Source organism: Acomys minous, assembly GCF_964271855.1.
Source record: "Acomys minous genome assembly, chromosome: 19".
NCBI classification, from domain to species: domain Eukaryota; kingdom Metazoa; phylum Chordata; class Mammalia; order Rodentia; family Muridae; genus Acomys; species Acomys minous.
In genome coordinates this window covers 15,209,269-15,353,447 of record NC_140499.1, presented here as the reverse complement: position 1 = coordinate 15,353,447, position 144,179 = coordinate 15,209,269, and the positions used below count along the sequence as shown (strand labels likewise).

The 144,179-nt window shown below is 39.8% G+C and overlaps 3 protein-coding genes and 1 pseudogene across 11 annotated transcripts in view; 3 read left to right on the top strand and 1 right to left on the bottom strand.

Moving 5' to 3' along the window:
- The window catches only part of DCUN1D1 (defective in cullin neddylation 1 domain containing 1), a 38,034-nt gene extending 34,979 nt beyond the window's left edge, over positions 1-3,055 (top strand). For all 5 annotated transcript variants that reach the window (XM_084769336.1, XM_084769334.1, XM_084769333.1 and 2 more), the window contains one exon: positions 331-3,055. In XM_084769336.1, coding sequence (XP_084625462.1) covers positions 331-410 — 80 coding nt within the window. In that variant the 3' untranslated portion in view covers positions 411-3,055. The remainder of the gene's footprint in view (positions 1-330) is intronic.
- Positions 3,056-25,974: 22,919 nt separating this feature from the next.
- Positions 25,975-124,249, bottom strand: ATP11B (ATPase phospholipid transporting 11B (putative)). Of its 4 annotated transcripts, XM_084769738.1 has the most exons (31): positions 123,912-124,249; positions 106,798-106,914; positions 99,508-99,597; positions 97,419-97,499; positions 92,701-92,808; positions 92,298-92,426; positions 91,179-91,282; positions 90,725-90,772; positions 88,251-88,315; positions 86,414-86,495; positions 77,497-77,647; positions 76,054-76,251; positions 72,936-73,178; positions 72,256-72,431; positions 71,882-71,950; positions 70,089-70,162; positions 69,910-70,013; positions 68,147-68,328; positions 66,701-66,904; positions 57,638-57,791; positions 55,244-55,346; positions 51,564-51,709; positions 49,522-49,581; positions 47,581-47,708; positions 46,585-46,723; positions 45,123-45,188; positions 44,540-44,643; positions 42,382-42,547; positions 40,391-40,476; positions 37,974-38,099; positions 32,176-32,308 (listed from the first exon to the last, which is right to left on the bottom strand). In XM_084769738.1, the coding sequence occupies exons 1-30, from the start codon at positions 123,936-123,938 to the stop codon at positions 38,015-38,017; spliced, it is 3,489 nt and encodes a 1,162-aa protein (XP_084625864.1). In that variant the 5' UTR covers positions 123,939-124,249; the 3' UTR covers positions 32,176-32,308; positions 37,974-38,014. The 4 variants fall into 4 exon arrangements, with proteins under 4 accessions (XP_084625863.1, XP_084625865.1, XP_084625866.1 ...); XM_084769737.1 differs by lacking the exons at positions 37,974-38,099; positions 40,391-40,476 and adding an exon at positions 25,975-27,005 and having other exon boundaries at positions 32,175-32,308; positions 123,912-124,247; XM_084769739.1 differs by lacking the exons at positions 32,176-32,308; positions 37,974-38,099; positions 40,391-40,476 and adding an exon at positions 25,975-27,005 and having other exon boundaries at positions 123,912-124,248.
- Positions 101,604-103,965, top strand: LOC311589976 (histone acetyltransferase type B catalytic subunit-like; annotated as a pseudogene). The gene has a single exon. The product of its transcript is annotated as a histone acetyltransferase type B catalytic subunit-like (transcript).
- A 6,831-nt stretch (positions 124,250-131,080) lies between the features above and the next one.
- Positions 131,081-134,268, top strand: LOC311590351 (uncharacterized protein). Its single transcript, XM_084769246.1, has 4 exons — positions 131,081-131,196; positions 131,697-131,818; positions 132,259-132,335; positions 133,242-134,268. The coding sequence occupies exons 1-4, from the start codon at positions 131,133-131,135 to the stop codon at positions 133,291-133,293; spliced, it is 315 nt and encodes a 104-aa protein (XP_084625372.1). The 5' UTR covers positions 131,081-131,132; the 3' UTR covers positions 133,294-134,268.
- The last annotated feature ends 9,911 nt before the right edge of the window (positions 134,269-144,179 follow it).

Genomic DNA, 144,179 nt, shown 5'->3' with positions numbered 1-144,179 from the left:
AATGCCATTAAGTAGCTACCTGATTTATAAAACCTTCTGAAAACCACACTACTGTATTATTGACTTATTGCTCAGAATAGGTGTTTTCATTGATTAAGCAATAACTCCATTATAGAATAATAAATTGGAAGACAGGAATATATTAATAGAAGATATAAAGATTGAGTTTTTAAAACATTGATTAGTGGGAGTAGACAAGAATAATATATGTAATTCTTATGAGGAAACTATAAAAAAAAAGATTCTATTGAAATGTTAGCTTTAATTCTGCTTTTTTCTATTTTCTTTCCTCCCATTTCTTTTCTTTTCTTTTTTCTTTTTTTTATTCAGGAGCATGGCCTGTTCTTATTGATGACTTTGTGGAATTTGCACGCCCTCAAATTGCTGGGACAAAAAGTACAACAGTGTAGCACTAAAGGAACTTTCTAGAATGTACATAGTCTGTACAATAAATACAACGGAAAAATGCACAGTCAATTTCTGCTGGCTGGACTGAAGATCAATCCTCACCATTCAGGCTGAGGGTTGAGACAAAACTTTAAGGATACATCTTGGACCATATCGTGCTCCATTCTTCTACTGGTGGTTTGGGCTTGTCTTCTAGTCTGGGCCACTCTAAACATTGATAATTCCAACATTGTGGATTTCATCTTATGCCTGTGGACCACCCTAGCCTGTCTTCCCATAAGTCGTAGCAGCTTGATGGTGATTATTTTGAGGTTTCCATTCTTGCATAAAGCACAATGCTGTCTTCATCAGAAAACAGTTTGGCATAAGAATTAAACATAATAATGAACACCACAAACAATTTATAAAAACTTCTTAAGTATATGCTTTGGGCTAGTTGCAAAGACTATGCTGGTAGCACTTCTAATGAGAGTGATTTATCTGAGTGTACCGGATCTGGAATGGCATTTGATTGATTTGGGGGAGTTTAATTTTCCTGGAAAACCACATGTACTGTTTATGTGAGTAGAATATCTGATGAAAGAAATGTCAAAATAACCAACACATGAAAAAAAAATAGGATCACTTGGTGACTCCCTGACGCTCACAAAGGTTCTACAGAACACGCCTGTGGCTGTCTCACCCGTGTTTATACACAGCGGCCCTGCAGCGGAGCTCTATTTAAGAAGTATTGTCAGAGACGTGCTGGTAGGCTCCACTCAGCTGCAGCACACACCACGTAATTGGATTCATTATGCTTTTGAAATGCTTCTGTGCTTTTCGAATAAGTTAAACTATTTCACTTGTTTTGAATGTTTTGGATTGCTATACAATACAAATATACTAAATTTAGGCATGAGGGTTTTAGTTTTTGTTTTTTACAATTTTTGTCATCGCACTATGGAACACAGTGCAGTTCACTTAATTTATAAGAAGATAGTGAGATTTAAATTTAGAAATGTTGTGATGAGCCGTGAAGTTCCATCTCTCTCGTAGGGGCACTGCTCTTTCAGGTGATCAATAGTCCAGCCCTGATGACTGCTTACTGTGCTGAGATGGCTTCACTGCTAATCACTGTGGTTGCCAAATCTTTACTCCAAGAGCAGAAATTTTCAAACAAGTGAGCACTGGTGCAGAATACCTATGGCTTCTGTTATATAAATTATTTGAACTTTTGACTGTTTTTGTCTCACTTGCATTTGCTATTTTCACTACAAAGCAGAATGCTGTCTTGATTGTTTTTTTTTTTTCTTTTTTTAATGACAGGACTCATGAATTGCTCTCCTGCTGCAAATGCTTGTTTCTCTGCTAACATGCTGACATGTAAAAAGGGTGTATCCATAAATATTTCCATGAGGAAGTTAAAATGATGAATTAAATGTTAGGTGACTGGTCTTTGATAGGACCAGATTTTGCTCCTTGTATCCAGGCCCTCTGCAGGGTACCAAGGGATGCTCTTCAGGATAGCAGAACATTTATGCAGATGTGGAAAGGATTAAAATGGCTCTTTAGTCACATAAATTGCAAATTACATAGAAAGCTTACAGTACAGATATATCATTAATCCAATCATAACTTTAATTTAAGAATACATTTCTACCAAAACAAAGCTTAAGAGTAAAATTCTATTTGCGTTACAGAAATTGGTTGTTAAAAGAAAAAAGAATCTTGCTGTTTTTACTATTTCTTGATTTTATTTTTGTAAATATGGAGAATATCAATTATGAAAAAAATTAAAGATATATGTACATATATCTTTAAAAGTTTTGCATACCTATATTGTTTATTCCCTACATGAACATTCTGAGTTCTGGTATTGTTTTCAGATTGATTGATTCAGGTGTAATTCATTTTCAAATGAGAGCCTATTAGTTTGTCTCCCCACCTCATAAATTTTTTTTTCATAAAATCTTAATATTCGTGTGTGGCCTAATGCTTTGGACTTTACAGATTTTATTTTTAAATGCAAGACTTTTTAACAAAATAGTGTTTGTCATCAGTTTGGTACTAAACATTTACAATTACTGTGTAATTATAAACAAAACTATTTAAAGCTTTTCATATAATTATGTAGCAAAAAAAAAAAAAAAGCTAAGTTTGTTCACCATGATGGCATCTTAGAATTACACAAAACTATTACTAGGGCTCAAAACATAAAATTGCTTTAATGTGTTTATTCTGAGGACAGATGTCTGGTTCTAGAGCATGTTTTGTACTAAAAATGCTTACACTGTTGGGGGAGGGGCATTGATGAGTGTGCAAGAGAAAGGGCCCAGGCACACGCAGTCAGCCTAGCCACTTCAGGTCACGGGTCTCAGTCTTTGTTTGGGTCAGGTCTCCAAGCTGATTTTTTTTTTCCTGACAAAAACCATAGGGAGAGTTTACTTTTTGCCAAATGTCAGAACAGGTACACATTTTTTAATGTAATGCTTTTTAAATAGCAAAATGTATAACATGAGAAGTACCCACACATAAAAATACTTGAGATCAAGGTTATCTTCAGTGACTATCATCTGCATATCTCTGTAAGTTCACGTGTGTCTTTCACCATCCCTGTCATATTACCAACAGAGGCAATAAAAGCTTCAGTAAATTTGCCATGGCTAAATCCTTTCACATATTATTTCATTCAGTGTTTTAGTTTTTTTTCACAAAACTAAAATATACTTGAAGATTTTTTTTTTCCAGCAAGAGTAATTGTTCATGGAAAGAGTGTTGTAATGGCACATTTCGGGCAAGGGAAGATGCGCAAGTGTTTACTACACTAATGTTTACAACTGTACTCAGCTGCTTTATTTATTTAATTAACTGTGTTAGTTGTATGCTGTGGCATTGTGAGTGTGCGGCCTTCATCATACTTTTTAAAAGTTTTAGTGAGTGAAATTAAATTCACTCAACAAAAACATTGGAAGCCTTTTATGTAATCTCTTCTGAACAGTTCTTAAACAAGGTATACTACTTTTTTTTTTTCTCAAAGATCTAAGTGAGTTATTTATTTTTTCTTTGATGATAAGAAGTTTTAGTCACCTTGTTTCTGCCCTGCTTTGGTGTTCAGGTATGTTGATGTTAAGGAGGACTATTGGTTGGAAACCTGTAATTTTGACATACAAATAGGAGCAAGTTGACCTAGTAGAATAAATTTTGGAATTAAAAAAGGAAAATGGCGTTGGGAAAATTTATAATTGTTTACAAAGTATGCCTTTGTAAAACGAAATCAACTTTTAGAATTTATGTGGCTCTGAATGTTAAATTGTATATTTAATAGGAAATATTTGCCTGCCATCTCCGGGCTTTTTATTGTTGTTGTTACCTTAAACTTTTAATAATATGGTTTATATTGAATGCTGAGATGTTTTGATAAGAGTTTATCGAATTTGATAATGTAATGATACATGTTTTAAAATGTGAACCATTTATCATATATCTTAATAACTGAATTGTGTTTTTTTATATAACAGATGATGAATAGGGTTAAATGATGGCTTACCATTTAATTGATATAAACTTGAGTGTATTTCTGAACCCTTTTATGGCTTCCATTTTTATAATCATAGCAATAATTTTTATTTCATAGGAATTTAGTGAAGTTAAGTTTTCATTTCCATTTACTTCATTTGCTTAACTGATTTCACTTTCTTTGTACCATGCTCTGAGGCAGAATAGATAAGTTGGAACTGTCACATGTGGGTTTCTCGGAGCACTCTTGGCATCTTCGTCTCTGTGCTGCCTGTTTGGAAAGTGTCATTTCCTGTGGACCATTTCTTTGACAGCTTTGCCCCGGCTCAGTAATTGGTGCTTATGCAGCTTTTGGCTGATTTTTAAGATTCTTTTCCATTTTAAATTACGTGGCTAGGGGTGCGGAATGTGCACACGAGTACAGGTGCTGGTTAGGGCCAAAAGAAGGCAGGAGAGCCCCAGGAACTGGAGGTCCTGGCCTCACCTCATGTGGCCACTGAGAAGTCACAGAGCAGCAAGCACTCTGACCTCTCCAGCCTCAGGTCAGCCTGAAGACCGAGCAAGAACAGCAAAAGGACTCTGTTAGTAAAGTGTGGTGACAAGAGCAGGCTTCCCACCGCCTAAACGGTGACAGCTTTCTATAGTGCACTTAAAGGAGAGCTACTTTGTGTTTGCTCACTTTTGCTTTTGTCATTGTTTTGAGATAGGGGTCTCATGTACTCCAGGCTGTTCTCAAAAATCACTGTGAAAGCCAAGGATGCCCTTGAACTTCTGGTCCTCTAGTCCCCTACTCCTGAGTGCTGGGATTACACTGTGTGCTGCCACACCTGCTTTATTTAGAGCTGGGATCAAAGCTGGGCACTGTATGTTAGGCAAGCCAAGCACCAATGACTGAGCGACATCTACCCTTTAAACTGAGATTTCAAAGCTATGTTTAAAAGTGTCCCTTCACAAGCAAGCTGTATAAGTTACTTTCAGTTTGATTTTTCACAGTTATCTTGTCCCAAGGTCACCAAGTAGTCCACAGTTAAACCTCGGTGTGTAAACTATGATGTAAGGTGTTTGAGTCATCAAGGGCTGATGTCCCTACTTAATTCAGGGCTTTACATTTTTATCTTTGTGGCTGGTGGGATTTTGGTGGTGGTAGTGTTATTTTGTTCATTTGCTTGTTTGGTTGGTGTTTGGTTGCTTTGTTAGTGCTGGTTTTGTTTTTGAGATTAGGATCTCCCTGTGTAGATCAGACAGGCCATGAACTCACAGAGATCCACCTGCCTCAGCCATCTGAGGTTGGGATTAAAGGTGCATGCTACCACATCATACTGCTTTTTTCTCTTCTAAGTGTTGCATAGGAGATTCGTTAGGATTGGATTTTTCTTAACCTTGATTTTGCATTTTTGGAAATGGGGCTTTTAGTTCTGCCTCTCAGCTTTCCAAATGCTGGGTCAAGGATTGTGATAGCACACCCATCTTTATGTGTATCTGCTTCTGTGCAAGGAGCACAGAAGAGGGGATTGGATCCCGTGAGACTGAAGCCAGAGGCTCGTGAGCTACTATGTGGCTTCAAGGAATTGACCTCAGTCCCCAGGGAAGAGCAGCCAGTCTCTTCCCTGCCTGGCTCTCCCAACAGTTCCTTCGATTGGTTCTAAATATTTGAGTTTTAAAATGTTTTGTTGTTGTTTTGAGGTGATCTCATGCAGCCCAGGCTGGCCTTGAACTCACCATGTAACTGAAGATGATCTTGAACTCCTGACCTTCCTGCCTCTGAGTGCTGGGGTCACAGGCGTGAACCCCATGTCTGGTTAATGCAGTGCTAGAGACGGACACCAGGGCCTGGGGAAGCACCGACCAGCTGAGCCACACCACTGTCCCTAAGATGTGTGATTGCTTGGCTGCGAAGGGAACTTTGCCTCCTTAGCGAGTCTGCCAGCCAATGGGAAGACATGGAGATGAAAAGTGAAACCGGCATCAGCTCAGATGACAGCCCTTCTCTGGAAGAAAGCACCCACCAAGTTCAAAGAAAATAAAGAGTTTGGAACAAAGTAGAGAAAGCAAAGTTTGACTGAAACAAGTGTTTGAAGTGTACAAGGAACAGCTTAATTAACAAACATGGAAGAAGAAAAAGTACAGCTGTTGTACATATAGGAAGTATATTTGTATCTAAAGGCATATTCAATGTAACTATTAAAATTTTATTTCAGGTTATGAAATAGAAATTATTGTCTGGTGAAAAATGTCTGGTGATACCAAGCCAGAAATTTTCCCCAAAGAAAATAGTGTCAGTAGTTGGGAATAAGTTTAGAGTGAAACAAATGCATGGCCAAAGTTCTGTGCTGGTGAGAGCAGAGGCCTCACAGGCTGCCTTGCGGCTCCGCGGCCAGTAGCCAGTGTACACAGGGTGTAGAGATGGGCTCTTTGCAGCCAACATGCTTTCAGGCAAATGTGGATCATGTCCTAACAGTCATTAGGGTTTCTATTGAATCCCTGGGCTGCCAGGCAGAGCCTTAACAGCCTTCCTAAGCTTTTGTTTTGGTAGTTCTTCATAAACCCACAGGAGGCTGATGGCACAGCCAGCGGTAGCCCTGGCACCAACAGCGGCACTGGCTCCTCTATAACCCTTGCACCGGGCACGAGTAAGCTGCTCAGCAGAGTCGACAGTTGTCTCATCACAGTCAAGCTGTAGAGCATTGCCAAGCTGACTGGGAATGTCCCCTGCGCTGCTCCTGCCCCTTCCTGGGCAACCGTGCTCATCTGGCACACATCATGCAGCGTGTAGGTAGGCCTTTGTCCGCCTAGGTGCTGTGTGTAGTGTGTGTGTGTGTGTGTGTGTGTGTGTGTGTGTGTGTGTGTTTAGCCTCTTGGGCTACTCAGTGCTTCCGTTGTGGAGTAAGCCAGACTCCATCTTTGTACTCATGTATGGTAGACATTGAATGCGTCTATTTTTTTTTAAAGTGATGATGCTATGAATGTTCCTGTTGTGTAGAGTCATTTTCATCTCATGTTTTTAGCACTGGAATTGTGGCTGTGCCATTTAGAAACGCTCTGCCACCACACAGCATTGCTGTTTCTCCACACCCTTGCACTCCCTCACACACATTCTGGTGGGTGCATCTTTCAGACTAGATTTCTTATCTCCAGGATGTGCCCTCTGAGTGACTTTCAGACCTTCCCTGCTCTAGAACTGGGAAAGAGGAGTAAAGTTAGTCTAGGCCACGTTCCTCCACAAAGTTAGACTGTTCTGAGACCAGTGCACGCGAGCGGTTCAGTGAGGGTCCTGCTCGCTGATGAGGCTGCCTGCAAAATGTGCTGTATGACGTCAGTCTCTCACAAGTGAGGGTCATTACAACAGTGGGATGCTGTGCAGTTGGCATTTTATTACTGTTTCCACATCTTTTACTTTTGAGGTAACTTTGAAATTGTGGGTTAAAGTCTTTTTTTTTTTTTTTTAATTAATTTATTCATATTACATCTCAGTTGTTAGCCCATCCCATGTATCCTCCCATTCCTCCCTTCCTCCCTCTTCCCCCCTACTCCCCTCCCCTCCCCTATGTCTGTGTTTGAGGGGGACCTCCTCCCCCTGTATATGCTCATAGGGTATCAAGTCTCTCCTTGGTGACCTATTATGTTTCCTCTGAGTGCCACCAGGCATCTCCATCCAAGGGACATGTTCAAATACGGGGCACCAGAGTTTGTGTGAAAGTTAGATCTCCTTAAATATTTGGTTGTAGTTCTGTTGTTTCCACTGCCTATGCAGCTATACAAGGTTGCCTCGCCCCCAAGTGGTCCCTGTTTACAGGTTAAAGGGCAGTGTAGCCCTGAGGACAGAGCTTAGTCGTGCAGACAGCCCTTTTCAAGTATGTGTGAGGCCCTAAGGCAGGTCCCCACTGCACGGCCAGCAACTAAAATACAGGCTGCTTGTTCTTTCCTATGCAGTTGTGCTTTTAAATTTTTTAATGAAAAATTTCAGACAGAAATCATGAAACAAAACCACAGTTGGTTCATGGACACTCTATATGCTTGCCACCGATGTTTAGAACCTTGAGTTGTTTTGAAGCAATTCTGAGAAAGCGAAGTTTTTAACTGGTCATTATTTCAGTGTAAGGATTTCTAAACATCACCACGTTCTATTTTTCCATTTAATATCAGTAGTTTTTTTTACTGTTAGTAACTAGTCAGTATATAAAGCCCAGTATCTTTTCTTGTTATTTCTGTTTTTTGAGACATGTTTTCTCCGTGTAGCCTAGGCTACCCTAGAACTTACTCTGCTGGTCTCTACTCGGGGACCCGTTGGCCTCCTGAGTGCTTGGATTAAGGGTGTGGGTCACCACTGCTCGGCAAGCCTTGTTCTTTTACAGAACATTCATGTCCATGTGGAAATAGGATCCATGCATTCCATACGTCTTTGCAAGTCTCTTCACCTAATACTTGCAGAGTTAATTTATTTGAGTAATCTGCCATGACTTTAATTTTTTCATCAAAATTTGCAATTTCAAATTTTTACGGTGAAATTTTGATGTAAATTTTAGTAAAAAAATATATATCCTAACATGAACATACTTTGAAAGTTAATGAAATATGACATGAGAAGCTAGCATAATTAGGTTAGCAGACTTGAAGCACCCAATGTAATATAGCCAGAAAATATAATTGACTCTTGATCTTTAAAAAAGTTATTACTGTATGTGTGCGTGATGTATATGTGTGTGTGGGGGTGTGTGCATGCCATGGTGTGTCCATGCCGGTCAGAGGACAGCTTTTTAGAGCTTGTTCTTTCCTTGCAGCTTTCCATGGGTCCCAGAGATCGCTCTCGGGTCCTGAGGCTTCTGCAGAGCTCACCTTCACTAAGCACCATCTCACTGGCCCAGAGACTCCCAGATCTCAATAATCAGTTTTCAAATAGATGAAGGAGGCATTTTGGTAAAGGTTCTAAGTGTCCAATTAGCATAAGGAAAGACATTTAACATCATTAATAGAATATAAATAAGCTGCAGAGAAGCTACTGCCTACAAGCACTGATTGCTCTTGCCAGAATTGGGCAGTGGCTGAGTTTGTAGTTCACAGCTTTGCACATATGACACCCTGGGTTTGATTCTGCACTGGGGTGAGGGTGGGGAGCCAAATGGTGCTGAGTCTGCAGAGAAGTGAGCTGTTGGATATTGTGGATGGGATTGCAAACTGTCACACTGGCTTCAGCAAAAAAGATGGGTTTTCCCTGACTGCATTAAACACAGAATTAGCATGTGATCTAAGAATTCTAGGTATACTCAAAAGAATGGAAAACACCTGCTCATATTAAAACATAGAAAATATTAGAAGCATAGTAGCTAAAAAGAAGCAATGCAAGTACTGACTGGCTGATGACAGGATGTACACCTATGTAGTTCAATGGTACTTGTCAACAAGAAGGAATAAAATATAGAAGATCCTAATTTTAAAAAGTGTTCTTTGAAAAACATCCTTAGCCTTTAGAAAAATGCAAAATAAAAGTACTCTTGAGGTTTTTTACTCCAGATCAAATGTCTATCATAAAGAAAATCTGCAATAAGTGTTGGTGAAGATCGGGGCACATAAGAGCTCTTATTCACTGTGGGTGGGAGGGTAAACCCTGGCAGCCATTTTGGACATCCGTACAGAGGTTCCTTTAAAAAGTAAAAATAGAACTACTGTATGAGCTGTGTATGCATCCCAGGCATATACACAGGACTCTGTTCTACACAGTGTTATTCCCTCTCTGTTTACAGTAACAAGTTAATGGAAGCAGCCTAGACACATTGGACACATCACAGATGAATGATGGACACATCACACATGAATGATGCACACTCAAATTTTATTCAGCTAAATAAAAGTGCATCTGCAGGGAAACGGACGGATCTAGAAAATATTAAATGAGGTAGCCTAGGCTCAGAAAGAACATTTAAGAATCATTTGGTTCTAAATGAGACCTCTGTTTTGGTGATCATTTTATTCATTCTGTAGAAGTCATAAAATAACAATCCACCCAGAAGTTGGGACCTTGATGCAGTTTCTGCTGCCACAACCGGTTGGCTCTGCGTTTCTCACAGGCTGTTAGCAGCTCTTCCACCGCTCCAGCCTTCTGACTCCTAAAGAGCAGCGCATGGCTAGGCTTGGGCGATGGCTGCAGGGTTTGAGACAGACTCTTGCTTTGTGGCCCCAGCTGACAATGAATTTTCCATCTTCTTGCCTTGCTTTTTAAAATTATTGAGTTATAAGAGACTTTTAAAAATACATTCTGGGATGAAGTCCTTTATTCCAGATATATTTTGTGCATAACTTTTGCATCTAATGGTGTGTGTGTGTGTGTGTGTGTGTGTGTGTGTGTGTGTGTGTGTGTGCGCGCGCGCGCGCGTGCACGTGCTGGGATGTCTACATTTTCTTAATCTCCTTCCTGCCCTCCTCTTGACTCCTTCACTCCTCTTCCTTCCTCCCCCCATACCACACGCCCTTCTCCCGGCCAGAGACTGGTAAGGATCAATTGATAAGTTTTGTGTTGTATCTTTAGAGATTTTTGCCTAATTGAAAGTCACTGAGATTTCCTCCTGCTTTTCTATGTATTCATAGTTCAGAGTTTTATGGTTCAATTTGAGTTTGATGTGGTGTAGGGGACTAGATTCCAGTTCCGTTTGATCAGGCTGCCCCGCCCCCATCTAGTTATATTGATACCTTTGTCTGTAGGCCAGTGGCCCTTTATGTTTTGTGGTTTTGTTAAGTGAGTACAGAACTGTCTTCATGCCCTCCTACAGCTGGAGTGTGGTAGTGCGCACTGCACAGTGTCTTACAGTAAGGGGCACGTGACACCAGATACCAGTGATGCTGGTCTGGAAGCCCTGCTTTAAAGATATACATTAATTTGAGTGACACTTATAATTTTAGGAATAAAGAAAATATTTCCCAGAACCATAATATATATTACTTGCTTAGATCTTTAAATTTTCCCAGTGGACTTTATGATTTATTGTGTAAGTATTGCACTATCTAATTTTTTTTTTACATTGTGAATTTATTTTAATTTCATGTGAAATATTTTGTGACTAGTATATAGAAATAAAATAGATTTTTTTTGGTCCAATTATCTTGAATCCTGTGATTTTGCTAAACACCTTTATAAATTCTAATCTTAAATGAATCCTTTACAATATACTACATACATCATTATGACATTTGTGAATGAAGATAGTTTCTTTCTTTTTAATCCATATGAACTTGTGTTTTATTGTCTTATTTTACTAGGTAGTATAATGTTGAAAACAAGTGGCAAAGGTGTCTGGTCATTTACCCAAATTTAAAGAGAAAATGTCTATTTTCACTGCTAAGTGTGATAAGTGCTGTGGACTCCATTTTTTCTAGTTAATGAAGGATTTTTTTTTAATCTGGGTGAGTTTTTAATGTCTACTTAGATTATTATTTATCTGGTCTTCCCCCCTCGCCCCCCCTGCCTGAGACAGGGTTTCTCTGTGTAGCCTTGGTTGTCCTGAACTCGCTTTGTAGACCAGCTAGCCTGGAACTCACAGCGATCTACCTGCCTCTGCCTCCCAAGTGCTGGGATTAAAGGCGTGAGCCACCATGCCCAGCTTGGTCTTTTTAAATATATACCACTGATTTACTTTTTTGGATATTTTTTTTTTTGTATCTTGTATCAGTTTGCAAACATTTTATTATGATAACTCACCCACTTAAAAGTGTACAATTTTGACAGTTTTTAATATTTTCTTGAGGCTGTACAGTGATCACTACTATTAAATCTCTGAATATTTTCTCTAAAAAAAAATGCTCTCTATAAACTGTCACTCCATTGCCTTTTCTTCTGTACCTAACAATGGCTAAAGCATTGTCTCCGCAGATCCCATCCATGATGTACATTTCATATGAGTGAAATCATAAATACATGGTATTTTGTGATTAGCATTTTGCTTAGTATAATGATTCCAAGGCTTACTATATACTGTTGCAACTGTAAGTACCTCACTCCTTCTTATGACTAAATTATATTCATGATAAAGATATACAGTGCTCATGTGGGCATCAGTTGATTGATGGTCTGGGTTTTATTTTGGTATTTAGTACATCAGTGTTCTGCCTGCACGTATGTCTGTGCGAGGGTGTTGCATCCCCTAGAACTGGAGTGACAGACACGTGTGAGCTGCCCTGTGGATACTGGGACTCGAACCCCGGTCCTCTGAAAGAGCAGCCCATGCTCTTTACTGCTGAGTCATCTCTTGAGCTCCCGTGTTCAAATTTTAAAGGACAAATTGTGACACATGACGAAACAGTTTTAGTGAGCTGCAGACATGAGCCTTTTCACATGGAAGAGCCAGAGGCCGGGAACGAACCACGCATCCTTCATCCCTGGACTTGCTGCGGCACTGTAGGGTCTTCCTGAAGAACTTAGTACTGGCCTATCAGTTTCAGAGGTCATAGGTTGTGAAATATCCTGCACAAACCCATGAAAGTCCTTCCCGACAATCTCCATGTTATAAAATCAACCTGTAAAGTTGTGGGCTCTGGTATCGATTGCTCTGGAGTATTTCCTGGCACGTGTTTTAAGAAGGAAACTGAAGGTGAACTAATCTGTCAGTGACGCAGAAATAGCCGTGCGTGCTTGCCCTCCTCATGGGGTAGCACGGACCACGGCAGCAGTGCGTGCAAAGACTGCTGAAGAGCTGACGGAGTTCTGTGAGGGAGACGAGAATCTGGATTTACAAAGCAGTTGGTGGCAGTCAGAGGGACAAGTGGCAAAGTGCTCCTTTGGGCCCAAAATACCATGTTGAAGAGGCTGAACTCAAAACAAGATCTCGGAAGATTCAAGCAGTTAGCACTATGGCTCTCCCTGGCCTTGGAATTGTGACAAGCGCAAGGCTTGGGAGTTGGGAACACAGATGATGGTTTTTAAACATGAAAAAGATGCAATTTTTACTCTAGTTCTTTGAGGCTCTACAGAGAATCTGGTGGGTGATATACAAAGCACAGTAGGTAGTGGTGTCAGTACTTACGTTTTCAAAGGGACGTTTTTCCTGGTGGAGGGCAGCAGAAACAAGTTGGGCAAACATCACATTATTTGAAGATGCATCTCTAGACTCCATCATACGCTTTTAAGAACGTTGCTGAAGTGTCTGAAGCTACTCCATGGGCACTGACAGAAAATGAGTTAAGACCAGTGAAGTAATGTCTAAACTTTATGAGGTGCACCAAGAACACAGAACATACTGGATTAGATATTAAGGATAGAGTTCTTGCTGCAAAAAACCATGCTGGAAGCTGGGGCTGTGGATCTTCACCTAGGGACATGCTGGGCTACCAGACTGTTGCTGCTGCAGCCTCCCAGTCAGGCCAACATGCAGGACCTGCCAGAGGGTCCGAGCCTCCAGGTGGGAATAATGACAGCAACGATGGCCAAAAGACCGGAAAGGCTTCCTTACTATAGATTAGGGTTGTGTTTGTAGAGCAGCAGTGGCCTGTGTTATTATCTGTAAGCTGTGTTTTCATCTGGATTTTCTGCTGACTGATAGGCGTACTGTTTTAAACAACAAAACCTCAGCCCTTGTTTAACACCTTCCCCCTTCTCCCCACCCCTGGTTCCTGGTCCATGCTAACTTTTGGTTTTCTAAGAGTTTACTACTTTAGATCTAAACAGGGCAACCTCCAAACATTTGTCTTTCTGTGATTGGCTTACTTCACAGCATGATGCCCACAAGGTGCCTTCATGGCATGGCATGCATGGCGTGCATGGCAAGATTTCTTTCCTGTTCAAGGCTGAATAGTGCTCCACAGTATGTAGGTACACGTACTACCTTTTGCTTAGTTCTGCATCTGTGGATGAAAGGGGATTTTCAACTTGGCTATTTCTATGATTCTAGGTGTATATGTGCCTCTTTGAGACCCCTGCTTTGAGATAGACCCCGAAGTGAGATTGCTAGAGTTTTAAAGTTTTTGAGCAATTGATGTATGTTTCTATAGTGGCTTCACCACCACGTTATATGTCTTTACCACCAGTACACAAGGGTACCCACTTTTCCAGTGTCTTGGACTCTTATGGACACTTCCCCCTACCCTCTTTTCAATGTAGATATGCAAAGGGTGTGAGATAGTATCTTAAATAATGATGTGCATATGTGTGTAACTGTGTAGGGTTTTTATAGGTACCATGGGTGTCAAGGCCAAGGGACTTGGTTTCCCTGGAGCTTTATTTCCAGGTAGTTCTGAGCCAGGTGACATGAGTACTGGGAATCAAACTTGGGCCCTCTAGAAGGGCAGCAAGTGCTCTTAGCCACTGAGCCATTGCTTCCGTCCCACATTGTGGTTTTGATTTGCGTTTCTTCAATGAACACATTTTCATATCTATTAGCTGTTTGCACATAATCTTTGGAGATGTCCAAGCCCTTTGCCTTTTTAAAATTCTGTTGTTTTTCCTTGTAAATTTGTAGTGTGTGTGTGTGTGTGTGTGTGTGTGTGTGTGTGTGTGTGTATAAATTTGTAGTGTATATGTATATTCTAGTATTAACTCCTTAACAGATACATGATTTATAGTTTTTTTTCATTCTGATGGTGTGTGTGTGTGTGTGTGTGCGCGCGCGCACACACACACACGTGAAGGCCGGAGGTTAATGTTGGATGCCTTACTCAGTCATTTTCCTACTTTGTTTTTTTGAGACAGGGTCTCTTACTGAACCTGGACCTCCGCAATTGGCTAGGCTGGCTGTCCACCAAGCTCCAAGGACACTCCTGCCTTTGCTCTCCCTCATGCTGGGATTCTAGGTCTGTGTTGTTATGCCCAATGGCCATGCATATTTTCTTTCATCTGCTTCATTCTGCAATGTTGGAGGTTTATGGTTTATATCCTTAGTCAATTTAACTTTGACATATGGTGTAAAGCAAGGTCCTAAATTCATCGTCTTGCATGTGAGTATCAGCTCTCCCCACACCACTAGTTAAACGAGCTGCCATTTCCCTTGAGTGCACTTGGCATCCCACTTGAGGACCACTGACCATCTACAGGAGGGTTTACTATCGGTCCTGATGCATTGTGCTATGATTGTCTTCATGCTAGTACCATTTCCATTGCTGTAACGCTATAATAAGACTTTTAAATCAAGAATTGGAGTCCTCTTGTTGTTTCTTCTAAAAAAAAAAATGTTTCCACGACCAAAAACCAATTCCTTCTCCACTGTGCTTGTAGCATCTGCTGTTGATCCTGGCCTGCGTCTACATCTGAAAGGTCCCACCAGGACCAATGCACTTGTCAAAGCTGACTCCCAGCAGCAGCTCCAAAGCTGGTGGGACATGGTGTATCATTCACAAATGTGTGGCTATTTCCTGGTCTGGCCAGCCTGGGACACAGTTTATTATTCACAAGCCTGTGGCCATTTCCTGGTCTCGCCAGCCTGGGACACAGTTTATCATTCACAAGCCTGTGGCCATTTCCTGGTCTGGCCAGCCTGGGACACAGTTTATTATTCACAAGCCTGTGGCCATTTCCTGGTCTGGCCAGCCTGGGACACAGTTTATCATTCACAAGCCTGTGGCCATTTCCTGGTCTGTCAGGGTTAATGGGCAATGCCTGGGAAGGGATCCTATGTAAGGAGTGGATCCTGGGCAGGCAGTGGAAAATGTATCACAAATTCAAGATGGCCACGTGCATCACAGCCTGCATTCCAGAAGTGTGGTGTGTTCAAACGCTACAGGGTTCTCATGAAACAGGGTTCTCATGAAACATGCATTTTATTCTTGTGATGGTTTTGTAAATGTGCTTTTCTTCATTTTCATACGGTTTCTTGGGGGATGGGGTGGCTTTGGCTATCTGTGTAACGCAGGTCCTCCTGTCCCTGTCAAGCAGTGCTCTGATGGAGTCTGACAGGTATATCATACCAAACTCAGCCTTTCTGTTTGGATTGGTCATTGTTAATGTATAGAAATAGGACCAATGTTTAAATTTTTGTATCTTGCACCTTCTAAAAGTCTGTGTTATAGTGCATGTATATGGGTGCATGGGTGCTACGTGACACAGAGGACAACCTCAGTTCTCTCCACTGTCTCAATCCTGGGATTGAGCCTCATTTTCCAGGCTTGGTAGCGTGCTCCTTTACCTGCTGGTCATAGCTTGTATTTCTTTTTTCCCTGAGTTCATTGTACTAATGGGGTGTATGTATATGTGTGACTATAGTTTTGTTTTGTTTTGTTTTGTTTTTTTTAAAGAACATGCTCTGCCACCATGTGGTTGCTGGGAATTGAACTCAGGACCTCTGGAAGAGCAGTCAGTGCACTTAACCCCTGAACCATGTCTCCAGTCCCAGATTATAAGATATTTAGAGTTCCTCAGTAATATGTTAACTATTATCTGTGCACAGAGATAATATTCCTCCTCATCTGGATGCCATGGTTAGGCGTTAAGACCTTGAAAAGCATGGGTAGAAGTCAACACCTTTCTCTTCTTGATCTTGGAGGAAGATCTGGCCTTCATCCTTGAATCTGATGCCAGCTAGGTTTTTATACACAGCCTTCTTATTGGGGTGTGATAGTTTTCTTCCATTCATCTCTCTCTCTTTTTTAAACACAGTCAAGTGGTGAGATGTTTATACTTCCTTCTGCCATCAATTGAAAGAATTGTTTTCTGTCTTGTGCTAATGTGCTCGTTCATGATTTTATCATGGTGAACCATTTTTTCCTTCCTAGACTAATTTCCACTTAGGAGTTGTATGCCACCCTTCACTGTGCTGTTGGATGCAGCTTCTAGTTTCTCCTTCAGAGTTTTGTATCAGTAACGATCAGAAAACAGTCAGTCTCCCTGTGCTCTTTGCTGGGCTGGGAAACACTCCTTTATTTTTGAATGAGTGTAAAGGTGACTGGCATTAATTCTTTCATTGATGTTTGGGAGATTTCAATCGTCTATCTGGTCTCACTTTTTCTTTATGGAGATATTTTGGTTTCTGATTTAATGTCCTCAATTGATCTTATTCAAATTTCACATATCTTTGTGGTCTTGTGTTGGTAGTATGTCCATTTTTTTAGTTGAGTATTCTTTTTTAAGATTTAAAAATTTTTATTATTTATACAGCATTCTACTCTCATGTGTAGCCTGCATGCCAGAAGAAGGCGCCAGATCTCATTATAAATGGCTGTGAGCCACTATGTGGTTGCTGGGGATTGAACTCAGGACCTTCGGAAGAACAGGCAGTGTTCTTAACCTCTGAGCCATCTCTCCAGCTGTTTAGTTGAGTTCTTTATATTTTCTGGTCACTACAACTCTGTCAGGTATAATTTCTACTGTCTTGGGATTTGTTGTTGCTGCTGTTTTTACTTCTGTGGTCTTAGATACAGAACCTGGGACCTTGTACATGCTAGGTAAGCACTCGATCACATTCCCAGCTCACCGTTGGAAATTTTTTTCCTTTTCTTTAAAATAGACTTGGGAGGGGGGCAGGCATAGTGGTGCACACCTTTAATCCCAGCACTCAGGAGGCAGAGGCAGGCGGACCTCTGTGAGTTCGAAGGTAACCTAGTCTACAGAGAGAGAATTCCAGGACTACACAGAGAGATGCAGTCTCATAATTTGTTTTCTTCTCTCACATCACATATCCTCAGTACAGTTTCCCTCGATTCCTCCCAGTTACTTTTGACCTCCCCTTCCATCCAGAACCATCTCTTTTCTGTCTGAAACTAGAAAACCAACAGGCTTCTAAGGGATAACAATGACACAAATATATATTATATAATAAAATAAAAACTAACACATTGAAATTTGGTAAAACAGAAGAAAATAGCCCAAGAAAAATCACCAGAAACAAAGACCCACTTATTCACACACCCAGAAATTCCATAAAATTGCTAAACGTGAAACCGCCATATACATATATATATACACATATATATACATATACATACATATACATATATGTGTGTGTGTGTGTGTGTGTGTGTGTGTATGTTCACCCACCCTTTGTTGGCCATCTACTGCCGCTGGGCCCTCAGCCTATCCTAAAGGGGAGGTGTGTCAGCCCGGCTTGGCGGTGCACTCAGGAGGCAGAGGCAGGCAGGTCTTTATGAGTTTGAGGCTAGCCTTGTCTACAAAGTGAGTCTAAGACAGCTAGGGGCTACTTCACAGAGAAACCCTGTCTCAAAAAAAAAAAAAAAAAACAACCAAAAAAGGATCGTAGTTTCTTCAGTGAGACTCCTTTGGAGACAAATGAATTTTCATCTGCTAGGGTTATCAATTGGAGATGGCTTCTGGGTTAGGGATGGGTCATGTGTCCATTTCTTTCAGCTCTAGGACCCCATCCGGTGTGGACCCATGTAGGTCCTGTGCTGCTGCCTCAGTCTCTGTGAGTTCAGATGTGTATCAATCCTGTTGATTTGGGAGGCCTTAGTTTTTTGGTGTCCTCCATGCCCTCTGGTTCTTACACTCTGTCAGCTAGCTCTTCCACAGGGTTGCCTGATCCTCGAGGGGAGGGACATGGTGGAAACATGCGATTAAGGGCTGAGTGTACCAAGGTCTATCACTGTTTGCACATTGCCTGGTTGTCATCCTTACTCCACATCCTCCACAACATGAGTTGTCACTTGCTTTTATTGACTTTAGACATTCTGACAGGAGTAAGATTGTAAAAGTAATTTTAGTCTTCCGGCTCAATTGTCATCTGGGAGGCTCACTACCTCCCTCTGCTAACTAGGCCTAGTCCAGAAGCACCTAGTCTCTGTACACTCTAACCTAGGCTTGGAATGGTTCAGCCTCTGAGACTTACTGCTTAATGAGCTCATCCTTGTTTTTTTCTGAGCTCTGGGCGGGCTGGTTCAACTCAGCTGTTCTGGCTCAAACTCTTCTCCCAGCTGACTTATTTAATCTGGCTTCTCTCTCTTGGCCCTGAATTGCTTTGCTTGGCTTCAAACTTAACTCTCAGCAATCTGCTCTAGTCTTCTGGCTTCTTCCCATTTTCTGGCCTTTTCCATCATCAGCTGAATTCTCTCTATGCAACCCATCTCTCTATTACTGTCCTGGTGAAACTACTTGCTCACTCTGAAAAGGTGCCCCTTATGTACCTTCTTTTTCCACTCACTGCTCATGAGAGTTGTGAGTATCCTCTTCTGTCAAATCTTCTCTGATTAGTAATCTTTTCTGCCACTTAATTAGACATCACTTTGAAACATGAGTCCTTCCTTTTACAAACTAACTTTATCTTTGTTTGGGATTAAAGGCAGGTATCACCATGCCTAGATCTAGGCTTTTCTTTACTGGATACTTGCTCTATACCAGGCTGGCCTTGAACTCAGATCTGTTTGCCTTTGTCTCCTGGATATAGGCATGTTTGTATTCCAGCCAGATCACACTGACCTAGAAAGTTTTGGATGTGATCTCTTGCCACAACAGCCATGTTTGGAAGTAACATTCCTCTATATAAGGTGAAATCTCAAAGTACTGTTGATCTGCATTTCACTGATGACTAAGGACACTGAACATATTTTAAAATGTTTCTCAGTTATCTGACTTTCTTCTTTGGAGAATTCAGTTTTATTTCTGTACGTTTTAAAATTGGGTTTTCTTGATGTCTAGTTTTTTGAATTCTTTATAGATTTCCGATGTGTAGCTGATGAAAATCTTTTCCCATTCTGTAGTTGGTGCTTTGTCCAAATGGTGTCCTTTGCCATATAGAAGCTTTTCAGTTTATTGAGTTCCAATTTATTAAATGTTGATCTTTAGTGCCTTAGCTAATGGTGTTCTGTTCATAAAGTCTTCTCTGTGCCAAGGTATTCAAGGCTATTTCCCTACTTCTCTTCTATCAAGTTTAGTGTATCTGCTTTGTGTTGAAGTCTTTGGTAATCTGGACTTGAGTTTTGTGCGGGGTGATAAGTATGGATCTATTTGGAGTCTTCTATATGCAGCTATCCAGTTGGCAAGCACTATTTGTTGAAGGTGCCTCCTCCTCCTCCTCCTCCTCTTTTTCCTTCTTCCTCCTTTTCCTCCTCGTCTTCCTGTTGGGCATGGGCCTCCTTTGATGGCATGGGCCTTAAATTAGGCCAGTGATTGGCCACTCCCACAAATACTATGCCTTTATTGCACCCACACATCTTGCAGGCAGGATAGATTATAGGTGGAAAGTTTGGTGCCTGAGTTCCTATTCTACCATTGGAAGTTGCCTGGTTACAGATGATGGGGAGTCCAGGCTTTGTATTCTCCATTACTAGGGGTGCTTGCTAGGGCCACCCTCACAGAATCTGATGGCTTCTTCTGCACCAGGTCTCCACATTTGCCCCATACTCTTGCCCTCTATTTCTCCCTCCCCACCTGATCTCTCCTGTTCCCATTCCCACTGGTCTCCAGTCCACCTGCAAAATCCATTCTAGTTCCCCTTCCCAGGGGATCCACGCACCCCCCCTTGAGCCCTCATTACTTGGCCTCTCTGGATTTGTGGGTTGTAGTATGATTATCCTTTACTTAACAGCTAGTGTTCACTTACAAGTGAGTACATACCATGTTTCTCTTTCTGGGTCTAGCATTTTTTTTCTAGTTTCATCCACTTGCCTGCAACTTTCATGATGTCATTTTTTTTTTTAAACAGCTAATACTCCACTGTGTAAATGTACCATGCTTCCTTTATACATTCACCTGTTGAGGGACATCTACATTGTTTCCAGTTTCTGGTTATTATAAATAAAGCCGCTATGAAAATTGTTGAGCAGGTATCTTTGTGGTAGAATTGGAGCATCCTTTGGATATATGCCTAGGAGTGGTATAGCTGGGTCTTGAGGTAGATTGATTCCCAATTTTCTGAGAAACTGCCACAATGATTTCCATAGTGGTTCTACAAGTTTGCACTCCCCCCAGCAATGGCGAAGTGTTCCCCTTGCTCCACATCCTCGCCAACATAAGCTGTCACTTGTGTTTTTGATCTTAGCCATTCTGACAGGTGTAAGATGAAATCTCAAAGTAGTTTTTGATTTGCATTTCCCTGATGGCTAAGGATGTTGAACGCTTCTTTAATCATTTCTCGGGCACTTGAGATTCCTCTATTGAGAATTCTGTTTAGATATGTACCTACTTTTTTTCTTTTTTTTTAAACCTGGGTTATTTGGTACTATATTGAAGAGCTATGGAGAGAGTAGGCAGCCTTATCCTGTTGCTGATTTTAGTAAAATTACTTTGTTCCTCTCCATTTAATTTGATGTTGGCTATTGGCTTGGTATAAAGTGCCTTTACCATGTTGAGGTGTGCTCCTTGTATCCCTACTTTCTCTGCAACTTTTATTATGAAGGGGTGTTGGGTTTTGTCAAAGGCTTTTTTTCAGCATACAATGAAATGGCCATGTGGTTTCTTCAGTTTGTCTATGTAGTAGGTTACATTGATTTTAATATGTTGAACCATCCCTGTATCTGAGATGAAGCCTACTTAATTGTGGTAGATGCTTGTTTTGATGCGTTTTTAGATTTGGTTTGTATTTCATTTAATATTTTTGCATGTGTGTTCATGAGGGAAATTGCTCTGTAATTCTTTCTTCATTGAAGATTTGTTTGATTTGGTTATCGGGGTAACTGTGGCCTGATAAAACAAATTTGGCAATTCTCCTTCTGTTTTGTGAAATAATGAGTGTTGGCATTAGTTCATCTTTGAAAGTCTGGTAGAATTCTGTGCTGAAGCTATCTGGCCCTGAGCTTGGGCCTTGGCTGTCCTGGACTCCTTTGTAGACCAGGCTGGCCTCAAACTCACAGAGATCTGCTTGTCTCTGCCTCCTGTGAGTGCTGGGATTACAGATGTGCACCACCACGCCTGGCTTGTTGGGTGACTTTTAATGACTGCTTCCATTTCACTAGAGATTACAGACTTAAATTGCTTATCTGATCTTGATTTAACCTTGGTAAGTTGCATATATCAAGAAAATTATCCCGTGTGTGTGTGTGTGTGTGTGTGTGTGTGTGTGTGTGTGTGTTTCCATATGAAGTTGAGAATTGTCCTTTCAAGATCTGTGAAGAATTGCATTGGATTTTTGCACGGGACTGCATTGAATTGCTTTGACAGCAATTTTTACTATATTAATCCTACCAATCCATAAGCATGGGAGATCTTTCCATCTTCTGGTATCTTCTTCAATTTCTTTCTGCAATATCTTGAAATTTTTATCATACACTTTTCTTGGTTAGAGTTACCCCAATGTATTCTATATTACTTGAGGCTATTGTGAAAGTTACTGCTTCCCAGATTTCTCAGTTTGTTTGTCATTTTTATGTAGGGCTACTTATTTTTTGCTAGTTAATTTTGTGCCCAGGTATTTTGCTGAAACTGTTTTGTTAGCTCTAGGAGTTTCCCAGTGGAATATTTACGGTCCTTTACGTATGCTGTTATATCAGCTGCAAATAAAGATACCTTGACTTCTTCCTTTCCAATTTGTATATCCATGACCTCCTTCAGTTGTCTTACTACTCTAGCTAAGACTTCAAGTACTATATTTAGTAGGTATGGAGAGAGTGGACAACCTTGTCTTGTGCCTGATTTTTGTGGAATTGCTTTGTATTTCTCTTCATTTAATTCAATGGCCATGTGTTTTCTGGAAACTGCCTTGTCTTCTACTTTGCTTGAGACAAAGTCTCTGTCATTTGCTCTTATACGTACCAGTCTACCTAGCTTCCATGCTTTTAGAGATTCTGCTGTCTCTGCTTCCACCTGACCCATAGGAACACTTGGATTATAGACAGCTAGCTACCACTTTAATATGGATTCTGGTGATCTCAACTGAGACAGTCACATTTAAACAGTACTCAAAGAACCGCCTCCCCAATCACATAGTTACTCTTGTAAAAGCACTATTTTATGGTAGGCATGGTAGTGCATACCCTTAATCTCAGCACTCAGGAGGCAGAGCAGATGAGTTCTAAGGTCAGCCTGGTCTACATAAGTTCCAGACCAGCCAGGCTACAGAGTAAGACTCCATCTCAAAAAGCATTCCCTCCTCCATACAGCCAGTGAAAGCCAAGGTATTCCTGCATGATAATGGAGAGTAATTTTGGAAACCAATCTGAAGTGGGCTTGGCACTGCTGGCTGTGAGGAGAAGACAAAGGATGAATTCAAATAACGGAGAAGAAACTCAAATATAGAGGTTTATTTGATAAATTTCATAAACTTTAGAAATTCAAGCTGTGCAGTAAGTAATGAAGAAAACTGTGGACAGATGACTTTAGACAGCTACACTAAACACTGCTGCAATGTCTCTAGCTACTCCTCACTCCTTGTAAGGGCCTTGCAGTCCCCACCACAAATATATCACCAGCAATGGTTCATTTTTGTACACTATCATTCAAGTTGTTTTGCACCAAATAGCACTTTAATAACACATTAATCTTAAGAAAAAGATTCCTTGTAAGATAAATAACAATGTCTATAAAAGGAAGCCAAAATTAATACAAGATATATCTCATTGGTTGGTTAATTTATACCTGCTTATATTATACTCCAAACTGATTTCTACAGGGTAACAAACATAGAAGACTCCTTTTCCCTCAGGCTCCAAACTTATTTGGAAGGTTTTTTGTTCTTAGTTGTAAAATTTGTAGTAGCTTTAACCCCTGCCCAACATGTCTCAAGCTTCTCAGAGCAGTTCAGTTCCAGACTGTTCTGCGATGGAAGTAACCTCGGTGCTAACGCCAATGATAGGCTAAACCACAGGGCTTTCCATAGCATGATTTGTCTCAGTTACAGTCTCAGGGGATTGCTGGGGTGTGGGTCAACCCTGGGAGCTTTTCTACATTCCAGAGTTTTAGACCCAAAGAAAAGGTAGAAGCCACAGGCTCTCTCTCTCCACCCCACAGCAAACACTGGCTCACAGCTGACTGTCCTGGGTGAGCCTGCTCTGCTAAGCTGAGTGGGGGTGGCTGGCAACTGTCCCCACTAACTTGGTGCTTGTCAGTATCTTTGGGGTCTACAACCCTGACATGAGACAAACACGTGCATTGTACTCTCCTTCAACAAAGGAAGCTGGTTCTCAACATGGGACTGCCCGAACAATGTGAAGGAACTATGCAAGAGGCGCTCTTCTGGCATTTGTAGTAAAGTTTTATCATATGAATAACAGTACCAGAAAACTACAAAAACAAAACCTCCACTGCATTATTACTTAACTAAATGCAAGAAAATTATGTTTCTAAAAGTATAAAATACTTGCTGGAGAGATAGCTCAGGGTTATAGATCAATGGCTGCTTTTTCAGAGGACCTGGGTTCAATTCCGAGCTCCTAAATGGCAAATAAGAACTGTCTGTAACTCCAGTTCCAGGGGATCTGACACCCTCACACAGACACATGCAGTCAAAACACCAGTGCATATAAAATAAAAACAATTTATTAAAGGGGTATAAAATACTCTTCCTTTGAAAATAGCATTCTGAGCTACAAAGCAGAATGAGCATCCCAGTGGCTGTCTGACTTGCTTACTGTGAGGCAGGGGAGTGGGATCTAGGTCTTCAAACATGCTAGCCAAACAATCTAGTCCTGGGCTATGCCCCATCCCTATTATGTGGAATATAGGCTGGGGGTGTAGGCTCGTGCTGGCATCTGAGCACCTCTTTAGCATGCATGTGGTGGTGAGTTTGACCCTCAGCACCACTTCAAAATAGTAAAACGAAGTCTTAACTAAATAAAAATGGTGAATGCTCAACATTACCACCAACCAGTGCTAGGCTACATGTAGGCCAGCCAAGCGCTAGTCTTCTCTTGGTGACTTTGTAGTCCTTTGTCAATAATCAGTTTAGTGCATGGTGCATCAACACCGTAAGGCAGAGGGAAAGTATGCCTACTCAGGGTTATTTCATTGCATGTATGCTAAGACCTTTTCCTATCAACTACCCTACTGAATGTGTATGTAATATTTCATCTCTAGAACATGAATAGTCTACTATCCCTCTAAGGTATTTCTAGAATAACAGGTCATCATAAATATAATCCTGAAATGTCTAAGCTAAAAGGGCTGTTTGAGAAAATTAATATTCAGCTAACATGGATAATATCCTTGCATTGGTGAAACAGATAAGCACACAGTTAATCTGCAACACGTAGACAGTCTTCCCCTCACTCTGGTTCTTGCCTTACCAGCAAAGGAACAGAAGTCCACTCACGTGAGGAGGAAGCAGTGGGGAACTGCACAGCACATCTTTGAGCAATTACTATCTTCTCAAGGAACCTGACAAAACCTCACTATGCTGTTTTCAATGACCTTAGGTGTGTATACAATCACATGCTTAGAACTAGGTGGTAGTAGTTCTTTAATAATCATTCACAGCTCTTAAAACATTACTTCTAGGGCTGGAGAGATGGCTCAGTGGTTAAGAGCACCGTCTGCTCTTCCAGAGGTCCTGAGTTCAATTCCCAGCAACCACACGGTGGCTCACAGCCATCTATAATGAGATGTGGTTCCTTCGTCTGGTGTGCAGGCACACATGTAGGCAGAGCACTGTATATGTAATAAATAAATAAATCTTGAATTACTTCTAAGCTGGATGCAATGTCGCATGCCTGTAATCCTAGTACTCTGAAGGCAGAGGCAGGCAAATCTCTGTGAGTTCAAACCCAGCCTGGTCTACAAAGCTACCGTCCAGGACGGCTAAGGCTACACAGAAAAACTCCATCTCAGAAAAAAAATACAAACAAAAAGCAGCAACAATATTACTTCTACATAAAACATATGATATTGAGTCTCAGGGACAGACCACTCAGAAACTAAAATTTGAGGTTCAAGGAATTACTAATGTGTGTCTGATTAATCAACCATAGCATATTAACTTACTGCTGATAAAGTTCATTTTTGCTGACAAAATCTTAGCATTTTAGACTTTGTTTCATTTTCATTCACCAACCATAACTGACAAGATACCTTACAATGGGACTATAAGCAAAATTCACTTTATTGTGGCAGTCTGCTTTAAATTAGATAACATATGATAACCTAAAAAAACAGGATTTTTAACAAAATTCCTTTATTCTAAAGGCTGGTTTACAGAAAGGCAAGAGTATTTCTAAGTGGGCTATAGAAAGACTTTATGGCTTATGTTTTAATTTGTCTAATTAAATATATTTGCAATATTTAAATACTGTCCAAAATTGTTTTTTATTGACACAATTGAACTTTACAACATTGCCATAAAACTATGAACAGAGTCTCTGGAGAGGGAGAAGGATGGTAACAGAGGTTGGGGAATTAGGGAGTGTGGTGGGATTTAAATGTATTAGCCAGGCTGAAGCATGCAAAAGGTAAGGCAGATACAGTAAATTAATATGATAATGTGGGTATCTAATTTTCCCACTACAGATTTCACATACTTGGCCACAAAAATATTAGCAAATACCAATTTGACATCTAGTGAATGGCCCCGACTCTGACGTGGACATGAGATGTAGAGTCAGCTTCACTGGTTGAGTTACAGTATTGTAAAAGAAGGTCGGTGTCAGACAAGCTCCCTACCCCCCTGTAGAGGACGGTGGTTACAAATGTGCTCTCCTATTTGCTCTGTGACTTAAAAAGCACTACTGGATTAACAACACAGGTCACTAAAGGACCAAAATTCCTTAATATTCACATTAACTTTCCCCATGAAAAGCTTCAAATATAATCTAATAAAAAAAATAGAGTTTTCAAGGCAAATCTTTAGCAATAATTTACAGAAGCAGATTTAAACAGAAGAGTCCCGAACCACACTCATTCTAAAACTACACACAACCAGGAGGAACCCCTTCCTCTACTTGATATTAAAGTATAGTGGCCTCAGCAAAGGCTGCAGTGCCACCAGGAGTCCCATGAGCAGAAGGGACAAACCAGACAAAGAGACTGGTAGTATCTCTTTATTTCCATAATTCAATATATTCACATTCAAATTAAAGAGAAAGGAGAAGGGTTTATGTAACTGCCTGTTTCCCGTGGACTCTGAGAAGGTCTCAACTCCTCCAGAGATTTCAGAAAGTAACTGGCCTTTTACAGGATGATGACTCCAAAGCTGAGGACAGATGAAGGTACATGTTTCCACAAAGTCCCACTATCTCTTTAACAAGTGGATGAATCCATTGGGGAGAGAGTCAGGATGCTCCTGTCGTTGGTATAGAAAGGATCCGATGCATTCCACAACCTGAAAGTAACAAGAAAGAACAGCCTGGCTCACTGTAAGCAATATGCAGCTGAAAAAAACAAAACAGCTGGGGTAGGGTGGGGTAGGGGTGGGGGGATTGGCAGAAGCTGCAGTGCACGCCTTTAATCCCAGCACTTGGGAGGCAGAGGCAGGTAGGTCTTTGTGAGTTTGAGGCCAGCCTGGTCTACAAAGTGAGTTCCAGGACAGCCAGGGCTACACAGAGAAACCCTATCTTGAAAACAGAACTCCAAAACAGAAACAAAATAAAAAACCAAAACTGAGACCTAAAATGTAGGACCAAAATACAATGTACACACCGCCCACCCCCCCACATACATACAACACCCAAACAGCAAAAGTTTAAAAAATGTTCAGTTTTAGTGAAAAATAAGTAAATTCATATTTTGATATTATAGGAAAAGTTATCTACCAAAAGCCTTGGAACAAAATAGTAAACATTCACACTGGTCACAGAGCAGCTGACTTATTAGCCTTACTGTCATAAATGGTTAGCATCTGAGGGTATTAAAGACACTTGTAGATTCTTCACTAGTTTAAAAACGTAACTACGGCCTTGACAGACAAGGCCTTAAGCTAAGCAATTCAACATACACGTCACTTCTAGCTGCCACTTTGAATTAGCTTGAATTAACTTATGATGAAGTAACAACTTTACACAGCCTGCCATGCTTAAAACACATGCCCTTAGCCCAAGGACAGCATCAAATTACTCAGCAACTTTACAAAAACTGAAAGCGGGTAATTTAAACACATAGCACACAGCTCCTGTCGGAGTCTCTTTCTTCCCAGGAGATAACAGCTAGAAGCCCTGACTCATTTGTGTCTAGCATCTTTTTTCCCAGTGACTCTGTGTATGTAACTTAAGCTTAAGCCAGGGGCCAAAACCCTGCAATTACAGAAAGTTAAGAACTGGCTGGAGGAGTTGTCTAGTCTTCATGGTTTTCAGAGAAGCCTGGGACCCTCCACCTGGATTTCAGGAAGGGCTTGTTTACACCCCTCAAGCACAGAGAACCCGATCTGGCAGGTATTACGCAGCCAACATTTATAAAGTAAATGAATAAAAGTGAGAGTATGACTTATTCTTGCTGAGTATGGGGAAATGATATTCTTTTAATTTCAACTACCTACATCCTAATAGAGTTAACTGTCCAGTTCTAATAGCAAGAATCCACATTTGTTTTCCTCTTTCCAAACACTGCTTACGGAGAAAATATTTAGCAGACAATCTATCCTTTTTCATCTTTTCAAAACAGACATGTCTTCATGTTAAATACCACTTTGAAAGAATATTAAACACCTGAAATGTCTATTAGCTAGTAATTTCTTCCTTCCTCCCATCTTCCCTTCCCAGGGCCGCCAACATGTTAGGGAAGTGCTTTACCACTGAACTACATACCCCTATCACCTTTTCACTTGTGAATTTTGAGACGGGGTCACTCTAAGTTATCTAGGCAGGCCTTGAACTTGCAACTCTTCCGCCTCAGCTTCCCAAGTGCTGAGGCTACCAGTGTATATTATGGAGATGGCTAGGACTAACTGTCAGCTTGACAGTCTAGAACCACCAAGGAGATGGCCTGTGGACATGTCTGTAGGTTATCCTGATTACATTAATTGATGGAAGTCCCAAACTGTATATGGGATCATAGCCTTCAGCAGGGGATCCTGGGTTGTATAAAATGGAAATGTGAGAGAGGAGAGAGAGACAGAGAGACAGAGAGAGAGAGAGAGAGAGGGAGAGGGAGAGAGAGAATATCAAGAGCAGGCATTTATCTGTTTGCTGACTATGATTTCCCTGCCATGATGGACTGTGTCCTTGACTACAAGGCAGGATAAGCAGTTTCTTACTTAAATTGCTTTTGTCAGAGGTTCTGTCACATTAACAGGAAATGAAACTAAGACACTCACAATGCCAAGCCTTTTTAATTTTATTTTTGGATAGTCTCATTAATGCTCTAAATAAGATCCTCTTGTCTTAACCCACCTCCCAAGTCCCTGCAATTACCTACCAGCAGGCAACTCATTTATAACTGCAAAATACAGGCAGAACGTCAGGCACTGCTGAAATGTAGCTCCTTAGGATAGAATGTGGCATGTCCTTTTACAGAGCACCACGATGCTCCCCTGGGAACTGAGTTTGCTAGTTTGCTGTAGGATAACTGCCTTAACATCAGCTTAAAAAGGCACCAAGCTCCTGTGTCTAGATAGTAAGAACTTAGCAGGCAGGCCCATGCGCCACATGGAGGTTTTCTGTCTCCAGAAGTGCTCAGTGTTGTTAATGGTAAAGCAGCCATGCACTAGAGGGCTCAGCCTTGCCCTATTCCTTCAAACTGGACATGAAACACAAATGTAGAATAGAGGCTGTCCCACATCAAACCATAAATGCTAAAACTATTTCATATGTATATGTAGAAACTATGACGTTAGAGGTTTACAGAATGCGGATGGGCTACAGCGATTTTTACATAGCCCTTTGAAAAACACCAACCAGCTCTGTACTGTATGAACATCTGCATTTTTGCATTGCTTAGCCAAGAGGAGGAGAGAATGACCACAGTAACCAGTGGCATAACCCGAGATGCTGATGGCACTGGAAGCCATTTGCTGCCTGCCAAACAAAGAATTAATCACTAATTAATTGCTAAAGCAAACATTTTATTAGGAAAACCACCTGAGAAAAAGAATATAGCATAATTCTGAGTAAACAGAAATATTGACAGTTATAGCCACCTTTAAAAACACATGCTGAAATAAATCCAATAACTCCAGGCAGATCCCAAGGGGACAGTTAAAAAAAATAGTGGTACAAAGAACAGGGACATAGAACCTATACAACTGATTGCAAGAAAGCAAGAGTATACAGAAAACAGGAAAAAAGGCAGCTCGCTTAAAATTAATTCTAGTCTTTTTAATCACTGGCAAGTATGTGTATGGCTACTGAAGACAATTTCCTATTAAATTAAAAACTATTGTACTATACTAATCTAAATTCCATTTTGGTCCCAAGCAATAACAAATGTCAACAGGAATGCCCTTCTGAAATATCTTTTAGGGGGCTGGAGAGATGGCTCAGAGGTTAAGAGCACTAGCTGCTCTTCCAGAGGTCCTGAGTTCAATTCCCAGCAACCACATGGTGGCTCACAATCATCTACAATGAAATCTGGTGTCCTTGTCTGGTGTACAGATGTACATGCAGGCAGAACACTGTATGCATAATAATAAATAAATAAATCTTAGGAAATATCTTTTGGTAAAACTATTATCTAGGAACATGGCAGAACTATCTTATGATTATTTAGAATGCAGGTTACATCATTTGCCTATTATAGCAATCCGTCTATGTAGGCTGAAATTACTGCTATATTATGGAACAATTTTGGATCATATGCTATATTCAAGTCAGGATAAATGAGGGCTAAAGCCATAGGCAGTGTAGTCACAAAGTCACAGCAAAGCCAAAGGTAATATGAGTTGAGACCATGTTCACAAGAAACTACATTTTATGTTATGTCAATGATATCATGCCTGATATTTTTCAAAATATAAAGCTAACCAAATATTAAAAGTAATTTTACCTACAAGGGATGGGATAACCATTGAGATGTAACAAGAATAAATTAATAAAAAATGATCTAAAAATAATAAATAAATAAATTTTTCAAAAAAAGTAATTTTACCAAAAGGCAAGTGGACTGCTTCACCACTTCATTTCTTTTCTTAAATTTATTTTTATTTTTTATTTTTTGGCTTTTCGAGACAGAGTTTCTCTATGTGGCCCTGCTGGCCTCAAACTCCCAGAGCTGCGTCTGCCTCTGCCTCCTGAGTGCTGGGATTAAAGGCCTGCGGTCACCATGCTCGGCTTTCATCATTTCTTATCCCTCTGGTATCTCCAGGCTCTAAGCCTTTGACTTAGAAAGTCTAAGTGTTCCCTTGGCACACTAGGGAGAATGGGCATTAGCACCTCTCTGTGACAACTGCTGCTCTGACTCAGGGAAGAAGTTGAGACCAAGTGCAGAGGCTATTTCACACTCTAGTACCTAATAATCACCTCCATCTTGGGCAAACATACAAAGAAATAAAAAAAGAATTTTAAATGCTGTTTATACCAAAATAGGATTTGGGGCTATGATCCATAAACACAAGCTCCAATAAGTGTAATTAAGAAATAGACTTGAGAATGGGCAAAACCAGAGATTCTTCTGATTCATAATTAACCAAAGTTAATATTAGTAGCATTGTTAAAAGCTGTTCTAACATATACTTTTAAATGGACGATAAATGCCAAATAAAGAAAACTTAAAATCAAAGCTCATTACAGACGTCTCAGAAAGGAGCACGGAATGGAGGAAGCGCTCCTGTGCAGCCCTGAATGCTGGCTAGCTTTAGAGAACACAGGTAAAGAGCAAGGAAAGCAAAGATGTCTGGCATTGAGTGTGAAGATTATTTTTGTAGTGACAAAAAGGAGTAGGAGAAACAACAGGAGTAAATACCAAACACCTAGCAGAAAATAATATAGGAGCCAGGCAGTGGTGGCACATGCCTTTAATCCCAGCACTTGGGCAGGTCTCTGAGTTCGAGACCATTCTGATCTACAGTGTGAGTTCTAGAACAACCAGGGCTTAACAGAGAAACCCTGTCTTTGAAAAACAAAACAAGCCGGGCATGGTGGCGCACGCCTTTAATCCCAGCACTCGGGAGGTTGAGGCAGGTGGATCGCCGTGAGTTCGAGTCCAGGACAGCCAAGGCTACACAGAGAAACCCTGCCTCAAAAAAACAAAAAACAAACAAACAAACAAACAAAAAAACCAAAACAAGAAAAAAAGAAAAACAAAACAAAAAAGACAGACATAAAGAAAGAAAGTAACACAGGAATATAGGTAAAATAAAAACGAAAAACACTCATACGTAAGGAAGAGTGTCACATACACACTCCTAGTCACTGCGTCTTACAACGACTGAACGGGAGGGGTGTTATCTCCTCAATGCCTTCTCTTCCTTTGAGTGCAAGACTACCAAGTGACAACTGCAGCCCAAGGGTGGTGCTGATGGAAGCAGGCGTCCTGCTTCACTCGGCACACTACAGCGGCAGCTTCCTTCTGCCCCTTTATAGGACACGCATCTGCAGCCCATCTGCATGGTGAAATGTCACACCTGCTGATATGGCTGGGACTACACCTTCCTAAGACTCGTTCCAGCATTCTTCCAACAGATGCGCATGGGGTCTCTCCTTCTGGGAAACAGCACATGGAGTCCAAGCACTTGACACTTGAATGTGCCTCAGCAAGCTGCAGAAGAAGAGCAAGTTAGCTACTCACAGATCTGGACTTCACAAAACATTAAGAAATCAAAACAAGTGTTGTAAAACTGAAAGTGATTGATACAAACATACACAGTTTACTACAATGTAGAACGTACAATCATATATAAATATGTAAAAGCCTTGAATTCTAGTGAGAAGCTGAGGTAAACGATGGTATAAAAATGAGTAGACAGGTGTTTATGTCTGCAAAGGTTTATTATTTTGCTACTTAGTAATTTGCTGTGGTCAAGTTGGCATATGTCAGCTTTGCTTAGGTGAAATGTTCCTGCAATTATGATTAAAAACACATGCCCAGCAACTGAGAACAGTGGAGTAGAAAACCTGAAAACTGGGAAACAATAACCTGGCAGGACCTGTATTGCTCGGTAAGCATAAGAATAACAATATATTAAGAACTTTAGTAGCGTTTCTTATGTGCCAAAACCAAACAGCCAGCAAACAGCTACTCGGTCCTCGTTTACTTGAAGTGCTGAACAACTGTAAGGTGCCACCTGTGCTCATTATCAACTTATCTCTTCTTAATAGTGAAAGGCGGCACATGCATAAAAATTTGTGAAGCAAGTTTGTAATGCTATTAAGGCTTAAAGTTGAATTTATCAAATTTCTAAGATTTATACTGATTCAGGCATAAATAGGCTCAGTAAGATAATTCATTCCCATACTATTAACAACTTTATTAAAATGAGGGTAAATGGTCTCATCACATGGCTGAATGACTCCCAACCCTAGGTTTTGCTAGTCATGAGTTTTCTTGTTTTGTTTGTTTTTCCTTTTTTGAGACAGGCTCTCACTATGCAGTTGGAGGACTTGAACTCAGTGAATAAGCCGGACAAAGATTCATCTCCCTCCGCCTTCTGACTGCAAGTTTAAAAAACTTTACATCCTGTACATCCTGTACAGTAAATGTTTAGAAGGCACAGAGGAAGAATGAAATAAATTTGGTAACATTCACAGCTTTTCAAGGTTGGGAATCACCATGTGCCATGTGAGGCATGGTAACAGAGGACACTGTGCAAACTCACAATGAACAGGGACAGATGTGAAATGTGCGTGACCTGATATTCTGAAATCGAGCAGACAGTGAGGTCCTACAGCAGCCGCCTATGGAGTCCTTGCCCTTCCAAGCAGCGGGAGGTGGAATGGGGTTTCTTGTTTGGCTGGTACCTGGCTGCACCTAAACCCTGGGCTCTGCTAAGCACTGAGAAGGCAAACCTCACACTCCTTAATGAAACATCCTTGGTTTAGGACGTAGTTTAATGCACCCCTGCTTTAATGTGTTCTATGAGGCTTATACAAACATTTCATTTTTAAAAGGAGAGGGGCTTCTATGGCTAAATATGTATCTTGGGAAACACTAAGACTTTTAGACTGTTTGGAATGTGCGTAAGTCTCACCTGGTGGACTTCACACCATCATTCTACAACCCACTGAAGTGTTTCACACAATGTATTTTGATCATGTTCTTTTTCTCCCCCGCCTCCTCAAAGATTCTTCCCACCTCCCTACCCGCCCAACCTCATGTTCTCTCTCCATTCCTCCCTCCCTCTCTCTCTCAAAGACACACCCAGCAAAACCCTGGTAAAACAAAACAAAACAGGGCAAAAAATGCACACACACACACACACACACACACACACACACACACACACACACACAGAATCCATTTTGTTTTGGACAATTACTTTAAAAACTGTTTTCCTTACCCAACCCAAGGTACCAAGAACCAGGAACCACTCACTAAACAGAAGGAACAGAAATATAAAACAAAGGAATCTGGGTGATGCTGGGGTAGGCAACTGCTTCTCATCAATTCCTAGTTTGGGCTTTGCTGACGGGTGGATGCTCCCATATACGCTCCACACCAGCCAACGGGACACTGTGGCTCATGCCTGTGGGCCTGGCTCAGGTTAAATACTGCTCTCTCACTCCAACTGGGAGGAGCCTGTCTGGGATCTGCTTACTGCTCTGGAGCACCTCTTGAATGGTAAAAGCCCTGAAAGTGAACCGAGGAAGGCACAGGGCAGTTCTCAGGCGCAACCCAGACTCCTCCAGTGCAGTGAGGGTTAGGTCAGAGCAGCAGCAGGAGTCAGTCAGTGAGACAGAGGCTCAATGCTAACCTGGAAGACTCTGTCACTGGGCATGACTGCTGCGGGGCTGGGAAAGACAGAGTTAAGAAAAGCTTTAGAGCAATTTGACAAAGTAACTCTGTAACAGTTAAATCTAGTAAGTTTTTTTTTTTAAAATCGGGGAATATTTTCTATATTTCTTTATATTTTAAATAATTAATTTTTACCACAAATATAACAGTATTGGTCCTTGAAGGACAGAATATTTAAAAACAACATCAACACCACCACAAAACCTTATCTTTTAGCATTCATTCAGGAAGTATTGAGCTATCTGAATAACTAGAGGGGAAGGCTCTTGTCTGGAACTTCTACGTTTACTGTCTTGTACTTTGCTTGTAGCTGCTGTTCAGCCAACTGACAAGCACTCCCTGAAAGTCACATCCACAAGCCACCTGCATGTTCATGTCCATCCTGAGTCCGTGTCTGCTTCCAGGCAGCAGTCTTATATCACACAAACCTATGGACAAAGGCTAAATCCTAGACACTCCAAAGGGTAAGCATGTCAAAACTGCTACATATAATGTCCTTTTTCCCATCATCTAATGAAGTTTTTTTTAAAGTACCTCCCATTCCCCCCCCCCCAAAGAACAAAAAGTAACAAGAAAAGATCAGGGCATTGTAAATGGTGAATCTGCAAAGCAATGCACAGAAACCCCCTCTCCTGACCTCTGGCAAACCACCGTGCTCCACCACTTTCCTAAGGCACATCATCTATCTCAGTATTCAAGAGTAAGAACCCAGAGACAGACCTCACAGCCACAGCAGCCCGTGTAATGGGGGTGGGAACAGAGTTTCATTTCATTCAAAGTAACAAGAGGGAGGCATAAAGTTTTCAGAACATATGAAAGCCACACAAATGAATGGTGTGAGATGCCATCTGGCTGTACAACTAGCTTTGAATGTAGCAGACAGTTTCATCAGTAATTAGCAGGCCTCACTCTCCACTGCACCTATCCCCCAAGTTCCTAGGCACATCCCCTCCCACCCCATGGAGACTCAGCATGGCTAAGGCTGGCTAGTGAAAAACAGCCATCTTTACAGACCTAGATTTTTTAAATAAATTCTGATGTACTGCTCTTATTTCCATATCAGTGAATGGATGCTGAGTTTTTGTTAGTTACTAATAGATACCTTAAATCTCATGTTAGAAAACTGTTTCTTAAAACTTTAAATGAGACTTGTCATATCACCTTAACTGTATTAGGCTTCACCTTGCCTAGACGTAAAGTCAGCTTTTAGAGAAATGCTTTCCTTTTGATGTGAAATCAAGGATCATAATCATTGCTGACTTTCAATTTTTGTTACAAATCACAAATTCTCTAGAGAAAGCAAGAGCTTTGTCTCCTCACGCAGCAGTTAGGGATGGTTCAGGTAGCTGGCCATCTTAGTCCAGAACTCCTGGATCCAGGACCTGTTTCCCGTTCATGGTTTCTCCATCACTGTTCTATTCTCCTTCCCCCTATGTGAAGCACACAACTCCATAGTGATAAAACACTGAAACACATTTACAAACATAAATGAAATACCTCCATGTTGGTTTGGGAGCTTTCTGGAGAGGTATTCTATTCATGTTGTCGCATTTCAACACAAAAACAAACGTAATAAACACTATACTGAGTGGAGCTGAGAGAGGGCTCAGTCAAAGAGCTTGCTGTGCAAGCCTGAGGAGTCCGGAAGCCACACAGGAGCCCAGGGTGTGGCAGCCTGTCTGTAACTCCAGCATTTGGAGTGGAGACGAGGGTCCTTTTCCTAGAGTAAGCTGGCTGTAAGGCAACTGAAACAAGGCACACCAGATTAAACTGAGAGACCCCGCTTCAAGTGATAAAGTGGGGAGAGGCTGAGGATGACTCCCAGGATTGGCCTGGGGCCTCCACACACAAACATGCCTAAGCACTCCCATACATGTGCATACATACTCCACATATGCACACACACCACACGTATGCAAAAATAAAACTAAATGAAAAATTACATTGGCTATATAAACACTTTATAACTGACTTATTCCTAGTTTCAAAGGCAGCTGGAGCCCTTTTATATAAATGATATATTTATTCAACTGGCTCCTAACCATATATGACTGGGAATTTACAGTCTAGTTAAGGAAGAGCATCAGTATTTGTGAAACATTAAGACTCCCCAATATAATGGAAGGAAAAGTTAATGCCATAGGCGAAAAGGAGAAACCTCACTTATAAATTCCAGGGTTGCCTGTACCCCAGCTGACCCTAAACTCCTTCCTAGTCCTTCTGACTCCTACATCATGAGTGCTAAGATGGAACTGACATGCCACCATGCGCAGTTCACGCACGGCGGGGTGAGCCTATGCTTTATGCAGGCTAGGCAAGCACTCTACCAACTAAGCTACACCCCTGCATACCTACGCTGAATCTTTTGAAACTTACCATGTCAAAAGGAAAATCCAGAATTCATTTAAATTTCTTATGAATTACTACTATTGCTATTAATAATAATAACTGAGAACAAATTAACTGCCCTCATTAAAGGCAATTCACTAAAGGAATCTAACCTTAAAATAGGTCTCACAGAATAATTCATATTTTCAAATTATTATACATGTTCTACAATCTGATTTCTAGTAAAGGTGAAAAACTTATAGTTTTCAAGTGGCCTTGTCTTCAAATATCTCTATTTGCTTATTCCAGATGAGACAACAGCAGCTTTTTAAATAGAAACCACCATAAAACAACAATTACAGCCCAGGGAAACAGTTATCAGTGGTGGGACTTAATAATGACTACAAATCAAAATGCTGTGCATATCCAAATCATATCTAGAAGCAGCTTGGTTTTATTCCCCAAATAATAGTTTTAGATTTACTTATTCTACGTGAGTGAGCATTTGCCTGCGGAAGGTTGTGAGTCACCATGTGGGTGCTGGGAACCAGGCCTGGGTCCTCTGCAAAAACAGGAAGTGTTCTTAACCACTGGGCCATCTCTCCAGCCTCAGCAATTAACATTTTTATATAAATACAAGTATAAAAATGTATGAAAAAATAAATCTGTTAAGTACCAGTTAGTGAAAAACTATTCACTAATCTGAGCACTCTTACTCATTTGATTATTCAACTCAAAGAGAGGAGGACTTCAGTAACTCAATGTCTACATTAAAATGTATGAAATATACACAACTACAAAGGGGATAACAATTTCAAAATGGTAATGCATGAATACTTTCCAAAGAAGTAGAAAAGAAAGGGATAACTTTTTAAATGTAAGACAGCGGGCTGTGAAAATACCTTAGTATGAGAGAACACCAGGTGAAATATGGTTTAAACTGTGAATCCAAAGACACAAGATGAGAAATTCAAGGGTAAACAAAAATAAGGGATACAAACAAGGAAAAGAACTAAACCAAAACAATACAGGAGGAAGAGTGAAGACCAAGCACAGTGGAATGGGATGTGCTGTGATTCCCCATGGCAGCCCCGAGATGAGAACGCAGTGGAGGTGTCCCCAGCAAGGCCCAGCCAAGTACTACCTAGTGCACGCAACCACTGTCCTGCTGGCTGCAAGCCTCAGCTAGCAGGTGCCTACTGTCCTCCCCTCTGTGCTGGCTTTCAGCAAATTCATATGCTGAGCCGACTGAACCCTTATCTTCTTCCATCTAGAAGGACAGAAAAGCAGTAAGTCTCATATTCAGAACAATACTCCCACAGTATATAGTTTAAAATCAAAGCAGTAAGCAAGTTGGGTCTACAATCTGTGAGGCACAGACAAAAGTTAGCACAACAGCACAGTTACTGTCACAGGACAGAAAGAGCCAAGGAGCTTCTTGGAGCATACAGCAAAGCGTGCCATATGAAGCCACAAGTGCAAGGCTCTCGGAAGCACACGGTGTGGTAAGAAGCAGTTTCCTTCAGTTACGTTCTATTCCCTCTCTAAGATTCAGGGCCGTCAAGGCTCAGCGCTTGTTCTCTCACCCTTACGCTCTCATCTCGGCGCACTGCTGCACTTTACCTGCGCTGCAGAGCAGAGGCTCGTGTGGCCTATCAACAGCGCACGTGAAAGGGGGTCATGATTTAATTTACTTGTTGCTAAAATTAACTTGAAATATTTCTTTAGGGAAGGTCAACTTAAAAAATCTTATTATTATGTGTATGAGTGTTTTGCCTGCATGCATGTGTGAGCCTGGTGCCTGTGGAGGCCAGAGGAGAGTGTTGGATGCCCTGAAACTGGAGTTGTAAATGGTTGTGAGACACCATGTGGGTGCTGGGCTAGAAACTGAACCCAAGTGCTCTGGAAGAACAGCCAGCCTTAGAACAGCTGACGGCTCTTAGCCACTCCACTATCTCTACAGACCAGGGAAGGTCACTGTGGCTCTGTCTGGCTTTGGTTGAGGTCTGTTTTTCTTTGTTGCTGATTTTAAGTTAACAGCATAAAAACATCCACGTGCTACATGACAAACTTAGGTCTGAGGAAGGTGAGCGTGCAAACACATTAGAGGGAGCAGTCAGTGTGGCACTGCACTCAGGCCAGCTGCTAGGAAAACAGCAGACCTCCTCTGGGACACCTGACCCAAAGCTCAGAAGATGTTAATCTTGTTTATTACAATATTACAATACCTATGACCACGATAATTTTCTTTCCTCATTCTTTTATGTACAATATTACCTTTAAAAGGGGGCTTGATTTAAGCCAACATATGTCAAACTACAAAAGCTGCCCATTCTTTTATAGTATGTATATTTATATTACATAACAAACTCTCCTGCTGGCAGAGTTAAATGGCTACATCCTCAAATATATGATAGACAGCCACTGATTAGAGAAAATCAGATGATAAAGTGGGATATACATATTTACCTCAACCAAAAGTAAAAACCTATCTTTCCATTTCAGTTTAGTTCTTGGAAATATGAAAAATGGTTACCACTCATTTACCATACACAATTACTGTAGTTATCACTCAAAGTAAAACATCTGAGAAAAAAAATAAAGCCAAAACCACAAAGAGGCTAGTAAAACTTTAAAATACTTTTAAAATTATGAACTCATACTATATCACCTAAAAGGTTAAATGATGTTATGTCACAGCTATTCATTTTATCATGTAAATACACACAAATCTGAAATTCAGAGAATAAAAAAGTATTAAAAATATACACAATTGCCAGGCTGGTTGCATATGCCTGTAATGCCAGCATTCATGAAGTAAAGGTAGGCAGAACTTGTGAGTTTGAGGCCAGCTTGGTCTACATAGTAAGTTCCAGTCCAGCCAGAGACCCTGTCTCAAAACAAGAACAACCAACAATTTTGACATGTTGTTATATTATCAAAAGTTCTGGGACTTCAGCTTTCATTTCCTTCTATCAAAAGACATCTTGAGATTAGTGGTTGTTTTTTGTAAACTTCCAAACTGGCATGGCTGTGGGGATCGAGTTAAATATAAGATATACAAAATATATATTTCAACTTATAGATGCAGTAAAGGACAACTACTGTATGAGATACGTATGCAGCCACTATAGTACACAAAGACATACACGCACATACATCTGTATCACAGAGTAAGCAAGACAGAAACGTGGGCAGCTCTCACTTCCAGGTAACTACAACTTACGTTTAAACTCTGTGACACCTTTAAAAGTACTCAGCATGCAGGGGCATTCTTACATATGACTATGACAAGCAAAAGCATTAGAATTATGCTAGAGAGCATAGGTGTAAAAGTATGTAACAAGGTACAGCTCTCTCTCCTCTTATGTTCAATTTCCATCTCAATTTTCTTCTCAAAGAGCGGATATCATTTTTAAGTGTTAATATACATGTTAATTAAGGTTAGATTAGAGACAGAGCTGTGCATGCGTGACTCTTTACTGATGCTGCCCATCTTTTGGAGAGTGTTTAATTGACCTTTGGCATGCATAAGCGTTAACAAGGCTACTCCTACTCTACCTAAGTCTGCTCAGCTGATTCCTTGCCCTCGATAAAGGCTGCAGTGCGATGAACTCGTCACTTAAAGCCACTGTGTTGGAGTACATCTATAAGTGGACAGAAAAGGGATGGGACACACACAAGTCAGTGAGCTGTATTCATCATCCAGGAGACAGACACAGGACAAGCTTTGTAAATACCAAGCACCTCGTCCCACAGGAAATATGCATGGTACACACACAACTGATACTTGTAGGTTGGCCTTGCCATAAGAAAAGGTCACTCTCAATTTCAGAAACACACTCTTACTCTGGAGACAAGAAGCCACTGAGAATAAATGCTGCCAGCTCTCCTTCTGACGTGACTCTTCTTGCTATCTGATAAGCAACGAGGCATCTGATAACTTAGCAGCCATCTCCCTGTCACTTGAAAGGAGAAGTGACAGTAGAAGCTGAAATGACTACTGCTTACAGCAAAGCAGTAACATCGCAGGTGGCATATAAGTGACATATACTGTCTTGTGTTGAAAGAAAAGAGAAGAAAAAACACAAAGTGACCGCAACAGGCTAGAAGACCCATGAATGGAAGCAAAACTTCCTCTTCCCAAATGAAAGCAACTAGAACATCCCAATTGTCATTTGGATGCTAATTTCATAGCAAAAAGGGAAAATTATTCTGACTTCACATATGATCAAATGAGTTAGTGTAAATTCCATTTTAAAATAAACTTTAACTTATGTTAAAACAAGTATATGGAGTATTCTTTTTTTTGTTTGTTTAAGACCATAAAGTATCAAATATTTCCTCTGTGATATTTTACAATAAGGATACAGAAAAGGTAACAGTAAGTAATATCATACCTTCTGGATCAGTAAGCAATCTCTATGAAAATACACTTGAAGCTTTCAAACCACAGAACAATTAAGGACAAATGTGAGTAAATGTTAATATGATGTTACTCTTAAATTTTGGTGGGAAATGCAACACTGACCACAGGATAAGACAAACTATCTTCCATTAAAGTCTAGAAAAGTGCTGAGCTGGAGCGACGGTTAAACACACGTACTTCTCATGCTGAGGAACTGAGTTCAGCTCCCAGCACCCACTTAGGGGGTTCACAACCACCTGTGGCTCCATCTCCAGGAATCCAATACCCTCTTCTGGCCTCCAAGGGGACCTGCACTCATGTGCATATACCTCCCCATACATATACACATAACTGAAAATTAAAAACATATTTTATTTGAAAAGCCGAAACACGTATAATAAATATATTGAAAGTAATGCTTTGACTATAAATATTTTGAAGATTAAAAACATGACACGACTTTCTGATGTAGATTTTAGTAGTGTGTTGCAGACTAGAAGTCTGCCCCTGCTAGTGCACACATATACCCAGCAGACACAGAAATCATGCAACTATTTTCAGCACCATTTTGTATCAGTATGACACAGTAATATACTCATCATTTCATACTGCACCAAAATATACATTCACTAGAATTATATTAGCAAACTAAGTAAATGAAACATAAATACTGATGTGCCCAATGCAACCATTTCTTTAGCATTTACTGTGGTTAACCATTCTTTCATTTAATCCTTCCTGCAAAGGGAATAAAATATATTTCTATCATAATTTCACCAGTGGGGAAATCATGGCACAGCTGGTAGCTAAAGTGGTATCATCCCCAAATATCATATTCTTAAGCATCAGCAATGGCTAATGTCTGCTGTAGTTTAAAGACAGGGCTATATACCTTGGTCACAGCTAGATGATGCAATACTATTATTGTCTGGAAATAACTTGATAGCTTGATATCTAAATTTTTTAGTTACAGTTACTAGAAGCTATGAAAATAAGAAAAAAAATTAAAAGTACCACACTTAAAAACATTGGAAAATTCTTTGAAATAGGAATAGGCATTTTCTGATACAAAAAAAATTGTAACTGTATTTACTCATAACTAACTGTTCTAATTAAAGAGTTACTGAGTATGAAAAGTAGCTACCTGTGCCTTCTCTGTACTTGTAGGATGGAGCTGTCGATCAAACACTTTCTTCACCACATCAAGAAATAGACAAGTAACCACCATAAGGAGTATGGAAAACCAAGCCGACCCACTTGACAGGAGCTGAATAAATACAAAATACATATTCTGGGAGTCCAAAAATGGCCTGCAAAGAAAGACAATAGACTCATTAAAAGCGACTATGGCTGTGCACAGTAGTATCACATGTCAGTAATCTAGACACTTGCAACACTAGGCAGAAGAACCTTGAGTTTGAAACCCACATAGGGAGACATTGTTTTAGAAACAAGCGAAATAAAAACTCAGTTAAATCAAGACATCACCAAAAGTCACATAACTTAAAATAAAAACCTTAAGAGTACCAGGAACATTTTCTAAATTGAAACTGGAAGAACTTAAATAAACTGAGATAGACTGTGTTGAAATGTGAAATCCAGTTTATTTATTTTAAAGAATTATACTTTTTTAGGAATAGGGCAAGCTAGTGACTAGGTAATCCTAGTTTCTTGGCAAGTTATAAGAAGAATAACGAAGAATTGACTAATGTAAACTACAAAAATAAGAAACTAAGAAATAGTCTGTATGAAAATATTTTCTATTGGTTACAAAAGGAAAAAAAAACTGGGCCAAGAGATGGCTTAGCTGGGTAAAGCACATGCCACCTAAGTCTCTTGAGTTCTCTTCCTGGAACCCTGTGAAGGTTCAGATGTGAGAGCACATGCTAGAAAGCTGCCCTCTGACACCAACATGGGCGCTGCACACAAGCCCCACCCCTACTCCCAACCAACAAAACAACTTTTTGATTATACAAATCTCAGACTGAAAGTTAGGCTTTTCTTTATAAACACACTCAGAAACTCAGATTATAGCAGTATGAAGGTATTCTTTTGGGGCTTTTGTATATATCAATTACAGGAGATTAAAGGGAAATATAGAAACAGTAAGACTCACAGATGAACAGTATGCTTAACTGTGTTCGTTTATGCTTCTTTTATGGAAGTTAATGATCAGTGGATTCAAGTTCTATTGGAGGTTGGTCTGATGTATTTTGATGCTAATTACTGCTGGCTGTCTCTGTGCCCCACCTTGTACCTTACCTAAGAGCCTAACCTGTTTGACCAATAAAAGGCCATCACCTGGGCAGGGCAAATGGATTAGGCGTGGCTAAGGTTCCCAGGCTTTGGGAGGCAGAAGGGATCTTGGGAGGAGAGGGACAGGAGGAAAGTGGGAGAAGAAGAAGGCTGCGCCATGGGTTAGGTAGAGGAAAAGCATATGGTCGGTGTGGATGCAGATTTGGCCCAGAATGTGATAATTAGCAATTATCTGGGATTATGGATGGGAGGTAGCTTGATAGAAATTACTAGAACCAGATGACATGGGATTGGGATGGTATCCCATACCTTCCCTACTATGGGAAGTAGTTTAGGGGATTAATGTCTGCCCTGCCCCAGGTTAACTAAGGCTATTTTAAAAAATAACAAGTGTCTATGTCTTGATTGATTGCTAGCGGGTTAGAAAATACTGCCATAGTAATAATTATAGGCCTAATTTATTATTAGGCCATACTGATAAATTAACCACAACACACTTCTCTGTGCTTACCTTTACAAAGTTTTGCCTGTTAAGTGGACCTAAGCTACAATAGAAAGATCTAATACATATGCTCTTCTTCAAAAGAAAGGTACCAGTTTACCATCACTTACTAAAAAGTCTTAGGAAGCACAAATTATTTATCTTTCAAAAAGCCTACTAATGATCTACATTTAATGAAGATGAGGCAAACTACTAACTTTTGAGAGTGAAGTTGCCAATAAAAAGTTAATGGGTTCTGTTACTTACTGCATATGTGAATAAACTACTTAAAAGTAATATGGTTAGTATAAAGAACACTACTATGAAGTCAGACAAACTGTTACAGTCTAGCTTTCTTCTGTTTCCACCTTTGTGACCAAGAGACTCAGTTTTCACGTAGAAAACTGAGGACAATAGGATTATTGTGAAGATTAACTCAAAGGAATGAACTTATCAGCTTAATGTCTAAAAACTATTCGAAGAATTTGGTCATCAAGGAACCCACTACAATAAATGTTCACTATTGTTTAAATCAGCATAATTAAGACATAGTGCAGTCACTCACCAGAGAATCCCACCATAAAACAAAGAAAATATAAAATAAAATATAATAGATCCCCAGGTAACAAGATGGTTGATCCAAGTCCAGAAATGTGTTTCCAAGGCCATCTGAAAAAAATAAAATGTATCTTAGCAATATAAAATAATAGCTTACTTAACTTATAAATAAATAAATAAATAAATAAATAAATAAATAAATATCAACTATAGATGTCTAGAAGCTCTATGGCTTAGTTCCTTAGAAGACACAGTATCAGTGAAAGAATCTTAGTAGGAAACAGTGTAATAGTCCCCTTCGGAAGAGAAGCAGTCCTGAAATATGTGATGACAGACATTACCTCAACTCAATGCACAAAATAAACTTATTTTAGGTGATTGACAATGAAGCAAAATTTCAGTAATTTATAACCAAAATCATATGAGCTTTGCAAAACAATGAAGAGGAAGAAAAAGTTACAGCAAAATTTAAATGAATAATTAAAATTTAGTGAGACCATGTACTGTTGAAAAACAGATATATGCATGTCTAAAAGATGAGGTGCCTGAGACATGCCGAGTGTGCACAGGCTTCTATTACAGCAGCATACCTTTACTGTCACTGTAATGACCATGACTGTGAAGACCAAAGTACCAAACGTCCAGTTTCCAAGCATCTAAGCACAAAGAACAGAATAATACATTACACAGCAACATAACGGCAATTCCACTGTGAGGTAAAAGTAATTTCACTCTTTACATTAAATAATTATCTGAATTATTTAAGATAAATTAAAATGAACTCTGATTATGTTAATAAAGTTACAAGTATGAGGACAAAAACAATGAAGACTTAGTATGTTAACTGTTCTGGACAATAACCCCTTTGGACAATTTCAGGTAATACCAGAAATCCAAAGATGGTTCAAAATTCAGAATTATGGATCACAGACTGTTTTTATTTAGGATGATATGATATGGCAGCTTTATTTCTGTCTTCTTATAAAAATGATAATAAAACCTTGCTTGACCACAGTTACTTCTGAAACATTTCCAACCAGATGTTATAGTAGTACATCTGCTACAGTGCATCTGCATAGAAAACCTTAGTTAAGTAAAAAAGAAAAAAACCCTTAAAACCAGTATCTGAATAATAATAATTAAACAAAGATAACAGTCAATGGCACTATTCTTCAAAGGATTTCATGGAAAAACTGGAAGTAATGTCAGTCAGAAGTACTCTTTTGGTGTTTATAGTCCAAATTCAAAAAGCCCATCACACATGCAGAATCCCAAAATCATATCAAGATTTTATTTTCATATTAAGACTATAAATATGCAGATTACATAATTTACAAAGTAGTCATGCTCTTGACACTCATTTAGACATGTTTTGTAAGTGGAGGGCTTGCTTTTAATGTACACACATCTACCAGCAATTACTTGACAAATTACGTAAGCTTCCTGACTCTCACATCATTTGTAAAACGAGGGTAAGTCTGACAGATGTTAGTAAAAGTTATACACAAAAAGGACATTTCTGGTACATAAAAAGTGAATGGTAAATACACACGAACATCAATTAACACTGCGTTACAAGAGGGTGCCTTGTAGTCTACCAAGAAGACACAGAATGCGACACCATGCTGAACCCATTCTTATTTCTCAGTCTTTTATATGCAGTCTCAGAAATCCCAATGATCAGTGGGTATCCAGTCAAGTCCCCAGTGCCCATCTCTTCAGGGCTATGCGGCAAATACTTTGGTATAAACAGGTATCTTTGACATGGAACTGGTAAAAAACCAAACCAAAACCAAAACTGTATGCCTCATCCTGAGGACCTGGTTTTACATAAGACATGCTGTTATATTTCCTTAGAAAGGTGGGAGGCAGCATTTCACTTCCATGAGTCACATTCGGTGCCTTCTTTCCACTCTGACATCCTCTTGAGCTCAGGAGATGCAGAGGGCATTTGGGGGATTGGGCTAAGGAGAAGTGATTCAAGCTTATATTCTTTGCAGCACTATTAACATTTTTCAAGTATTCTTTAAAATTTTTCTTTTCTTTTTTTACCTGGCCATTTGCAAGCAGAGATGTATCTTTCCCCACTAGAAAATAGGATCCAAAAAAGAAAATGAAGGCATGGCCGAAACCCAGGATGGTCCAGTAAAGAAATGCTTTAATGCTCAAGAGACGGTTTTTACTAATGTCCCTACGATTATGTTAAAAGAGAAAAAGGAAAACATTAGGATTAATTTTTTATCTTCTAGACAATTTAACTGATAATTTAAAATGATAGACTTTTAAGATAGCTAAAGATATCAATATAAAGAATAAGACCAAATTTGCAACCAACCATTTCTAATGCTAGCATGTATCTTTCTAACAGCTCAGGATTCATACAATAAGTTCCAGCCTCTTTTCATTTGATGATAAAACACGATACAGGCATAGTCCCTCAGTGTAACTGTAAAAACCCTGATTATCTGTATCATGCTCTGTTCTCACTCAGCCACTGGGCCATGACGATGTCTGTAGTGAGATATGACTGGGTCCAGCAGCATGGCGCCATTGTCTTCACGTTACAAGCTAGCCGTCAGGAGGGTAACACTGTCTAGGGACTCTGGTAAACAGGGCAAGCTATCCCGCACCGTAACTGGCTCTGTCTGTCACTGGCTCCTCTACAACCTCCATGACACTCTGAGGACCACAGGCTGCTGGTCCTGACAGGCTCGGCATCTCTAGGATTACCTGGCTTGGGGAAAGCTGAAAAATCAGGAACTCTGGTCCTTTACTCGCACTTAACTTTGACTAACACTCATAAAATGTGTAACAGTAGAACATAAACGAAGTTTTTAAAGGAACTCTAGATACTTTTCACAACTGAGTAACTTCTCTTGTGTACATGAAATAGAATACTGTGTACAACAATCCAAGGATAGAAGTGTTTGCGCCTAAAAACACTGGAAGTGTACTTTAAAATTCTCTTTAATTTGAAAACCTTTAAACCATGTAACCATCATGCTTTATACTACTACCTATGCACATCCAATACTGAAAGCTACATACCGATAGAGGGTAGGCTTGCTCTGTAGTACATGCGGGTCTATATGTTGTTCCAAAAGACTATATATGAGAACAGGTAGGGAAGTAAAACAAATATTGTATAAAGTCAGGTACACGCTGTCATACAGTGTCTAAAAAGAGAAATAAATGGGAGAAAATTTGAGATTCTGAACTATGTGTTTCTAAAAAAAGTAAGTTAAAATTTCAATTCATATCAAATTTACATTAATTTTACAGAATTTCAACTAAGAAATGTGATTGTTTTAGTATAGAACCTATCCTGTTCCTAGAGCGACATCATCTGGGGGGCTGAAATACTGTCTTTTTCCCATGTTGTAGTAACCTGGATCTCCATGTCAGAGTCCTCGGCTTGGTCAGTGTGGTGCAGCTTTACAGCGCAGCCTAGGCTCTGGGAAGCTCTCTGCTGGGCCACACACTGTTTTCTGTCCCTTCATTTCTCCCACCTACCATCTTCTATGCTGTTTACAGTGCTGAAACCTCTCCTTTCCCATGGAAGCTTTTTTTGTTTTGTTTTGTTTAAGTGGCTTAAGTCCTTGATGATAGCATCTTCCTCTCAAGTGTTCTATTTGTTACTGTTGGCAATAATGCTCTTTGCCTGTGGTCCTGTTGTCACTGTGCTGACGTATCTGAGAAAAGGGAACCTTAGTTAAGAAAGTGCCTCCATAGCATTGGTCTGCAGGCAGTCTGTAGGTACTGCTGGGTTAGTGAGTACTGTGGGAAGGTCTGGCCATGTGCACAGTGCCATTCCTGGGCAGGTGGCTCTGGATGTGTAAGAAAGAAGGCACAACAACCATGAGTGAACAAGCCAATATACAGTGTTTCTCCATGGCCTCTGTTTTACTTTTTTGCTACAGGCTCTTACCCTGAGTTCCTGCCCTGACTTCCATGAGGGATGGTGTGTGACCTGAGATTGTAAAATTAAATTAGCCCTTTCCTTCCAAGTTGCTTTCGGTCCTGACATTTTATCACAGCAATAAAAACCCCAATGAAGACACGTATAAATACTGTTTCTTTGAAAACCTAGTCAAAATGTATTGGATTCCTTATGTCATATGGTCTTAAAGAATTTAATTCAGGTAAGCTATTGCTAGTAATCAATGCCTATGGAATGATTTAAAAGTTAAAGCTCTGTATTGTAAATAGGGGGAAATTACCAAGAGGAACTAATGAACTTAACTTAGAGCTGAAGCTCAGAACCACTGTAGCAATCATTTTAGGACACTTAATGAGCCATGTGAAAATGTTTATGTAAAGCTAGTTTTGAGGTGAGATTTATCTAGACTAAATCACTAAGGTTCCTGGACTAAATCACTAAGGTTCTCAGCAAATATTTATAACTTCCAGATCAGAAATAAAACTAATTTAGTGAACCTGTAATACTTACTTGGTCTAACTTGATATCGACTATACAGAAATACCACAAATCAATGAAAACAGTTACCAAGCTTGGGGAGTAAGTGAGTTGTTAAGAGCACTTGCCTGGAGTTTATCACTTAGGACACATTAACTGGAGTGGTGCTGGGTGATGGTGGCGGTAATTTAGCCCTGTAACCCTGCCACTTGGGAAATGGAGACAAGAGGACCACGGCTCAACATCATCCCTGACTACATAGTAAGAGGCAAGCTATATAAACCTTGCATAGACAAGCAAACAAACAGAGTTAATGATCTAATGTCAGTTTGAAAAAAAAAAAAAGAGTCCACAATTAATGTCTGTATGTGTGTGTGTGTGTGTGTGTGTGTGTGTGTGTTAACAGTAATCACAAACCAAAAGACAGAATAAATATTACGAATGTTAGGTGGAGAAAGTAAATATACCTAGTGACCTGTAAGACAAAGAAAAATGAGGACTGCTTAGATACCTGTCCAGATTTGAAGACATTAATTTTCTAAAAGGACAAAACAAACCTTCTATTTACTTACTTGTTGAGAAAACAAACAGTAGAACTGATATAAAAACTGGGGTGTGATAAAACACACATTCTGAAAAACAAGACAAAATAGGAAGTGATTCAAATAGTTACTACTTAAGAAAAAGAAATCTTTTTTTTTTCTGTTTGTTTGTTTGTTTTTTGTTTTTAAAGACAGGGTTTCTCTGTGTAGCCTTGGCTGTCCTGGACTCACTTTGTAGACCAGGCTGGCCTTGAACTCACAGCAATCTGCCTGCCTCTGCCTCCTGAGTGCTGGGATTACAGGCGTGCACCACCACCGCCTGGCCAAAACAAATAAAAGTTTAAAAACTTTTTTTAAATTTTAATTTATTCAGATTACAACTCGATTGTTATCCCATCACTTGTATCTTCCAGTTAGTTCCTCCCTCCTTCCCGCCTTCACCCCATTCCCCTCCTCTAGGTTTAAGACCTGCTCCCCCACTATATGGTCATAGGCTATCAAGTCTCATCTTGGTAGCCTGCTTATCCTTTCTTTGAGGCCTCCCCACCAAGGGGAGGTGAAATCTTAAAGAGTTACTAAAGTGTCTAGAAAGGATATCTCAGTTAACGCTGTAAGATGCATTTTCACTCATGTAAAATGAGAACGTAATTCTGGTCTAGGAGCTGCTTAAGGAATCCTTGAGTTCCCGTCACTTCTAACCAGTGAGAGTTATGTTTTCACCTCTTACTACATACCACAGGTACTATAACACGCAACGCTGCTTACATTCAGGGCTACGACTTCACATTGCCAGGCTATTTAAAGCACACCAAGTGGGACTACTATTGCATCTCTCCATCTCCATACACTCCATTTTGTAAGTGAGGCTGGAACAGGGCAGAAGAGCCCCACCCCCAGGCCGCTCCTCAGTGACGCTCAATTTACTCACATCACAAGAGAAAGCCAGAACAGGCCAGAGGAAAACTGTCACATCACCGTATAGTAATGTGCATATTTGTGTTCTATCATCTTGCAACTATTAATTACAAAAGCACATATGTCATACAATACTTTGGTTTTGTAAACATTTATTAGCAGAGACTCTTAGCATGGGTTCCACTGAATCTCACCTTCCTTAAAGGGTCCAATGAGAAGAGTATTTTTAACATTATTATGTTTCTTTTTACAAACAATCCTTCCATAACAGAAAGGCTTATACACTTACTAATCTACCAAAGGGCCACCCTGGAAACAAAGGATTGTGGAGTTCTGCTAGGAATCTATGACATTAGAGGCTCAAATAAATGTATTACTACAACAACATAAAATAGCTTTAAGGAAATTAAATTTATTATAGCTAAATTTAAGCAGAACAATAGGTTTTAAATGTAAGATTTGATGCTTGATAAATTTACATACCATAAGATTATAGAGAACTTACCCCCCAAACCTGTGGTTTTTGTGTTGTCTTGCTTTTGATATTTATTGCTTGTGAGTGAGATATAGATGGTGGGGAAGAGAGAGAGGGATGCAGAGTCCACATCATGGCTCATATGTGAAGCCCAGAGGACAACTGATAGGAGTTCTCCTCTTCACCATAGGGGGGCTAGGTTTGAACTTAGGATGACAGGCTTGTTGGCAAGCATCTGCACTCACTGAGCTCTCTCACTGACCAAAAATGCTTTTTTTCTTTTCTTGTTTTTCTTTTTCTTTCTTTCTTTCTTTCTTTTTTTTTTTTTTGAGACATAGTTTCTCTGTGTAGCCTTGGCTGTTCTGGACTCACTTTGTAGACCAGGCTGGCCTCAAACTCACAGCAATCTGTCTGCCTCTGCCTCCCAAGTGCTGGGATTAAAGGCATGTGCCACCATGCCTGGCCAAAATGTTTTTATAGCATTTTCAAGCAATTCTATTACCCTTGTCCTAGTGACACAAGCAGCCATTGATTTTCAGTCTACCACAATAAATTTATTATAAAATAGCTATTTTTGTTTAAAAAATAATTTTAAGAGTATTTTAAATATTTATGACATTCTTAAATTGTAATTTCAGTTTAAAATGTCAATCACTGATTCTGACAATCCAATGAAACTCACCTTATAAAAAAAATACTGTACAAGGGTAGCTATTCTAATATAATAAAAATGACCATGAACAAAAAGTAATTTGGAGAGAAATTTAAATCTAGCTATTGCATAGTCACTGTTTCTTGCAGCTTGCCTTCCTTCTTTACCCATGATTCCTGCAATAAAGAAGACGAGAAGCAATGTTCACTGACAATCAAAATGTAATTTTTATTATATATATATTACTCTGAACTTTATTTGTAGTTGTTGTAGCCAAACTTATGAACACTAAATCCTAATATACAGCAGATAGCAGCTATTCAAAAGGCTATTTTATTTAATAATGCTTAATATGAAAGTTAAATACATACCACACATGTAACATTAATTTTTAAAGAAGTAGAAGAGAATACACATAAAAACAATATCAAAATGTTCAGACCTAGCAGAGGCATCAAGCACACACTGATAATCACAAAATGCTAAACTTCTAATGAGCAGATGGCTCTAGGACATCTTTAAATTCAGCAGTTCCAAAGATTGTAAAAAGATTAAAATCCAGGAATTTGACCCAACAAAAAGTAAGCACACTTTTAATGACTTTTAAGCTGTGATGTACAAAATGAATGGTTTTTTTAAAAAGTAAAATGGATTTTCTGTGAATTTTCAAATAATAAAATATGTGAAGACATCATTTGGAAAAGTCTTCATTTTAAAAATATGTATTTTTCTCTCCTCTCCTCTCTGCTCCCTCCCTCCTCACTCCCCCCTGCCCCCCACCATCTCCGATTGCATATATGTACAGTGCTTGGCTTAGTTATTTACAAAATCTAATATGTATCACATAAAAAGCAAGATTTTTCTTTCAAGAGTAAAAGCACTCTTTAAAAACTTATAGTGTGGCCTTTAGGTTAATGCCAGCACTCTGGAGGAAAGGGCAGAGGCAGGTCAGTCTCTGTGAGTTTGAAGCCAGCCTGGTTCACATAGTGAGTTAAAGGCCAGTCAGGGCTACATATGAGATCCCATTAAAAAACATTAAAGTGGGAGCATGGATGACAGAGATGTCTCTTCCAGAAGCCCTGAAGTGAAGGCACATGCACACACCATCTATTGCACGAGTCAAGATTGCTCAGGGCACACAGGCCCACAGAGGCCATAACACGGCAGCCACTAAGGATGCTGGGAGTTCATATTTATGTTTAGGCACAGAAGTGAATGATGATTATAACACGGGTGCACAAGGTAGGAAACTCACTTCAATATTAGAATACCAACAGAATTCAGTCACAAAGTACCCACCAGGCCACAGCAACCCAGGACACCCACGCTTCCTGATGTGATGTGAAGTGTAGAGTTGAGAGCTGGTAGTTTTTATTTATTTATTTTTTAATTTAGCTTTTAAAATCAACCCTCCCTCCCCCCTTTGGGATAAATGTTCACTTTGAAACTTCAATTTTGTGGTTTCTAAACTATTTCCAATAAATAAATAAAATTTAAATACTGCATATTAAACACACAAAGCTGATTTGGCGCTGTGGAGATGCCCTGGTGGAAGCAGTCTTGCTACACACATACATCTTTACTAGTATTTTCAAAAACAAAGCCTTAACCCAAAAATCCAAAGACATGACACTCCCTGGGTGACATGCTGGAAGAATTCAATGGCAAGTGGGGCAGAGATGGCAATGGGGAGTGGTGTGATTAAAGGCGCATCACATCTAGACATGTTATGAAATTGTCAAAGAATAAAAATTATCTTAAATGCTTATTTTCTTGTAATAGATCCTACATAAATAATACATAAAATCCTACATATATAGTTGAAAGCTCAATAGGCACACAGTTGAAAAGTTTTCTTCTGTACAATAATGGTGTGGCCAGGTTTATCAACTTCTACCATTATTGCCAACATCTTCCGTCTGACTGACTGCTCCAGCCTGCCTCATCTTTTCCTTATAGTCAGTTAAACTCCCTGGTGTGGTGTTGTGCTTCAAATGTCTTCTCACAATCAGGTAACAAAATCAGTTGTAAAACTTTCTTCAGTTACATTTTATGGCTTCAAAGAATTACTTAAATCCTTACTCCATCTGGAATTGTTTTTGTAAAGGTAGTAAAAAAAGACATACTTTTTTTTTTTATATTTTTGGTAAATAAATAATTTGCTGTTGCTTTGTTGCTGAAGCTTTAAGTATTTCCTTTGCTGTATGGTGAGCAATGTTTCCTTGTGTATGTGTGCACTTGTGTACATGGGTACACATGCTTGTGATGTACAGCATGTGTATGCAAATACTAGACAGACATGGACACACTGAACCGCTGTCACTCAATCATGTGTTTCGGTATTAGGTCTCGCCCTGGACCTGGGGCTATGCCAGCTAAACTCAGCTGCGCCCTGTTGTCCGTCTGGGCCTAGCCCAGGTGCTGCTGCTGGTTTACTGGCCTTTCTGTGTGTGTACCAGAGCCTGAGCTCAGATGCTCAGCCTACCTAGCAAGCACTTTACCCTCCAGGGCATCTTCACAGCCCCAAGTCAGCTTTATATGTTTAATATGCAGTATTTAAAAATTATTTATTTACTGGAAATAGTTTAGAAACCACAAAGTTGAAGTTTCAAAGAGAACATTTATCCCAAAGAGGGGAGGGAGGGTTGATTTTAAAAGCTAAATTAAAAATAAATAAATAAAAACCATCAGCTCTCAACTCTACACATCACATCATGAGGCTCTTCCTGGACAAGGCTGGCTCTCCTCTAACTGGGATTCCATCCCTCAGTGCAGCCACACACACAGTGCTCATACTTCCCTTTCTTGGTCTTTATTTGTAAATAAACCTGACAGATCAGAGTAGATTAAATAGTAAATCATTCACTGGTGAACCAGTGCCAATACAGTAGCAGTAACCTGAGTCCAATAAAGTGATTCTATAAAAAGAATGAGAACAGGTTTTCTGTGTGTAGCCCTGGCTGTAATGGAACTCACTCTGTGGACCAGGTTAGCCTTCAGTTCTGAGATCTGCCTGCCTCTGCCTGATATTAAAGGCACGCACCTTTGAGACAGGGTTTCTCTGTGTAGCCTTGGCTGTCCTGGACTTTGTAGACCAGGTTGTCCTAGAACTCACAGAGATCCTCTTGCCTCTGGATCACAAGTGCTAGGATTAATGGTGTGCACCACTTCGCCCAGCAATTAGAAAAATATTTTTGAGAGATAACTATAGTATGACTTTAAGAATACAAAATTAGAAAAGTATTATATTTTTTGGCTTTTTAAAATCAATGCTTGGTGTAATTCTGTTTCCTAAAATTGTCCCTAAAATGCAAAACATAATTTTTACTTTCACAAATAAAGTAATAATAATTATAAAATATACATTTAAAACCTTGAGAGCAACTATATAAGTTACAAAGAATAAAATGATATGTGAAACTTCTTTTTGAGGTACAAAATAGGATGTAAAAATAAAATTACTTTTATTATTAACTAAGCAAAGACAAAGTTTACTAATGTGATACCACTTCCTTTACTTAATATTTTAAACTAAAATATTATAAATAGTGGGCTAAATAATAACTGGTTTCTTATGGGGATATACTATCATCTAATGTCACATTGTGTTTGTTTCCAGTCCATATGCTGGGCATTGTACTTAACAAAAAGGAAAATTCAAAATTACCAAGTAATTATACCAACTTTAAAATTCAAGAAAAGCCAGTCACCTATGCCGACGTGGGCTTCTTGTATCATGCTCACATCATTAGCACCATCGCCAACCGCCAGTGTTATCGGCTTCTCAGCTGAGGTTTTTATCAGTCTTATTACCTGAAAAACATACAATGAATACATTCTTTATGATGAAATGTCAATTTTCTTGTATTACTGTAATGTTCTTTATCTGAAATCTTCTGTAGTAATATGATAGTGAAGAAGACATTTAACTTCATGTTGGACAGTACCACGCAGTAAGGTTTACTTTCTTTCTTTTTTTTTTTTTTTTCCGAGACAAGGTCTCTCTGTGTTAGCCTTTGTCCTGCTGTCCTGGACTCACTTTGTAGACCAGGCTGGCCTCGAACTCACAGCGATCCGCCTGCCTCTGCCTCCTGAGTGCTGGGATTAAAGGCGTGCGCCACCACGCCTGGCTAAGGTTCACTTTCTTGAGGGGTATGGAGAGTCAGGGTTTAAGAATGTCTTTCAGAAATGTGCCAACAAAATAGGTTTATGTTTCCATTTTAGGAAGAGAAGATTTTTAAAATATTCTAAGATTAACAACTTAAATAAATAACTATACTTCATTGAGTTGTCAGATAAAATTCTCAAAAAAACCTACTTGATATAAAGAAAAAGAAAAGACACCTATTTAGTCTGATTAGCTAAACCTCAAGATTTAAGAAAATAGTAAATTCAGTGAAATTAAAACAAGGTTATCTGAAACTGTGAGAAATACTCTTTATGTGTGTGTGTGTGTGTGTGTGTGTGTGTGTGTGTGTGTGTGTGTGTATGGGGGAGGGGGCTGTGCACACGAGATGGCTGGTATCTGGAGGCCAGAGGACAGCTCTGGAGCTGGTTTTCTCCTTATACCTTTATGTGAGTTCCAGGTGTTGAATCAAGGTCACGGCTTACTTGACATTTACCCATTGACCTTTATTGTGGAGTTCTTGGGTATGATTTTTCAAGAGTAGGGACATGTCTGGTCTCTAGTTTTCATTTCTACAGACTGGGACACACAAGTACTGAAACAAAATTCCATGAATCTAAATAAACCTGGATAACTGTATCAAAATAATCAATACTTTACTTGTATTGCTAAGAGTATTATAATATATTCTGCTAAAGGTTTGTGACATTTTATTTTGCGTGTGCATACATGTGTGTCTATGTATATGGATGCACATACAGAAGTCAAAGGACAATTGTCTGGTCTTTCCCTTTTCCGTGTGGGGTCTGGGGGTAGAACTCAGGCAGTCAGGTTTAGCAGCAGATGCTTTTTCCTGAGGAGCCAGCCGTCTTGCCAGCCTTACAAGAATGACAAAATATTCCAAGTTGTAGATTTATAAAAATGGAGTAGGTTTTCAGTTGAATCCTAGGTATCTAAAAATGTAAATGTTTCTTGTATACAGCTTTACAGATGATAAACGTGAATTGGATTTCCACCTCTCTTATTTGTAACTTGATCACCGTGGCCTCCTCTTTTCTCCCTCCGCCCTTCCCGTCCTGGTTCTCCGTTAGTTGAGGCTTGCCTCAAACTTGCAATTCTCTTGCCTCAGCTTCTTGGATGCTAAAGTTTCACAGACATGTGCCACTATCTTGAGGTTGATACCTTTTTAAAAATTAAATGTTTATTTTTAATTTATCCACTTTGCCAATTGCAGCCCCCTCCCTCATCTCCTCCCAGCTCCACCCTCTCTCCCCTGGTCCTCAGGAAGGGAGAGCCCTTCTCCTCTACCCTCTGACTCCAGCCTATCAAGTGTCATCTCGACTGCCTACGTCATCTACCTCTGTGGCCTGGCAAGGCCTCCCCACCAGGAGGAAGTGATCATGAGTGGACAACAGGGTCCAGGTCAGAGGCAGCCCCTACTCCCCATATTAGGGGGCTCATATGGAGTCCGTGCTGCCTATTGACTCGGATGCTGAACTCTTACTCAGCAGGGCAACTAGAACAGACACCAGAAGTACCTGGAGAGGGAGCCTACCACACAGGTCCTCTGAAAGCCTCCACGCAGCAGGGCTGGAGAGGGAGCAGGACGGGAGCCTACCACAGAGGTCCTCTGAAAGCCTCCACCCAGCAGGGCTGGGAGCTGATGCTGAGACTCACAGACAAACTTTGAGGCAGAGTGCAGGGAGACTTAGGGAAGAGTTGGAAGGACCTGGAGACAGGAGCTTCACAAGGAGAACAACAGAGCCAACAAATCTGGGTCCCAGGGGGGTCTGCAGGGACTGATGCTCCAACCAAGGACTATGCATGAAGAGGGCCTAGAGGTTGATAATGTTCAACAAAGAATTATCTTGCTTGTTCTTTCCTTCGTTCCTCCCTTCCTTTCTTCTCTCTCTATTCCTTCCTTGAAGAATATTTTTACTTCTACATATTTTAATAGCACTTTATGATATATACTTACTTTTGCTTTCTGTAAAGGTGCCATACGGCAACATAATACAGCTGAACAGTTTCTGCAAACTTCCATAAATAGTTTTTCATGCTCCCTGAGTGCAAGAGATAAGCTGGTTCCATCTACTACCAGCCCATGCTGAATCACATGATCCTCTGTAATTCTAGAAAAGAAAACAAATTTATCATCTATGTCATACTCTGAAGCCAAATTACTTATTTTAATAAAATCAGAGTCTTATTGAAAGATGGAGAGTTCAACCAGACTACTATTGAATAACTTATGCATAAGTGGACAAACTCATTTACATTACCTGAAAGTTAAGATAAAATACAGCTTTAGTACAAAAAGAGAAATGGGTATTAATCACTCTAACACATTTACCAAAAAAAACACATATAGAAGCCTAAAGAAAACATGCCAAAATACAAAGATTCACATACCTATATAGTGCTATCAACACTGCATCTGCCTTACACTACCCTATATTTTTAAGTAATATTACTTTACAAATTTTTAGTGTTTTATTTATTTATTTATTTACTAGCTTATTTATTATGTGTATATATGAGTATACAGACATGTAGAAATAAGAGGACAACTTGAAGAAAATGGTTCTGTCTTTCCATGTGGGTCTTAGGGACTGAACTCATGCAGTGAGGCTTGGTAACAGGCACATTTACCCACTGAGCATCTCACTGGCACAACATAACTCTGAATAACCAAGAAATAATTTTAGAAGGTATAGATCAAGTAAATTATATTGTGCAGTTAATTTCTTCCTGGCATTACTCTTCTTAAATATTAACTCACTATAATGGTGCCCCCACACTCTTAAAATAGCCCAATTTCCAAGATGAAGTATCTTCTATATTCAAGCAAAGACATCTAGAAGTTACACTGTCTTTTAAAAATTTCTCTTAGACTCTCTACTTCATAGTGGCAGCCAAGGACATGAGCTTTCAGCTTCATTGCCTGCTGCCGTGCTGTCCTTGCAACTATGGACTCTAACCCCCTGGAAGCATAACCCAAATAAGCTTCTTCTTCTTCTATAAAATACCTTAATCATGATGAGTCATCACAGATACACTAAAGTAATGAATACAAAATTTGGTATAAGAATGAGATGTTGCTATGAAGAACATGGACATGTTTTTGTTTGTTTGTTTTTGTTTTTGTTTTTGTGGAAAAATAAAAGAGGACATGCTAGTGTTGCCTGGTGGGAATGAGACCAGGGAGTATGGGATACATATTATCAAGATTCTTTGTTACATGTATACATTTGTTAAAGAATAAATAAAAGGCATTCTGCTAAAATGCACACTTTTAAAGTTTTTCTTTGATGAAATCTAGAACACATAAATGCCTATACAACAAACATAAATGAAGCAATGAATGTATATTAGCAACCACAGCCTTGCCTTTTGAGGGTTGTTTTCCTGGGTGAGCATCATAGACTGTAAAGGAGAGATGGCTGTGCAGACCTAACATGTGTACACCTACAATGAAGCATTCAATGATCTGAAAAATTAGACTACAATAAATGGTGTAGCCAAATATATCTGTCAGAAAAGATTTTTACCAACTCTTCACCTGACAGAGAATATAAATTATTATGAAATAATCTTTGAACTGTGAGATGGAGATTAATTTGCCAATTTGGTTATATCAAACAGATCAGTGGCCAGCAAATGTTTTCTGTAAAGGGTTAAATAACTCTTTTTTAGGGTGGGTGGGCCAAAACTAAAGATCCTATATAGGTACTGAGAAAATAAATTTTACTGCCTAAAATGTAGTAATAATTTAGTGCATTAGAAAATACAGTGGTCTAGTAATAATAAGGATGATCTTTTTGGAGGTAGTTTAGTGTAACAAATATTATATTGGTATACTGTCATGTGCCATCTGAGCTCACCAAGAAGCTGGCTCTACTATGGAATCAATCCTCCCACTTCAGACCCAAAGTTTTTATGTTGAATGTTCTCCAAAACCCTTGTTCCAGGTTAAGTTGACCTTTTGACTCTATAATGAGGACAGGTGAAAAAGGCAAACAGCTATGGTATTAAAACAGTAAGGCCTTGAGAACAGAAGGTAGACTATTTCCAAACTTATTGTTTGTCCTAGAATAAAGTGCCAAAAGTAGAAAAGACAATGTGGAAGCTCATCCGTGGAGAGGACAGAAAAGCCCTCCAGCCTGGGACTCTCAATCAGGAGGAGACGCAGAGACCCACATCCAAATATTATGTTGAGAAAGAGTCCGTGGAAAACACTCTAAGATGGGACGTCTCCATCAAATCCCTCCCTTCAGAACTCAGGGCGCCCCATAGAAAAGGAGGCAGAAAGAGTGAAAGAGCCAGGAAGGATGGAGGACACCAGAAGAACAAACCCTTTACGTCAGCACGAGCAAAGCTTGTGCGAATTCGCTAAGACTGGAGCCGTAAGCACAGGGCCAACGTGGGTCTGTACCTGGCCCTTTGGTACATACTATAGTTCTCAGTTTAGTATTTTATTGGACTCCCGAGTGTGTGAACAAGTGGGTCTATGATTCTTGTGCCTGTGCTTAAGGCTCTTTTCCTTCTTTGGGTTGCCCTGTAGAGCTTCGATTTAATGGCTTTTGTTTCACCTTATTACATTTCATTTTGCCATATTTGTTTTTTATCTCTTAGAAGCTTTTTGTTTTCTAATGATAGATAGAAAAGGAGTGGATCCAGAGGGCAGGGGAGGTAAGAAGGAACTGGGATGAATAGAGGGAGTGGATAATGTAATCAGGACAAATTGTATGAGAAAATAATCTATTTTCAATAAAAGGGGAAAATGAAATTTGCTACACTGTCAGCAAATTTATATCGAGTGAGGGAATCCAAATCTAGAAAGACAGATGCTGCATATTCTCATCCTCATATGGAGATTAGTATCTAATTTTTAGATTTGGCTGGTTAATTTGGAGTAACTATAAAAAGAGACCACTGGTCAAGGTGGAGGTGAGATCTCGAGGGAGAATATTAGATCAAGGATGATAATAAAGGCAAAAGGGGGAATATTTGAAACCTAGAAAGTCCAGTGCTGTGGTGTACTTCCCCTCCAGCTGTTGGTCAGAAGCATCATACAAAATAATACAGGAGCCCCACAATACACTATAGGCTCTTGCCATTGTTCTTGCTTGTCCTCACAACTTAATGGTAAGCCTCTGCTGCTGAAGACATAACACGCATTGTTCAGAAGTTTTCACAGTACCAAAAGATGCTGTGTAAGTTGCTAGGAGAAAAAAAAGCCATCAATAGTTTTCAGCTGTGTCCTACAATCATGACTATAATAATACTATCAGCATTGCAAGATATGTTCGTGGGCACAAAAGTGGCATGGTTGTTATAATGGTAACAGCTGCTTTCTAACCGGCTGAAGGCACAGTCCACAGGAAGAAAATCATGCCTGGTAGTGTACATATGGGCAGGAGACCATGGTGAGGATCTCCAAAGTCCCAGGGTGAGCCTACCACTATTATCTGCTAAGTGGATACAGTATCCAATGTCCTTTCAATTCCTCCTTCTCTACCCATCGATTAGTGCAGCTCTTGGACCTCATCAGAGAGGCTTCTTTGTACAGTGGACAGTGGTTAACCTTGGGGCTCACAAACAGTCAAAGCATAAAGATTACATGTCAGTGGAATGCTCAGCGGTAAACAAGACATCTATATCAATGTGTTCCCCAGAGCCCAGGGACCATCACAGAAGAGGAGCAGAAGGACTTTAAGAGCCAGAGTTCTGTAGTGAAACTGTTTTCTAGACATGACAGGGCCACCACATTCATAAACTCTTAGCACCTGTGGCTGCCTGTACACGATCAAGCCAGCCAACAGCTTAGCATGGAAGGGGAAGAGATTCATGAGCCTCCTACATAATGAGCGATAGACAGTTAAAGGCTTCTGTGGTAGGAGAATCAATTTTCTATAAGGGTATAAGCACTGGAAGGTTCAGATCGGGTCCAGATGATCACTTAATACTCAGAAGTCGATGGATAGAACAAATTGGACTAGACAGGCTATTTTTTAAATGGGGGACCCTAAGTTTAGGGGGGTAGGGAGGAAGAGGTAGACTGGGAGAAATTAAAGCAAGTGGTTGAGTGTTAATTCAGATGACATATACTGCATAGTTGCACATAAAATTAAAGAATGTTTTCAATTTTTGTTAAGAATTGTGCTGGAATTCGGATGGGGATTGAGTTGAATCTGTAGAGTATTTTTGGTAGGATGTACATTTTCACAGTATTGACCCCACCAATCCACAAGCACTGGAGGATTTGCCATCTTCTTCAGTGTCTTTGTTCAATGCCTTTAAAGGGTTTAAGGGTTTGTTTGTTGTTTTAGGAGCTGTTTATCCTACTAACAGGGTTCAGAATTGTAGGGCTTCGGGGTGGGATCCCCTTAGCAGCTACTTCACATGCTGCCTCCTGTTGGTCGCTAGCTTCTGGACACCGAATGGGCTTCCAATGGCCTCCTCAGCCTGTGGTAAACAGCTGAGGCTCTAGTTTTTGAGAATGAGTGGTGCAGTCACTTGTACAAACTCGAAGGTGGTTCCAGCCCTTGGTTGGTGAGAACCAGGCCACCTCTCTCCATGCACGCTCTGAGTAGCTGTAGTAACTGTCACTCATCGTTTTGCCTTTAGCCAGTGTGTGTGTTGTACCTTACTCCCAAAACCTATTTCATGAGCCAACAGATAGGATGAAGCCCTTCCTGCACCTTCAGGATTTCCTTCACTACAGCGGACTCAGATACATTCTGTGTACCCAGATTTCCTCCTGAAGGAACCACCACATCATATGGTCCCTGCTTCCTTGCATCTTCAAGACTGAAGACTGGCATGGGGACAAACCACCACATCACGGCTACACTGCACAGGGTCTTTCCAGCCAAGCCTGCAATGGTGACTTTAATTCCAGCTTCCCGCATGGCATACACAAGAATCACTATCCCATCTCCTCTGTCCCTTGGCCAGGTTGACCAGAGCCCTTTTGGAAGCCATTTCTATCAATAAAGACTGCACCCATGCCTCCTCTGCGCATGCGAAGCCTCAGCCAGTCTTGCAGCAACCCCATACCCGGCCCAGTCACACAGACTTGCAGACAGCATGCATCCAATGTCTTTTTTAATTGTAAAAGTCTTTCACTTTATAATTTAGATTTATTCCAAGGAGTTTTGGCTTGAGGTTATTGTGAACAGTACTATTTTCCACAATTTCTTTCTCAGTGTTTGTTGTTTGCATATAGGAAGACTACTTAATTTTGTATCCTGCTACTTTGCTGAATGTATTTATCAGCTGTAGATTTCTGACTGGAGTATTACTAGAGTCTTATATACAGAATCACACTGTCTGCAAATAAAGATACTCTCACTGCTTTCTTTCTTTCCTATTTGCGTACCCACATTGATTGATACTCTCACGACTTTCTTTCCTATTTGCGCCCTCTTTATCTCTCTTACTTGTCTGATTGTTCTAGTTTGACTCCAAGTGCTATGTTGAAAAGGAGAGGAGAGATTGGACATCCTTGTCTTGTTCCTGATTTCACTGGAAATGAGTTTTTTTTTCTCTCTTAAGATTATGTTATCTGTCAGTTTCCTGGATCCCTACTCTCTCTAGGACTTTGATCACACTGGATTTTATTAATGACCTTTTCTACATCAAATGATATGGTCATATGGTTTCTGCTCTTTAGTGAATTTGTGTGGTAAATTAGTTTATTGTCTTATGTATGTTGAACCATCCCTGAATCTCTGGGGATGAGAGCAGCTTGATCATGATAATCATTTTAATGTGTTCTTAAATTTGGTATGCAAGTTGCTTATTAAGAAACTTCTGAGTCTGTGATCATTAAAGATATTAGCTTATAATTTGTATTTATTTATTTGTTTGTTTGTTTATTTATTTATTTATTTTTAGTTGTTGCTTCTTTAGCTGGTTTTGGTATCAGGGTAATGTGCCTTCTTTCATTTGGAAATGTTCCTTCTTCCTCCTTCATTTTTGCAGGATAGTTTGAGGGATATGGCACTAGTTCTTTTAAGGTCTGGTAGCTTCTGTGCTGGGTCCATCAGGCTGTGAGTTTTTTCAGTTGGGAGATGTTTTATTACTGCTTCTGTCTCATTGGATATTACAGGTTTACTTAAATTGTTAATTACTCTTGATTTAACCTTGATAAGTCACATGTATCTAAAAACACAGCCATTTCTTTTAGACTTTCCAGTTCCATGAAATACAGACTTTTCAACGTATGTCTGATTTTCAGAATTCCCCAATATGCATGAACGTCTCCCTTCCCATGTTTAAGTTTTATTAACTGTGATTGCCTCTTTTCTTTGGTTAATAACAACTTGCCAATCTTGTTAACCTTCTCAGGGAACAAACTCCTGCTTGCATTGATTCTTTGTATTGCTTATTTTGTCATTTCTATTTCATTAATTTCAGCCCTGATGTTACTTTCTCCCACTTTTTATTGTATTGACGTTTCTTGTTTCCTAAGGTCTCAGTGCATCATGAAGTTATTAATTTTGAGATCTCTTAAATTTTTTGGTGTAGGCCCATAGTTTATATAAACTTCTCTCTTAGAACTGTCTTCATTGTGCCCTTTAGCTGTTGGTATGCTGTGGTTTTATTTTCACTCAATTCTAGTAATTTTTTAATTTCCTTCATACAAAAATGCAGAAGACCTAGGAAAAGCTGAAGCAATACTGAACAACAACAGAAACTGCTGGATGTACTACCATCATCCCAGATTTCCAGTTATACTATACTATAGTAGTAACAACATGGTACTGTCATAGAAACAAACTTATTGATCAGTGCAATAGAACTGAGCCCTCACAAATAAGCCCTCACTCTTATGGTCACACATGATCTTTGGTAAGGAGGCCCTCAATACACAATGGAGAAAAGGCAGCATCTTCAACAAGTGATGCTGATCTAACAGGATAGCAACATGTAGAAGAAAGAAACTTCTTATCTTTCACCCTACACAAAACTCAATTCCAAATGGATCAAGGACCTCACCACAAGACCTGATACCTTGAATCTGACAGATGAGGAATTAAGGAATAGGCTTAACTCATTGGCACAGGAAAAGAATTTCTGAAGAGGACTTCAATAATATAGCACTAAGATGAACAATTAATAAATGGGATCTCATGAAACTAAAATATTTTTGTGCAGCAAAGAATATCATCAGTTGGGTGAAATGACATCCTACAGAATAGGAATTTTTAAATCAACTATATATTGTATAGTGTTAGTATTTAGAATATAAAAAGAATTTAAAAAATTAACAGTAAGAACATAAAATGTCCAATTAAAAAATAGAGAATAGAACTAAACAGAGTTCTCAAAAGATGAGATACAAATGGAGGGAAAATGCTTATAAAAGTTCAATATCTGTAAGCCATTGGAGAAATACAAATTCAAACTACTTTGAGATTATTCTCTTCCTGCACTCAGACTGGCTAAGACCAAAAACACAAATGAAGGAAAATGCTGGTGAAGATGTAAGGGGAAAGGGAACATTTATTCAATGCTCTTGAGACTGCAAACTGTTAGCCACTATAAAAATCATTGTGAAAGTTCCTTAAAAAACTAAAACTAGATCCGCCACATGATCCAGCTATACCAGTCTTGGGCATATACCCAAAGAAGCCTATATTTTACTACAAAGATACTGTTCATTTATGTTTATTGCTGCTCTGTTCACAATATCCAGGAATGTACATCACAGTAGCCAGCTAGATGCTTATCAACTGATGAACGCATAATGAAAATATTGCATTTATACAATGGAATATTATTCAGCTAGTAAGAAAAGTGAAATTATAAAATTATGAGTAAATGGACAGAGCTGGGAACAATCATCCTGACTGAGGTGACCTAGGCCCAGAAAGATAAATGCTACAAGTTTTCTCTCAATTGTGGCTGAGTTTTGAATCGTTAGGTATTTATATTCATTTGCAATACTCAAAGAGGTCAGGAAATTACTAAGGGCCCAAGGGGAGGGGCTTTTGGAGGAAGAGAAATAAAATTTACTAGTATAAAGAGTAAAAGGAAAAAATGGGGTGTGGGAGGGCAGAGTAAGAGGAAAACTGGAAGGGACAGTAACATTGAAGACTTTTCAGAGAAAAGAAGCTTCTTAAAATCTATCCACACACACAAACATGGTCAAACGTTGTTATCCTATAACAAGGCCGCACCATCCTTATTGGACACCAGAGGATAATAAATACAAATTCCAGTTCCAGGAATGTATTGCTCCTTTTGGAGCTGTTAGCTAGTGAGGTCCTAGGTTGATTTTTTCCATGTTCTGTGACTCAAGTATGTGGCATATTCAGAAATGGCTTCTTTCATCTTCCAATCAAGCTCTAGAGGGTAATGAAGTAAACTGGCAATACCCCATAATATTTGGGACCTCAGGCCAACAACTCCAGAAATAACCCATTTTCTGTTTTGGTCACTGGACTTCAGACTGACAACAGAAAATATTAAATGTCATAGTGTGATGTCATATATGGCACTCAAGACACAATCAAGTTGTAATCATGTCACTCTTATACGCAGCAGTGCAAAGAGATGAGAGAGGACCTTGTCAGGGCTCAGTGGCAAACAGTTAACTCAGATGGTGCAATGTAACATTCATCGATACCACGGAAACAAATGAATATGAATATCAAACACTGAATTCCCAATGTAAGTTTCATAGCATGAAATAATTCTTTGGATTGCTCCTCATCTATCAAAACCTTAAAAACAGGGCTGGAGATATGGTTGAGCTGTAAAGAGCATGGGCTGCTCTTCTATAAGACCCAGGTTCAATTCCCAGCAACCACACGGTAGCTTACAACTGCCTTATCTTCAGTTACATGGGATCCAATGCTCTCTTCTAACCTCAGTGGGTATGAGGCATGCAGATGCTAACACAGACATATGTGCATGCAAAATAGGTATATACATAAAACTAAAAAACTGTTTTTAAATTAAAAAACCTTTTATTTATTGGCTGATGAAAGCTGGTAGCGGTAAGCTGTCCCAGGCATTGCTATCTTACCTTCTGGCAAGCTGCCTCAACTGTTCAGCACATCCACTGTCTGATTTCTGATTGATGAGTTCGAGAATATTCATAGTTCTATGAAAATGTCCACATGATAAACTCACGCTAACAGCTGTTTCATGTTTATCTCCAGTAAGTACCCATACTTTGATACCAGCCATTCTCAAAGCTTCAATAGTTTCTCGAACTTTATCTTGAAGTCTAAAAATAAAGAAAAAAAACTGGTAGTGAAAAATACTCCTGTAGTTTATGTTAAGTATAAGCCACATAGCTTATTGCAGTGTATGAACATAACTGAAATTTTCTCTCATTATGCAGGAAATAAGAATAAACTACTATGGCCATCTAGTTCAAACACAACCAATCAATTCAAATTTACAACAGTATATTTTAAAGGTATCATCATCAATGTTGGCTTTCATGAACCCAAGTAACCAGGCAGCCTTTATAAACTTTTCTGACTGGGAAGTGGTGTTGAAGAGAGGGGGACTAAATCAGGCCTGGTGCATGCTAGGCTAGAAGTGTGCCACTAGGAAGTCTAAAAATTCAAACCAAAGACCTCCCTTACCCACCGCACCCCTGAAGAAAATCTCTCTAATCACTCTGAGAGCTACAGATCTGACTGTAGGAAATACAGGACGGCATAGCTTCATGTTAGCTTAAGAAAGCTAGTGAAAACAACTGAAAAGTACATGAAATTTAAATTATCTACCTTTGTAGATACAGGGAACCAAAGAGAACAACAAGCTTAATTTATAAAAATCAATTTGATTCATAGAATGCAATTCAATTCTGACATAGATGCTGGGTTAAAAAGTGAACAAGTTGCAAGTAAATTTATGCTAACAGAGGAGAAAAATCTTTAAACAATTTAATATAGCATCAAAAATCCAGCAACAAATAGAATGTTCACAAAGAAGAGCATTTTCAATCATGCTGGTTGTCAGAAAAGACCTCACTGGATGAGGGTTAGTTATAAGTACACTGTATTCACAAATGCGCCGACAGGGAAGTGGAGACTCCTCCAGGCAGAGCACAGCCTGCCAGGGAACACAGGCGTGAACACGGCAGCCCCACCTGAGGTGGCCAACAGTCAGTGTGGCATTAGAGAAGCAGGGAGCAGACTGGGCAGCAGCGGAAAGGGAGGACGGAGAGACATGTGAGTGTTTGATGACAGTATAACACAACTAAGGAATAGCAAACTGGAATATAATACAAATAATTGTTTCTTTTTATCAATTTCAAATATCTAGATATTTTTAATATCTAGTACTGGAATAAAACACCATTATTCTGAGTAGAAAAAGTAAAGCTTTAGTTTTCTATTTTGTTACAGAATGTTAATTAATGGTACTTATTTTTCACATAATAGAAGCACTTGACTAAAATGTCTTTGAAAAATAAAATAAAACAAAACAGATACTGCCTACTTCTGTTACTTGCCTGTCTTCCACTGCTGTAGCTCCTAGTAATATCAGGTCTTTCTCGATGTACTGGAAGACATCAGCCAATTTTTCTTCCCGTCGCTGCAAGGCAGTCCTGGCCTCAAACAGGCGCCTATCTATAGCTTCATACTCCTCAGCTGTAAACTGTCTATAAGCTATACACAGTGTCCGCAGCCCTTTCTAAGAGAAAAGAAAAGATAGGCACACAACTCTAAAAGCCAGACTCACAACCTGATTTTAAAAACTGTCATTTTATCTTCACATTTTATCATTGTGAATTAGAACTATATAAACTTAGGAATCTGTATTGACTACTTGATTAGATGGACCTTAAATGTTCTTTTTTTTTTTTTCATTTATTTATTTATTATGTATACAGTGTTCTGCCTGCATGTACACCTGCAGGCCAGAAGAGGGCACCAGATCTCATTATAGATGGTTGTGAGCCATCATGTGCTCTTAACTTCTGAGCCATCTCTCCAGCCCAGCTTCAAATGTTCCTAATCTCTGAAAACTAGCATCTACATCTAAAGACTTCTTATTTTCTTCCTTTAAAAAACACAAAATAAATGAGCTAGAAATAGGACTTGAAAGAGCAGATTTTAAAACACCATATAACTATGTTCAGCAAATTTCTAAACAGTGCCACTTCCTAATTTGTAAATAACACTTGTAAATAACATTTAAGGAGGCATCAGATATTAATATATGCACTAATTTATTCACTCTAAAATAACTGTATGTGGGTACTGTTCTAGATAAAAAAATGCCTCTGCTGTTAGATGCTGCAGTAGGTAGACTGTGTCAATTATAGGCAATTGAAAACCAGCAGAAGAAGTAGGTTCAGAGAGACAAGGAGGAAGCACACACAGAAATCTAAGCATGGGAGACCCTGGGTTATGTTTTTTGCTTCTCCAAGAGTCTACTGTATCACGCCTTTTAACTTAGAATCACACTACATAAAACTAACTCTTTTAAAGAGTGCCATGTCGTGCTTCTTAGAATACTTACAACATTGTGCAGTTGTTACCACTACCAGAATATTTCACCGCAACGGGCTCCCTATCCATTAGAAGACACTCCCTTCTTTTCCCTCCATCCAGAGCTTTGGGCAGCCACTCACTTGTCTTCTCTCTATGAATCTGCCTATCCTGGATCGGTCATATAAATATAATGTGTGGCCTCTTGTGACAGGCTTCTTTCAGCACCCTTTTCAATGTTCACTCATACTGAAGCACATATAAGATACCAGTAGTTTATTTCTTCTAATGACTAAGTAATATCCCATTACATAGCTATATCACACTTTATCCATTCATCAGCTGGGCTTCTAGGCTTTTCCAATTTGGGGCTATGAGCATCCATTTATTAGAGCATGTGTGGATATATATTTTCCTTTCTCTTTGGTGTACACTACATATAGCTAGGTCTCCAGGTTCCGGCCCTGCTTGAGTTCCTGTCCTGACTTCCTTCAGTGATGAACAGCAATGTGGAAGTGTAAGTCACATAAACCCTTTCCTCCAACTTGCTTTCTGGTCATGGTGGTTTGTTGCAGAAATAAAAACCCTAACTAAGACACCGGGTTAAAAATCAGTTTTTTCAACAAGAATAAAAAGCAAACATTTAGTGCAAAAGAACTAAGAACTACAGAATTTCTACAATGTGGATAATCTATTAAAAAGACAAAACCTCAACCTTTTCACAAATATATTTTTGAAAATTAAAAAAAAATTTTGTTTAATCATAGCTATCTATGCTTACCAAAGCAAATTCATCTACATGAATTCTGGTTTTTGCTATTTCTCCACCTATGCACTTAGGGAGAATTGAAGATTCTGCTCCTTTAGCAAATAAAAGCTTCTCACCTAAAAGAAAAAAGTTACTAGTTAGCAAGCTATATATTAAGCAAATAAATACTCATAAATGTTTAGATGGATTACCTGAAGGTGCCTGAACAATTACACTCATTCTTCTACGATCTGAATCAAATTCCAGAATATGAAGCAATTTATACCTAAAAAATTAAAAATGATAATTCTTAATTTTTAGAGTATTAACATTTTAATATTTGGAAATAATAAAGATAAAACACAAGTATAAAGTAATAAACTAGAACTGCATTCGCATGAGAAGAGGCTCTAAATTATCAATAACAGTACAGGACACAAAGTCCTTAACAACTACCATATACTTTACAGACCTTGGGTCACTTTAGTGCCACAGAAGCCAAGATGAAGATCCAACAAAGATGAACATTCAACAAAACCAGTAAGTAGTACAGAAGAATCATCTCTTATCATTCCCTGTCCTAACACACATAACCAACTCAGCCTCTATGCAGCCTTTCTATTTGTTTGTTTGTTTGTTTGTTTCTTGAGACAGGGTTTTTCTGTGTAGCTCTGGTTGTCCTGGATCTACTCTGTAGACCAGGCTGGCCTCAAACTCACAGAGATTTCACCTGCCACTGCCACTGCTTCCCGAGTGCTGAGATTACAGGCAAGAGCCACCACACCTGGCTCCTTTATGCAGTCTTAAAGTTTGTCAGCAATGATTCTAAACCGTGTGTGTGTGTATGTGTGTGTGTGTGTGTGTGTGTGTGTGTGTGTGTGTGTGTGTGTGTGAGAGAGAGAGAGACAGAGAGAGAGAGAGAGAGAGAGAGAGAGAGAGAGAGAGAGAGACAGACAGACAGACAGACAGACAGAGACAGACAGACAGATAGAGAGACAGAGAGAGAGAGACAGAGAGAAGGAGCAGGAAAAGGAAATGCCTCTGTTGAGAGCTGAGAGAAAATTTATGAGGATAACTGTAGTGGGGCTTGAAAAATATCTTCCAGGAGAGAATTCTATAATGATGTGTAAGCAATGAATGTTCTAAGTGGACAACAGGTTCGTTCATGAAAGCAGCTTCTGAATGGGCCTTACTTCTTTAGTATGGAAAAGCATAGCAAGGGCTGAGGTACACAAACACCAGGCAAAGGACTAACCTACTCGAGTAGAAAGAGCATAAGCAGGCTGCTGTTCCTGAATGCTTGAACATAGATCACAGACGACAACACAAGGGAACTTGTACTGGGGTGCAGCTTCATGGCACAGCACTTGCCTAACATTCCTGAGACACTGGTTTTGTTCCCCAGTTCCACAGAAACAAAACATAAAGACATTTTCTTCTTCTGATAACCTATGAAATCGCAACTTCAAGAGTATTTAATATAAATATATAAGCAAATTGAGTACATAGCATACTGTTATAATTATGATGAGATACAATGTAATATTAATGTCACTCTAGAGAGAGGCTAGTAAGTGTTTTATGTAGAGTCAGGTAGTATTTTTATATTTTACAGGATATATACACACACACACATATACATATGGTGGATTATTCTTGCATACAAAACAAGTGTTCTATCACTAAACTACATCCCCAGCCTCTTTCTGCTTTTTAAATTTCGAGACAGGTTCTTAATAAGTTTCCTGGGCTGGCCTCACTCTATGGCTTAGGCTTTGAGCATCTGGCTATAGGCTCCACCCTACCAGAGCTATTTTATTCTCTCTTCTCTCCCTTACTCTCTTTTTCTTTCTTAAACAACTCTAAATACAATCTAACATAGCTTATGGACTATACAAAAACAGACTGGAGTACAGTCTGTACTTATACTTATTACAAACTATACATATTATAGACTATACATATTATATATATTATAGACTACTACATATTCAAAACAATTTACCTTTCTAGTCTTCCAAGTACTTTAACCTCCATAGTTTCTTCAGAAATGCCTATAAATTTAATACCAGCTCTAGGGATGAAAAGAACAAAGAAATACAAGATTTAAGGGAAGATATTTCATATTTCACAGTATACCTTTGTAACTTAGTTTAATGAAGGTACATTAATTGAAAGTTTGAGGTGTATTTACAATACTGAATTTGAATAATATGAACCTATTCTTAAGAACTTGACAGGTCAGGCTACATCCAAAACAATGCAAAGTATTCCCACAAGTTGAATTTACATTTGAGAACTTCATATGACATATCTCTTTTATTCTAACAATTATTTCAATGGTATGCTCTAAGGATCAGAGAAATGAGGCTTAGTCACCTTGCTGCAGCTTCCACTAGAGCCTTTTCATCTGGTGAAGATGCATAGTACTCCAGCTGCGCAGGCGCCAGGTTGGACTGCCAGGGGCCATCGCCTATGCCATCAGTGTGAGCATTGCTGATCTGTACCGTATGGCAGAGACTGACTGCTTTAAAGAAGAGATCATGTTCTTTGATCTGTAGGAACATAACACTCACGATCAAAGCACTTTCCAATCCCATAGAGAGAGACAGACAAATGACCTGAGAACTAAGACAAGAGTGCTGTGGCTTAGGCTGCTTGAGTAAGAGTTGTACATTTTGGGTTTCAACCTTACAGACTGTCTTAGGAGCCTGTGGTGTAAGGGACAAATTGCAAGCTAGGAGACTGTGTCCTTGAAAAGAAGTAAGGTCTCAGAAAGACGAAAATATTTATTTTTTCTCTTTTTCACTTCAAGGCAGTAACAGCATTTCCTAACTGTTCCACTTAAGTGCCTAGCAAGCTAAGGCATTTAAGATGCTTAGTAATGACAAACTAAACTGGGATGGAACTACAGTCTCAAAATAGTGTTTTGAAGTACTAAATCAAAGACATCTATTTCAAATACTTGTGGCTTCACTGACAGGAAGTTCCCCTTAGTCCATCTATTAAAGAGAAAGAATACATAGGAACCCATAATTATTAATTTGGAAATTGCTTACTAGCTCAGTTTCACTTTCAGGACTGGATCTAAAAGAAGAACTGGCTGTGAGATGGGCTGAGTTGTTGAGATGGGACAAACTACCAAGGTAAGATAAGTTTCCTTCTGTGGAATCAGGGGTTGGTCCTTCAGGTACAAGTCTACCATTGATTTCTTGGTATTTCATGCCATTAATTGAACATTCTCGAAACTGCATCTCATTTTCTGTCAGTGTTCCAGTTTTATCCGTAAACACGTATTCCACCTAGAGAAAGAGAACAAAAGAAACCTTAGCGTTTAATGGGTCACTGTTGAACAAGGTGACAAAAGTATTTAAAATGTACATGTACGTCTTTAGATACATATCATCTGTAGAGGTGACTGACAATAAGGTATAAGAATTTCATGTCTATATCTTGGCCAAGCTACTTTTAAAATAGTATAACTTGACACTTACCATTGAAGTCAGGGTAGAAAGGACACAACCTAGAAAGTAAATAGGGGCCAGGAGAGATGGTACAGAGACAAGGAGGGCATCTCCTTCCTTCCTTCCTCCTTCCTTCCTTCCTTCCTTCCTTCCTTCCTTCCTCCTTCCTTCCTTCCTTCCCTCCTTCCTCTCCGCCTCCTCCTCCTCCTTCTTCTTCTCTTTCCCTCCCTCCCTCCCTCCCAAAACAAGAATACAACTTGAAAAGTAAAAAGAGAGGCAGCCATTACAAGAAAACAAAACCCAAACAAATTACAGACCAATATTTCTCATGAGAATAATATATTCATGTATACTAAGTCCAGAAATATATAAAAAGGATTACATATCTTGTTTCCAAACACATCAGGAATCAATATTAACTTGGCATGTACAACTTGTCAGATTAATGATATTTGTCCTTTATCCTATTAATAAAATGACCATCTCAATAGATACAGAAGTCACTTGATAAAAATCTAATACTCTTTATGATTAAAAAAAACACTTAACATACTATGATAAAAGTGTCTTTAAAACTAGGTACTATCATGGTGAGTGACTTCCTATGAGTAGAGGTATTAAGATAAGGTTGTGCTCACATGTTTTATTCAAGATCATACTGAAATTTCTAGTCAGGAAAAAGAAGCAAGTTTCCTTGTTTAGAAAAAAAAGAGATAAAGCTATCTCCATTTGCATATCAAATGACCTTGCATATACACCATCCAAGGAAATTCACCTTAAAAAATCTATTAGCACCAGTAAACAATTTCAGTGAGAGTCTAGGATAAAAGATCAATATGCAAAAGCAAAGAATTAAAGTGAGAAAAAAAGAAAGAGGGGTAAAAAACTAAACTTTAAAGTCCATATTTTTGGAGACAATAAAGGTAACAATTATACTTGAGACAGGGGACATGTATTCTGTAAAATAAAAATTTATTCTACAGGGCCCAAGACCAAAGTCTATGTATGCAGTCTTAGCTACTATGAAGGCTGAGATGGGAAAATCATTTGAGCTCATGCTTTTTTCATTTTTCTGAGACAGGGTTTCACTATGTAGCCTGACCTGGAACTTTCTGTGGAGAGCAGGCTGGTCTCAAATTTACAGAGAGCTCCCTGTTTCTGACTCCCTAGTGCTGGGATTAAAGCCACTGCACCAGGATGAGTGCAGAAGTTTAAGCATAGCTTGGGCATCAAAATATGGGGGCCCTGTTGGAGGTTGGTCTGATATATTTTGATGCTAATTACTGCTTGCTGTCTTTTAATATACCGCAAGTATTGCTGTGCAATCTTGCCTAAAAACTTATTCCTGTTTGACCAATAAAAAGCCAATATACACTTGGGCAGGCAAATGGATGGGCGTGGCTAAGGTTCCTGGGCTTTTGAAGACAGGGAGAAGCCTGAGAGAGGAAGAAAGGGCATGGAGGAAGGAGGACCACCGTGGGATAGGACTAGAGCCGCGCGGCCCAGAGAAGGGCTCTGAAGTTTATTAGGCCATACTTCTAAATTAACCACAACAAGCTAAATCTAAATCACACGTGGAGAATAGGGTGAGCGAATTCAAGATTAACTGACATGTTTGAATATACATAGAGAGATGGTGAATATATTTATAAAAGACATTTTGAGGTATACAAAACTAAGCAAATGAAGAAATAGCAATTAACTCTAGGGGAGATAAAATAAATATAATTATAGTATTACAAAGAACAAATAAGAAACCAGGAGTTTGCAAACAATATTATGAGTCATAATGTAAGTATTAATTAGATTGTCAAATTATAACAACACCAAGGGCCGGGCGGTGGTGGCGCACGCCTTTAATCCCAGCACTTGGGAGGCAGAGGCAGGCGGATCGCTGTGAGTTCGAGGCCAGCCTGGTCTACAAAGTGAGTCCAGCACAGCTAAGGGTACATAGAGAAACCTTGTCTCAAACAAACAAACAAACAAACAAAAACCCAACACCAAGGTAGGCAAAGTAGCCAAGTTTTTGCGTATGTTATGAAATGGTAAAGTAATAGTTCCCCTTTCTTTTTTAAGATTTACTTTTTAAAAAATTGTGTAGAAGCAAGTAGGTCTGTGTGTGCGTACCGAACATGACTGCAGGTGGTTGTGGAGGCCAAAGGCTTTGAATCCTCTGAAGCTGGAGTTAGAGGCAGTGTTGCATTTGAATTCATACCCGATGTGAATGCTGGGAACTAAGTTCCCTGAAAGAGCAGTATGTGCTCCTGACCTCTGAGTCATCTGTTTAGCCCCCAAGTTTCATCTTTATATTCCATAATTGCTAATGTCTAAAAATTTTAAGTCATAATATAATAGCATATAGAAATATACTGGTAAATTATGGAAGAAAAAAAATTAAGACATAAAAAGGGAGTAAGAATTAGCTGAAGGAACCAGGTGGAGGTGGCACACACCTTTAGCCCCAGGACTTGGGAGGCAGAAGCAGGTGGATCTCCGAGTTCGAGGCCAGCCTGGTCAACAAAGTGAGTTGCAGGACAGCCAGGGCTAACAGAGAAAGCCTGTCTCAAAAGCCAAAACCAACCAACCAAACAACCCAAGAATCAGCTGGAGGAAAGTAAGAGGTGTTCTGGTGTGACCTTATAGTGCTTCCTACGGCATCAGTCTTTCTACAGGGAATTCTCTGGCAAGAAGCAGGCAGCACGGTCATCCTCACCTGCCCAAGCTCTTCATTCAGATCGGAAGTATTGACTTGAGCTTTCTGATCTGACTCTTCATGATACAGATCAAGATCCCAGCCAATAAAAAACGATCCAAGAAATTTCTGCATTTCAACTGTCACATATAGAGAAATTGGAATGATGAAATTGTAGAGTACCAAAAAAGCAAGGAAATCAGAAATAAATTTCAGAATCTAGAAAAAAAGAGAAAGAAATGATTATTTAATGATAAAATACAAGAGAATTATGAGAAAGTTCTTGTCTAAATAAACCATCAACCACATCTGCCGTAAACTAATATCAGGAAGTGAAAGTTCTTGATTAAACTGCATTTATACTGCGTTTCCTCTGTCCTTAGATTACTGGCTGAGGTAAAGGTGAACTTCCTAGAGAAGTTCAAGGCACCTGGCATGGTGAAGATAACAAACACACCGCACCCTGTGCAGCGCGCTAGCCACTCTTCAAAGAGCACGGGTGACGACGACGCGCGGGGAACCTAAGCATACTGGGACACATTTTCTAGGGAACCTAAGCATACTGGAACACATTTTCTAGGGAAAATTTTTCTTCTTTTTAAAAAAGTTTGCTTATGTTTAATTTATTCACTTTACCTTCCAATTCTAGCCCCTTCACTCACCTCCTCCCTGTCCCACCAGCCCTCTCTCTGCCCCCCTCCCTACTTCAGCTAGTCCTCAGAAGGGGAGAGCCCCCCTCCCCTACCATCTGACCCCAGCCTATTAAGTCTCGTCAGGACGGAGTGCATCCTCTTCCTCTGTGGGCTGGCATAGCTGCTGTGCCAGGAGTTAGTGACCAATGAGTGGGCAACAGGGTCTGTGTCAGAGGCCGCTCCTATTCCTCTAAGGAGAATTATTAAGAAACAGAAACTGTAAAAGAAACTACAGGTATAGACTGCTATAGCACAGCAGAGCTGCCATTCGGTATGCACTCTGTGCAGTGTAAATGACACTGGCAATGGGAACCTAGACCGATTTGCTTTGCTGCCTCTTGAGAAGAAAGTGTTTTCTAATATGTACATTTTGACTTAAATAGAAATTTAGAGAACAACTGTCTACCAACATTTCAGGTGAAATTCTCTTGGTATATCAAGACCATTAAGACTCCTTGAGTTATTCAGACATGCATTAAAGTAAATGTATCCTTTAATTAATTTATAAGGTACAATAAATGATTTTTAAAATTCTTAATTTGTAATACCAAAGTAGAATGCAGTTTCTGACAAGTTTTTGTGATCTGCTTAGGCCTTAAACTAGGAAAGTACACCACTGCTAACATGCTGATTGCTCTTCTAAAAAGACATCTTGTCAATCTGATGCTGTGATGAGATCACAGTGGTCCTCCCAATCAGATATCACTACCAATGCATCAACCATCCCCAAAGAAATTCCCTTAACAGCTGGATTATGAGTAACATATAATACCTTACTACTATTTCTTTGATGTTCTGTTTTTTGGTTATACCAAGGTTCATCCCATTTTTCTTCGGCTTGCCAGGTATATTTCAAGATAGTACTGATGATGGCCTCAGAAATAAGGATTATCAGATAAATTATTAAAAATGTGTTCATTGATCTAAATCAAGAAAAAAATACAAACATGTCAATATGGTCTATAGTTTATTTGCTTAAAAAGTAATATTTGTATTATGTATCAAAATATTTAAAATTTTATTATAGCTCTTTTTAAATTATTATTTTATTTTTACTTTTACATATACACTTATATTATTACACATATATACAATAAACTACATATAATAAGAAGGACCATGAAACAATTAGGAACTATACAAATGTAGCATTCATAGTGTTTTGCTTATTTGTATTTGGCAACCTTGGAGAAAACATCTTTCCTATCTTGGTGAGTATACAATTCTGAATGTAAATCAATTAACTATCATACCTCATTCTATCAACCTAAAAATCCTTATCTAGACCTAAAAACAACTTAACCCCTAAACAACTAAGCTTAATTATAAAACTAAACTATTTGGTCTTCAACCCCATCAGAGACTTGAGAAGGAATAAAATTAAATACCTGAGTAAAAGGAAGTACAAGATAGCAGCTTTCAAAATGAGAAAATGACAGAAACAATTTGCTGCCTGAACAGTCACCCAAAACTGTCTATAATGTTGAAGCACTGTCTTCAGCTGTCTGGCCCATTATATCTGGCAGACAGACTGGTAAAGCAGGAACTACTGAGGACTTGCTTACCCTGTCTTGGCAGAGTTTAGCCGTCAACTCTGTCTACTTCTAAGCTTGCCCACTTTTAGACAGAATTCTGTCTGTGGCAGAAATGAGGACATTTTGCCCAGTAGCTGGTTTGCCACCTTTGAAGCTATCTCCATAAGGAGGTTCTTTGATGCTTATCATCTTCCCTGAGGTAGGCTGGGTGTTGCCAGGAGTTAACCTGTCTTACTGTCAAAGCCTAGCATTTCTCAGCATTTAGAAACTAGACTGCAAATGCTATTCCTAGCTTGCTTAACCATTTTCCCCAATTGTGTCTGGGCCCCTACAAAGGTATTATTAGTCCCAAATCAGCAGGAAGAAGCCTTAAAGAGAGAACAATGCCCCATTTCCCCTAAGGGGGGCTGAGTGGGGTTCTGGTTGTTCTCTAAGGATATGTATGTTTATTTGTATTGGGAGTAGGCTATAAATTATTATTGGTCTTATTCAGAGAGAAAACAAGATTGGACTCCGGGATTTCTTTTTTTCTTAGGTATGGAGATAGGGGTTGAAAAGAAAGAAGGGGAAATATAGGAATATATAGGGATGACAGGACAAAAAGTAGATTATTGACTCTATTCCTCAACTTAAGGCCTTAACTGTTACTCACAAACAAGGTTATTTTTAATTATTGGTATAGAATTTTTCAAGTTTATTCTTCACACACATTAAATATATTTATTTTAATGTAAGGTAGTGTGCCCATACAATTCTATTATAATACAAAGTTTATTTCTAATACAGGTTAGTTAGGATAATTAAGTGACACAAGTTAACTGTTAGTTGATCAACTCATGGTCATGCCAACTACTATTCTGTTTTCATCACAAGAACACACACCCTAGGTACAACATATAGATATGATTCTATAGAGAGATAAGGTAAAATAGTTAGATAAGGTCTTCAAAAACCTCAGAGACCTACAGAATATGGCACTTGAAGATGTTTTTATGATCTTAAGGATCCTATGGCAATAGTATAGATATTTAAAGGATAGTATTTTAATGACCATTTAATAAAACATAATTACCAGTAATATAGTTATAAAATATATGAATTATAACAACACAGCAAGATATATCCAAAAGTATAATAGTGATGCTTATATCTTGGGGGCTATCAAAAACCATCAAATTGTACTTAAGGCCTGCTCTATAGAAGGCGGGAATCCATTGCCATCTGTGGCTGGTGAGGTCATGAACCCTAGAGGAAAATGATCTACCACCATTTTCCTAAACCAGTATAATGTCCAGCTTCATTCTAAATACCTATCCTTATTTGCATAGGTGTGTACTTCTCACCAGAAAGCCACAACTGGTCAAAACACAGCAATCAGATGACCATGAGGTGCCCAGCATATTGGTATCTGCAACACAACCCTAAACCCAAAGCGCCAGGGACACTGCTAAAGAGACGGCAGAAAAAAATCTAAGAGCCCGAGGACCAGGACGTCTGCTGTGAGATGGTGTTGTATAACAGTTTCCTCTGATATGGAAACATTTCATCCTTGAAGGAAGCTCCTTAACCAGGGAAGTAACTCAAAAGAGCTTCAGGAAATCCCTGAAACCAGCCTGACTCACTAGGCCCCTCCCTACAGAGTAAACAAGAAAGGCTGAGCGTCCCTCTCGGAAGAGCAGACTTGAGCTGTAAAGAAGACTGTTACAGCAGACCAGCAGCCTGGAAGAAGCAGAAAGCAGCTGGGCTGCCTGGAAAGTTGAGACCAATTGAGTCCAACTTGTTGGTCTGCCTGCAGGCTGTGCAGTGTGCTCCAGGTCCCCAGCTTCATGAGCTGTCACCCATGCTGGGATCAGCTTTGGTGATGCGGCTGCCTTTGAGTCATTTCTGCTTGTGGAAGTAACCTCTCACCCATAATCCTGTAAGTAACTACAACACAACTCATTGGTTCACCAAACCAAATTTGGTGGTATCTGTACTTCAGTGTGTTGTATCTAGAGTGAGTAAATATTTGTGTTGTGTCTTCCAGGAAAAATTTTGTCATACAGCAGTGTCTTCTATATATGACAGGGAGCTACATCCATGAACTCTTAACATTGTGGTTGCCTAAACAAGTCATGACCAATGACAACACCAGTTGATATGCCAACGTGTATGGGGAAATCTTACATGGTCCCACTCCTATAAAGTACTACAAGCAACTATTGGCTACTGAGAGGGACAATCAGTCTACTCTAGAGATCTGCCCTAGGATAAATTATCCATTGAAGTAGTCAGCTCCAAACACACATATATAAACAACAGTAAGTTATCTCAGCAAATTGTATTGAAATACACATGTGTAGACATGTTTAACAAAAACAGTCTTAAATTTGGGGTTCTGTGGGAGGAGTTGAAGAGAGAAAAGAGAGTGGAATGAAAATGACATAAGCACAGTATACATGTATGAAATTCTATAAAATGTTTTTAAAAAGAATATATTTATCAGGAATAAATGGACCAATACATACAATGCTCTGACCACTGTTTTTACTATAAGTAAGTATTCTTGGATTTTTGGGATTCATCTAACTATAAGAGAAATAACTAAAACTAACATATACATTAAACTTTTACAAAACTTCTGTCACATCTACTACCTTGACCAATTCTTAAACATTTGTTAAAAAAAAAAAGATTGATGAGTCTATGACATCCTTTATAGTGGCAAAAAGGCAAATCCAAGAATAATTCTATAATTTCATCGAGTCATCAAAGTAAGGAATTCAAAATCTCTCTTTCATTCATCAAGCAACCTTAATAGATGCCCAATTTTAAGTGAAAAACCAAAATATTCATGTAAGAAATGTTTCTTCATAAAACAATTAAAATATATGGAAACATAATCACAAGGGACTAATGAACTCCACATATCTAGTGAGAATGGAAGAAAAATATACACACAGGCTTTACAAAAACTCTTCAGAGTAAAAAAAAATACCTATATTCCTGGTTTTTCTCCAATAATTTATCTTTACCCTAACTACTGAAATAGCTGCTTCTACACTCTCTTACAAGAGTACGATCAGAATACCATGAGAATCCATGGGAAATAAAGGCACAAGAAGAAGGGGGCTCTTTTTCTACATGATGATCCTGTGTTAGTCAGCTCATTATTTGGTACTTCAATAGCAGGACTGCTAACATCTTAAAATATCAAAGTATTTGGTCCAAAAGAATAAATCAAATAATCCACAATCACATAACTTAGGATCAGGAGAGCTGAGTTAAACCTGCAGTCCTTAATTTCATTTCATTAACTTGTATCCTAGCATGTCATGTCACACCTAGCTTACATTTACACTGTCTTTGCTTACAACTTCATGAGACTCTCTCCTCAACAACATATCACATTCATCTTTCTGCCAATTCTTCTTCCTCCTCCTCCTCCTCTTCTTCTTTACCACCACCATCACCACCAGTGCTTCCTGGTATTACTGCATATGTGGTATGCCTGTAATCAAACCAGGACACAGCACTTTCTAGGTGAGCACTCCACCACTGAACTAAATTCCTAACCCTTCCCTGTATTTCCATATGTTCAACTGGAAGACCTCTCCTTTTTAATTGCTTTTGTCTATAGTCAACATTCTCTTATTTAAATTTGAAATTAGCACCATAGTCACAAACGTCAGCAGTGAGACAACTCCAAATTGCCACCTTCAGCATTCTAAAGAGTTTATCTTTTAGGGACATTAAGGTCAAACTGGGATTCCTCGCTCTGACACTAAAAACAATTCAAGACTAGCCAGTATAAAAGTGTATCTGAGGATTTTGCTAAAGATATTTATTAAATATTTTATTAAAGATAAACTTTAAACACAAAAGTGAAGACAAGAGTGCTCAGAAAGAAAGTCCTATTATCTAAATTTTCACTGTATATTCCTTTAATTTCCAGTTGAGCTGGAAAGTCTAAAGGGGGAATAATTGTATCTCAGAAAACCTAACACATAACAGATATACATATGACATTTAATATCTATTTCTAGACTGGGTTTTCTTAAGCAGAAATCAGCTAATAGTTTCAAAGTGTCTTAGAATTCATGAGTAAGATTCTGGAATTGAAACAGCAAGGATAGTAATACCCTGGTGAGTTTTAATAAAAATAATGCCCTGGCGAACTCTGTTTATGAAGGTATGAACTCACTGGTACTCCCTCCTCAATGTCTACTCACTACAACAGGCTTTCGATTTCATGTTTCACATATCAAAAGCATGGAACCCTTCAGGATTTAGTGCTGGTTTTGTGCACAGTTGCTGCTCATCTATGTACTGCAACAAGGTTGGAGCAAACAGACTCAACTTTAAATTTAAAATCTTGAACTTAAAAACATAAGTTTGATATGAAAAAACATTTTATGATAAAGAATTTGAGACTACTAAGAGATGCCCAATTATAGCAACTGACACATCTACAATCTAGCCTCTACACCTAAGGCTCAGAGAATGTGAAAAAAGAGGGTGGAAAAGTTCTAGGAGCCAGGGACCATGATGGCTGCTGCTAGACAGTGGCTCCAAGACACGACATGAAAAATGCATCCATGAACTCTCAACAATATGGATGCCTGAACAAGACTGCATAATAACAACAGCTGGCATTCCAACATGGAAGAGGAAGACTGTGCATGCTCCCACTCCTAGGTGAAGAGATATAGTGGGCAACGGCTGCTGAGACGGGGAGAATCGGTTCCTTTCGGAGATGCGTGACCATATAGTTCTCCAGTCTCAGTCAGCCCTGCCTACATGCACATATGTGCAACACTAAGTGGCCGCAGTAGGTAACATGGAGAAGAGGTCCTGGATTGGGGAGGAGAGGACATGGGAGGATTTGGTGGAGCGGAGCGGCAGGAGTGAGGAAGATTCAGTACTTATATGATATTCTAAGTAAATTCTCAAAAAGGAATAAACTAAAAACATACAAATAAAGTGAACGCAATAATGAATCTATGTGTACCACATAGCTTCACCAACTGGCTTATTCCATTTATACTTCCTTCCATTCCAATTACCCATTTAATTTTTGTTTTTTATACTTCTTTTATCTTGCCATTTCTCTTTAAAGAACTTAATTTGAAATTGCAGCCTCACAGAAAGTTATAAAATCAGTACAAAGAGTTCCATCAGCTTAGTCCACATTTTCCCCACCTTCCTCGCCTTTTTAAGACTGATGACAGGGATCAGAGAGGTTTATACTGTGCAACATGCTCTACCACTGAACTACAGCCCCAACTCAATGGTGGCATCCTATGTAACTGTGGTCTAATATCACAGCTAGGAAAGTAACACTGAGATGTTACAGGGAATTAGATGTGATTAACTTTCATATTTATGAAACCTGAACTTATCTGTATATTCCCACACACAGATTAACTACCATTATCAGGAATTGTCCCATCATTAGTTTTAAAAATATATTTATCTAGGGCCCATCATGGTCACACATGCCTTTAACCCCAGCACTTCAAAGGCACAAGCAGGTAGATTTCTGTGAGTTTAAGGTGGGCCTAGTCTATATAGTGGGTTCCAGGATATCAAAGGTTACATAGAAAGACTCTGCCTCAAAAAATAAACAAAATTTAAACATTTAAATTTTTACCTTGTATGTATGAGTGTTTTGCATGCATGTTATATGTGCATCCCACACGTATGCCTGGTACATGTGAGGTGTCAGAAGACTGTCCGAGACCCAGAACTGGAATTATGGGTGGTTCTTAGCCACCATGGAGGTGCTGGGAACCAAACCCAGGCTCTCTACAACATCAGCAAGCGTTCTCAGCCACTGAGCCACGGCTCCATTTTCCATCACTCTCTTTATTTTCACACTCCCCATACTGAATCTCTTTCCCCTGGCAGCAATCATCTGTCCCCAACATACACAGTTTTATAATTTTGAAAATGTTACACAACATACTGGAAACATACAGAATATACTCTTTGAACTTGGCTTTGTACCAAGTGTAACAGTTTTGCAGTCTGCTCTGGCTCACGCATGTAATATAACTCCCCTTTCTTGCTGAATAGTACTCTATGACATAGCCACACCAGATTCCCTTCTGATCAGCTATTACGCATGCATGGGTGCTGGGCTGTTTTCCAGGTTTTTGCTGTTATAAATAAAGCTGCTCGGGAAAGAAACTGCCAGACTGTCTTCCAAGTGAAAATGTCGTCACTGTACATTCCTACCAAGAACGTATGAGATCTAGTTCCTCTAGCTCTTTCCAGCACTTACTGTTATTACTACTCTGCAGCGGTGAGTTAGCCTCACTGTGTTTGGGATACGATGGCCTCTAACAGGCCACAGCACTGACTGACATCTGTATCTGCTCATTTGCCACCTCTCCCTCTTGTGATGATTGTGATTTGTGTCTTTTGATCACATCTTGCTGAATCTCTGTGCTTCTGTCTGGTTTAGGTTTGTGGTTTGTAAGCATTCCCCTGTCTGTGGCTTGTCTCTCTATCCTTTCAAGAGGGATTGAAAAAACTTTTAATTTACATGAAGTTTAATTTAGTAACTTTTTCATTCAGGAGTTAAGCTTTTTTGTTTGTCTAACAATTACTTGCTAAAGTCCAGATCCTGAAGATTTTTATACAACTTCTTCTAAAAGTTTTTACAATTCTGTTTCATATTTATTCAATCATTATTTTTGGATGCAGGAAACTGAGCCTGTGACTGGTGTATGCCCTCTCACTAGCAAAAGCTCTCTGTTCCCTCACATTTATTATAAATTTCACCATGGGTATTATAAATAACAGCTTTTCATGTTCCTCAGGAGAGTGTTGGTCTTTGTTCTAGTAGACAGTTAACTTTAAACACCTAATTTCACTGCCAGTGGTGAAAGTAAAATTCTGTTTAGCTTCCCCAACCCCACCCCAACATTCTGCTGGGTTCTGTTGTTTGTTTTCTGCCAACTTGTATCTACACAGTTTCATCAGCCAGGCAAGAAGTCCGACAGCCCTTATGCATAAGTCTTCAAGTCCATTATTTCCCACGCTACCTAATCTGTTTTCTCCTTTCTAAGTCCTTTTCCAATTTTTTTGTTTTGTTTTGGTTTTCGAGACAGGGTCTCTCTGTGTAGCCTTGGCTGTCCTGGACTTGCTTTGTAGACCAGGCTGGCCTTGAACTCACAGTGATCCACCTGCCTCTGCCTCCTGAGTGCTGGGATTACGGGCGTGTGCCACTACACTCGGCCTCCTCCTCCAGTTTTACATCTTGTCCTCTGACATTTCAACCCAGTAAAGAAATAGAGCTCACACTTTTCCCTTCTTATTTCGCCTACTTCCCTCCTTCCTTTCCTCAACTGTCTTCAGGACTGGACTCATTGCTAATTTCAACCTGCTTTTGGTCACTTTCTATTGCTAATAGCCTAGGGTAGGCTCAAACTCATGACCTTCCTGTCTCTGCCTTTCAAGTACTAGTATTGCTGGACTCCCCTCGCCATGCATGGTCCAATATTATGTGTGTGTGTGTGTGTGTGTGTGTGTGTGTGTGTGTATGCGCGCGCGCACGCGTGCGTGTAGTTCTTGCTCTGCCCCTTATTTTTTGAGACAGCGTTTCACACTAAATGCAGAGTTTAGTATTTCCCCTGGACTGGCTGGCTGGCAAGCCCCTGGGACCTTCCAGAAGGTTACAGGTACATGCCACCACAACCAACTTTTGATAAGGGTGATAGAGATCTGAAGTCAGGTCCTCATGCTGGCACAGCATGTGTTTTACTCAGAGCTATGACCTCATAACCTATACTATATTTAGGCACATTTCAGCACTTACTAATAGTCAAATCACCATGCAAAATGCTAAGTGTATACAAAAACATAAAATACCATCCTTATCAAATAAGAATATCATTTTGTATAGGTAATATGAAATATCTTTTAAAGGATTTGTTTATTTTTATGTGTGTGAGGGTTTTGCCTAATGTCCATGGAGATCCCTTAGCACCAGAGTTACAAATGGTTATGAACCACCATGTGGGTGCTGGGAACCAATCCTGGGTTGTCTGCAAGAGCAACAGTGCTCTTAACCACTGAGTCATCACTCTAGTTCCTGAAATGTCTATTTTTATGTATGTTACACATGTGTAAGATACACACATTATTATGTGAAAATAGTTTTCTTACTTTTCTACTGCAGATCGTTTCTGTGACTTGCTCTTGTAATTTAATGCCATCTTAGTTTCCATTCCGGTGTATACGGCCACACCTAGAAAATAAAACTGCCATTTGAAATGTACTCAGCAGCTGGAAAGCCCTGGTGAAAAGCACTGTCTGAGTGCGTATACAGTCTGACTTTCCCTGAGTCTTTTCACAGCCTTTAAAGGCCTGCTACGCCTACCATTCCTGGTGATCTAGACATTCAACCTGCCTGGAGTCTTGCTTCTCATTTACAACAGATGTTTGGATGAAAGATGTGACAAGTTGAGACAGACAGAAGGAAAGGATGGGAATAACAGACGACCACAGCACATGGCTAACTGTGAGAGCAGGAGCCCTGCTGATGAACTGGAGCCATGAATAGCTAGCGACCCAGCATGCCCGAATCTGGAGTGTGCACGTCATTCCCTCGTGCTGAAGAACACTCCTAACATCTTCCAGAGTGAAGTAAGCAAGCACAGAGTAGACGCTGTGACACCCTGAGACCAGAGAGAATGGCTACAATAGTGCCACCAAAACTGCAGAATGAAACTAATTAGGCAGGACCAAACTTTAAATGTTCATTCACATTCCAAAACAGTAAGATTAAAGAAACAATATAGAACCAATTGTGCCCTTTTAGTAAGCATGTGACTTGGAATTTTTAAAGTAAGAATTATTCTTTAAACTCAGGAGTCATAATTAAAATGGAAAATAACACTGAAATCATGCAATTTGAAAAAAAAAAGCACTCAGAATGAAATAGAGAAGCGATTACTGAGGCAAACAACAGAAGACCCAACCAAAAGCATCCAAGGACACATTTGCTTCTAAAACTATGCATGGTTAGGACTCCTACTTTAAACAAAGTAACAGAGCAAAAAGCATCACTCCCAGAAAGTCATATAAGATTCAGTGTTCCAAGAGAAAACCTAAAAATTGTGGAGGTTTAACCTGGTTTCTGATATCAGAACACTGTTATAATTTTTTTTAAATGGTGGCAAAATACATGCAGCATACAAATTACTACCTAACCATTTAAATGTGTAGTTCAAAGTGGTAATAACACATTCACAATTTTGTGGAGTTGTCTTTTTTAACTAGAGAATACTTCTAATCACTTTTTTAAAAAATGCTGAACCCACTAAATATCAATCCCTCTTTCTTTCTCTTCTCTAGCCTCTGGAATTCCTTTATGCCTGTATTACTCTGGGTATACCGTGTGAGGTATATGAAAGGAGCATAAACTCTGGGGCCCATTATGCTAGGCTGCTACAGGGCAGGGGCACGATTGCTCTTCCTTCTGAGAAAGAAAGTCTATGTCCCAAAGAGTGCTGTGTCCACAGTCAGAGCTCCTAAGAACTTGCTGGATACATGACTCTGTCTGCAGTTATTAACCCAACTGAAGAAGAACGCTAAGAGAACTGAAGACATGTGGCCCACCATTCATACTAAAGAGCACTGACTGCACCGTGCTGCACTCAGCTCGTTACCCACACACAGGAAGAGGAAGTCCCCAGTACTACTCTAAAGGAGAGATTAACCACAACAACGACAAAATACTATACTAAAACAAACTTTAAAAGGAAGTTACCATAGATTACATTTAATAAAGTAATATGCAACCAAAGGGCATAAAATGCTGTGCTCTTGAGGCTACTTTACAGAGGTTGGGGATGCCATCTAGAGCGAGACAGAGTGTATGCCTGGTGTGTGCAGGACCTTGAGTTCAGTACCCGGCACCTCCACAGTAAAAGCAAAGCTTCACATAAAGCACCGGTACAAAACACACAAACAGTTTTAAAAAACTTAAGTATGTACAAACCAAAAATTTCTTTTGTATTTTTTAATCTGGCTCCACGAAGCAAGAGACTCTCTGGTCCCAGAGGTCTAAAGAAAAAAAAAAGAAATCCAAAAGGCACTGAATACATTAAAATTTCAACTCAATTAAAAGGCATCTTCATTCAGAGGTAGTTAACCTATAGTTACAACATTGTTTTCATATCAAAATCAAAATCCCAGCTACTATAATACTTCCTGGACTATTCTTAGTTACCATAACAACCAATGTCTGCTTTAGCACTTCAGTCACTTTAAGATTAAGGGCAGGGCTAAGGAGATCACTCAGCAGTTAGAACTGGCTGCTTTTTACAAAGGACCTCAGTTTGGTTCCCAACACTGATGGGCCAGCTCACAACCATTTCCACTGCTGTTCCAAGGGTCCGCTGACCTCTGCAGGCACTAGGCATGTAACTGGGGTACAGATAAATGCTGGCAAACTACCATCCACATAAAAATGTTCAAATTAAGGCAAGTGGCTTAAAAAGAAAATTATACATTTTAATTAACTCACAAAGCCATTAATTTCAAAAATTTTAAACGCAAAGTAATATTAAAAATTAAGCAGTGATTTAAGAAAACTTAGCAGAAGATAAAATTTAAATTTTGTTAGCAAAATTAGTTTTAGAAAGAAAAATCCAGGATAGAAATGCAGTACAAACATAAAATTTTTATGAGAGCTGCATAATATAAATGCATGAATTCTGCATAATTAAAATTCTGTTATACTATAAAATATAATATACAAACTATGTTAATGTTTTACAGGCAAGATCACAAAACACAAGCTACTTGCACTGCACACTTTTCAGTACACAGGCCTACTTGCTATTTGAATTTTTCTCCACTAAGGATAAAATGAAAAGGAATAACTACTAAGGAAATTCTATTTTCTTAATAATAGTAAGATGGTTAAGAGTCTGTAATGGATAAAGTAAAAGGTCTTTATTTTGTTGAAAGTTTTTAAACTTTTCTGAAACATACAAATAATATGTTTATTCAAATCAAACAAAGCTTGAATCATCGATAAAAACATCAGCAAACACCAACACTGTGGGAAAAAAACAAACAAAAACAAAAAACTGCACTGAACCAGGAAGGTCAGGCATTGGGGACATGTTTACCAGTAAGGTTTTATTGAGGAGTCTGTTGGTGAGTACACACACCTGGTCTGTCAGAACCAGTATGGTGCTAACTTCTCAGCAGCTACAAATACCTGTTCACTGAAATACGCTCACCACTCAAAGAAACCATGTGCCCATCACACATGCACCCCCTGTTGTGTTCTACTGCCTAGCATGCTGTTGGTTTTAACAATGAAAAGGAATGCATACATAACTGGGATACCGTAACAGCTTCCAAATAAAAGACAATTCAATAGTTAACTGCAGGGGTTTCAGTGAAGAACACAGTTCACTCTTTCAGACACTCAGGAGTGAGTAGCCCACACTGCAATGCTCCTTTACAGACACAATACCTTAGAGCACAATTCAGGTGATGCATCACAAAATTTTCACTATTTTAATGCATAAATAAAAATAAAACTTAGTCATACTTATTCATCAGGGATCTCATCCATATGTTATTAAAGTTTATTGAATGTGCTTCTATGTTGTTTATTAAAGCATGAATCAGTGCTGACATGACACTTTGATGGCTTATCTCTTGATCTAATTTTAAAATGCTCAACTCTTTCTGTTATTGACTTATTTCATGCAGCCAATATACGGTGACTATGTCCCTAGAAACGCTGGGAAAAATCAGATTAAAATAATAATTTAACAGCTGATTCTAAGACTGACTTTAAGTTAAACCTTTAGGTTGTAAGTAAAAATGTAACCTCATTCTATTATCAAATATTTAAACTGATTCAAAACCTCTTATTTAGATGCCAAATTATGATGGGAAAACAGACCAAAGCAATCAACCAAGCCATCAACAAACCAAAAAAACAAAAAACAAAAACCAAACCAACCAACCAAACAACAACAAAAAACTGCTCACTAAATGCTTTAGCTTACACTCAGTGACTATGAAACAAAGCCAACCAAACATTATGTTATGTAAAACATGCATTCTTTGTGGTAGAAGGATTGAACCCTGATGAGCCTGGACTTCATATATGGTACCCCTGCTATATCATGGAACTGAACTCAACTCACTCCACTGAGTATTATGACTAATATGTTTAAGGATCTAAATTAAAGCAACAGTGTTTCATTTCAAAGTTGCTATCAAGGGCTATCAAAAACGCAAATATATAAGGCTACATAATTACTTTTATGTCATTTCATGGAGTGTTTCATCTTCACTTGTTGCTTCTAAAAACTACTAGCTGATGACATGTTTTTAACTTATGCTTCACTGCGATAAGCTGTTTATTTACTTAATTCCCTTTTAACTTTTAGTCTCTCTACCAGTTTCTAATAACAATAAGTAGACAGTATGATTTATTCTTACCTTACAATTTCTTCCATTTGTTGAGTTATTATCATTCGTCCCATAAATCTGTAGAAGAACGTATCATATTATAAAAGTAGGGTAACTTATAAAATCAACAGGTAGAATGCACTTACTACTATAAGAAAATGAAATAAAATTTAAAAATAAGTTTGATAAATATTTTTTCAATATTTATTTATTATTATGTATACAGCGCTCAGCCTGTACACCTGCAGGACAGAAGAGGGTATCAGATCACATTATAGATGGTTGTGAGCTACCATGTGGTTGCTGGGAATTGAACTCAGTGCTCTTAGCCTCTGAGCCATCTCTCCAGCCCTTGTTAAATATTTTTTAATAAAATAAATTTTGTACACTTTTTAAAATTAAAATTTTAATAACATTCTATTGGAATTTTACTTATAATATAAACTGTTAAATGAAGATGAGCTCACCAAATAACACAGCATACCTGTATAAGTCCGCTTCTGGCTGCTGGCATTCTATCACAGCTATGAGACTATCCAAGTTGGCAACTGTTTGTAATACTGCTGTTTCTGGAACTGACACATGTGTCTGAAAAAAATTAAAAAGGGACAGATGTTTACCTAAGTATGACCTCAGGTACCAACTACTTCAAGTGTCTTCTAGATGTGATTATGGTATACTAGATTGCAGATTACTCGCTAAGACGACAGACAAGAAGCAACTAGAAATAAGCAGGGAAGGAACAGATTTGCTGCAATCACCAGTATATAGAGTCTGTTTGCAATCACAACTGTCTAAAGATGCTAAAGACTGAGAAAATTTATACTTGCTTCTTAACCAAAAATGTATCAAGGTGAGTATGGTGGCTCACATCTATTTGGGAAGCAGGGGGTAGGATTGCCAGAAGTTAGAGGCCAGCCTGGGTTAAAAAAAAAAAAAAAAAAAAAAAAAAGACATCAAAAGTATTAAAAGATTTTATTTTTCCTAAAACATTTTTTATTTCTACTTTCAATATGAATAAAGCCAGGGTGAGACTGGCCTTAAACACAGAATAACATTTTTTTAGTTTGCAACTTTTTAAATTTTAAAACTTACTTGCATACATGTGTATGCATGTCTGTGTGTCTATGCAGATGAATGTGCAGAAGTCAGATTTGCACTGTGTTTGGAGCCCAGAGGTTACCTTGGGGAGTCTTCAATTACTCCCCACCTTACTTAGCGAGACGGGGGCTTCTCACTGCACATAAAGCTTACCATTTTGGTCAGACTGACTGTCCATCAAGCTCCACAGATCCCCTATCTAAGCCTCACTGGTGCTGGGATGAAAACATGGCTGCTATGCCTGTCTTTCTGTTAAGCAGGTGCTAGGGATTCAAATGCCAATGCTTGTATTAGATAGCAAGTACTCTACCACCACAGCCGTTGTCCCAATCCATCAACTTTTGTAATTTGTTTAAAAATGTTTAATAACAATAACACCAACAAAAAGAAACCTAACTTTCCTGTATCAGTCAATCCTAATCACTTCATCAAAAGGTAAGCACTATAAACATGAGGCGCTCACGTCACCCAGAGCAGTGCTGAAACATGTCCATGAACAAACCTTCAGGTTGGTCTCTCCATCCAAACTAGCAGTTGTAACATGACATGAACCGTCAAGCCGATCTGAGGATAGGAGCACCAAATCTGCAGGAAAAATTTCATCTTTGGCTATACGAACAATATCACCAACCTACAAGATGTCAGGAGATATGTTATTATAAACATTTTAAAAGGCAAAGATTTGTCTTCATTCTGTTCTACATAGGTGGCTTATCACAGTATTTTACTGTGTGTGCATTTTTTGAAATCTAGATGAACTCAGGGTCGAACATGTGAAGCAAATAATCTGCCACTGAGAAACACACACGCGTAGAATTTTATAATAAATATAAAAATATACATAGAAAATCAAGATTAAAACTATGACACAAAAATACAATTTTATATCATTTCCATATACATACCCGAATGTTTTTTGATCTAGTTTTTACAAGGCCACCACTTCTAACAACATAAACAGGAGCTCCATTTACTTCATTATCTGAGTTATGGCGTAACCAGTCTTCATATCCCTAAAAATAAAGAGGAAAAATTGTCCTATCTGTATACTTTTAAAAATACATAATCAAATCAGAGAACATGAAAAGACACACACACACACACACACACACACACACACACACACACACACACAGTTTCCAGGGAACACTCACCAGAATTCTCCTAGACTACTCTGATGCCTACAAAAGGAATGACATTTCTGACATTCATTCTTACCAGAAACATTATCTGTATCCATTACACTATGTTCCTGATGTTCTGAGATTCTGACCTTTCCTTGTTTGCTGGTGAAGGTTTCTTCTGTTACCTCTATGAGTCCCTTCTGTATACTTCACTCTTAGTAGTAAACTTATTCTATTCAGCCTGGCGCAGTAGTACAGCACTTAGGGAGGCAGAAGCATGCAGATCTCTATAAGTTCAAGGCCAGCCTGGTCTACAAAGTGAGTCCAGGACAGCCAAGGCTACACAGAGAAACCCTGTCTCCAAAAACAAAACAAAACAAAACAAACAAATCTATTCTTTTATATGTATGTAAATAATATAAAATATGCTGGTAATTCTGAAATATTTTTTTCTCCAACTCGTATCTCTTCTAGATTCCAAAAGTGAATATGTAGCTGCATTATTAGTATCTCTATCTAAGGTTGCATGAATATCTTTTTAAAATACTCTGATCCTGGTCATTTCACTTTCACCCCTAGAAACCTTCCTCTCCACAAGCCAACTCCCCTGCAATGTCTTTTTGTGTGTGAACAAACTGAGTTAAGTTTTGGCTGTTGGCATGTGTATGTGTGTGGGGGGTAAACATTTGTCCTTATACCCACAGATAAATGTTGCCTTCACCCCTCATTAAGAGAACTTCTCTTTACAACAGAGACTACTACGAAAAAGCCAAACCAGTCAAAATGCAGAGCTGTGGAACTCAGTCCCAATGGAACTACAAACTACCAACAAACCTAAGGCTCAGGCATGGTGCGGAAGCAGGGGGAAAGAGATTGTAAGAGAAGTTTGCTTGCAGCAAATTTGCTTGAGACTGTGTCTGCTAAGAAACTACAGAAGCTACACCCATGAAGTCTCACCAAAACGACTGTCCAAGGATGAGCTGAACAAAAAGGACACCAACGAACATGCCAAACTTTATTGGGAAAAGCGCATGAGACCTCAACCTTACAGAAAGAAACAGGCAACTGTTTAAAGCTTAGAGCAGAAGTGGCCCTCCCCAGGGAAGAGCATACCAATTAATTGCCCAGTGCCAAACAGTCAGCCCTGAGAACATACATACAAGTAACACATGGACGCAACAGGTTGTCTTTATTGACATGTATGTATACACAAATATACGTATATATTCAATAACAATTGATGAAAAAGAGGCCATAACTTTGAAAAGATGAAAGAGAGGAAAGGGAGAAATGTTGTGAATAAAATAGAATCTCAAAAAGAAAAAAAAATTGGAAAATAAGAGGGCAAGGGAGAGGGAGGGAGAGGGGAGGAAAGGGGAAGAAGGGAGGGAGGGGGAGAGAAGGGGGGAGAGGCAGATAGACAGACAGACACAGAGACAGAGACAGGCAGACAGACAGACACTGACACACTGACTCTTCCTCCCAGTCCTCTTTTAACTCATAGTTCCTTAATGAGGGGTGTGGCTTATAAATATCTTGAGCATATCCAAAGCTAATTTTAGGATGCTGTTGCTAAAGTCCATATTGACAAATGTCATAGCTAACCATGCCAAAAGTCCAGAGTGGCAATTATGGCATCTACATTCTCCTAAAACTATTTGATCATTAAATGACTTTTATGTACAAATTGATGTTTTACTCATACAACATAAATTTCCAAAGCATTGTTTCAGGCAACAAACAGAAAAAAAACCCAAACTTTAAAAGTGAGGTTGATTTTTTCTTTCTTTCTTAAAATACAGACCACATAATTAATTATAATTTAAAATATAAACCTTTTTTAGCTCTGGCGTGATATGACAAGCAGAAAATTCCACATCTGACTTCACATATGAAACACCATTTTATACATAAAAATACTTTAAAATATTGCATAAAATTATTCTCAGGCTAAGTGCATAAGGTGTAATAGGGGAATTCCCCCCAAATGTCACAGGCTATTGCAAAGGCTGTTGGCTGCTCTCTACAAACTAATGGTAAGGCCCTATTGCTGAAGACAACATTTATGACATGAACACAGAGAAGACAAGTTGGAGCCTATCTAGAAACCTCACTCCTGACGACTGCTGTTGATGGTACTTGAAGGTATGGCACTTGCATACTACCTACCTAAGAGGAAAGGTCATCACCAGTATTGCCCGACTACAACCCTAAGACATACAATGGAGAACTGCATAGGATATACTGGTGTGACAATGGCATAAATGTTATAGGAGTAACCAAAAACTCTGTGATTTAAGGCACACTCCATGAAATGTAACCTATACCCCACACTGCTGAAGTAATAGGTCATGAGCCTCGAGGAAAACCTGCTACCATTATTCTGCTAAATGACCATAACAATAAAATGACTCCTAATGACATACTGCTATACCCATAGATCAGTGACTTGCTCAGCTCTCATCAGAGAAGTTTCTTCTTACAGTAAATTGAAACTAACACAGATGCCCACAACTGGACAAAGTGCAGAGTAAGAGACTACGGAGCATTCAGGCCTTTATAGGATGTCTTCATCAGAGCCCGCCCACCAATGCTCAGCAGCTATGTAGACGAGGAGGCAGAAGGCTGTAAGAGCTAGAGGTGCATGATCAGAGTGAGAGCTGTTCTTTGAAGGTCTACTTTTTTTGGTTTTGTTTATCAAGACAGGGTTTCTCTGTGTAGCCTTGGATTTCCTGGACTCATTTTCTAGACCAGGTTGGTCTTGAACTCACAGCAATCTGCTTGTCTCTGCCTCCCAAGTACTGGGATTACAGGCGTGTGCTATCACATCTGGCTTGAAGGTCTGTTTTTTGTTTTGTTTTGTTTTGTTGCTTTTTGTTTGTTTGGTTTTTGGTTTTTGAGAAAACATTTTGGGAAAGCACTGTAGGATATATAAACTATACTGGCCCAATTTAAGCTGTCAATTTTAGAAAAAGCTAAGCATTAAAATACCATTTATTAAGCAATGAAAAAGTTTACTTCCTTTTATAGTCAGAAAACACTAACAGCAAAGCATTAAGAGTAAATGCATTATTCTTTTAATGTGAGTTCATAAATTCTAATTCATTTTGCATACCATTGCGAGTCAGTAGCCTGCTCAAAATTATTTTATTGACTCTCAATGCTTACAGCAAAACATCTTTCAGTTACCTTAATTAGCATCATTATTTCAAATATCATCTTAGCACTTTTCTAAACAGGCTCACACATTCTCATGATTATACTTCCTCAAAACATGTCTTGCCATGTCTTGCAGATGGGTCCTTAACCAAATTGTTTCCATCTTACCTTCTTTATCAATTTTTTATTCATGTTCTAAAACTCATCTTAATATTTCTTACAAAATCTTCCTCAATCATCTCTCTGATTTACCAGAGTTCTGTATATCACAATACATGACTAGAGAAGACATGATATACACTGTATATAGGAAAAGATGAAATTCAACAAATGATACGTGAGCACTTCCCTACTGTGCTGCAACAATAAGCGTGGAGACCTGCTGGGCGGGGGCAAAGTCCGCCCTCCTCCAGGTAGCTGCTCTAATGCACTCGGCAAAGGGGACGGTGCCTCCCTTCTTATCCCAGCAGACCCCTAAGCCCATCTGGTGAGAGGTGTCACAGCCCTGGTCCTGCTCTGATGAAAACTTCAACGCCACCTCTGGATTAGCAAGGGCTGTTTCCCCTTCTGGAGATAAGGCTCTCAAGATATTTACTGTAAACAGAAGCATATCCTGGGATCGCCCCTTCTTACAACCCTCAGGTCCCCTTTTTACACAACTCTCAGGGCATATAAACCCTCCACTCTATAGAACTATACCCCCTTTTTAAAAGATTTATTTATTATTATGGAGTGTTCTCCCTGCATGTACACCCACAGGCCAGACAGATCTCATTATAGATGGTTGTGAGCCACCATGTGGTTGTTGGGAATTGAACTCAGGACCTTTGGAAGAGCAGCTGAGTCCCAACTATACTTCTTTTTTTTTTTTGTCGTTGTTGTCTTTGTTTTTTGTTGTTGTTTGTTTTGTTTTTTTGAGACAGGGTTTCTCTGTGTAGCCTTGGCTGTCCTGGACTCGCTTTGTAGACCAGGTTGGCCTTGAACTCAGTGATCCGCCTGCCTCTGCCTCCCCAGTGCTGGGATTAAAGGCGTGGGTCACTCTGTCCAATTTATATTCTTTTTTAAACATCACTAAAATTACAAAATGATCATACTAATTTGTTTCATAAATTAGCCTGTATGTATATTTGTTATTAGATTGGTTGCTGTGTCAAGGAAGTAATATGTTTTAATGACTACAATCATTCATGAGTCACAAGGTATCTGAAATATAATCTGTTGTGTATCAAGTAAATCTGCTACTTTATTACATAAACTTTTCACAATGTTAATCTGGAGTAGAAATCTTTACAAAGTTCTGAGTGAGTTTTGGAAGAACTAAGGCAGGAAGTACTACATACCTGTTTTATGGCAGTTACTGTTATCACAAAGAATAACGGAAGTCCACTGGTAATTGGACTGGTAGGTGTATCAATCATAAGCTAGAATTAAAGAAAGAATGCAGAGTATTAGATGTTTATATCATATAGGCTATATTATTAATATCTAAAATCTCATGCTATTGTACAATGTATTTCACATTTCCTGACAACCTGATAGTTGTACATGCTCAATTGTACTGATAACTGAACTCAGTTACTCTGCTTCTACTTTTTTTTTAACTGCTGTTGGTTTTTTAGACAAGATTTTGCTGCATATGCCCTCCCAAAACTGGACTACTCTTTCCCCCCTTGCTGCTGCTCAAGTGCTGGAACTCCAGGCACCTACCACCACACACCAGGTGAAGCTACTTTGCTCTAAGAGTTCTTAAGTTCTTCAATATTACCTACAAAAAGAGCCATAAAGGGCCTTATCTCGTTTTGCATTTCTTTGTACATGCTACAAAATGCTGAAAAGTCTGTCAACAATTTTAACCCACGATTCAGGATAAACTCAACCCTGAAGAAAAAAACTAGGAATGGAATATGGAAAGTGGTTTTTCCTACAAGTGATTTTATTACACCCAAAAGAACCAGAGGAAGACAGCTAGGAAATGGTGCTTTAATTACGATGTGTGTTATATAACTGAACTTTCTGTAAGCTTCTGAACAAGCACTTGAAGTAATTACATAGATTAGGAAGAACAAAAATCTTATGCTTTATTGATTTCTCTTGACTCTGGGCTAATTAAACTTGCTCTACTGTATATACATGCGGATCTTAGCAATCTGACAACTACATGCATACCATGTGAATATAGTTAGCATAATTTCACTTTTCAAGAAAACCACTAGATGTTCTATTGACATAAAGTTAGAAGTTCCTTCTCCACTCATGAAGAAAAACATTTATAAACTAAATATTTCCTAAAGCTTTACAATGATTATTTTAGTAATTTTACTTTTCTTTTGCAATCCTAGATTCTACTGACAGACCAATTTAGAGTTTAAACAAATTTTTATTTTAACACTGAAGAAAAATTTAGTGTTACTTCAGCTTTTAGTGTTACTTTCAGTGTTATTAAGGTTTTATCAGAAAATAATAACCATATTAGTGTTATTTTCAGTATTATTAAGGTTTTATCAGAAAATAATAAATCACTATATTTACAAATTGATTTATACTTGAGTCTCAATTTAGATTTTATATGTATGTATGTATGTATATGCATATATATACAAAAACATTTTTATTAAGAAGCTACAGAACAATTTAGGATGAACTTGGATTTAAGCCCAGACAAGTACTCTTGCAAATATTTAAAAATCAGAATAATTAATTAAATGTGATAAACACTTGTAATTCCAGAAGGGCAAATGCAGACAGAAAGGGAGTTAATAGCCAGTCTAGGCTATAAGGTATATACATAGCAACACACACACACACACACACACACACACACACACACACACACAAGAAGAGGAGGAAGAGAAAAAGAAAGTAAGAAAGGGAGGGAAATGTTAAAAATTATAAATTTAAATAAAATGTATTGGGATGGGGTTTTTTGCTATGTTGTGCAGTTGGCATCAAACTCCTGGGTATGAGAAATCCTCATCTGCCTCACTCTTGTGTATCTGTGATTATAGACTCATGACACATGTGGATAAAACAAAATTTAAATAAACACACACATACACAGAAAACTTTGTACAAAGATGATTCTATAGGCAGACATGTGCCAGTGATACACTACATAACAATAGATAAAACATTTATACTCTGAGGCAAGCATCTGAAAAATTACAAGGAATATTCTTGGCTTAATTTGTAGGTATTAGTACTATGGCACACTAATAAAGAAACAAAAATACAATTGATCTGAAAACTTATAGCCCATGTTTTAGAAATCTAGATTTGATTTAGGTAATTTATTCATGAATACAATGGGGAAGCTACCAGAGGAAAAAAATCCCATAGTCAAATAACTAAGAATATAATATGATTTTTCCCTACTGTAAAATATGTTTAAGCAGCAAGTTCATAAATAATCCATTAAGTAATAAAACTTACCTGAACCAAAAATATAATAAGAAAATAAAAATTTGCCACTCTTCTGAATTGTTCAAATAAATTTTTTGGAACAAAATTCCATACAGTATACTAGGAAAAAAAAAAGAAAAGGGAAATCAATAAAAGAATATTTTAAAAATATGTATACTACAGAAATACAATTATAAAGTAAAATCAGATTTACTAATCTCTTAGACTAGTTAATATAACTTCCTGCTACAGAAACTACCTGGTTTCTAGAATTTAAGACTTTTATGCTACTTTCTTTTTTTTCTCCTTTCTACTTATTAGCAATTTTAGTATACTTTTAAACATGAGATATAAAACTTATTAATTTTGCCATCTAATTGTTGATTTTATTTATTTAGTTCAGTATCAGAACTAAATGGTCTAATCAGTTATTCTCTGTTTACATGAAATATAGAAAGATTACTTAGAATATTAAAGAAATTATAAGACAAACAATCAATGGGATAACCAGCAAAACAATTATGAAGGATATAAAATTGCTACAATTTCCTAAAGGCAAAATAGCTGAGTACAATAGGCAAAAGCATAGATGGGTGGGAGTTAAAATCCTGGGGTTCAAAGTTGCAATATTCATTAACTAATCCCTCTGGGCTCTATTTTATTCCTCTAAGAAATGATGACAATAAGCGAATATCCAGAGTACTCAAAGAGAGTAAATGGATTAATTGATGGGTAAAGGCTTAGGGTAGAATGTGGCTTATATTAATTGCTCTGTTTGCTCATTGTTACTAATCAATTCGTGAGCTTATCAGGTGTGTGACAAGGGTAGAACAATATGCTAGCCGCTACTGTTAAACCATCACTCACAACAGGTCTGTATGTATGAGAATGGGAAAGTTTATAGAACTTTTATTTTAGCCTGTTTATACCCTCCTACTTGACTGCAGCATACCAAGTGTCTACCTTGAGTACTTACACTATTCAGCACAGCTGCAGATCAGAAAGTTCGCAGGCTCAATGACTGAACCAATAAAAATGATTGAAATGGAGCCCTGTTGTCAACCAATGTTCAAAGCCTTAGTAGCTATTGATTAAGATTTTTCTAAGTAGTTTCGTTAATGTTCTCTATGCATACTAATATGCTTCTAATTTCTAAAGTTTTGTATGTCACTTAGCATTGCCCCTATGTGCATGTGTCCTGGCATACAACTTGGGATTGGAAAACCTAAGAGTACATTAAAGTAGAGCTCATGAAGCTGGGTGTGGGCAACACGGAAAAAGTTGGAGCAGGGTGGGAGGAGCAGAAGTGGTGCAGATGCTCTGCTCATGTATGAATTTCTCAAACAAAAAGTGTGCGTCAATGTTTTAGCATATAAGATGGAAACTCTGAGTAGGTACATGTGCATGTGCATGTATGTGCTGAATGCATGTGTTCATGAGGGTGTGTGCATAAGTATGTGGGTACATGTGCACATGTATACACCTATGTGGAGGGAGGCCAGAAGTCAACAAGGGGTGTAGTCCTCAATTGTTCTCATCTTTATGTTTAAGGGGAGACTCTCATAAACCTGTGGCTAACTGACTGTTAACTAACAGGCTAGCTGGACAATGAGTTGCAGGGACCCTCCCATTTCTGTCTCTCCAGCACTGGGATTATACATGTATGCAACTGAGCTCTACTTTATATGGGGGCTACACATCCAAACTCAGGGTCCTCATGCTTTTGGCAAGTCCTTTGCTGACTGATCCATCTCCCCAGCCTCTTCTAGTTGATCTAATTGGAGTAAAAGCAACTGTTCCTACAGAGACCTGTTCCTATAGCCTCAAAGGGCTAGCGGGGCTATGGATCTTAGAGTAGAAGCAAACACCACCACATCACTAACCCAGCACAAACCAGAGCGTCTCCATAGATATTTCTTTATCACCTATCAGACACACGAAACTTCCTAAGAATTAAGTTGGCAATGCCCTATGTCTACAAACATGCAGGTAGGTTATACTAAGAATAGAATTCAATAGAATTAAAATTAAAGAATTATATAAATTGTCAGTAAAGTAAATGGTTTCAAGATATTTGCTTTGAAGAGAATGGAAAGAGTGTGCATACTGCCTCAGTCTTGGGTGCTCGCAACTTGGAAATGGCGGGATTTGGTGCAATGGAAAAATTTCTGGTCTAATACGAGAGTGCGGTGGAGAAGAAACTGGCTGAGTACAGATTTAACACCAACACAGCATTTGAATGGAAATTAGTTCCATTTCCTGAAGATCTTGAGAATGACATTAGAGCTTTCTTTCCTAAATGTACCCGTCAGCCATTTGGGGATGATGAGCCCACTTCTGGCTACAAGGGTGTGAAGCTCCTGCTGTACTATATTGCTGTAACCTGCCAACAGTGTTCCGTGTTGAATATGCATCTAAAGTTGATGAGAACTTTGACTGTGTGGAGGCAGATGACGTTGAAGACAAAAATCAGATAAATCATTTCACCTGGGTTTTGTACAAACATAAGTGATTTTCTTCCTTTGCTAGAAAAGTAATCCGATTTCAAGCCATTGGGAACTCCCCTGAAAACATACTCAGCTCCTAGTCCAACAGGAGGAGAAAACTTTACTTTTTAGACATCCATGGCTGACATGACATGTAGAGGCTTCTGAGAATATCATGACAGGCTTCAGACATGTTTGATGTGGTTTACTAAAACTGCTAGCCTTACTGACATGGATGTTGAAGGCTGGCACTACTGTCTAGTATTTGAGAAGGATAGTAAGGATGGAGCTACGGTCTTAGTGACCACAAGTTACCTGACACTCTATAGTTACTATGTGCACCCAGACAAAACCTGCCAGGTGTAAGTCACATGTGGATACTGAGTCCATTTCAAGGTCAGGGCATGGTGCTCAACTTCTTGAAACAGCTCACAGATACTGCATTGCATCTCCTTCAGTTCCTGATATCACAGCGGAAGATCCACCCAGAAGCTATGTGAAACTGACACTCGGTACTTGTGATGCTCTGTCAAGATTTGCCCTGTCTCCTGGGAAAGGTTAATGCCAGGATTCAGTGACGATATGGCAATACAAGCTTAGCAGAAGATCAAAATAGTAAGCAACATGCTAGGCAGGTTTATAAAATTCTTCAACTGCTGGTAACTGATATGAATGATGCTGAGCAATATAGAAGCTACATTGGATATGAAAAGAAGACTAATTGGCTCTTTTTAAACAAACAAAAAGGGCAGAGAGATCTTGCCAAGATGAGGAAATGCCTGAGACCAGAAGAGCTGACCAATCAGATGAAGCAGATAGAAATAAGTGTGCAACATGAGCAGCTGGAGGAGCGATTTCAGGAGCTGGTGGAGGACTACCGGCATGTCATTCAGCGACTAGCTCAAGAGTGAAGCCCTGGCTCCCCAGGATACCTGCACATTTCTGTGCACTGTGCTATGAAACCACTGACAATCCTAAAGTTATCTCTGTTCTTGTTAGTGGAATATTTCTTTTTGAGAGACTGTGTATGTTAAAATACTGTCTAGAGTTTATGAACATATATGGCATTAATAAAAGATGGCTTGTGAAATTAAAAGAAAAAAAGAAGTGCGCGTACTGCTCTTACAGAGGACTCAAGTTCAATTCTCACAACTGCCTGTAATGTATCTCCAGCTCTAAGAGTATCTGAAGCCTCTGGCCTCCCAAGGAGCCTGCATTCACGTGCCTCTACTCACACAGAGATGCACACAGATAATTAATCATGTGGATGCTGGATACTGAAGCCGGGTCCTCTGCACAATCATGCTCTTAACCTCAGAGCCATCCCTCCAGTCCCATAAAAATCCATTTGAAAAGAAGAGGTTTCCTTTGGCTAGCTCATAAAGTTTATTTAAAAGGGGGAAACTGAGGATAAAAATTTCATATACAAAGCAGCTTACTAGTGACAAAATATTCATGTTTTCTAAAATACAAACACTAGCAGATCAAATAAGTCAAAATTCTGTGCTTATACTACCATAGAGGGGGAAGGGACATTGTGGAAGGATGGCAGGCTTTGTCCCAGGTGAAAGCAATCTTGCCCTGCTTTGCCCCTTGGAAACACCACGGATACCCCACTGAGATGGACATTGTGATAGACCAGGAGGAGCCATCCTGGGAGGAGCCATCCTGGGTCCAGAATTCAGGAAACAGACTAGGGCTACTGTGTTTCTAATCACATCGATGAGAAGAGGGAACCAGAGAGACCTAGAGAGAGACGCAGGCGGAGAGGCAGAGGAGAAGGCTGCAGGTTCCAGGTTCAGAGAACAGGGTGCAGACTGCTTCTACTGGGGAGAGGATAGGGATGTGTCCCGTGGAACTGATACCCGGAAGGTTTATTCTTGTTTCCCTTCAACCCATTTTCCCTCCTGTATAGGATAGCTGGGTTGTATAATGAAGTCTAATTGTTAAAAAAAAAATACAGCCAACAGGACATTCTATTAAATATGAAAATACCTAAAAAATAATTTGTTGAACTTTAAAGTTATCTGAATTATTATAAAATATTGGTTAAGATAATTGAGTTTAGAAGAGAAAATGTACACCCTCCTCAGTTTTTACCTTTTTTTTTTGGGTATTTTGAGACGGGAGTTTTTACTTTTTAAAAAATATATTTTATTAATTTATTCATATTACATCTCAATTGTTATCCCATCCCTTGTATCCTCCCATTCCTCCCTCCCATTCTCCCCTTACTCCCCTCCCCTATGACTGTGACTGAGGGGGACCTCCTCCCCCTGTATAGAGTCATAGGGTATCAAGTCTCTTCTTAGTAGCCTGCTATCTTTCAGTTTTTACTTTTTAAAAGCCCTGGTGGAAGCATACAATCTAGCAAAGGTTCAATGGGAAAAGAGTTCTCTGTGAGCTATGAGACTGCCAGCAATACAGTTACAAGGGTCTGAGAACAACTGAGATACAATGAAATAGGAAAGCCACAGAAGGAAACTTTTACTTAGGCTAAAATGTTTTAAAGAGAGTGCTTAAACACTCACATTTCTGAAACTCAAGTAAAATTACACTTAAACTTCTGCATAAACTTATTTAATCGCAACATTTTACAGGACTCTCAGTTTCCAGCATCAGCTGAAATGTTTTATGTTAACCGGTGAAGTCCTACAGATGAGAATATTAAATATTAGGAGCTTAATAGGACTCAGAGGACGGGATTACCTGATTTGAAAGCCTCCTCTTTGAAGATTAGCTTCCAGCACTGGAAGGTGCTAAGCTAGCTGCCACTAGAGGGAGCGACCAGTCGTCCCACTCAGCCGTGCCGCCTGTGAACCACATCAATAGCTAGCATGGCGAGACATTCCTAAAGGTCCATCTTTATCAGTGCTAATTCTCTATCAGTGGCATTCTTATTGGCAGTGACCAAATCTCTAATTGAACGGAACACCTACTCAAGAGGAGGGAAATCAGGTCTGGTACTGGAACCTAGCCAGCTACCCAGGGCTAGAGAGGGCATGGATCTTAGAGCAGATCCCAATACCACCACTACTAAACCAGCATAAATCCTAAGGGTGTCCTAAATTCTTCTCTTTGTATCCACAAACAAGTGTAGTTCTCATCCATCACAATAGGCAGAGATCACTACAGAAAGCCACAGCTGGTCAAAATACAGAGAACCGCTTGTGGGGTTGCCAGTCCCTGTGGACATATCTACAACACAGTTCTTACACCTCAGACTCAAGAACTATCGAAGAAGAGGTGAGTAGAAAGGCTGTAAGAGCCAAAGAACCAGGAAATCAGCCAGGATTGTGGCAGGGAAGAGTGACCCATGATACCTCAACAGTACTGATGCCTAAAAAAGATCAAAACAAGGAAAAAACCAATAGACACGCTACCATGGAAGGAGGAAATCTCAGTGGGCCTTCTACCTAGACAAAGGCAGGTAACTAAGGAAAGCTACGAGCAGCAGCATTAGTCCTCCCCAGGGGTCAGCCCTGAACTCATAAACATACAAGCAACATTAAATGGACTTGACAAGTTGTACTTATACATGTATATAAAAACAACAAAGAAAAGAGGCTGTAACTTTGAGAGGGAGTGAAGGCTGAGGGTAGGACATGAGAGAAGTTGGTGAAAGGAATGGAATGGGAGAGATGATAAAATTATTTTAAATATAAAAATTAGACTTTAAAACTATTTTAAAAGATCATAATTGGGACAAATAATGTGATGGCAGAAAGAAAAGAGGACATCTTAGGAAAGATGACGTCAGTAAGAGAGGGAAGCATTAGTGTCTCTGGAAGGCAGGGGAAAGAGCATCCAAAGGTGATTCTTGTGGTACTCTGTACGCAAGTGCCAGGGTCTACATAAGAACCTTACCCTCAGTCTCTGATTCACATCCTCAGTAAGTGCACTGCTTAATCAGGGGGCTACTACTCACATATGGCTCTGACACTTAAATTAAAAATAATTTTTAAATGTTCAGTTCTTCAGTAGTACCAGCCGTATTTCCAAGGCCTTAATAGTCTTATGTGCTGCTAGCTATCTTACTGAACATTGCAACTCACTTCTATCATGGAAGCAAAATGAATTAGACAACATTGCTCTATAATCCTCTGCTTTAACAAACAGCACATCTTCAAGAGGCAAAGGGAAAAAAGAAGTAAATATGAATAAAGTAGTACTTTACATTAAAGTATTTATATGAGATGCTAGATAATTGGACCAGGAGACTTTAAACCACATAGAACAAAGTTCAAACTCTAATCAAGCCACTTACAATTTTGAGAAAAATTATTCAATTTCCAAGCACTGAAATTAAAGAACCGTGATAATATATGTATAGCATTTTGTACACAAGACTTACTAGTTACTTCACACAGGCTGCTGCAAAGGTTAAATGACATGAGAAGAAACGGATTTGGCAGATGGTCATCACAGTACAGTCATAGCTGCAGACAACTGTTACCTGGCAGCAACTAACCGCCTCTTTTCTTTCATACATGATGTTGGTGAGATATATCTATCAGCCTTCAGTTTCTCGACTTTTTAAAAGTGTAAGTATACACGTACACACATTCAGTAAGTCACATGTTACAAATCTACCTTTTCTTTGTTTGTTTGAGATGAGATATTGTACCATATACCCCATGGTGGCCTCAATCTTACTATGTAGCTAAAGCTGATCTTGAATCCAAGAGAGCTGGGATCATAGGGCATGCATCACAATGTTCAGTTTATCTAGTACTGAGAACTGTGACAGACAGATAAGCATTCTACCAAATGAGCCTCAAATACATTCCCAGCTCTACATCGCCAGTCTAATAATAAAATTGTTTATTCTTACCTTAGATGAAATGATCCGGTTATCTATAAATTTCTGAGGAGTGTAAAGGCCATTCTGAGGAAATCTGTTGGCTATGTAAATAGTTCTTGTATCACTTTGATGTGGCGGGTCAAAACCCTAAGACCAAACAACAGAAAAAAGAATATTAATCGACAGGCTAGTTGTTATATTTTGCTATTGGCTTTATATATTGATCGATTACACATATTATCAACCTTAAACTACACACAGACTGAATAATCCATTCAATTATTCAGACCATTAAGCCACCAATGCTTTTCTTCACAAGTGAACAGGTGTACTACCTTTAGAAATAAAATAACTAAGTCATACCTTGAATAATAAAAAATAGTTCACACTCTCAAATATGCTACAAGGGAAAAAATCAGATATGAGAGCTTTAGCAGTTTTCTTTACTGCACTCTTTGCTTTCATTCCTGTGAGTGCCTTGCTTTCTCCTGTGATAGAGTCTTAATGAGAGAAATAAGTCTAACTAATGTGAATACCATGCCTGATAGCAAAGTTTTACGCTTATCTGTAACCTCCCCTATTCAAGATCAATGTAGTTTCAAAAGTTTTGTTTGCAAAAGACTAAGATTCATGTCACAGATTTTTACCATCCTTTATTTTTGTAAACAGGTAAGACTTCCTGAACTGTAGATAGAACTGTGTTTTTAATTTTCCTGGAGGAACATGTCCTGTGCCTTCAAACTCAGAAGACCATCTGTGCTGTTTGGCACAAGCTAGAACTATCTGGGAGGAGGGAAACTCAACTAAGAAAAATACCTCCATCAGAGTGACCTATAGGTAAGTCTGAGGGCCATTTTCTTAATAAATGACTGATGCACCAGAGGTGAGAGAGTTAGAGTGCAAGCCACAGGAAGTAAGCCAGGGAGTACTGTTCCTCGATGGTCTCTGACTCAGTTCCTGTCTCCAGTTTCCTGCCATGACTTCCCTTCATGACTGATGGACTATACTGTAAGATGAAATAAACCCTTTCCTCTCCAAGTTGCTTCTGGTCGTGGTGTTAACCACAGCAATAGAAAACAAATTAGGACAACCTCTCTTCAGGTACAGCAGTAACAATAATCTTAGCACAATGTTTAGTTACACTTCCATAGTTGTGATAGAAAGGCTTGACCAAGGAAGGCAACTTATAAAACAAAGTGCTTAATTTAGAGCTTACAGTTCTAGAGGCTTAGAGCCCATGATGGCAGAGCAAAAGCACAGCGGCAGGAAAAGCTGAGAGCTTACATCCTGGTCTACAATTTGGAGGCAGAAAAAGCCAGCCCCAAATCACACACCTCCTCTTCCAAGGCCACACCTCCTAATCTTTCCCAAACAGTTCCACTAATTGGGAAAGAAGACATTAACATTGGCAAGTAACTAGTGCATTGACTCCCTTTAAATTTTGCAATGACGATTTCAAAGTTGGGTGTGAAGAGAGAAAAAAAAATCTACAACAGTGGTCCTCGACATGTAGGTCCCAACCGCTTTGGGGGGGTCAAACACCTATTTCACAGAGGTCACCTAAGATGGCCAGAAAACATTTGATATTTACATTACAATTTATAACAGTAGCAAAATTACAATTACAAAGAAACAACGAAAATCATTTTATGCCTGGGGTCATCACAATATGAGGAGCTTTATTTGTATTAAAGAGCCACAGCATTAGGAAGGTTGAGAACCACTGATCTAGAAGGGCTTGGAGGACAGGAAGAATATGATCAAAATATACTTTAAAATTATTTTAAATAATAAAAGTATAAGAGAGAGAGAGAGAGAGAGAGAGAGAGAGAGAGAGAGAGAGAGATTGATCCATAAAGTAGGATGGTATCTTTCTTATCTAACTCAGAAACGCATTCTTTCATATTTAAAGTTCAACATAAAATGACAAGATTACAGACTTTCCTGCCTCTATCTATACAGTATTCTGCAAGTATGCCAGAAGAGGACACCAGATCTCATTGTGAGCTACCTTGTCGTTGCTGGGAATTGAACTCAGGACCTTTGGAAGAACAGACGGTGCTCTTAATCGCTGAGCCATCTCTCCAGTCCTGTCTCTCACTATCAAACAATCAAGTCACTCCCACTACTGGAACTTTCTGAACATAAAAAGTGTAGTGGAGTGCCAAGGGAAGCAAGACTGGGGGGTGCAGAAATCAGGAAAGAAGTCGTCAGTGGTGTGCTGAGCAGTAAGGCTTGCTACTATCCACCACGCATGAAGACTCTTCAGGGTCAAACCTTAGGACATCAACAGGTAGCATGTGCTTACTGAAAAACTGCGTTTTGTATTGTGCTAAGCACTGTAACAAATTTAAAATTTTAAATTATTTGACCATTCTAAAATAACCAGTCACTTAGAATGCTGTCTGTTAAATCCTATAATTTTACTTGCAACCTTCATTTTATAAATACAATGAGCACGGACTATATGCCAAGAAATATACTTGAAACTGCTGAAATAACAAAATGAGAAGATAGTATCTTTACTTTAAATAAAATTACATTTTAAAAAAGTGAGCCCTTTAGGATAGGAGATGTAGCTCAGCAGTAGACACTTGTGGTAGACACTAGCAAAGCCCTGGATTCACTCTCCAGCATGGAAGGTGAATAGACGGCATTGAAAGCAAAGAAAAAGTTCCTGACTCTCCTCAGAACAAAAAACAAACAAAAACAAAACAAACAAAAAAGCTTGGTGGTGAGGGGGGCAGGGGAGGCTTGAAATCCAAACCAAGGAGCAGCTGAAAGGCATCCAGAGCTTGGCATGATACTCTTCTAGAGCCCCAGCTTTCTGGAGGCCAAGGCTGGAGGGTAAGTTGAAGGCACGTCAGCTTTGGCTACACAAGAAGACTCCATCTCAAAAGCCAAAAGATTGGAAGAATAGGAGAAAAGTGTGCACCACCCACCTTCTGGGCCTAATACTGCAGCTCCCTTCAAAGAACTGTCCCAGGAGAAACATACCAGCAAGAGTCACGAGCCAGCCACGGCACATTACAAGACAACACACGCCATCACTGTGGATAGCAAGGCCATTAAGTGTTCCACATATCAGGCTTTAGAGCAGCTCCGTGACCCTCAAGCAGCCAGGCTCCTGACTATAATACTCTAGATGCTGCCAACAAAACTGGGGTCATCTAAACCAAGCCAAGCTGACTAATTCTAGATAAACAACAAATTTCAAGTGAGAAAATTTCTTACTGAACTAGCATTATGTCATTGGGTGTGGATCTTTTTGTGTAGAATATTATCAAGCATATTCTTTTGAATAAAGGGTTTTAATAGTATAATCGAGCTTCATTTCAGATATAATAAAGGGTTGATTAAAGTAAGCAAGAAATATGTCTTTTGTCATTTTAGATTTCTATTTTAGTATCACAAATATCTCAAAAAACAAAATAAGTTTGGTGCTCCCAAAGATTAAAATGCAAATTAAAACTTGTAAAAAATTTGCCGCCATGTTGTTTAAAATCAACATGTAATATCAAACAGAAATTATATCAAGAAGCAAACAAGCCCTAACCTTAAAATGTCTCAAGCTAACTCCTGAGAACAGGCATGGCTGGCTAGCTACAGAATTCTGATAATTACTCTCCTTTTTTTGAGAAAAAGGGTTGCCACTGACAAGTTTCCTGCCACCACACGCATTCCTTCTTAGTCTACCGTTTGCTCAGTTTAAAATGACAAAATAGGGAAGGAGTGAGAGGTAACAGAGAAAGGAACTATCCCTTTACCCAACTATTAACCCTATCTCACACTGCTAGTTTCCTAGAAATTTCCTTCCTTCTTTTTTATTAACATTTTTATACATGAATATTTTGATCAAATCTACCCATCCTTCTCCTCTCCAGTTCTTCACCTATCTCTCTCAGCTTTCCCCCCGCCGCCCCAAATTCATGTGCCCTTTTTAAAAGACTAAAAATGTTATGTGCATGTGTAGCTGCTTGTCTGGATGTCTATCATGTCTGTACAAATGCCCACGAGTGCGAGAAGAGGACAGTAGATCCTGGAACTGGAGGGACAGGCAATTTTGAGCCACCCAAGTGGATGCTGGAAATTAAAGCCAGGTCCTCTGTCAAAGTATAGTTAAATGCTGAACAATCTTTCCAGCTGTGATGTTTGCTGTTGTCATTATTTAAATTCACTGAGACCACTTAATGATGAAGGTTGTGCATGTGTGTGGAACCTCTCCTGCAGCATGCTTAGCCTCTCAGGGCCTGCATCCCTGAAGAAAACCGAGTCTCCCCCCATCAGCAGCCATCAGACGCAAACAGCTCCTTAGCTATGGACAGACTTTCATGAGCCCCCCCTCTCCGCTTGACTCATGCTGGCATTTATCCCTGGCTTGATCTTGTGCAGTTTTTGTGTATGCAGTCACAGTCACTCTGAGTTCATGTTGCAATGATGCTGTGAAGTCAGGAAATTCTGTTCTGCGGCAAACATCTGCTACCTCTGGCTTTTACACTCTTTCTATTCCCCTTCCTACAATGAGCCTTCAGAGGAAGAGGTGTGACATAGAGGTCCCATTTAGAGCTGAGCACACCTTTTATTCTCTGCATATTAGCCAGTTGTTTCTCTGGATCCCACTGACAAAGAACTAAAAAATAATCTACCTATGTGTGCTGCCACACACTAATGGCTGTGGGTCACATCGTGGAGCATGCTTAACCTACTAATGCTCATACCTTTAAACAAAACTGATGCCCCATCAGAAGACATCAGCTGTTCCTAGCTCCATAGTGGAAGGGGCCCATGGAGCCCTTCCCAGTTCTAGCCTGGAATGTTGGATGGCTTGACCTTGTGCTCGACTTGTGAGGCACCCACTGCCTCTGTGGGTTAGAGAATGTAGGCCCCCACCATATCTAGAAGATCCTGTTTCACTTCAGTCCTCGCAGACCTCTGGTTATCACAGGATTTCCAATCCCTCTTCTCTGATGGTTCCTGAGCATTGAAGGGAAGGTGATATAGATATCTAGTTTGTGGCAGGGCTTGAGTGGCCACCTTAACCTAGCTGTATGGGGCTTGGAAGGAGGGGCGTTAGTGTTGCTTTTAGGGTGTGTGTGTGTGTTGGGGGGTAAGGTCATTATAATAAAGTAATTTTTAAAATAAAAACTAGAAGTAATGAAAGCAACAAAACAACAAGAGCACTAATATTATAGCAAATAGACTAAGAGATTCAACATTATGTTCCCCAGTAACTCTAGAATGAGGGAATTAAAGTCCAAGAAGTGGCATTTAAAGGCGGTTGAAATTTCCTAACTACAGTAATAGTAATCTTCAGATTGAAAGAAAAACGCAGAGGAAGAAAAGCAGCATGAAAAATATTATAATCACACTAAAAATACAAAGCATCAAAGATAGTCTTAAAACTAATATGAAAAGAAATATCAAGAAAGTAATGATAGGGGCTGGAGAGAGGGCTCACTTGTTAAGAGCACTGGCTGCTCTTCCAGAGGACCTGGGTTCAACTCCCAGCACTGACATGGCAGCTCACACCTGTCTATAGTGAGCTGCCACTATAGACAGTCCCAGATGATTTGATACCCCCACATATACTCGAGCAGAACATCAACGCACAGTAAAACAAACAAACAAACAAAACTCTAAAGGATATCAAAAGTAAATTCCTATAGAAGATGGGGGCTAAATAACTAAGTCGAGTAAGTAGTTCAGTGGCACAGCATGTGCTTCAGCAAGAGCCTCAATTAGCCCCAGCATCACCCCACGACTGATCTTATAAGGCAAGATGACTGTTGAGAACACAAACAAGCATGCAATACAAAAAACACTGGGATCTAAAAGAAAACAAAGAACTACAACCCACATTATAAGAGAAAGTATTTGTAAACCACATTATCTAATAAGAATCTTGCATTCAAAGTACATAAAGAATTCTTAAGACCCTGCAGTAAAACAAACAAGGTAATTAGATGGCAAATAGCCATTTCGCCAAAAACAAACAACAGATGCATGATGATAATCACATTTCAACCCACTGGAATAACTATAATACAAAAAATAAAAAGTAGTGTTGGGAAAAGGTCTAAAGACACTTAAATGCTTCTATTTTAGTGGGAATGTAAAATCTAACTGTGAAATGGTATACGAATTTTAGAAGCAGATTCACAGTATCTTACAAAATTAACACTATAGTTAAGCTTACTCTTTAGGTTTATGTCTAATGAAAATTTAGCCCGTACAACATTCCTATGTTACTGTTGATTTAGAACACAAGTATACTCAAATAACTACAGACATAGAAAAAAAATGAATATACAGTCTACAGCTATAAATCTTTAATAAATATTTTGGAATTAATTTTAGCTTTATTCTGTGTGCTCCCATGGGGTAGGGGTCAGTATGCCATGGTGTGCATGTTAGAGGACAACTTTTGAAAACTGGTTCTTTCCTTCTACCATGAAGATGCCTGAGACTAACTCAGGCTGTCAGGCTCAGCAGCAGAGGCCTACCTGCTGCGCCACCTTGCAGGACCAGCTGTTAAGTCTTTAATGCAGAGAATATAAATAAAAGAAACTCACGACTAGGAAGATAGCTCAATAGGTTAAAGGTGTTAGTCATCCAAACCTAACCACCCAAGTTTCATCCTGGAAACCCATATAAAAAAGGCAAATGCAGTGGTGCATATCTTTAATTCCAGTACACGTAAAGCTAGTCTGGAACACAAAGTATAGTCACAGAAGCAACAAGGTGGAAGAAGGTAAGACTCAACTCCTGAAAACTATCCTCTGACCACTGCACACACATTTCCCCACACACTTTCTCTCACATAAAACTAATTAAGTAATTATAAAATAAATTTCAATACAAAGTCAATCAAAATCCTTTATTTTTCTCAGATAATTAAAAAAAACCTGCTTATATGTCAAAAATGGAAGAACAAAGGTCCAATGCAATTCTGAAAAAAAAAAAAGAAAGAAACCAAGATGTGTGGAAAGATTCTGTCTTACAAATGCCAACATAACATGCAAATACTAAAACAAAGACAATGCATTATTGGTACACTAACAGATAAGTGAAATAGGAAAAAAAGAGAACATAGAAGGAAATTAAGAATTTCATTCATAACAGAGAAGGCAAACACATATCTTAGACATAAAAATGGCTCATCCAACAAACTGAGAGGTGAAGCAAATAACTTTCTAATGGGAAAACACAAACACCCTTATTCTATATACAAAAATCAATTCCAGGATATTGAACTTGAATACTAAAAAAACTACATCTTAAGACAAATTGAAGAAAACATACTAAAGCAACTCTGATTTTAATAGAGGAAAGAAATTGTTAAGTAACAGAAAGCAGAAATCAAATTTTCAAAAAAGAAACTTAAATTTTCTGTATGGAAAAAATGTCAACAAAATTAAATACAGGCAAAGAACGGAAGGTGATACAGCACATATAACAAAGAGATGACATCCATGCTACAGAGGTAACAAAGAGAAGAGAAACTAGTTATAACAATAATCATCTGTAAGATTTTTATTATTTTAAGTCCCGGTGGGGTAGGGTTATATGTACAGGAGTGCATGTGCCTGGGAAGGGCAGAGGAGTTCAATTCCCTCTGAAGATGGAGCTATAAGTGGTTGTAAACCACCCAGTGTGAGTGCTGATGACCAAATTCTGGTCCTCTGCATCAACAGCCAGCAATCTTAATGGCTATTTCTCCAGGTCCCTGATGTTAGTCTTTGTCAATTTGATGGGATTTAGAATTACAATGACAATAAACCTCTGGACATGCCTACAAAGGCCTGTCTAGATTAGGTTAAATGATGTAAGACCACCCTGCACGTGGGTCAGCATCACTCCTAAACCGTTGTCCTAGCCTGACTAAAAAGCAGAAAGAGAGCTGATCACCAGTACGCATTGTTCTGCTTCCTAAACGTAGATGTGACTAGCTGTCTCAAGCTCCTGTCACTATAATTTCTCTACCATGATGGACATAAACTACCCATGAACAGTAAGCCAAAATAAACCCTCCCTTATGTTGCTTTGGTTAAGGATTTTATCACAGCAACAAGCTCACTAGCAATCAGAAGAATGCTTATAGGCAACTGGTTAGCAGTCACAGTATGCCTATCCCAGCACCTAGCAATTTCAATTCTAGATATTTCAATTTTAAAAAGTTACATACATCACCTTGTTTTCTGTTTTAAGCAATAATAATAATATACCTTAGCAGCAGTTCAAATATCTATTAGAGAAAAAGCCTCAGAGGAAACCACCTGAGCAGTCCCAAATACTATGAGCATGATACAATACAGATATTCAGAAAACTGTTAGAAGGAATTAACAATTGGAAAATGATTTTCCCTAAAAGGGGATGGAGAACTGAGAAATGGTTTTTGCTAGGTGGAGGACTAAACTGCCAGTCTTCGTGGGGTAAGTAGGGTGAAGAATGTGTTGAATGATGTTATAACGCTAAGAGGAACAAAGCAGGAAAAGGGGTGAAGAAGGCACAGTGGACGATTGTTGCTGTTTCTGTTTGGTTGGGTGGTTTTATATTTTATACTTAAGGGCTATAAAAGGCTTTACTATTCCATAAGGTGTCTTAGTTAGAGGTACTTTTCTATTGCTGTAAAGAGACACCATGACAGAGGCATTCAAACCACCGCTTAACGTAATATTTAAACAAAGACTGGAAAGACGGAAAGGATCCAGCAGACACCTAGGGGAAATATTCCAAGAAAAGGAAAAGCAAGGACAAAGACTCTGCTGTGTTAAGCATGCCTTGACCATATGAATCGCAAGAAGGCAGAATCAAAAGTAGAGTGGGAACAAAAATCAGTAATTTCCTACGTACAAACAGCCAACACACTGAGGGAGGAAATAAGGGAAACAATACCACACACCGTAGCATCAAACACACAGATAAATATTTGGGAATAAATTTAAATCAAAAAGTAAAAGACTTGTAAAATAAAAATCTTAAGACACCGAAAAGAGAAATTGAAGGTGTCAGTAGATTTCCCATGCTCATGGATCAGAAGGGTTAATGTTGTGAAAATGACCATCTTACCAAAAGCAATCTATAGATTCAATGCAATTCCTGTAAAAATTCAAACACAAATTTTCACAGAGATTGAAAAAATAATCTTGCTGGGCAGTGATAATGCATACCTTTAATCCCAGTACTCAGGAGGCAGAGGTAGGGGACCTCTGAATTCAAGGCCAGCCTTGAACTAGGTCTACAAAGTGAGTTTCAGGACAGCTAGGGCTACACACAGAGAGAAACGCTATCTCAAAAAACCAATTTAATTAATTAATTAAAGAATCTTAAACTTCATATGGAAATAAAAAGCTAGGATTGCTAAAATTAATGCTGAACAATAAAAGAATTGGTGGAGGTATCGCCATTCCTGATTTTAACTTATACTAGAGCTAATGTAATAAAAACAGCACTGCACCAGCATAAAAAGAGAAGTACTGAGTAACTGAACAGAAGTGAAGATCTGGTCATAAGTGTCTATCTATGGATACCTGATTTTTAAATTACTTTTGAGAGCATGATTTAATCATATCATTTCCATTCCTCCCTCTAAACTTTCCCATGTACCCTCATTCATTATTTTTTGAAATTTTAATTCCTTCTTATTGAAAACTGCATCGAAGGCTAAATGTCTACCTTTATAATAAACAAATACAGTAATGGTGACTCACACTAAAACAAAACATACTTCTGATTGCCATTATTTTTTTGTTTGTGGCAGTTTAAAGTTTTCCTTTTTACAAAAACAGGAATGTACCTTTACAGAGGCTCAAAACAGGCCATTTTTAAAAACAAAAAGGCAATGGGTCAGAAAAGACTATGAATAAAACATGTAACCAGCTGAAATAAAGCTAATAGAATCTGTTAAAATCAGTTGCATCTAATAGCACTTCTGAAGTGTTTTTGTTTATCACATAAAGAAAAGAATTTATCAATGTCTTAAAAACACGGGGTTTGTCCATAGACAATCTGACAAGTTACCATAAAATTCATGACCTTTTTTTTCGTAAGCTATTGTTGTTGTTGTTGTTGTTGTTGATGGTGGTGGTGGTGGTGGTGGTGGTGGTGTGCGTGTGTGTGTGTGTGTGTGTGTGTGTGTGTTCCTAAATACACAAATACAACCTGCTCAGCCTGTACCATGTTACTTGTAGGCATATGTGTCCAGGCTGACCATCTGGTGCTGACCAACAGTCAGCTGGTGTGCTCTTCACACAGGAACACTATTTCTCGTGTTATCAGCATTCCTTAGTTCCCTTAGTTCTTTGTCTAGGGCTCAGTCCTTGTGAGCGTCCCCTTCCATGTTAACACATCTATTTGTGTAATAATTGTTCGGCTCAAGGTTAGGCAGCCATGGTGATGAGACTTCCTGAGTGTACCTTCAGACATTTCTAGGAGACACATCCCCCTGAAAGGCTCTGTTCCTCTGGCTTTTACAGTATTTCCATACCCTCTTCTGCAATGGTCCCTGATCCTTGGGTATAGTGATTTGGAAAGATTATTTATGACAAAGAGGTCAAGATATACACTGGAGAAAAAAAAAGAAAAACTTCAAGAAATGTCTGGGGTCAAGCAGAATGGATGAAGGTAAAGAATGAAATTAGATCCATATCTCTCAGCCTACACAAAGCTCACCTGCATGTGAACATAAGACCCTGACATCCCAAGTATGACAGAGAAGAATAGAGGGAATCTGCTTGAACGTATAGGCACAGGAAAGTGCACTCTGAGGAGAACCCCAATAGCACAGGCACTAAGACCAAGAAGTGACAAATGAGACTTCATGAAACTAAAATGCTTCTGTACAACAAAGGATATCCTGAGCGGGGAGGCAGCAGTTATACATCTAACAGAGAGTTGGTATCGGGAATATACAGAGAGTTAAAAGCAAAAACAAAAACCTAAACACCCCGATTTAAAAATGGAACATGGAACTAAAGAGAATTCTCCAAATAGTACATGCCTTTAATGCCAGTACTTAGGAGGCAGAAGCCTAGGCAGGTGGATCTCTGGAGTTACACGCTAGCTTGGTCTATACAGCAAGCTGGCCAGAGCCACCTGTCTCAAAGAATAGAAAGGAAAGAAAGAAAGAAAGAAAGAAAGAAAGAAAGAAAGAAAGAAAGAAAGAAAGAAAGAGAGAAAGAGAGAAAGAGAGAAAGCGAGAAAGCAAATGCTAGCAAGGATGCCAGGAAGGTGAAACATCTGTTCACCGTTGGTAGGAATGCAATTGGTATAACCATGGAAATCAGCATGCAAGTTCCTCAAAACGCTGGAACTGGATCTACCACAGGATCCAGCTACACCATTCTTAGACCTATAAGCCAAAGACCACAGCTCTTACGACAGAGACACGTGCTTATCCGTTGCTGCTCTGTTCACAGGGGTCAGGAAATAAAAGCAGTGTAGATGTCCATCAACTGATATATAATAGGGCATTATTCAGCTGTTAAGACAACAAAATTATGAATATTTGCAAGTAAATGTAAGGAGTTGAAAACAATCATCCTGTGTGAGGTAACAGAAACCCAGAAATATAAACACTGCATTTTTCTCATGTGTTGATGCTAGCTTTTAAGCTTTAGATATATGCATTTCATTGGGAATATCTAGACAGGTTAGGTAACTAGGAAGGAGACACTGGAGAGGGGTCTTTCAAAGAAAAAAAAACCAAAAAGAATATAATGCTATAAAGGGAGAAGGGGAAATGGTACTGGGAAGACTAAATGGCTTGAGGACGGAAGGACAGGGTAGAGGAGGGAATCTGAGGAGGGAAAACTAACACTAAAGGCCTTTTGAAAAGTCAGTCACACAGAGGCCGACTACTGTGGAGTTATTCTCTAGTGAGAGCACACTATCCCAACTAAATACTAAATGATGCTCCCAGTACCAGGGATGGTTACCTCTTTCCGAGTTGTTTCCAGAACCCCCTCCTCAATTACAGGCTAGTGTCAGTGCCACTGATTCCCCCCCCAGCACCTGACAGAACACCCTACTACCGAGATCAGCAGACACTTGAGTTACAGGACATGCAGGTATCCACTGGCACTCAGGGGTAACTCCATCTCTACTGGCTAGAGTTTGCAGTGCGGCACACTCCACCCACTATCAACACTGGTATCACTGTTAGCACCAGTCACAACCTGCCTGGTGACATATGCCCACTGGTGCAATGGAAGCATCAATGTTACGGGAGTAACAGACTCGATTAGCTTTAAGGTATGCTCCATGAGGTATGTGACACTGTCAATGAGGCCAAGAACCTGAGGCTACATAGATAATGGCCCTAGGGGAAAACCCACTATTGACCTAAATGAATGGACATGCCAATAAATGACTCTTAATGACTTATTGCTATATGCATAGATCACTACCCTGCCCAACCTCATCAGAGAAGCTTCTTCTTGCATTATATGGCAATTGGCACAGAGACCCACAAGTGGTCAACACGTGGAGAAGAGACTCTAGAGTGCTCAGTCCTGATTGGATATCAACACAAAACCATTCTCTTCAAGGCTCAAGGATCTAGGTAGAAGAGGTTAGAAAGATTTTAAGAGGCACAGGTGGTGGATGACTTCAAAGCAACTTTCCTAGACTCAGCAGGGCAGATACACATACAGCCACTGTGATAATATACATAAGACAGCACAAGATCAAGCTAGAGAAAACACACTCTCAGTGTGGAGGAGGTGACCTAACATGAATTCACACTCTAGCTGAAGAACTGCTGGCATTTAATGGCTGCCAGGGAGGGAAATAAGTTTGCTTTCAGTGATGTGACAGACACCTGCTACACTGACCTCACTCTGGAAAAAGCCTTACACCACACCCTGAAGCAAGGTCCCTGAGCTTCTGGGAATACCTAGACACCTCTAACACTTCACCTTGACAAAAGAAAAACCTCATATGTTAGAATACATTTCCATAATCCCAACACTCAGGAAAATGAGCATGAAGATCATGAGTTAAGACCAGCCTATGATACATTTTAAAAGGGGGGCGGGGCTAGGGAGATGGCTTAGAGGTTAAGAGCACCAGCTGTTCTTCCAGAGAGGACCAGGTTCAATTCCCAGCTCACCACTGTCTGTAATTCCAGTTCCAGGGGACTTGACACCCTCACACAGACATACATAAATTCAGAGAAAACATGAATGCAGATTTTTAAAAAAAAAATCCTTTCTCAACAAACAAAAGAACTAAAAGAATATAGACATTCAGACTTAATGTGCTCCATAGAAACTAAAGCTTATTTTTAATATCATATAAATTTAAATTTAATTTAATTTCAGATAAATATAAAATCATAGAAATTTAACTAGTAAAAAACATGAGACTCAGATACAAGCCATATATATTATTTTTACATTTCTTTTTTTTTTTTTTTTTTTTTTTTTTTTTTTTTTTTTGGTTTTTTGAGACAGGGTTTCTCTATGTAGCCTTGGTTGTCCTGGACTCCCTCTGTAGACCAGACTGGCCTCGAACTCACAGCAATCCGCCTGCCTCTGCCTCCCGAGTGCTGGGATTAAAGGAATGCACCACCATGCCCGGCTATTTTTAAATTTCTAATAGTCATACTTTAAAAGAAAACAATTAACTTTTTTTCATTCTATTTATTTATTGTTGGCGAGTGGGCATGTGTCACCACATGAATATAATAGCCGGAGGGGAACTTTGAGGAGACAACGCCCTCCTTCTATGAAGTGGATGCCAGGGATCAAACTGAGCACATTTATTGGTACTTGGTGACAAGTACCTTTCCCTGCTAAGCCATCTTACCATTACAGAAAGATGTAACTTAGATGTCACACTTTTCTTCTGTTTTGAAAGTCTATTGTGTTTTATATTTTTTAAAAATTCAACTTGAGCCAGCCTCATTTCAAGCATATTAGATAGAACTGATGCAGGATAAACCTTTTTAATGTTATTACGTTACAGAACAGTTGGCAGTTAGGCACAGTTCAGGGCAAATTAAGATAACAGAGGGAGCTTAATTGTGTTTACAGGTTACAGGAAAAGAGGAAGGGCAAGCTCTCACGGTAACTGACGGAGGTGTAAGGAACATGATGTAAGAACAGTACCAACGCCACAGCTCAGCCTGGGGAGGAGGGCTTCTCCTTCTGCGACACAGAGAGAGGGGAAGGAGTGAGCACAGATACAAACTAGTGAGGTGATGCATCTGACAGTAAAAGTCAGGGAGTTTTGGCTAAGAGTGTGTCAGTGAATTTTCTCAGTGAATAAGGAGACAGTCTTCAGCCTCCTTTCACAATCACCAGTACCATCTAAAAAGATATTTATGAACTGCATTGCATCCTACCTCCAGATCAGGAACCTCCTTCCTCCAATTCCCAGATGCTTGACTTACAGGCCTGTGCTACCAGCTAAAGAAACACCTGCCTGCTAGGTTGTGCTTGTGTGTAGTTAATTTCCTACATTCTTCTGGGCTGGTCAGACTTAAATTTTATTACTATATTGTGAAACACAGAAATAACATTCATTATTTCCTTATCTATTCAGAAAGCATACTCACTACTAACTCTATGGCCAACAGAGGGTGCTGCCTGAGACCAGTCATGAGTAAAACCCTCGTCACCTTCATATGAGACAACAGGGCTAGCATATACCCACCCACGGTATGTTCTATGAAAACATGGTATTATGTTGTTCCGTAAAAAAACTTATATATCATCTAAATATATTTGTTGACAAGGACTTTTGCTTAAAAAGTTTAAGTTAGCACTGTACAAATAAAGATGCTATTAAAAATACTCTTCTCTGAACATAAATTTTAGCATGTGTAAAGCTGTCATTTTGACTGCCAGCTCTGGCAAGATAATAATAATAATAATTAATAATAATAATAATAATAATAATAATAATAATAATAATAATGCACCTAGTGGTCCTATGCAGTTATAATTGAGATGCTGTTAATGATATAATTATTAGTTAATACAGCCCATTACTCAAAAGGGATACAACATACACCCGAAAGACATTAATAACTTTTAGCATAAAATAACTTGAATGTTATGTGTGAAAGACAAAAAAGAAAAGGATTTTCTACATGTTTTCACTATTCTCATCAAGGGAAAATATCAGTTTGTGACATGATTTTTCATCATGTCAGGCAGTAAAATATAGAGATAAGAAATCATTTTTATTGCAAATAAATCAGTAAAGCATAGAATTGTCTCTGTAATAGAATGACAGCAAAGTAAGTGAGATATCTCTGGAGGCAAATGAGATTACCAGCAGGCCTGAGGACCTCAGTTAGAACTGACTCCCACAGGTTGTCACTTCCTTAGACACTTAGACAGACAGACAGACAGACAGACACACACACACACACACACACACACACACACACACATACACACACGTAATAAAAAATAAAATAAAAAACAAAGTATTTTTGGTAAAGTAATAGCTGCGAGCCAAGATTCATATAAAGTGTTCTGTAACTCCAAAGCAACCTGTCCTTGTAATTTATCCAAATTTTCCTTTTATCAGTTTTACAATTAACCTAATGCAGGTGACCCCGACTAGGGAGCACATATTAGACAGTCTAAGCTGGATTTTCTGAGCTGAATTCTCTGTGTAGCAACCAGAATGGCAGCTTCCTCTGATACCGTGCAATAAATACACTTTCATTGCTCTGCACACACTCAGGCGATTACACAAACTTAGTCAGCAATACAAAGGCCTGCTTTGGCACAGGTCTTAAAGACCTGCTTATCTTAAAAGTAAAACCAGCGACAGGCATCCTTTACGCAAGGCAGCCTGTTCAACGTGTTAGTCAGTCCAGGTGATTTATAAATGACCACACAACTTCTGCTACTTCCCTTTCAGCTGTGACCATCTGAAGTCATTTCCCCCAGCACTACCAGATTTCTATCTGGAAAATAGGAGTGATCCTAAGGTAGGATATTATTCAAGTTAAAAAAAAAAAGTATCTTACCCTGAGACACTGTCTTAACCGACTGGGAAATGCTTGAGGGGAAAAAACAGACTTAAAAATGACCTTGCTGCCACACACAAAACATTAGATAAATGGTGTTAGGTAAAGCCTTCACATGGACTCTAGGAAATCAAAAGCCGATCAGATTTGTATTAATTAACTTCCTTACTGTACCGCCTTACCGCAAGGAAGCCAAAGCAGTCTAACAGTGTGGATTACATGACATCATTAGCTTGGATTCCCAATAAAGCTGAAATACTTCAATTTGCAACAGTTAGCTAAAAATAAAGACCCACCATGTGTATGAGGGAGTGGCAGGCAGTTCGGGTTTTATTTATAAGACTTCTTTATTTAAGAATGGTGCCTACTGTAAAATAAACAGGAGGCTGACTTAAATACATGCTTTTTAGTTTTTACCTGAAAAGCTGTTCTACCGCAGGGAAAAAGAAGTATGATTATTTTGGTCTCAAAACAGTAAGTTTCTGCTTCGCTAAGATTTTTCACTGCCTTGGAACCTCGTAAACAAAAACCCTGCAGTTGATACGATTTCGAAATTAAACAGTATAAAGGTTAGCGTTCCTAGAACTGAAGCGATGTCTGTCCTAAGTGTCACTGTCGCCTCGGCGGTGTGGTGTGTTTTTCTGGGCTGCAGGTGCCACGAGGCGTGAGAGATTTTCTTTCTGTGAATAATTCCTGAGAAAGGTGATGCTTTTAGACACTTAAGTCACCCTAAGGCTTTCCTTTCCTTTCTGCAGACGACCCAGTCATGTTCAAAAGTTAGACACGGGTTCCAAACCCGAGCGTTCTAACCGCCCTGAGGAGGGGGTGACAGATGCACCGACAAGTTGCACCGCTGTGCGGTGAGGACCTTCCGGTGCTCCTTCCTCCTAGGCCCAGGGCGGGCTTCCGCCAGGAGGCCGAGGACGACCCAGAGCTCCTCCGGAGCCCGCACGAGCCTAGCTCCGAGTCCCCGAGAGTCGCCTGGACCCGCGCCTGGCGCCGCTGCCTCGGTCGTCCCGGGCCCCGCGCCGCTCGCGACCCGCCGCGGCCGCAAGCTGCAGGGCAGCCCCGCGCGGTGCGGAGCCCGGGCCGAGGGAGAGCCGCGCGCCCCGCCGCGGCCTAACCCGCGCCGCCCGGCCCTCACGCACGTACCAGCTGCTGCCGGACCCAGCGCCACATGCCCCCGCCGTCGCCGACGCCGTCCTGGCCCGCCGGACGCGGGGCCGAGCGGCAGCAGGTTGGGAAGGACGCCGAGTCTGACCGGAGCAGGCGAGCCCCGCGGGGTTAAGTTCCGCTCACAGCTGCCGCCGCCGCCGCCTCACTACCCGAGTCGGATCCCCATCCTGCCACCTCGGCCCCCGAGGTCCTACAGGCGCGGCCTGGCTGCCAACCGCGCCCGGCGCAGCTGAGCTCCCCGCTGCGCCGCGGCTACCTTCATCTCTGACCGTTGTCACCCGCAGCACCGCCGCCCCCACAGCGCCGCCCCGCCTTCGCCCGCCATGGCCCCGCCCCCAAGCCCTGCGTCCCGCCCTCGCCCGCCATGGTCCCGCCCCCAGGTCCTGCGCCCCATCGTGGCCCCGCCCCTAGGCCCTGCGCCCCGCCTTAGCCCGTCGTGGCCCCGCCCCTCACGCACCCACACCAGGGGTAAGTATGTGACCAGAGGTCTGTCCCCAGAGATCCCCGTATTGTTACCATTAAATTGTCAAAGGCTTTCATTTAGGGGTATGAATATGATCAAAGTAAATTGTATGAAATTCTCAGAGTTGGTGAAATACATATATATATATTGAAATTGTCAAAGGCATGCATGTAATTGCTTCACACACATAACTCAGGGAGTGGCTGAGGTGGGCTAACGTTGGGGAAAGTTTGAGATTTCTTTGTGAGAGTCCAGCCTGCACCTCAGTTTCTGGGGGTTATTGCTGAGATCCTGTCCTGCGGAACTAAATTGGAAAGGTTAAGGAGATTTCTGTGGGAAGCTAACTGCTAAGCATTCAACGAAAACTACCCTGGAAGTAGCTTGACCTCGCTAACGGGTGTGGATAGCTGGTAAGAAGGAACATAGAATCGACTAGAACAAGTTTCCACTGTCCGAAGTAGCCACCTGTACGTCTTCTGTTAATATGTCTACATGAAGAACTCTCCTTTTCCTGAATTAAAACAGTTCATCAGACGTTTGAAAATTTAAAAGTAACACTGAGCAAAACCCTCAATCTAAGCTACCATGACTAGACAAATCAGTCTCCTGGTTTCAGTAGGCACTTATATAACTCAGCATTGCCATGAGAACCTTTCTTTCAGATATCTATGGCCTATAAAACCAGCAGTGGGGTTTTTTTTTGTTATATTTTAAATTACCCAACTTCAGAACATAGATATTTAAAGAGAAAAGGAATCCTTTGTTTTTTAATTATTTTGAGAAAGGAATCTTATTTTTGTTCTTATGACTGAACCTTAGCATTATGGCACCAACATGAAGTTAGTCATGTCTATTAAAGAGAAAAAAAAATGCTGCTTCCATTCCTAAGAGAGTGTCCCAGAACCTCCAGCATGCAGCTCTACCCGAATGCTCTAGTTTATCTGTCAGTCTTTGAAGTACAGATTATCCTGGTTGTGTGCATGGAGAAACGGAAGCAAGTTAAGTGATTTGGCAGAGCTATGACTGGGGTGGTGGCTCGTGACAAAGTAGAAGATGTGCTCCCAAGAACCTTATTCCCCGTGTTTCACTTCCAAATGATTTGGTGACAACGCAGGCCTGGAAATTTTTATTTCTGTGCCACAAAACTTTGTCAAGCTAACCTGTGAGACAGCAGTCTGGAGGAGGCTTTATGTATCATTATTGAGTTGGATTCCAACTTTCTGAAGGTGGAAGCGGGCAGGGGATAGGGAAGAAGTGAATTCACGCGGAGTGGGTTCTAGCTGTTATGAGGCAGTATGGTAGAAAGCAACTCCAGTATGTGAAGACCATCATAATGAAAGCTCAAACTGTCAGGAACCAAAAATTACTCGCTCCAAACGTTTTCTCCCAGGACCATAAGGTCGGAGTGTAGTTTTATGCTGCAGTTGTAGTTCTTTAGCGGTGGCAACGTCCTCTACATGTATAATGATCAATGATTTTTTTTAAATTAAATGTATTTATTGGAGACCGTGGTGGGTGTACAGAGGTCAGAGGGGAACTTTTAGGGATCGGCTCTGTCTTCCAGCACTTGGTGCCTAGGGGATGAGCTCAGGTTATCAGGCCCAGCAGTGTGTGCCTTACCTCCTGAGCCATCTTGTTAACCTTTACAGGGACTTTCGTCATTATCTGTTACTGTTGTTGTTGTTGTTGTCATTGGTTTTTTGAGACAGGGTGCCTCTGTGTCACCTTGGCTGTCCTGGACTTACTTTGTAGACCAAGCTGGCCTTGATCTCACAGCGATCCACCTGCCTCTGCCTCCTGAGTGCTGGGGTTAAAGGTGTGCGCCACTGTGCCCAGCTTATTTGTTTGTTTGTTTGTTTTACAGATTAGAAAACATTATAAGTAATATATTGCTGTTTTGTGAAATCTTGATCTCACTTGTATGTATAGACATATACACATATGCCTTCACACAGTATAAAGGGAATCCCATCCTATGGCTTGTGATCCAGAAGGCTTGAGGAAGAGAGATGGGAAAAGAAGGCAGATACGAGGTATAAAAAGAAAATATTTGGAGCTAGTAGCAATTCATTTATTCCACAATTGTTTCTTCAGTGTTTCTGCATCACATGATGGTGTGAAGACTGCTGAAAACTAGGAAAGGGCGCAAAGCCCACGTTAGCTTGGCCTCCTCTGCTCTGGCTGCAGTTTACAATCCAGCTGGAAAGAGAAGCCACAGAGGGGAGTCAGACAAGTAGCCATGAATCCTAAAGTATTATCCCGACGAGAGCCAATAATTTCAGAAATTTGATGTGAGCCATCGCAGTTGGGAAAGATGTCAGGAAAAGAAAAAGCTATTACAAATCATTTTATTTTATTTATCTCTGATTCTAGGCAAGCATTTTACCACTGGGCCACATCTGAATTTAAATAATTTGAAATGAGAGCATAAACGAGGGACAGACTTTGCAACCAGATGAGCTGCGGGAGCAAACGCTTGAGTGTGTAAGAGAGTGTAACTAGTTCAGGGTGAGAAGAACCGGGGCTGGATGAGGAGAGTGAAGCCCAGTGTGCAGAGCTTTTTGACTAATTACAAGTGTTCATTTATTTTATTAATATTTTAAAATTTATTTATCTTTATTTTATGTGCATTGGTATTTTCCTTGCATGTATGTCTGTGTGAGGGTGTCAGATCTTGGAGTTACAAACAGTTTGTGAGCGGTCATGTGGGTGCTGGGAATTGAACCTGGGTCCTCTGGAAGAGCAGTTAGTGTTTCTAACAGCTGAGCCATCTCTCTATTCCTCTTTAGATGGAAGTTCCTAACATCTTTCCCAGGAGAAGACAAAAGCAATGTCTGATCCTTCTCCTAGGAACCTGGTAAGCAAGGTGTGATTACCACCAAGCTCACTCTGGGAACCAGTGAGCTTATTGAGCTTCCTTACAGAGTACAGATGAGGGGTTTCTTACAGGGGTGAGAGTGTTCCTGCCACAACAAGACACAGACAAAAAGCCTTTCCCCAGGAGGAATGAGAATTCCCAGGTAGCCATATAGAGGAGGCCCCCTCTTTAGTCTGCCCCCAACTATGTACATTAGCCTCTACCCTTCACCATGAAGTATAAAAATCAACAAGGCAAGCTGAGATGATCTTTTGCAAGTAGGCAAAGTTGAGCACCGCAAGATGGCAGTTGTTTGGCTAAGGAAAAATTCAATCAGAACAATGGAGAATTCCCGGAGTTTTCTAAATAAGAGAGCAGTAGGGTTTTTCTCTAGGATGTTGACCCACAAATATTTTGTGTGATAGGGGAAGGGAGCCCTGATAGGAAACTATGTACTGGTAGAATAAAGCATTGAGGATGTGTGCATTCTCAGGGGAAAATGTGAAATATCTCCTAACTCGGTGTCAAACAAAGGTATTCTTGCCTATAATATCACAGCTCATTCACTTTGATACTCACGGTGTCTAAAGAGTACTCAGTAAAAGCTCAGCGAAGCAATGAGACACATGGCTGAGTGGCTGAGGAAATAGCTAGATTTATATCAAAGCAATATGGAGTAAAGCATAGTGAATGATGTAAGTAGATCCTAAGCTATAGGAGGGCCAGCATCTTCCTTCCTTTACATCAGTGGTCCTCAACCTTCCTAATGCAATGGACTCTTAATATTCATGTTGTGGTGATCCTACATAGTGCTGACCCCAACCATAAAATTATTTTTGTTGCTACTTTGTAACTGTAATCTTGTTACTATTATGAGTCATATTGTAAACATCTGTGTTTTCTGATGGTCTTAAGTGAACCTGTGAAAAGATGGTTTGGGTTCCCCAAGAGGGCACCACCCACAGGTTGAGGATTGCTGAGGACTGCTGCTTTACAGCAATTTGTAGTGTGCCTTCCCAACTCTTCCAGGGTCAGTGTCCATGAAGGGCCCTGAGCCTACCCACTGTGTTTCCTCAATTAGTTTTATAGCAACAGACTCTTTAATGTGCTAGGAAAAGCTTTTGAAATCTCATGTTTTGAAAATAGCTACTTACAATTGTCCTCAAAGTCACAAATCAGGTTTTGACTAGATGGGTTCTGTGGCCAAACCTGATGATGACCTGACTTCAATCCTGAGAACCCACATCATGGAAAAAGAGAACTGACTGCTACAAACTGTCCTCTGACCTCCATACACGTATGCATGTACGTAAATAAAATAAATAAATACATTTTAAATCATAACTAAGATTCCAAAATAGTAGTCTTAGAAAAAATCCTACTGAATATTTATTATTCTAAGAGCTCTAGATGGGACTTTATACAGAGAAAAGAGAAAAGAATTGGACCTGCACAGGGATAGACATGTGGCCTTGTGAAGTCCAGCTTCGGAACAGTACTGCTTAGTTGTATCCTTCTTTGTGTTGTGTAGCAGTTTCCTCTGCAATTGAAACATTGTGTCCTGCAAAGAAGTGCCTTGGAGATAGAAGATAAACTACTCAAAATAGCTTCCTGAAGTCCCTGAAACTGACCAGCCTCACTAGGCCACTCCCTTCCAGGAATAAACAAGAAAAACTAAATGAGAGTCACTCTCAGACAAGCTGATCTGCAAAGCAGGCAGAGCCTGGACAAGCTACTTGGAAGAAGCAGAGACTAGCCCAGCTGCCTGAAGGAGGTTTAGGCCAACTGAGTCACTGGGAAAGGATGTTCTTAGACCTGTTGAACTGCCTATAGGCTGTGTGGTGTGCTCCAGGTTTTCAGTTTGCTGAGCTGTCACTCATACTGGGGTGGACCTTGGTGATGCAGCTGTCTCTGAGTCATTTCTACTTCTATAACTAACTCCAATAAAACTCATTGGTTTACCAAGTTGGACTTTGGTAATATCCATACCTTGGTCTGTTGTGGCCTCCCTAGCTGGGCTGAGTAAATGTGTGTGTTGCATCTCCCCAAGAAAAGTCTTGTCATACAACATCCTGAAAATTCCTCAGACAGCTATCTGCAGTGAGCTATGTGATATGAACTCAGTTTCAACTTCTTGGTTTTTTGGTTTGTTTGTTTTATTTTGTTTGTTGGTTGGTTGGGTTTTTGGTGTTCTTTGTTTTGATTTGGTGTTGGTTTTTTCAAGATAGGGCTTCTCTATGTAACCTTGGCGCACCTGGAACTCACTCTGTACTCCAGTTTCAACTCTTTGAACTATTGGTACAAACACCTGACTGAAATTCAAAACCACTGTGAAAATTAGAATTCGTAAATACAATCTCTTTAAAAGGCAAGAAAATAGGAAAGCATACATTTATTTGCACCTCATTTCTTCTTGACTTTAAGTTGCCCTTTAATAACTTGACACTACTTTTGAATGCACTGGCCATGGCATTCTATGATTTATTAAAACAAACAAAACACACACACAAACGTGCGGGCGCGCGCACACACACACACCAGAATGAAAACAGCCCTAATAGCCTTCTTTTATGTATGCTTGCTTAAAGAGGGACTAGGATGAACTGCTAACAACAGTATCAGGGGACTTAAATCAAGTTGCAATTATACTGAGATTTGTAACACTTGTTATTGCTAAGGCTACAACCAACATTTAACCACTTTCAGCACTGCACAGGCAAGCAAACAGCCTTCCCAAGACATTATTTTTGCAACCACCCCAGGTGCTTTCATTGTTTCAAGTTTCAGTTTTGATGATTTTTGCATTTTGTTGGTTTTTTTCATTTTGTTTTTGTTTTGTTTTTGCTTTTGTTTTTGTTTTTTTTTCTAATGAAAATGACTGCAGAGCTTTTCTTACCAGAAAATTTGTTTCCTAGTAATTGCTACATAGATTTTTTTTCTGGGCTAAAAATGTCTTCTAAGGGGAAAAAAAATGCTTGGATAATTCCATAAATATTTTTTGGTTTTCTTAACTTTTGCAAAACATTATTCTACCTGTAGTTTGTCTAAGTTGCCAGCACAGCAAGCTTAACCACTCAGCTGAAAGACGGGGTGCTGATGGAGGACTTCCTGAACACGGTGCCCTTTATGCAAGATCTAGATCAGGCCTTTAGGTTTTAGGAACTATCGCGGTGCGCGGTGCACTCTTTGCTCCTCTTGTGGCTCCTCCTTTTATTGTCACAGACCTGCAGTGCGCAGTCTTAAATAGAGGGACTGTGGGAGAAGTGGCCCGAGGATCCCAGAACTGTGTGCCCATTGGTAGTGACGGTGGGGGAGCAGGGGCAGGGAACCCTACTTTCTCATCAACTGCATTTTCCATCCAGTAATGGCACAAAGGACGATAGCATTCCTCAGGCAACTCATTCGTTTCACAATCTTGTGGGTATTTTGAATGTTGTAAGTCAGTGTACTTCCTGTCATTGTTTTGGTGGCTGGTAACTGCAGCCGCCTCAGCTCCCATGGTGTATCTTTGTAAGTTTTTCACCTCCATTTATTATTTTGTCTACTCTTGGTTTCCCTGTGACTGGGTATTTCCTTTCTTTATGCTCTATGGGACTATTCACATTTCATAAGTAACCTTCAACCTTTCTGAATACACAGAATAAAAAAGACTATAAAACACTCATTTATGACTGCAAATCATAAAGATTGGTCTTGAGGTTAGAGTGAGACCCCGCCATCAAGTCACAAGACCATATAGTTTCCTTTACTCCTGAGTCTACAAGGAGGCTGTTCTGTCCTTACAGTGAGTGACTCTACATGTATGAGAAAACAGTGGCTCTAATTTATAAGAATCATGGTCTGAGAAGATAGCTGACTGAAAAAAACAAAAAATAAAATGATGAGTAAAAACTGTCGTGAGGAAAGGAAGGCTGTGAAGAAACTGTGGGGAGGAAGAAAAAGTGAGTCAAAGATCGCGTTCCCATGATTGCAAGAAGAACGAGTTGAATGCTGGGAGTTGTGAAATACTAGTTCAAAGAAACTACCGCTGGGAATCAGGAAGAGCAGCTGCTTGTTCAAGGGCTTAGGCTGGGTCTGTGGTGCTGACAACAGTTTATCAGTGAGGTGTGTGTGTGTGTGTGTGTGTGTGTGTGTGTGTGTGTGTGTGTGTGTTTCTGTGTGTGTGCATGTATGTGTTTCTTTGTGTGTGTATATGTATGTGTTTCTGTGTGTGTGCATGTGTATGTGTAGCTGTGTGTGTCTGTGTTTCTCTGTGTGTGTATGTGTTTCTCTGTGTGTATGTGTGTGTTTCTGTGTGTGTATGTGTATGTGTTGCTGTGTGTGTGTGTGTTGCTTGTGTGTGTGTGTTGGCATCTTTCAAATGAAAGTGTGGTGCCTACATCTTCTGTGATCCTGGATGGCAAGTTGACTCAAGATAGTAAGTTGATTTCTTACTGCTCAGGGAGGATGAGAAGAAAGTGTGGACTGAAGTCACAAGGATCAGTGCAGAAGAAGAGAGAAAACATGTTGGAGCTGGAAGATATGGTGAAACGCTGTGAAGTGCTACTGTGCTGTGCTGTGCTGGTTAGTTTTTGTCAACTTGACACAAACCAGAGTGCCTAGGAGGAGAGAATGTAACTGACAAACTGCCTGCTTTGGATTAGCCAAGTGGCATACATGTGTGGTGATTTCTTCATTGTTGGCCGATGTGGGAGAGCCCAGCCCACTCTTGGTACCATTCCTGGGAAGGTGGGCCTGGAACATACAGGAAAGCAGTTGCACATGAGCCTGAGAGCAAACCAGGAACCAGGACGCCTGCCTCTGCTCCTGCTTTGAGTTCCTGCCCTGACTTCTCTGAGTAATCGGCTGCGATCAAAGCATGGCAAATAAATCCTGCTAATTGGTACACCAAAGGAAATGGCTACATGCAGGTTTTCACCAAGTCCTGGTCTGTTTAGAGATGTTTGATGCTGTAGCGCAGTAGCCCCACACAGAAGACTCACTGCATCTTCTTCTTTGTCTAGGCCTGTACTCTTCAGGGAATCCTCTGGAAGCCTGACTACCTGTGGGGTTGTTTGCTCAGTGACAATGAGCGGAAGAGGTGTGACGATGCCCCCTGCTCCAACTCCTGACATTTTAAATTTTTCATTGTAAATTAATAATGTCTGTTTCTAGTTTAATATGCAGTCTTGCTAGAAAGTTTATTGAACTGGACCTCCCAAGTCTGTTCAGCTTCAGAATATTGATGAAACTGGTTTCCCAATCCCAGGTCTAGAGGGAACTGGGACCCTGTGGTTTCCCCTGTCTTCTGGGCTGGTAAATGGAAGCATTTTCAATTCCAAAATCACTCTTGCTGGTGAGCAGGCTGCCTTTCAGAATGTAAACAAGAGGAGGCATAGAGTGATGTCCAGACGTCACCTGTCTCCTCCAGGGCACTTGCCTCTCACTTGCCTCATCTTTTTTCAACTCTGGCATAACAGGTGGTACCTAGCAAACAGCATGCTCAGCAAGTATGCTAAAAACATGGCAGCATTTATACAAACAGAGTGGCCTTCCACAAGAAAGAAGGAGGGACTCCACACCTAGATCCCATCTCCCCAGTGACTGTGGCTCTAAGGAGAGTAGAACTTCCTACAGTTTGGATTTAAAAAAAAGAAAAAAAAGACACTTCCCAAGATCTCAGAGGTGGGGAACATTGCAATGTAATAAGGACAGAAGAGTATTGCTCAGTCACCAGGCATGCATGTGGTGAACATACATACATGCAGGCAAGACAGTCATACACATAAAGTGTACTGTATGAAGTTCTGAAAGAATTAATAGACCATTATTTAATTTAAAAAATTAAATGAGCTAATTATGAGATAGGTACACATTACTTGCCAACATTCTGCCCCCCCCCCTTACCTGGTACAAGCACACATGTACACATGCACAAACACATACTTAAAACATCATCACTCTTAGTCTTTGCGTGCTTTCGTTTTGCTGTTGTTTTGTTTTGCAGGTACCAGGAATTGAACCTTGGGACTGAACACACTATAGCCCTAGCTCTGTGACTCTTCTTTGTATAGATAAGGGACAGCAGACAGGCTGTCCCTACTTACAGCGTCACTGGACATGTTGTCACTCATTAGTAAAAAGCAGCAGCCCCCCTCAGAGAGGCACCGCATCTTAGGCGAACAGCTGATGCGCTGGGCAGTGAGCTGGAGAAAACAGACCTAAGAATTGTAAGCTTGATCTTCTCGTTGATATTCTTTACTTCCTGTACTTACAACTCCCTACAGGTACAAGGACTTTCTGAACACTTTCTGCCAATATATTTTCCATATTCAAGATGGAAGGTATAAAACTATTTGGGGGCTAATAATCCAATTCTGAAACAACAGCCTTTTAGGTTTTTAATTATAAACCTAAAAATACTTTAAATGATGTATAAAATGTGTACATAATAACAATGTGCCATATGATGTTTTAATACATAAATACATTGGATCATGTTTAAATCAGGTCGAATCTACTATTTCTTTATGGTGAAGAAGTCAAAACTGTTCTCTTAAGTGTGTTGAAATATACATTACTGTTATCTATTCTTGCCGCATTGTGCAATAGCACAGCAGAACTTATTGCTTCTATCTAACTGTAGCTGTAACCCGCTGATGTTGAACTTACAACACTCTTGAAAGCAAGGCCCCTGGGACTGTTCACCTGGGGACATAGCACAATATTATCTTTTGCTAAATGCTCAGCCTTTAGTTGTTGAAAGAGCAAGTGGTGAGAAACGTAATGACAGTGGAGAGAGAGGCTAGAGTCTTGGATACGAGAACGGAATAAAGTATAATTTTAAGGGGTCTTATAAACTGTCAACTTTAGACTGTTTATAATGACAACTTTATATTGTATTTGACTAGTAAATATCTAAAGAGAATCCCAACTAATCTCACCAGAGGTGTATGTAACATTTGGTGATCTGTAGGCCTGGTAAGGTGGTTTACCTGGTAAAGGTGTCGTACTGTCTGTGCAAGTGGAAAGCTGACTCCCTCAGGTTCTCCTCTGACCTCCACTCGTGGGCATGCATGTGCACACACACACACACACACACACACACACACACACACACACATACACACACACGGAGAAACTAAATATGTAATAAAAGTGTTAAGAACAAAAAAATGCGTGAAGGCTTTGATTAAATGAGTATCTTACAGGAAGATGCCTCTTATTTTACGTGCCTTTTCTAATAAGTCATCTTCTTTTATCCTCTTTACGAGCATGCAGTTTACCATCCTAGAGGATTTCTTGACTTCTCCACTGGTCACTTAAAGGTTGTTTGCTTTGCATAAAGCAGATCATTAAGTAGCCAAATGCTTGAGTCACTGAGACCTCACCCAATCTCCACTCCGTAGAATCATTTCATGGAGGAAGACGGCACCGTGATCACAGGACACCAGTGCATGATTACCAGTGTGCAAAGTCCAAGGATGTGTCCAGAGGACCATGGAGACGCTTAATGGGTGACAATGTCTGATGGACCTGGTTGGAAGTTGCAGTGCTTGCCTGGGCATCCTGGGAAAAAAAAAGAGTAAGAAAGAAAAACTGAAAACTGCTTACGTAAGAAGGACAGGGAGAGCGTTTGAAACAGGGGAGAATCTAGAAAGAAGCTGCTCTGAATAAACGTGCACCTTCTTGTATATTCTCTCAAGAAATAAACAGCAGTTTTATGGGTTTTGATTTTCCATAAGTTGGGCAGGGTCAGCGTGTAAGTGCAGAATCTTTTAAGTCCTCGGAGCTTATGAATGCGTTAATCCCACGGTGTAAAGACTCCCGACCTTCTCTGAGGGGGTAACGGAAAAGCTGCTGCGTAAGACCGCAGGGGATAAGGGAGCAGATTTCCAGAGGATGTATGCAGCACAGGGAAGAAGTGAAGGGGCTGGAATGGAGAAGGGAGACGCACAGGGCCGGCTCTCTCCTTGCTCTGTAGGGAGACAATCCTAAAGGCGGTCTCATTCAGTTGAAGGAAGAGGTACTATTATTCCTAAAATACAAATGAACAATTGAGAGTGTACACTTTTGAGAACTTGTTCGGTGTCACAGAGTTACTAGTCTGTCATAGCAGAACTAGAATCCAGGTCTTCGAAGCAAGAGTCCATGTCAGGCACACACATGAAATTATCAATTTCCTTTAGACATCGCCAAGCAGGGTAACAGACAGGGGTCTGTAAAGACATTGCTACATGGATGCTGTCACAATGGGTTCTGTGTTTACTTGTCAAACAACAATCTGAGTGTTACTTCAATGGTGTTTGGGATGAGATCAACATTTTAATTAGTAGAATAAAGCAAGTTGCACCTTACAATATGGATCGCCCTGTCCAATCAGCGCGAGGCTTGAATAGAAGAAAATAGAAGAGCAAGACCTTGCTATGGGAAGAGGAAATTCTCCAGTAGACTGCCTTTGTTATCAGCTTCCTCTCTGACTGGCTCAAAGTGTAGACTTGTACTTGTTGGCCTCAATAATCATATAAGCCAGTTCCTTATAATAAATTTCTTTGACTAAATTATAGGTAGACATATATAGGCAACAGGTGGATATACAGATGATAAATAATGGTTGGTGGATAATAAACAACAAATGATAGATAATAATTGATAGGTAATAGAGAGATTAAGTACACATTCCATTAGTTGTTCTCTGGAGAACCCTGACTAACATGAATTGATTTCAAGATACAGATTTCAAGTACAACGAAGGAATATTCAAAATACCACTGAACTTTATAGCACTGACAGACATTTTACATGAATGTGGTCTTTTTTTCCCCCATGAATCATATTCCTAAAATAACATGCTTCTAAAAATCGTGGACAGATGATTGGACTTGCTATATTTTTGTCTTGTGGGGAAAAAAAAATCAAAAGAAACTGGTTTGAATGTTGGCATAGCCAGCTTCCTCTGGGTTGTTCCATTAGAAACAAGTGGGTGCTCTTATACTCACTTATGGGATAAAATTAATTTATTCAAAGCATGTTGCAAGGCTCCATGTTAGGTACTGCACTTAGGCCTTGACTCTAAGAAACTCTGATGGGAGCCAGACAAGTTAAAACCATTGCCTGACGTATTCAGGGCACACCCCAAGTTTAAAAGGCATGAAGCACAGGTGTCTACAGCTGCAGGCAAATAAGGAAGAGGAGCACTTCCTGGAAGGCAGGGTGCATATCGGGTCAGCACCCAAAGGACCTATCCTACTTTATTCCCCTTTTTTCTTCTTGTCTTTTCTGCTGTTTATTCTTCTCTGTCTGGCTTCAGAATTATCAATGGTTTTTACCCTAACACCCACAAGAAACTCATGTGGTGCTAGGCAACTGCATGCTTCCCTTCCCTCTCCTTTGCATTGTCCTGGAAGGGTTGTCAAGTGACAGCATGAATGGCCCCAGTGCGGTCACACCCTTATTTTTGTGAACTCCCGATTACGAATGCACCTTTAATTCCAGTAGCAAACCTGCGGACAAAGACGAATTCATTTCCCCATCTGGCTTCCACACACAAGTGCAATATTGGGGTATGAAATTGCTTAACATAACAAGCTCCTACTTTCCTCTTCGCCGGATTAGTTTTCCTTGTGGGCCACCCCTGGGATGTCACATTTAAAACTTGCTCTTCGTTGACACTAAGGAAATTGGTTGACATTATACAGCCCCTTTGCTCAACTAAAATCAAATTTAATGACTTCAGTGCATGCAAGAACTTAGAGCTCTCAAACTGGGCTCCAAGGCAGAGTCTCATTTTTATAAAAGGCTTTCAATCCCTTTTTCTTTTTTCTCCCATCACAGAATGACTTTCTGGATGACAGTACTTTTGAGGTAAGCAGACATTTTGAGGTAAGAGAGATGTGTGACTAACTGGCCAGGTCTATACTGACAACAGTAACTGTGCTGTCTTGCTGTTTGGAAGACGTAACAAACAGCTGCTTGATTGGTTCTTTAGGATTGGAGAGGTGGCATGCAGGACAAAGTTCAGACTTTTTTTTATATATACTTTTATTTTATTACACATGTATAAAACAAACTACATACAGCAGGGAGAACCATGTGACAATCATGAGAATAACGAGTTCTATATATGTTACATTCATAGTGACTTGGCCATCTGCATTTGTCTCATTTGAAGTAAGTGTTTTTCCTGCCTTGTTGGGTCTAAATTTCCAAATGAGATTCAATATCTGTCCTGTCTCAACTCTAATAGCTTAACTTCTTTATCTTGATCTAAAACGATCTTGTCCCTAACCAGCTAAACTTGGTTGTAAAACTATACTATCTTGTCTTCAATGCCCCTCAGAGACTTGAGAAAGAATAAAACTTAAATTTTTGAGTGAACCAGCAGTGTGCATTAGCAGCTTCCAAAATGTACAAATTGACTTAAGACAGTTTACTGCCTGACCAGTCATCCAATACACTTTATAACGTTGGAGCCTCATCTTCAGATTTCTGGTCTAATATTTCTGCCAGACTTGTTTGCGGGGCAGGAACTATTGAGGACTTGCTTACCCTGACTTGCCTGCGGGGTCGGTAGCCAAGGGAGATCTGGTTTAAAGGGACAGAATGCATAGCTCCTACTTGTGGGCATTTTAGGGACTACATAGTAAACAGAGATGTATTTTGAAGGACACATACCATGGAAAGAAAACCATCCAGGAGACAGTGAGGCCCAGCTAGATGCTAATCTCATAGAGTCTTTCACAGAGGTTTGACTAAGCAGCAGGGAGAGGCTGTGAACCTGGTCGGTTTTAATGATGCTCAATAGAATGGTGTCTCCTTCGTGCTTACTCGGCCATCTGGGCTTGCTTTTCACCATTGGGTGTTTGTAGGAGCAGATACTCCTCCTTCCCAGAGGAGAAGCAGGCAAGCCCTAGCCGGAAAAGGGCAGAGCTCCCGTGCAACTGTGATACAATTCACAACCAGAGGCCGCATCTGGTAATGAAGAACCAGAGACCGAGAAGGGAGGCACAGTGGATGACAGATGATGAGAGAAGCTGGTAATGTTTTCTATTGTCCCATGTAATGGTTCCACTGGTTTCTTGTCCTGAACTCATTCACAGGGCCACCGGCATCTCCAAGAAAGGATGAGGAATAGCACCCGGACTAAAATAGAAGCCCAGGGGTGGGAGAGATGGCTCACGCGTTTAAGGTGAAACCTCAAAGTTCTGATTTGGAATTCCCTGATGGCTAAGGATCTTGAACACTTCTTGAGTGCTTCTCAGCTATTGTGTTTCCTCTTTTGAGAATACTCTGTTAAGATCTGTACCCAATTTTTAATTTGGGTTGTTTTCTTGATGTCCTTTTTTCTTTTTTTTCATTTTTAAGTATATTTTAGAAAAAATATGGAACACTTCGTGAATTTGAATGTCTTTCTTGCAAAGGCCATGCCAATCTTCTCTGTATTGTTCCAATTTTAGTATATGTGCTGCTAAAACAAGCACTATTTTTTAAAATAAAAGTTATTCTACAAAAGAGGAGATCTCATTCAGGGACAGCTAACACTGTGGATCAGAATCTTCATATTCCTGGTAAGAACATTGCCTTAAAATCCTTGCTGGAACCAACCAAGGACATTGCATGGACTGGACCTATGTCTCCTACAAAGATGTAGCCAATGGGTAACTCACGCTTCATGCGGGTCCACTAGTAAGGGGAGGGGGGTCTCTCACACATGGACTCTCTTACAAGTTTATTGATTACTTCCCCTGCTGGGACAGTCTTCCCAGGCCACAGGGGAAGAAGACATGCTCAGTGCTGATTTGGCTTGAGGAGCTGCGTTGGTTAGGAAGGGGGGGGGTCCTCTTTTCTGAGGAACAGGGGAGGGGAGGGGAGAGGGAGGGGCAGAGGGAAGGGAGGGTGGGAATGGGAGGTGAGGAGGGATGGGGCTATGACCAGGATGTTAAATGGATACAGAGAGAGAGAGAGAGAGAGAGAGAGAGAGAGAGAGAGAGAGAGAGAAGAAGAAGAAGAAGAAGAAGAAGAAGGGGAGGAGGAGGAGGGAAGGGAAGGGAAGAGAAGGGAAGGGAAGGGAAGGGAAGGGAAGGGAAGGGAAGGGAAGGGAAGGGAAGGGAAGGGAAGGGAAGGGAAGGGAAGGGAAGGGAAGGGAAGGCTGCTAGGAGTGGCGGTGCATGTTTGTCATCCCAGCGGAGGAGATGGAAGATCTTCGTCACAGTCAGAGCATGGTGGACTCACAGGACCGAGAGTGAGGCAATTTTAGGGCCTTGCAGTTCAGAACAGGCTCCTTTCTCCACTTCCTCAATGGCAGAGTCACCTGGAGGCCTTAGCCTCACAAGCCGCCAAGCTGGTCTCTCTGCCTGCTTACATTTGCCGTTCTCTCAAAAAACACAAGAACCCGTGTGTAGGTTCATCTCTACATTTTATTATACACTGTTTGTTTTAAAGCTTACCAGACACTCACCCTGCTGGTAAGATTCAGTCATTGTTACCAAGACTGTTGGTCTGTCTGTGTTCCCCACCCACAATGTCTACACTGTGTAGCAGCTTTGGAATTTCCTGTAGGAGTAGAACACCCGATTCTCTATTTCATCTTGTGTTTTATGGAAATAAAATGAAAACTTATTTCTCAGAATTTTTCCCCCAGATGCCTTTAATCTCAGCACTCAGGAGAAAGAGGCAGGCAGGTCTCTATGAGTTTGAGAACCGCCTGGTTTGCAGAGCTAGTTCCAGGGCCACAGAGGCTACACAGAAAAAACAAACAAACAAAAATACAACAAAAAAAGAGGGCGCCTCTGCTGTATTTGCCTCTGCACTGTTTTTGTGTCTGCACTTCTAGGCGTGTAGTAGACTTTCTTTAAAATGTTGACTAAATTTCTTTTTATTAGTCACACTTCTTCCACTTCATTGTTGTTGGTTTTTTTTTGTTGTTGTTGTTTTGTTTTTGTTTGTTTTTTGTTTTTTTGAGACAGGGTTTCTCTGTGTAGCCCTGGCTGTCCTGGACTCCCTTTGTAGACCAGGCTGGCCTCGAACTCACAGCGATCTGCCTGCCTCTGCCTCCCGAGTGCTGGGATTAAAGGCGTGCGCCACCACGCCTGGCCTGTTGTTTTGTTTTATTCGGCTTTGTTCGGTGTTTTCAGACCATGTGTGGCCATGGCTGGGTTCACAGTCAGCATTCTCCTGTTTTAGCCTCCTGATTTCTGGTTTTGGCGATGACAAACCCTCACCACCACATGTAGGCTTCCTGTTCTTTTTAAAGAAGATTTTATTTAAAATCTTCTATTATGTGTATTTGTATGTATCTATACAGGTGAGTGCAGGTGCCCACGGAGACTAGAAAAGGGTGTCGGACCCTCAAGAGCTGGAGTTACAGGTGGTTGCAGCCACCTGACCTGGATGTTGGAAACGAACTCAGGCCCCCTGGCTAGGTACTCACTCCGAAGTACTTGCCTGTACTCTTTACACCTTTAAAACTATGTTAGTCAAGGTGTGGTGCCATACCAGCAGCACACAAAAAGGCCACATCTCAAACCGTAATCCAGAGCCACTGGAATTCTGTCCTGGTCCTAAGTCAAGATGTATGTGATAATTTTTAAAATAAAACTTAAGTCCGCAAAGAGAATGGCAGTTTAAAAATTAATTCTAACACAATATAATGCGGAGATAAACCAATTTGATACTTAAATGCTGAAGAATGAAATTAGGAAACTCGAAAGTCTGTTCTCTGTAGTTAAGCCATGCTGTTTTCACAGGAGCAGAAGACTTTGCATGCACAGTAAGAAGGGTGGGTGGGTGTGTGCAGCAAAAAGATGTATTTTGAACCTAACCAGAGCCCTTGCACTCATGAATTCACTACAGATGTAGTCACCTGAACAAGGCCTGCATAGATTGGGCCCTTTGGCATTTTATCATAGGTGGAAGGAAGCATCCCAAGGCCCCACCCCTGCCTGAAGGATGATTGGCAGTTAATGGGTTTGGGGAGGCAGGGTATGCCATTTTCTTCAGTAGTGTAGCCCCTCCCTGACAAATTGCCCATACACTTATAAATAACCTCCCATGCATGCTTATGTAAGCACCTCCTGGGTCATGTACAAAAAGAAATGGAGGGGAAATTTGAGGCAGAAGAAGGAGGCTTTTAGCAGGAGAGAGAAGGAAGTGTGTGTGTGTGTGTGTGTGTGTGTGTGTGTGTGTGTGTAGGAGGTAACAGTTTTTAAAAGTTATTATATACATGCACTAAACTGTCAAAGATTTAGAAGATCAATAAAATAAATCTAGTTATGGCAGGGGGGAGGGGGGAGAATGGACTAGCTATGACTTGAAATTAACAAGGTATGAACGTCAGTTTGGAAGCTTCAGAAATAAAGTGGTGAATTTGATGGAGCCTTTGGAAGTTAGCTGAGTGGCTGCTCCATAGCAGAGTGTGTACTTAGCATGGTGAAGGTCCTGGGTTCAAGCCTCAGCGCCAAAGGTAATTAAACCAATAAATAAGTAATATTTTTCAATGTAAATGTAGCAATTATACCATAAATCTCACATAGACCAAACTAAACAAAATTTGGCAACTGATGCGTGTACAATATATGCTCTACTATTCCATGATGTTAAATAGTAGGAGATAAGGAACCATGAACTGACTGTAAGTCTGAAGGGCAAATCTTTTGTCTTTATAACATTATAAAAGAAACAGAATGTTCATGGCTTATACTGTAGCTGTGACTCTAGCTACATTTGGAATTTTAGAGTGAATAAACTAAAGTTCCCCGCACTTTTAAGCTGTCCACCAAAGCCAACATTTCCTGAGCATCAAGAAGTGAAAAAGTAACTATAAGGGAACAACAACAACAACACAAACCGTTAACTTCTCTGTTTCTGTTCTGAGTTTAAGACACCACTCTGAAAGACAGGGCCCCTGTCTGACCTTACCCATTTTGTATACCTGTGCAAGCTGGTGTAGGCAGCCACTCTAGACCCTGTATGCCATGGGGACCAGTTTCCCAGCTGTGCAAGAAACATCACGTGACTTTATCTTCCCCCAGCAACTTAAATCTGATTCTGAGCCTCCATCCTGCAGAGCTAGAGCAGCACCAAGGTGGTGCTGTGGTGCTGAGGAAACTCAACGCTCTGCAGTGGTCTCACAGGCCCTTAGGAACCATGGCCCGCACTAGTTTGTGCTAACATACCTCGGGCCCGACAGCTTTGTCTGAGGGACATGTTGGGAGCTGTAGGAGAGCCACGAGGAGAGGGCATGAAGTCCAGGAGCCAGGGGTCTGTCCTAGGGTCCTCACCTCCTTCCATGGGCACAGTTGTTAGACAGGCGATCCAGTCCATGATGCCCCACCTACCCCGCTGACTTTGGTGTTGACACAACCTCTCAGAACCTCTGCTTTCTTTCTAGTCTGCTTTAGATCGCTCTACTCTCAGGTATCTGCTCCCAAACACCCCAGGGCAGTGTTTTCTAAGACATGGATTTTACATAGAAGTAGAAAATCTTTTGATAGTACTGTATAGGACCTGAGGAAACAATTACAAGGGACTACCCATTTTGCTAACACTGGAAGAAACAACAACAACAACAACAACAAAACAAAACCAACAAAAACAAAAAAAAAAAGGGAGGAGGAGAAGAATTGGGTAAATTTGAATTTAAAAAAATTCTGTCCTCTAAATAAAAAAATTTTTAAATGTATATTTGCATGTATGGGTGTCTTGCTGCATGTATGCCCATGTACCATGTGTGTGCTTGGTGACTGCAGAAGCTGGTGGAGGGCATTGGCTCTCGTGGAAGAGGACTTACAGACATTTGTGAGCTATCATGTGGGTGCTGGGAACTGAACCTGGGTCCCCCTGGAAGATGGTGAGCCATCTCTCCAGCTGCTGATGGGAATTGTGAAATATGGTATTTTATGAAGACAAGAAAAGCTAGGGTGAATTCTATATACTTTGCCGCAAGCCTTACCCGAGATTACCTACACTTCTGAAGTACTGCCCTGCACCTCTTGGTAAGAGAGACTGGCAGCCTGGCTTCATCTTCATCTTCATCTTACCCTACCCCACGGCCAGGTTCTGCCCATCCTTTCCCATAAGCCTTCTGTGTGGACCTTGTGTCGTGCTGGGGCGCACTTGTTATGACGCCACTCATTTATGTTAAATTCTCTGCCTTGGCTAATGTTTGCTCTCTGGCCTTCTTGAAATTCTGTGGGGAGACTAGATCCTCCAGCAGGGTGCCGGCTGGTAGGCTGCAGAGTCCAGGCACCAAAACACATGTTGCTGAGCTCGGCTAGTTCTGTCAGGTTGAAATGTAGGAGCGCATTGCAAAAGAAGCAAGTTCACTCGCGATTCCAGGAGCTTTGCAAAATGAACGTGCAGTTTACAGTTTCCATTACCTTTTTTTTTTTCTTCGTTGATCACACGTACACCTGGGGACAGCTGGAGGTCCATAACGGTTCCGAAGCTGTTCTCTTTCATCCACTAAGGCCATCCGGGCAGATTTGAGATGAATGTGGTGTTAGGCTAGTTGTATAACCATGCCCGTCTACAGGCTTGCTCCGTTTTCCTTATAGTCAACCTTGTCAAAGATCTGCCCTGTGCCTTCTTGAGAAGAGCCACAGAGAGCTGGGAACTTAGTTTTTGAGGTGGCTCCTGACATCCTTCTGTTCCTGTCCTGATCCCCTTGTAATGAATGTCTACATATTGATTTTTTTTATATATCCGTGTGTGTGTGTGTGTGTGTATGTGTGTGTGTGTGTGTGTGTGTGTGTGTGTGTGTGTGTGTGTGTGTTGTCCACATATGTGGAGGTCAGAAGACAACTTGGAGGAGTTGGTTCTCTCCTTCCTCCTTGTGGGTTTTGAGGATGGAACTGAGACTATTAAGATTATCAGTAAGATGATCAGCAAGCGTCTTTACCCGGTGAGCTATCTTGCTGCCTTCTCTCCCTTCGCACCACAGTTCAGA

Bases quoted from the DNA above. Each gene is read 5' to 3' on its own strand.
- LOC311590351 (XM_084769246.1), top strand. From the start codon at position 131,133: ATGATGAGTAAAAACTGTCGTGAGGAAAGGAAGGCTGTGAAGAAACTG. The intron at 131,819-132,258 runs GTTAGTTTTTGT...TTCTTTGTCTAG, and splicing joins TACTGTGCTGTGCTGTGCTG to GCCTGTACTCTTCAGGGAAT. The intron at 132,336-133,241 runs GTGTGACGATGC...TTTGTTTTGCAG, and splicing joins AGTGACAATGAGCGGAAGAG to GTACCAGGAATTGAACCTTG.
- ATP11B (XM_084769737.1), bottom strand. From the start codon at position 123,938: ATGTGGCGCTGGGTCCGGCAGCAGCTG. The intron at 99,598-106,797 runs GTAAGAATAAAC...TTTTTTTCCTAG, and splicing joins ACCGGATCATTTCATCTAAG to TATACTGTATGGAATTTTGT. The intron at 55,347-57,637 runs GTAAGTATATAT...TATGTTTTTCAG, and splicing joins CACCTTTACAGAAAGCAAAA to GTAATAAGACTGATAAAAAC.